The sequence below is a fragment of the Urocitellus parryii genome, chromosome 8 (assembly GCF_045843805.1).
Source record: "Urocitellus parryii isolate mUroPar1 chromosome 8, mUroPar1.hap1, whole genome shotgun sequence".
In the NCBI taxonomy this organism is placed as follows: Eukaryota; Metazoa; Chordata; class Mammalia; order Rodentia; family Sciuridae; genus Urocitellus; species Urocitellus parryii.
In genome coordinates this window covers 74,629,947-74,774,125 of record NC_135538.1, presented here as the reverse complement: position 1 = coordinate 74,774,125, position 144,179 = coordinate 74,629,947, and the positions used below count along the sequence as shown (strand labels likewise).

The window sequence follows — 144,179 nt, the reverse complement described above, 5'->3', positions numbered from 1 at the left end:
CCTATATTGTGCTCTGTACATAGGCACATCTTTAGTTAGACTAAGTTCCTCTGCCTACTAAAATTAAGATTTCTACTTTCAAAGGAAGTTTCTTCTGAGAAACAATCTCTAAAGGTCGTTATGAAATTTCCTTTTGCCTTCAGGTTTTTTGTTGCTGTTTTTGTTGTTTGTTCTGTTTGTTTTGCAGTGCTGGGGATGGGACACCAGGCCTTGTACATGCTAGGCAAGTGCTCTACCTCTGAGCTACACCCCTAGCCCAACTGCCCTGAGTTTTAAATTTGATGTTAAACCTTATGATGCATTGGAGGTAGGCATGTATCTGACACACATTTGGTGTGTCAACAAAGTGGAAATCTGTTCTTTAATCCCTTCAGCACGTACTGAGCATCTTTTATATGTAGCTCCATTTTAAGCTCTGGGGATACAAGACAGAACTGAAAAGGGACAAAAATACCTCCTCTTACAGAGCTCCCAGTCTAGTGAGAGAGACATACAATAGATAACCTAAATAAACAAACTATATTGGATGGTGACAAAAGAGGGAAAATAGAATGGAGAAAGTGAAGTGAAATGTGGAGGTAGATATAAGATAGTGTGGCCATGGAAGGTCCTAGTGAGAGGGAGAGAATTTAGAAAAGACCTGAAGGAAATGCAAGACTGAACTATGAAACATCCAAAGGAAGAACCTTCCAAAAAAAAGTCTCCATAGCCAGAACGAACTGGAATATGCAAGAAACAACAAGGAGGCGAGCAGGATGCCAGGGCGAACATCAGGAGATGAGGGGGAACCAGGGCATGGACCTTAGTGGTCATGCTAAGAACTTTGGCTTTTACTATGAGAAGTCATTTAAGGGTCTGAAGCAGAGGAATGGCATCTGGCGTAGGTTTCAATAGGCTCACTCTGCAACTGGGGAATGAAAGGGACGAGATTAGAAGCAGAGATCAGTCAGGAGGCTATTACCATAGTCCAGACAGCTGGCAATGGTGACTTGAACAGAGTACAGGCAGTAGATTGGTGAGAAATGCATAAATTCTGGATGTTTTTAAAAGATAGATCTGATAGGATTTGCCAGTGGATTGCCAAAGAGTGTAAGAGAAAGAGTCAAGGATGCTGTAAAGATTTGTTATCAGAGGAACTGGCAGGTTGGAATTGCCATTAACTGAGACAGGGGACAGTAAGGCAGATGCAGGTTTCAGAGAGCAACTTCAGGATTTGAGGTTTGGACCTGTTAAGACACTTTTAAGACATCCAAGAAGACATCAGGGAAAAATGTGAGGTAAAGGTGAAAATTTGGGAATCATCAGCATGAAAATGATATTCAAAGCCAAGAAACTGGGTGCGGGGGTTGTTAAGTAGATTGAAAACTGATGAGGGCTTGGCACAGTGGTGCATGCCTGTCATCACAGGCTGAGGCAAGAGGATTGTGAGTTCAAAGCCAGCTTCAGGAATTTAGCAAGGCCCTAAGCAACTCAATGAAACCCTTTCTCTAAATAAATATAAAAAAGGTTGGGGATGTGACTCAGTGGTTAAGGGCCCTTGAGTTCAATCTTTGGTAACAAAACAAAAAAGAAAACTGATGAGGTTCAAGAGCTGTGCTCCAAGGTACACTAATGTTTAGAAATTGAAAAAGAAGGAGCAAAGGAACCTGAGAAGAATGTACAGAAAGAGTAAGAAAACTGTGCAATTGTGGTTTTCTGTAAGCCAACTGAAGAAAGGGTTTTTCAGGGCTGAGATAATGGTCTCTGTCAAATGCTGCCATTAGGTCGAGCTGGTGGAGGACTAAGGCACAGCCATTGGATTTACAATGTACAAGCTACTGGCAATGATTTAAAAAATAGTTTTAGTAGGAGTGGTAGGGATAAAAGGGTGATAGAATGAGTTCAAAAGAAAAATGAGAATAGAAGAATGAGAAACATTACAAAAATAGCACACCCAGACAAATCTCTCATGAGCTTGCTACAAAGAGAGGGAGAGAAACCGATCACTAATGAAAGGTTTGACTGTCTCGGAGAGACAGTATATTCTTAGAGAGACAGAAGCAAAGCCTATGAACCAATGAGTAGAAACCTATGTTTTAGTGAATCTACTCTGTTAAAAAATTGAAGCCATTGGAAAATTCTATACTTTTTTTCCGTATTCCAACTTGCAGGTAATGCCAGATACATGCATTATCAGGAAGTCAGCAGGAAGTCAGGTCTTCAGGGTGAGATGCAGAGCTCATACTTGCAAAAGCTTAGGATAAAATGTGTCATTGAGACAAATGTGAGCATGTCTCTGTTGGCTCCTTGGCTGAAATTCATCACAAAACTGACCCTAACTCTTTAGGAACCAGAATTGTGTGAGGACAGTGCTGGCTTTGATGTTCTGAACCCCTTGTAGATAAAGTATATTAACACTTTTTATACAACCATGAAATAAAAAGATCATAATTTATTCCTAGGAGGTGGGAAAAAGGGCACAGTAAAATAGGATGATTACTGTAGTCTTACCCTAGGGGGGAGAAAAAAATCATATCAGCTTTCAGCTCTCTTGTTTCATTCTATTTGTTAAAGTTGAGGTTGAGAGGAGGTATTTTATTTTATTTATTTTTAATTTTTAATTGGTATATTATAATTGTGCATAATAGTGGGATTCATTATGGCATGTTTGAACATGCACGTAATCTGATCACTCATTCTCTTTCCCTTTACCTCCTCTCTTTCTTCCCCCTCATCTGCTGCTCTACTTTACTGATCTTCTTTCTATGATGATGATGATCATGATGATGTTTAATGTATTATAATTATATGTACAAGTGGGATTCATTGTGATTAAGGGGAATTATTTTATTGTGACTCATTCCATTTGGAATTTCCCTGGGCAGTTTGTTCTGCCCTCTTACCGTAATTAGTCTCCCAATTGTGCGTAGACAACGCAATGTGTGGCGACTTGGCTTTGGTAGGACCCCTTAGAATGAACACTTCTTCTGACTTCCTTAGTTACCTGGCCTCATTGGAACCTCACTGGGGGTACACCTCTGTTCGGACGTCTTAACAGCAGCATGCTTTGTGGAAGACGAGCACCTCTGCCTGAAACTTGCCATTGAAATAGAGCGAGATAATTTGAGTGTTCCTGGGATGAGATGAGGATCTCCAGTGTTCCCTGGAGATCCTAAGGAGCTCAGGGTGAGATAGTGCCCTGGATCTGATCATGTGGCAGAGAATGAGGTTGAGGTTGAGAAATTAGTGGAAATAATTTGAAGAAGCAGAATTTTGTATGAAGTGGAATGTGAATAAGCAGAGCTACTTAAAGAATTCTATCTATCTAGGGAAACATGGATACCACATTATTATGGAAATATTTGCAAATGCTATTGCATTTCAGGAATTCCCAAAATTTAACCATGCCCCTCCTTTTCCCCAACTCTGCAACCCATAACTGCACCGCCTAACTTCTCTTAGGGCTGTGAGCCACCCTTGCCCCATGTTAGTGCTGCTTTCCTTTTCAGGTGGCAGGGGAGTATCAGGAATTGAACTCAGGGGCACTCAACCATTGAGTCACATTCCCAACCCTATTTTTTTTTTGTATTTTATTTAGAGATGGGGGTCTCACTGAGTTTCTTAGTGCTTCACTTTTGCTGAGGCTGACTTTGAACTTGTGATTCTCCTGACTCAGCCTCCCGAGGCGCTGGCAGTGCTGCTTTTTGATTGGTTCCTTGTGGGACAGAGGGAAGGGGTAGAAACTGGACCATATTAAATGAACCTGATCTTCCACCTCTGCTTCCTGCTTGACTAGGGAAGTAGAGACCTGCTGGGGATTAGTGTACTATTCACAGTGTGAAATGGTGCACTAATAGGTATATCTTCTTAGTGACAGATTTGAAAAATATCAATCACTTAAACAAGACTAAATTATAAGTTGAGAACTTCAATATAACATTTTAGAATTATATAATTTTATAATTTTCTTTTTTCTTCACAGCAGTTGATAAAGTAGACTGTATAGAAATGTTATCTGCTCAATGCTTCTAGATAGTCCAGGCCCAAACAACTGAGTTTTTATTATTCCATGTACTGCCCTTTAGTACATGGAGTACATGTATTTTTTGGTCCTTGTCCAGATGTCTTGTTCTATGCCTCATTTCCACTATATTAAAAGGCAAAGTATAAAGAAATTGTTATTTGTATGGCACTTACATTTAAGACTCTAGGAATAATACATTAGTTTGCATCCAGAGTGCTGAATAAACATTGTTAACCTCTAGGCAGTAGACATGTGGTAGGAAAGTATGAATTATGCAGAGTAAATTGAACTGTTTTTTTTTTAACTTTAGAAGAAATGCTATATATACATAATTTAATTATAATAATTCATTTTATTTTATCATTTAGCATAAAAGCTCTAATCATTTTTTAAATGCTAATTATTCTTACTGTATTCCCACAAAAGTAATCTTAATATAGTTCAGAAAATTCAGAATGAACTGGGCATGGTGGTGCATGCTTATAATCCCAGCTACTTGGGATTTTGAGGCAAAAGTACCACACGTTCAAAGCCAGCCTCAGCAATGAGATTGTTGACTTCCTATCATGGACTAAGGCATCTCCGAAAAGCTTGTATTCCTTGAATTTTATGTTTTAAGCTCCTGTGAAATACTAATCCCAGTATTAACCATCTTGCAGATTCCATCGTGATTGGATTTTGGGTTGGCCTTGCAGTCTTCGTGATTTTCATGTTTTTTGTGCTGACCTTGCTGACCAAGACAGGCGCCCCACACCAAGAGTAAGTCTGTAATGTCCGTCCACTCCAGAGGGACCTAAAGAAGCAGAATCTAGTACCATGCTGGGTTTTCTTCCAGGGGGTGTAGGAAGGGGGTTGGCTATGGACTTGCTACTATGAGGTGGCCTCTGCCCCCTCCTTTGCATTCTTACCATTGGTCTTTGTTGACTGAACACAATCAATAACCAGAGGCTTCTTCAAAGGCCAGTTCCCCAGAGCACAGAGACGGATGATGAAGAGAGTAGAGGGAGTCCTGGGAGAGTAAATGGAAGTATTTTCACACAAATCCTAACATGTTTATATTTGGTGTCTATTCCTCACTGCCCGGCAGCAGCACTTATTTTTATGATTGTGTCTTGTCACACAGTTTTTGGCAAGTTCTTTATTTCTTCAGCCTGCACTGGAATTGTAATAAATGCCAGGGCAAAAGGAGCAATTCTGCCTATCCCTCAGCTATCCCCAGACACCAGGGGTTGGAAAAATCCTCTACACAACAAACATTTTAAATGAAAGGAAAATAATCAGTGAGGAATAGAGACAGAGCGTGTCTCCACCCTCAGCCTCCTGGGTTGCTGTTCTCCAAGGTGGCACACACCCCTTCCTCTCGCCGCTTATCATTGGTCGGAACTAGCCACGCCCACCTGACTGCCCCTGGTAGGGTGGTCTTGCTTTGTGTTTTAAAGAGAAGAAAATCAGGTATCTGGGACCACAGGGTCCTCAGAGCAGACCTCAGAGTGGGAAAGACTGTTGGAAACCTGACTGTTAAGCTTTTAAGCCTAAGAAACAGCTTTGATTAGGATCAGTTTTCCTTTGGAATAATTTCGGTTGTGAAAGGGGAAAAAAAAAAAAAAGCTCTCATCTGGATACTTTATATAGACAGAGAGGATAAAGAACCAGTCCTCTTGCTTTTTCAGCTGAGGAGTCATTTGCTCTGAATTCTAAATGCTGCCTTGTTAGAGCATTATAGCTCCATTATCATAAATCTGCCAGGTAGAGAGTGATGGGAAAGGCCTGAATTACATTTTGATGTGGAATATTTTGGAGTTCTTAAAAATTTATCAAGCCTTAACCATTGCATATCTCGAATACCCTCCTTTTGTAGCCTTTGCAATGTGCCCCTCATCTAGGTAGGGGTGTTATTCATTTAGGGGTGAGTACAGGATTGCTCCTGACTTTTTAAAAATGGGAATCACATTTTATCTCAAATTGTCATATCATTGAATACAGTGCTCCCTTAAAGGATGGGTATAGTCAACTAGAGCTAATAGCAAGAAAATGTCAGTGGTCAAAAGCTTTGATAATGGCCTTGGCCCTAAGACTGGCTGGTAAAGTGCACATGTAGTGAGTGGTTGTCTCGGAAGTCCTGACATCCCAAGATGTCTACTACTGTGAACAGGTAGAAAGTCTGATGCCTTTATATACCTGGCTCCATCTGTAAAACTTTGTTCAGGAGTGGCTTTTAATTCCCTATCAATTAAGCAGTGTTAACTGAGTGCACAGCTACAGCTTGCTCAGGGCTATGCTGAGGGTGGTTCTAAGGTGGTAGAATCTTCCCTGTTCTGTATAGACTGACATATCCCTGGTAAGTTAGCACTCCATGAAATCAACCAAAAGGCCTTTTATACAACAGTTCATTCAGCACCTCTCTTAGGGATTATGACATAGTCTAAAGCACTAACTACAGCCTTTGGCTCCATAAATTTTGATAGTTATTATTACTTTCTCTCAGAAAGTATTATTCTTAGTAGGTCTTTTTATAGCTTGTGTGTCTTCCAGGAAATACCAGGTGTTCCAAAGCTGATTTGCATTTGATTTTCATGAGTGGATGGAGATAGTCCTCAGCATGAAAAGACTCAACATTAGCAGCAAGCACTTAATCCATAAACACCCTTATAAATCTGGACAATCCCTAGGGAAATAACTCAGAATATTACCTGTGTTGTCCCTCTGCAGATGGGGTTTTGGGTAGTCTGTTCTCCTGATTTTACTGGTCTTTCCATCATAGAAAGACAAACTGGGAGTTTGAGGTGCCTTTCATAGAAGTCAGGGCTTTGAGCAAACCCACAGATACTGTTGCAGGGGACAGATGAGGCAAGACACCAAATAGGAATAGGAAGTAGGTTTATTTAGCTGTAGCCATGTTCAGAGGGCAAAGCTCTTGCTGTAACCAATCAATCCCCCTGAACCTCGAGTTCAGGTAGTTTCAGAACTTTATACCCAGTGTATGAGGGGAGGGGCTCAGAAGTTCACAGTCTGCAGAGGTTCACATAAAAGCAGCTTTGCCTTTCACTATTCTGGGCAAGTTAACCCATCAAGGACAGTGTCTTAGAAGGGAAGAGCTTCTTCTCCCCTTTCTTCCCTCCCCCTGTCAGCTGTTACCATGGAGCCTAATTGGTAAATTCTCTTGTCTTAGGAATGTAGATGTCTCTGTGAAGCCCCAGCTCAAGGCCAGAGGCCTTGTTAAAGGATCTTTTTTTTTTTTTAATTATGCTTTGCATTTGCAAACACACTTCTACAAACTACAATACTGGATTAATACTTGTGACAAACTAGTAAGGGGGCATTCAGCACCTGGAGTGCTGATTTCTTCCAGGCCAGGGCCAAGTAAAAATAGAATAACAGGAAAATACAAAGTTTACTACATTGAACTCTTTTGTAGAGACTCTTTAGCTAATAGTCCTAAAATCAATTATGGTGAAGATTTCTGGAGAAACTTAGTTAAGATTTTCTGTGGAGAAGGGAGTGCCACTACAATACAGTTGTTCAGTACACAATCTTTCCTAAAGCATGCATTGAGGTCTAAATACTACAAGGTCCTTGAGGGATATAAAGATGAGCCTAATATGCATGTCAGTATATAGGAGAGAAAAGACCATATACATAGCTCTTACTCAAGACAGAAAATAAGGCATTCTGTGAGAGAAGGTCAGGAAAATATGACAGGAACACAGAGGATGGACAGATTCCTTCCTATTGAGAGATCAGAGTCTCCATGGAGGCAGGGACATTGGAGTTGAATCCTGAAGAAGGAATTTGATTTTGACAAAGGAGTGGGCTGACCTGTTTGGTGGGATAGCACAAGCAGAGGCACACCACCGAAGGGCCATCAGTTCCCATGTGACTGGACCTTAAGGTTAGCTAGGGACTGGTAGAAGTAGACAATGGAAGGGGATAAGAGAGTGGGAAGTCAGGAATATCAGGCAAAAGAGGTTGGGGAGTTGATGAAAGTTTGTGTGTGGGAAGGCAGGCCAAGGAGAGTAATGACAATCACTATGCAGATGCTAGAGGACTGGATGGATCTTCTTGTGAGTTACTTTCTGTTCAGGTTTAGAAAATTCCACATGTGCAAAGAATACACAGTGCAGCCCAGGGTGAGAAGAAAAGGCCAAGAGTCAGAACAGTGTGATCAGCCTTTGTTCTGGTTGGGGTAGCTCAGTGATTTTGCAGTCAGTAAGTTAAGTCCAAATTGAAAATGAAGAGTACAAATTCACAAAACAAATCAATGAAAAAATAAATGGATTCAGATTTCTATCAAAATAAACAGGAGTGGTTTTTAAACCTTAGGAAGATACAGGAGAACTTCCTGTAACATAGTAGCTAGATCTCAATTTCATGATGACATAATATAGAATGGGTAGGAACCTGGCAGAAGTAAAGGTATTGACATTCTTAGTGAGTCTCAAGTTTCTAAGAAATATTGTTCATGTGTTTTTCTTTTATTATGCAAAATAGTGGAATTTACGATATACTTACACATGCACTTAATGTAATTTGATCAATCCCATTTCCCAGTAATTCCCTATTTCTCTTACCTCCTATCTTTCTTCTAATTTGCTTGTTCTACTCTACTGATTTCCCTTCTATTATTATTATTATTTTAATTAGTGCATTATAATTATATGCAAACACAAGATTCATTGTGGTATATTCATACATGGATATAGAATGATTTGGTAGATTTTGTTCTCCAGTTCTTCCCCATGCCCTCCCCTTCTTTCTTCCTATCTCCTTTTTCTACTCTGATGATCTACTTTCTATTTCTGAGATCCTCTTTAGCTTTTTTGACTTTCTGATCTGGCTTATTTCTCTTAGTATGATATTCTCCCGTTCCATCCATTTACTAGCAAATAACATAATTTCATTCTTTTTTTATTGCTAAATAAAAGGCATTTATCTATCTATCTATCTATCTATCTATCTATCTATCTATCTATCTATCTATATCCTGTTTTCTTTATCCATTCATCTGTTAATGGGTATCTGGGATGGTTTCATAGCTTGCCTATTGAGAACTGTGCTACTATAAACACTGGTATGCATATATCAGTATAGTATTCTAATTTTAGTTCTCTGGGGTAAATACTAAGGTTTGGGATAGCTTGGTCATATGTTGCTTCCATTCTGAGTTTTTGGAGGACTCACTATACTGCTTTCCAAAGTATTGTACTAATTTTTGCAGTTCCATCAACAATGTAGAAGCGTATCTTTTCCTCTTCATCCTTTCCAATTGTTATTTGCATACTTGATGATTGCCATTCTAACTGAAGAGATGAAATCTCAGTGTAGTTTTTATTTGCATTTCCCTGATTGCTGAGCAACTTGAACATTTTTCATGTATCTGTTGATAGTTTGTATTTCTTCTTTTGAGAAATATCTGTTTTGATCAATTGCCCATTTATTGATTGGGTTATTTTATTTTCTGGTGTTTTGGGGGGTTCTTTATATATTATGGATATTAATCTCCTGCTGGAAAAATATCTGTCAAAGATCTTCTCTTATTCTGTAGTTGCTCTCTTCATGCTTTTAATTATTATCTTTGCTGTAATTTGATACCTTCCCACTTATTGATTCTTGGTTTTATTTCTTAAGTTTTAGGAGTCTTATTAAAGAAGTCAGTGCCTGCACCATAATGTTGGCATATTGATCCTATGTTTTCTTCTAGTAGTTGCAGTGTTTCCAGTGTAATCCTGAGGTCTTCGACCACTTAGAGTTGATTGTTTTGCAGGGCAAGAAAGACTTAGTTTCATTCTTTTACATAAGGCTATCCAGTTTTCCCAGTGCAGTTAGTTAACAAGGCTATCTTTTCTCCAGTCTATGATTTGGTCACCTCTGTGATGGATCAGATGACTTTATCTATGTGTATTTGTCACTGTGTCTTCTACTCCATTCATCTTTATGTTTGTTTTTATGCCAAAACCATGCTGTTTTTGTTACTGTAGTTTTGTAGTATAATTTGAGATTGAGTACTGCGATGCCTCCACCATTGCTCTTTTTGCTCAGAATCACTTTGGCTATGCTGGGTCTTTTGTTCTTCTACATGGCTTTTAGGACTTTTTTTTTTTTAGTTCTGTGAAGAATGTCATTGGTATTTTGATGAGGGTTGCATTGAATCTATAGATCACTTTTGGCAATACTTCATATTCTTTTCTTAATTGTAGTTATCAGTTGCTAGCCAGTTGACATCCCTACATTTCTTATTCTTATTCATATCATGGGTTCTGGAGTGCACAGCTGGGGTCAATCATCTCTCCTAGGTTCATCTGCTACTGTTTCTAAACCTTAGCTGTGCATGCCCTTGAATTTATTTCCAACCTCATAGAAGCTGTAGAAGAGGTATCCTGTCAATACAAGGGTTGCTTGGCTTTTAAGATCTCTTCATGACTGATGCATTCAGTCATTCATTTAACAAAAGTGTTTAGAGCACCTACTATATGCCTAGTGTTGTCCTGGGTACTTGTGACATAGGTAAGAAACATAGTGCCTGCCCTCAAGAATGTACAATCTTGGTTAGGGTGACAGAGAAGTAAAGAAATGGGCATGATACAGAGAGAGAACATGGAGAGAAACATCCTAACCTAGATTGGGAGAATCGGGGAGGGCTTCTTACAGGAGATGACACCATAGATCATTCATGAAGGGCCAAGAGAAATTAGGCATGTGTGTTACAGTTCTAGTAATGGTAGAAGACCTTGTTGCAGAATAATCTTACAGATATCAATTATAGGATATGGACAAAATATGAAAATCAACCATTGAAAGATATTAAAGAATGAACACAAATAGACCAAAACTGAAGGGCTTTCAGCTGTTCAAAGAAGGAAACTGATCTAGCTTATTCTGTGTTTATGTGATTTTCTACTCAAAGCTTTTCAATCCTCCAGCATGGTCTGTCTCTCCATACACTTAGGCCTTCTCTAATATACCTTTGTAATGTTTTGAAATTTTCAGTGTAAAAATCACTAACATAAAAGAGGAATTGAAAAATTGCACTTATTGAAATTTAGACCTCTTCTCATCAAAAGACATCTTTGAGAAAATGAAAATGCAAAGTCACAGATTAAGAGAAAATGCTTTTAATATGCATATGTAACAAAGAATTTGTATTCAGAATACATTACAAAACTTTTACAAATCAATAATAACAAAAAATATTTCAGTTTTTAGGGTGGGCAAAAGATTTGTGCAGACGTTCAGAAAAGGTAATTTATTGGTTTTATTATACATCAGAGACATGCATGTTTAAATCACAATGAAATTCCATTTCATTTCCATCAGAATGATTAACATTAGAAAGACTAACAATGGCCAGACTTGGCAGAAATGTGGAACAACAGTAATTTTCATACATTTTGGTGAGAATCTAAACTGTAACAACAACTTTGAAAAACTCTTTATAGTTTCTTGTAAAGTTAAGCATACATTTACCAGTTAGTTTAGTAATTCTACTCTTTGGAATTTATTCAAGAGCAATAAAAACCATATATTCTTTTTATTTATTTATTTATTTATTTATTTGTTTGTTTGTTTGTTTGTTTTAATTAGCTAAACATGATAGTAGAACACATGGAGCATAACTTCTCATTCCTCTGGCTGTACATGGTGCTGAGTTACACCAGAAATATATATGTATGTAATGTCTGTAATAATGTCTGTCTCATTCTACTATCTGTCCTTCCCATTCCTACTGCCCCACCCCTCCCCTCACTCCCCTCTGCACATTCCAGAGTTCCTTCGTTCCCCCCCCATACTATATGGATCAGTATATGCTTCTCGGAGAAAACATTCAGTTTATGGTTTTTTGGGATTGACTTATTTCACTTAGCATGATATTCTCTAGTTCCATTCATTTACCTGCAAATGCCATAATTTCATTCTTCTTTAAGGCTGAGTAATATTTCATTGTGTATATGCACCACATTTATTTATCCATTCATCTGTGGAAGGGCATCTAGGTTTGTTCCATAGTTTGTTTATTGTGAATTGAGCTGCTATAAACATTGATGTAGCTGCATCACTGTAGTATGTTGGTTTGAAGTCCTTTGGGTATAAATTGAGGAGTGGGATAGCTGGGTCAAATGATCTTGAAGACACTTTCCAATACTGTGCATGGCTTTATTGACAACTACTCCAAGCTGGAAATAACCTAAATGACCTTCAATGGAGAATGCATAAACAGATAGTAGTATACTTATACAATGGAAAACTACTCAGGAGGAAAAAGCACAGGTTATTGTCACATGCAACAACATGACTGAATCTTAGAAACATATCCAGGCACAAAATACTATACATTTATTATTTCATTTATATGAATTTCAAGAATAAACTAAACTAATCTGTGGTGATAAATATCAAAACATTACCTATAAGAGGTGGAAGTTGACTGGAAATTCAAGAATTAGACAAAATTAGTCAGTGGAGTAGAAGTCAGAATATTGTTACCTGAGGGGTGGAAATTGAATGTAAGGAAAATTTCCAGATAAAGGAAATATTCTATGTCTTGATTGGGATAGTAGTTAAACAGGTATATATATTAATAGAAACACTCATTGAATTTATTTTATACTTAAGATAGTACCCAGTGGTGGTATAGAAACTTAATTGAACCAAGTAGTGTTCATGGTCATCGCTTTTCTATATACAAAAATCCCTCTTATCTATGGGGCATGTGTTTTGCTGAATTTTGAATAATACTGAACACTGTGTATATTGGGTTTTTTTGTATATTGTTTTTCATATGCATACATACCTACAATAAAGCTTCATTTATAAATTAAGCATGGATTAACAACAAAATAGTAGAATACAATACAATAGTGCAAGCTGAGATATGCATAAAGCAGTATAAACTAGGCACTCCTATCTCTTGTGGAGTTCTTGAGTCTCTGTATCTTTCCGTCAACCCTTAACTGAGTCATGCTTTAGTTAGAGACCTTTACCAGGATGTCAGAGCAATAAAAGATTCACAATCCCTGTGGCAAAACTGACTGCTGAGTTGTGCTAAAACAAATATTATGAGGTTCTCCAACCACCTATGCTTAAACCTGGGGATAGATCTGTCCCCCTTGGAATGAGTACCAACTCATGGGACCTCACATGGCATTTCTGTCCCAAAGAAATGCAGGGAACAATTATAACACTATACTGTAATAAAAGTCATGAGGATGCGTGTATTCTCATTTTCTCTTCTTCAGCTGCCCCAGGGCAGGTAGCATCCAAAACATGGATACACTGGATAAAGGAATGATCATGTCCTTCAGAGCGGGGCTATGTGAAATTTTATCATGCTACTTAGAATGGCATTTTACAACTTATGAATTGTTTATGTCTGGAAATTTCCATCAATATTTTCAGACCTCAGGTAACTGAAACCATAGAAGGTGATTTTGCAGATGAGAGATACTAATGACCCCTTTAGTTTATCAGTTAATGAAAAAAAGAAAAGGAAGATGTACTTATTATTTAACATTTACCACACTAAGAGTACAGAGATGAACTTTTCTCTGTTCTCGGGGGGCGGGTACATCAGGCACATTGCACTGTTGTCACAATAAGAGATCCTCGAGACAAAGCTATAGGGCATGCATGTTCATGGGGGCATGATGGTCCTTCAGCAAAGATGGCTTGTGGGCCACTTCTTAGTTTCAAGAAGTGCTTGTATGAAGAAGGCTCACTTCTCATAGTGGGCTTCTGGGTCTACTTTTGTGCTCAGCTGGTGCCCTGGGCAGGCAGAAAAGTATTTTCCCAGCTGTTCGGTCCCAGAATCTGGAAATGGCATTGGCTTTGGCAATCTTATTTTTGTGGGGGGAGGGGTGGTTGGCATACTGGGGATTGAGCCCGGGGGCACTCCACCATTGAGCCACTAAGCCACATGCCCATACCTATTTGTATTTTATTTAGAGACAGGGTCTTATTGAGTTGCTAGTGCCTCACTTTTACTGAGGCTGGCTTTGAACTCACCTTACTGAGGCTGCCTCAGCCTCCCTAGCTGCTGGGATTACAAGTGTGCATCACTACAGCCAGCTGTCTTAATCATATGCTTTCTAAATGCTTTAAGGTCCCCTATCCTGGGTGACATTTTAGCTAATTAATCATGGGTTGCTGGCACACTCATCCCCTTTCTCAAACATCTTTTAAACCCAAGGAAGTGACAATTGAAGGAAAAGTTATTTATAGAAAGACAAAGAAGACAACTTAAATTTGCATTAAAGCACACATCCAGAGTCTAAAGTGAATTCTAAGTACAGGAAACAGTGGATGTGGTACTCTTGATCTTCTTGACACATTTGTCTAGATTAGCAGGCAATGAAATTTGTTAACCTGGCTTCTTACTAACAAAACAATCAAACAAGTAAAAGAACCACCACCATCACTGTCAGGCTTCTGGATAGAATTCCTGGCTAGATGTTACCCAGGCAATCATGTTAGCAGGTGGAGCTGTATAAAATACCTTATCTGCTGGATTGCAAAGTTTCCAGGATTTCTGACAATCTGAAATCTGGGCGGTTCTTGATAATTTGGAGGTTAGAGATAGATTTGTGATTTTTCCAGACCTGTAAATAGGATCCATGAGAATTTGGTCATGGCACTTTATCTTTTGTTTGGGGATGGGAAGGGAGCATTTAAAACTGGAATCTCCGAGAAAATAATCAGTCATTAAAGTAAAATTATGTAGGCCAGTGGTTCAAAACTTTAGTATAGTAACGATTCTTGGAGATTCTGTGAATACATTACTTTGCTTATCTGCAAAGAACCTGAGAATCTGTGAACCATGATTTGTATTTTAAGAAGCACTTCAAGCAAGTTTGATGTGGAAGTTTGAAGAATCCCCTGAGATACACTGGTGTATGTGCAGAACATTGGGGGATTCCCTAGGAAGCTGTTTGCCTTCCAGATGATCCAGGGGTTCTCATCTTGATGCTTTTGTCTTGGGTTTATTTGTATATATTCAAAAGTGATGTTTGTCATTTCTGATGTTTGTGTGTGTGTCCTTAAAGGGACGTTGGTAGGTGCTTGGTGGAAATATGCTGGCATGCCCTACTCATAGAAAACCATGATCCTGCAGGTGAATGAGCTGCAGCCTAAGCAATCTTTTGTTTTTACTTTCTATACAGCAATGCAGAGTCTTCAGAGAAAAGATTCAGAATGAACAGTTTTGTGTCAGACTTTGGGAAACCTCTGGAGCCAGACAAGGTGTTTTCTCGCCAGGGCAATGATGAGACCCGGTCGCTCTTTCACTGCTACATCAACGAAGTGGAACACTTGGACAGGGCCAAAGCCTGTCACCAGACCACAGCCATCGACAGCGAGGTCCAACTCCGGGAAGCCATCCAAAGAGGCAGGCAGCCAGAGGAGGAGCTGAACAGGCTCATGAAGTTTGACATCCCCAACTTTGTGAACACAGACCAGAGCTCCTCCTTTGGGGAGGATGATCTTCTGATTTCTGAACCACCCATTGTTCTAGAAAATAAGCCAGTTGCCCAAGCCTCCTACAGAGACCTAGATTAACACATGCTCTGTGTCTTCCTGAAGATGTGGGTTCTGTCTTTGTATGGCAAGATATCTCCATCCACCAAAAGCGTTTGTGTGTATGTATGTGTGTGTGAGAGAGAGTTAGGGGGGTGGAGAAGGAGAAAGGGAGAGTGCCCTCAGAAGAGAGCTGATGTTTTGCTTTTTAACACATTTGGGAGTTTTTTTTTTTTTTTGGATTAAAGTGTTTATTTTAAGCTATCTCATTTTCCTTGTTGAAAAATTTGGCCAGATGCCTCACATCAGCACTCCTGAGGATTAGCACACTGCTTTCTAATCTGACCCTTCCACCATTGCTGATCCTTTAGCAAGTTGTTTTTCCTCTCTGGGCTGCCACATTTTTAGTTTTCAGGGGTTGTATCTGGAGTAGATGATCTATCCCAGCTCTAATATTCTGTGAATTTATGGCTTTGCATCCAAGACAAGCTGAGATATTCATAAAGCAGTATAAACTAGGCACTCCTATCTCTTGTGGAGTTCTCCAGTCTCTATATTTTTCAGTCAACCCTTAACTGAGTCATGCTTTAGTCAGAGACCTTTACCAGGATGTCAGGAGACTCACAGTCACTGTGGCCAACCTGACTGCTGGGTTGAGCTAAAACAAATTTTCTAAGGTTCTCCAGCCACCCATGCTTAAACCTGGGGATAGATCTGTTCCCCTTGGAATGAGTACCAGCTCATGGGACCTCACATAGCATTTCTGTCCCAAAGAAATGCAGGGAAGTTGTCAGCTGAGTGAGTGGAATACCTTCTGTGTATCTGTGTTGGTGTATCTGTTGTCCCACAGTGCTGTACCATTGGCTTCAGAACAACACCACCACAACTATACATAGATGTGCGTGTGTGTATACATATAAACACCTATATACATATGTATGTGTGTATACACATATACAAACATATATACACAATTTTACATGCTGTCTGTTACTTGGCAGATGTGTACATGACAGCCATCTGACTTTGAACTGAGATGGTCAGGGTGTTGTACATAATAAACAGATACCCAGGGTGGTCTGGATTATGTTAACATGAGGGCAACACAGAGTTAATTTCATGAAGGAATCAAATGAACTGCTAGCATTAGAAAACAACACCATCAGCTGTATGCATGGCCAGCTGCTAATCACTTGGTGGCATTTTCATTATGGATTTGTTCACCACCTGTCTTGTTTAAGCTACAGAATAAATGCATATGACCACACAGGAATCTTCTCTGGTTCTTTATTTTCACACATCCAGTTTTTTATCCTAAAGAAACTACTTCACATCCGTAATGCCTCCTAACTTCTTGCAGTAGGTAGTGCTGACTCATCCTGGGATACAAGTAACCTTAGTTATGCATGGAATTTCATTTAGGAATTATTCCACCAAAATAAATCCCTTTCCCATAATGTCTTTTAAGGAAATATTATTCTTTAAGACTCTATCACTAAACAGTAGAACAAAGCATGGATTATTTATTATAATTAAACCTAAGTTAACTAATTCTTAAAAATAGATACTGGCTATTTCATGAATATTTTTATTCAAGAAAAAAAGCAAGAATGCTGATTTCATTAATTTATAATATGAATATTATTCATAATTTACTTAACCAAATACAAATCCTGGACTATTTCTTATTAAGGTTGATTTTAAGGTATCTCATTTAGAAGTATATTTGTTAAAAGACTAAATGATATTCAAAAGTTGGAAAAACATTTTACCATCATTTTTATGAACTAAGTGTTAAGAATTACGAAGTGTCTATAGTTTTACCCCCCTTATAAGTTAGCTTGTCACGGTATCATGGATGCTTCCAGAAAAACCAAGAATCCTAGTCAGAGAGACCAAGAACTTTATTATAGCATGGCAGGCTGCATGTGCTTCATATAGGTTTTTTCTAGGTTTGTTTCCTAATGCTGCTGTAACAAATTATGACAAATTCAGTGGCTTTAAGCAACCCAAATGTATTCTGTTACTGAGTACAGAAGTCTTCAATAGTGGGCTAATGTCAAGGTTTTAGCAGGGCTCTGTTCTACCTGGAGGCTCTGTGGAAGAATTAATTTTCTTACATTTCTACGTTCCCAGAGGTTGCTCATACTCCTTGACTTATGCTCCATGTCACTGTGACCTCTTCTGTCACTTTACATCTCTGTCTCTGACAGCTGTACCTCCTCTGATTTTATAAGAATTATGGTGATGACATTGGATTACCTAGGATAATCTCCTCATTTCAAGATTCTTCACTTGATCATATCTGCAAAAATTTCTAGAAACCAACAGACACATGAAGTGCCTATTGGTCTTTCTTTTATCCCCAAAGAATCATGTTCCATATGCAACATATATTCACCTCATCCCAACATACTCCAAAGTTTCACTCAATTACAGCATCAGCTCAAAGTCTGATATATTTGCTATATCTTATCAGCTAAAAATTCCCAAGTTTCTTTATCTTAACCATCTAAGTCAGATATTGGTGAATCCCAGGTCTGAGCCACCTTGGAAGAGGTAATCTCCATCTGTGGACCTCTAAAACTAGAAAATAACTTATTTTCTCCCTAAATACAAGGTGCAACAAGCACAAGATACTAGCTATAAATATTCCCATTCAAAAGAGAAAAGAGTTATCAGTCCCAAGATATTTCAAGTTCAACTGAGAAAATTCCATTGGGTTGACAGGCCTGGAATCTCCTGTGGCTTGTGGCTGCATCTTCTGAGCCTGAAGCTCTGCCCTTGGAATCACTCTTCCTTGTTATTGAAAGGTGGTGCATGTTTACAGCTGAGTAGTTTCACCAGCCTGTTTCCTTCATGTAGAATTTTGGGTTTCTGATAGCCTTCCTTTGCTTTTGTGCCTTTCATTTGGCAGTGTTGACTGGTATAACACTCTCAAGAACATTGCTGTTCTCCTGAATATATCACAGGAATTCATTCCCTTAGAGGGAGACTCCTCTACCACTCATTCCCAATAAGCTTATCTCTATTCCTAGACTTTTCTCATAAAAATGAAAGGATCATAAATCACACTCCTAATATTTTCAAAGAGCCCTTTGTGTATTCAGATATTCTACCTTTTTATTCCTTTCAAGATTCTAGCAAAAGTTGTCATAACTTTCATTTTCTCTCCTTAGCATGATTCCCTGAGAGTGAATTTTTAAATTTTAGTGTCTTTTGGGATCTGAATAGTCTGAGAATTTCCCAAATCATCAAGTCCTGGTTCCTTTTCATTTCACAGTTCTTCCCTCAATTTATCTTTTTTCATCTTTCATCTTACTACAAGCAGCAAGAAAAAATAATCGGGCCTAATATTTAAGACTTTGCTTGGAAAACTCCTTAGCTAAATATCCCATGTTCATTGTTCATGGATTTTATTTTCTTATTATTAACTGCAAGGCACAATTTCCTAAGAACTCTGTCACTATGAAAGAAGGATCCCCCATTCCTCTAGTCTCCAATCATACGTCTTTCATTTCCACCTGCAGCACCTTTAATGCACATATTTGTACCAATGGTCTGCTCATGATTTAAGTGTATCATGAAACATGATTTTTTCCCTTACCATGCTTACCATTTCCCTCTGAGTCCTCACTAACAGAGTCATTAGTATCTATACTCCTACTGACAGTCTGCTTAAGGCAATCTAGGCAGTTTCTATCATGGTAGCTCAAAACACTTCCAAATATAGCCCTGAGATTAACCGACTTCATGTTTTAGCAAGGGCTGCAAGCAAATCTACTTGAACTTTACTCCTAAAGGAGACATTATCTTTTTTAATAATAGATACTAAACAAGACTGATTTCTGCTGGAGGAAAACACAATCTCCATCTTCTAAGATCATTTTCTCTCCAAACAACAATGAATAGACAATTGAGACAACAGCTTTCAGTGTTTCTGCTATACGGAATATAGAAATTGATAGTTCCCTGGAGAACTGTCTCCTAAACCTAAAATGACTAAAACATATATTGTATAAGTCATCTGGAATTTTTAGAAAAAGACAACTTTGAAGAAATATCAAAAAGAATTAGGGTGCTTTTAAACATTCCTGAATTATCTTTCAGAGATGCACAACCACCCCGGTTAAATTCAGGGAATATTTCCCCCACTTTTGATAGCAATCCAAGACTATCAGAACATAGACTGTGTATATGAAGTGTTTCATTACTACTGAAATAATCTTATTAGCAGGACAATAATCCACCATGCCACCCAGAAATGGTGCATGGTAGAAAGAGAAAGCCTTTATGTAGGCCAGGCTTTTAGGTATCTTAAGGGAGGTGACCTCAGCCATCCCATGATCAGAGGTAGAAAGTTGGTAGCCTCTGCTGATTCTTGAGACAGACGCGTTTGGGATATAAAGAGTAAACTATTTTTCCTAAAAGTTAGGGCTTTTGAATACATTTTGTGAAAACTTGTGATTCCAGGTGAGGGCAAGCCTTGGCAAGTTCATTTTGTAACTGTATAGCTAGTGAGAGAACTCTAGAGAAATATGCCCAACTTGGGAATTACATATTTCCATTTCAAGAGAAAACAAGTTCTAGGACCTGGGAAGGCATCTCATGGAGTTCAGAGATAGTGAGGAGGGATATGTTCACATTTGTAGAATCTTTTCCACTCTGGTGTCTATGGGCAAAGATTTTTCTTCCTCCTTTTCTGCATTTTCCTCCTGTATGTAATCAGAGAATCTATTTTTCTCATTCCTCACATAGGCTACAGATTTTATATGCTTAGGAGACTTTGTCTTATTTTGCCTTGTTACTTCAGGGGTTAGAACTGGCCCCTGGGAGGTGGGGTTGGGTGGTCCATGTAATTATAGTTTGCCTTTTAAATGAATGAGAACCTGATTTGACCCATATTGCTTTGAGTGTGTATTCATAATAAAATTAATAAAGATGGATATTAAAACTTTAACACAGTATTAAACTTCATTTCAAAAACATCTCTTTGGACAGCAGACTATAGTCAAGTATAAGAATAGGGGAGTTTGTACACAGGCATGTCTGAATTGTACCCATGGAGTCTAACACCTCCCACAAGGAGTTTGGAAATGCCAGTCTTTGCCAGCGAAACGATGAGGATGAATTGAATTTTAAAAATATAATAAGTAGAAAGACAATTACCTAAGCCTGAGGTCAGGTTCTACAGAAACACAGCCTGAGATGAAGATTTCTACTGAAGTGATTTATTGGAAGGGGAGGGATGGCGGAAGCTTAGATAGGGCAAGCTAGCAAGAATGTCATCTCAGGGCTGGGGCTGTAGCTCAGTGGGAGAGTGCTTGCCTTGCACGTGTGGGGCATGGGTTCGATCTTCAGCACCAGATAAAAATAAGTAAAATAAAGGTATTGTGCCCATCTACAACTAAAAATATTTTTAAAAAAAGAATGTCATCTCAGCTGGAGATGAGACTCATTCTGATCTCACAGGAAGCTCTGTGGCACAAATTGCACAACAGAGTCGGACCCCTCTTGTGGCAGACATGACCTTTTTATCATTGTAAGTTAGCTTCAGCTTTGACTAAGGATAATTCTTGAGAGAAGGGAGCACTGGCCAACATCCCCAGTAGCTGGGAATGAGTGCTGGCTAGTAAAGGAATAGCACCCATTACCAACAATAATGGGCAATGTCTCTTAGGCACTAATCCGCCTTTGTGCTAAGTTAATTTTAGTAATCTTGTAACTCTTCTATAAAAATCTTCAACATGGAAGTCTCCAAGATCTTTTTGCAATGTAAGTTACTTCTTGTTTTAGCTAGCATTTTCACTACTGTGACTAAAGATTTGACCAGAATAATCATAGAGGAGGAAATGTAATTTGAGGGCTCATGGTTTCAGAGGTCTCAGTCCCTAGATAGCAGGCTCTATTCCTCAGAGTTCAAGGTGAAGCAGAACACCCATGGTGGAAGAATGTGGTAGAGGGAACCAGCTCACATGATGATCAGGCAGCAGAGAGACTCCACTCGCCAGATACAAAATATATACCCCAAAGCCACAACCCCAATCCCACCTCCTCCAGCCACACCCTACCCACCTTTGGTAACCACTCAGTTAATCCCTATCAGGGGATTAATTCCCTGATTGGGTTAAGACTCTCATGACCCAATCATTTCTCCTCTGAACCTTCTTGCATTGTCTCATACATGAGCTTTTGGGAGACACTTCACTTCCAAACCATAACACTTCTGTACTCAAAATCCTGCAGTGGCCTCTCATTTCACTGCATGCAGAAGCCAGAGTCCTTACAATGACCTCAAAGTTCATCTTTGTCTCCCCACACCACCATTACAGCCCTTCCAATAGCTTTTATGCAGAAAGTCTCAGTAAACCAAGTGGAAAGGTGGTATGGGTCAAGCAGATTTTAGGAATAACAACCTGGAAATGTTGCACCAAGAGGTTCTACACCTGGGATTAGCCCCTTTTCTGGATATTAGAATTTCAGCCCTTTAGGGAGCTGTACCATCAGCTCATAAGCTGACCAGTCTGGCTTTAAGTCTCCTCTTTATTGTTGTCCCCTGGAAACTTCTCTTTCCCTCTTGCTTAGCTCTGTGTCATTTTTGTTGTTGCTCTGTTTTATCTAGCATTATTAAGAATTTTATTTAAATGAGATCCAAATCAGCTTAGTCTATCATGTCTCCAGAACTGGAAGAACACTCCTTTCTTCAGTTCTCAAATATCTGTTTGATGTTTCTTAGAAATATATTTTAGTATATTTCACTGATGAAAATATCATGTTTTGTCTACCATCTCCTCTGTGTCTTTGAACTTATTAAGAGTAATTATTTTATATATTTTTATTTTTTATTTTATTTTTTCTATACCTATAAAAGCATTATCTGGGATATATAGAAAACAGTTTTTAAACTTTTTAAGAATTTTCCAAAATGGTTGCACCACTTTACATTTCTCAGTGAATGTGGATTCAGTTTACTCAATTTCTTTGTCAGCAGGTTGTAACATTAATCTTTTAAATTTTATGCTTTTTAAAATGCATGTTTACGAGTACCTTGTGTTTTGATTGCATTTACTTCGTGACTAATGGGATTCAGCATCTTTCCTTCTGTTTATTTTCTGTCTGTGTATCTTTGGGGAAGTGCTTTTTCAAGTTTTTGGATAATTGAATTATTAGATGTCTGATTATTAAATTTTGAGAGCTCTTTCTGGAAATAAGTCCTTTAACACATCTGCAATTAGTTTCTCAAGATTTTTGGCTTTCTATTTTCATTTGCTTAATTCTATCTCCGAAGAGCAAACTTTTTTTTCATTTTGATGACATCTAATCTTCAATTTTTTTTTAAATTTCAGTAGTTCATAGTTTTGGTGTCATGTCAAAGAAATCTTTGCTGAACCCAAGGTCATACAGATATAATTATCTAGTTTTTAATATAAATTTTATAGTTTATGATCTATTTTGAGTTTTTCTTTATATGTATGAGATATGAGGGTTTCTAACTTCCAGCACAGTTTGTTTAAAAGACCCTTTTCCCCACAGAATTGTCTTTGAATTTTTATTGAAAATCAGCATCTGTATATGTGTTGGACATTCTATTCTGTTCTATCCCCCCCCCCCCCCGCCATGTTAATTCGACTTTTCCTGATTACCATAGATTTGTAATAAATCTTAAAACCTTGGTCTTATTTATAGCTGTTTTGGCTATTTAGCATCCTTTGCATTTCTATATGAGTTTTAAAATCAGTTTATAACTTTCCTTTCTTATATCCAGTTCTGCCCAAATTCTGCCCGTTTCTTAAAATCTAAGTCCAAAGCCACCTTTTCCAAATAAATATCTCAAGAAAGGAGATACTTTCTCCCATGCTATGTTCACACTTCACAATATTCTTATTGTATCTATTCATATTTGGCTATATAATTATGTCTGATCTTTCCTACTACACAGTAAATTTCTTTAGATTAGAATCTTGGCATCTTCTCTATGTTTGCTGAAACAAACAGGTAGTTTTATTATTTGCTGCAGTAAGCCTTGCAATAAGAGACCTGTGGAAGACAACTAGCTATTTCCGACATATTGATAAGGAATCTAACAGATTTAGAATTGTTTATTCTGTTGTTTGATATCTCCAAGATCTCTCAGTCTTTATTATTTCTATTGCACTACTGCACTTTCAAAGAATAATGAGATACTTATTTTCCAAATATTCAAACGTACTCTAATTGACTCAGGAATGTGATTATATGCAGCTGTGTTTTAACAAGCTCTCCTTAACATCTTCTCTTATCATTGTACTCTTGGGGGAATATCACAGCCTTAAAGATATCAATGATATCTTTAAGCGGAGCAGTAAGTCTATTCAGACCAACTGTATTTCCAGGCCTACTCTACCCTTCTCTTTGAGGAAATGCTGTTGTGCTTTCACCCTCTGAAACCTGTTATTCTTAGGAAGAGTTTTAGTCTGGGGCATAAGCATATAGTTTTTAGGAGAGAAATACAGCCCAGTGAGATCTGGCAGCCTGGGAATGTGTCTAGTCTGAACTCTTCCTTACTTATTAGGAACAAATACAATGAGAAAATTGTTTTAGTGCCTAACAAATTAGCAGCATGACTATATTAACTATGAGTAAGAAAATCAGCTTCCGATTGTCCTCAGGCATTATGCTGATGTGACACTCACCTCCTTGGTGTAGGTGTTTTTCTACAAGCAATTTAAAGCTAAGGTCACTTAGGAATCATTTTTTATGTTCTTCCTTAGTCGTTCCACATTCATGACATCTGGTGAGACTAAGTGAATCCTATTTATTTACAGCACAGCACTAATCTTCAATAATGCGTCAGGTTTGTTTAAAGGCTAATAAACAATTTATCAGAAGTGCTCCCAGATTTTTGTATTAAAGTAGAATCTTGGTTAATGGTTAAAGAAAACTCACATTAAAATAGTTAATACAGTGTTGTAAAATTCAGAAGTAAATCTTGGTTGATTTTACTAAGCACCATAACATCAATGCCTTTCGGTCCATTTCTGTGGCAGCTTTGTAGTGGTCCCCTCTTTCTCAGTCATGAAAGTGCTGTGTCATCATAGAACTGATTCCTATGGAAGATTTTAGGGAAATAAAGAGAGGGTCACAGAAGGGATGTGTGTCACAGAAGGACATTAGGTGCTGAATACTTATCTCATTAAGAGAAAGACATAATCATGAAAACCTGGTGAGGCAGGAGGAAAATGGGTGCGTGGAAAGGGGAGGCTGAAAGCAAAGTTGGAAGCAGATTAATAGATGGCTTGAAGGATGGGGTGTTTGTAAGCAGAACAATTCCTCTCCCCAGGATTTTCGCCTGTGAAGATGTTATTGTGCACAGCAAAAGGGTCTTAGCAAGTGTGATTAAATTAAAAACCTTGGGGTATGGGGATAGGATAGAGATTCTGTATCATCCACGTGGGTCCAATCTCATCATGAGGCAGGGCCTTAAATTCAGAGAACCTTTCCCAGCTGAGTTTAGAGTCAGAGGGCAACATGGCTGCGGAAGGATCTCAGAGAGAGATGGAATGAAGACGGACAAGGGGAGGCACAAGCCAAGGAGTGTGCGTGGCCTCTAGAAGCAACGCAAGGTAAGTAGTCAGAGCTGGTCCTAAGCTCCTATAAAGAACACAGGTCTGCAGAGACTCTGACTTAAAGGAGAACGCACCGAACCTCTGACCAACAGAACTGTAAGACAGTACATTTATTTTGCATTAAATAATTACATGTGTGGTGATATGCTGCAGCGGCAATGGAAAATTAATAAAGGAGGATTGATGTGTGAGATTAGAGGTCTGGTATGGCATGGAGAAGGGAAGGTCAGGGTCAAACTGAGTCGACCCTTCAAGGTTACAGTGAGGATTCTGACGTTAACACCTAAAGAACAATAGGGTGAAGTGGGAAAGTGGTAGGGGTCAGGCAGAGTTTTAGGAATAACAACTTGAAAATGTTGCATACTGTTTGGCAGGAGATGCATATGGGGTAAAGGAATCTGGTAAGCCTCTACTGGAAAAGCAAGAAAAAAAATGGTGACAGGTCTGTATTCATGGAAATGGAGAGACAGATACAGTGGTCCCTCAGTATCAGTGGTTCCAGGACACACCTTGGACTCCAAAATCCTCAGGTGCTACAATCCTTATATAAAATGGTGTGGTATTTGCGTATAACCTATGCACATACTCCCTTATACGGTGTCTCTAGATTATCTATAACACCTAATACAATATAAATACTTGGTATACTGTATTGTTTATGGAATAATTACAAGAAAAAGCCTGTTTAGTACAGATGCAGTTTTTTCCTCCAATATTTTCAGTCCATATGTTGTTGAGTCCATGCACACAGAACTCGTGGACACAGAGGCTGACTCTTTAAACATTGTTTGGAAGCAATAGGCTACAGGTTTGATCTTTCCACATTGGGAAGAATAAGTGAAGGATTCCTCAAAGTTTAAAACTGGCTGACTAGAGACATTGAAACCCACGGAAGTGGGCAGCTGGTTTTAAGTCAGGGGTTGGGGTACGTGGCAAAGAAACTGGTTTTAAACATTGCAATTTTTGAGGGCCATGGAATTGGATACAGGAGCTGGCATGCAGGACAGAGGAAGGCTAGAGAAGTTAATCCTGTTATCCTGCTGGAGAGTCGTTCCTGAGAGCAGGTTTGTTCTCAGGGAGCCTGAGAGGAGGGGAGAGTTGAGTTTATAGGAAGCCAAGGGACAAAGGAATAAGGTCAATTTTTTAACCTTTTGCTGTCCCCTACTATCTGTGAAAGGCTGGGCTGCTGTGAAGACTGATCCCAAACCAGGGGACTGAGCACCTGTCCCTTCTCATTAGGGCTCCTTTCACCCAATGATGATATTGTTCTCATGGACAGCCTCAAGATGATGGGATCATTTCATCCAGGTTTTTTTTTTCCTGATAAAGCAGTTCATAAATAACTCAAAATTCTTTTCCTTGTGACTTCACTTTTGTCTACCTCATAAGTTTTCCCCAAAAAAATTCTTTCAGAATCCAAAAAGAAGATACAAAAAGCATGGGTAGTTTCATTTCTATTATCTGTCCTCTGTAGCTGCATAAGTTTTCTCATTGAGATGACAATACTACAAGGTGGGATCATTGGTGGAGTGTCCAGGAGGAGGTCAAGTGCAGGGCATCCTTTACAGAGATGAGTTGATTTGGCCAGACTCCCCTATGGTCTTGACGTTTTCACTTTCTGGCTTCAAGAAGGGCATGATGCACAATTAACCTGTTATTTTTGTTTGCTTCTCTAGAAGTACTCCATTTATTTTTTACCTAAGCTTACTGAGGACTCAATTTTTTTTCTAATAAACCTGATGCTCCACCTTTTCCTCCTCCTATAGAATAGATTTTCCATGATAAATACTTTTCCTTAATAAACTTAATTCTTACCACAATCCTTAGGTTTGAGTGGGAAAGAGAATTGTTTTCTCTTATTTGTACTATTTAGGTGGTTGTGATTGAAGCTTTCAGCAAACATACAGAAAGAAAAACAGACCTACTATGATTTACACTAAGAGAGGCAGGGAGAAATAGGTTAATTAGGGCTAGAACCTAATCCCTGATCAATCAGGATGGATGCTAAGAAATTATTCATGTTTTTTTTTTTTTTTTTTTTTTTTGCCAGTACTGGGGATAGAACCCAGAGGGGAATCTAAATCTAACACTGAACTATGCCCAGGCTCTTTTTTAAAATTTTTTTCCTTTTATATTAAATTATATTAATTTTCCCCTTGTAATAATATAATTTTTCCTTCTTAAATTCTTTTTAGATAGACATGACATTGGAGTGTATTTTGACATATTATACATACATGGAATATAACTTGCCATTCTTGTGGTTGTACATAATGTGGGGTTTCACTGTATGTATTTAGGAAAGAACATAGGAAAGTTATGTCTGATTCATTCTATTGTCCTTCCAATTCCCATCCTTCCTCCTTTCTCTTTATTCCTGTTTGTCTAATCTAATAACTTCTATTCTTCCCTCTCCACCCTGTTATTGTGTTTTAGTGTCCACATATCAGAGAGGACATTTGGCCTTTGGTTTGGGGGGGATTGGCTTATTTCATGTTGCATGATAATCATCCAGTTCCATCCATTTATTGACAGATGCCATAATTTCATTCTTATATTCCATTGTGTATATGGACACCACATTTTCTTTATCCATTCATCTGTTGAAGGGCACCTTGGCTGGTTCTTCTTTTTTATTATTTTTTGGTGTAGATGGACACAACACAATGCTGTGGTGCTGAGGATCAAACCCGGGTCCCGCCAGTGCGACTTGAGCACTCTACCACTGAGCCACAATCCCAGCCCCTCCTAGGCTGGTTCTATAGTTTAGCTATTTTGAATGGAGCCACTGTAAACATTGTTCTGGCTGCATCACTGTAGTATGCTGATTTTAATTCCTTTGGGTATAGACTGAGGAGTAGGACAGCTGGGTCAAATGGTGGTTCCATTCCAAGTTTTCTGAGGAATCTCCATACTGCTTTCTAGAGTGGTCGCACCAATTTGCAGTCCCACCAGTAATGTATAAGTGAAACTTTTCCCCTAAATCCTTGACAACATTTATTGATCCTTGTGTTCTTGATAATTGCCATTCTGACTGGAGTGAGATGCAATCTCAGTGTGGTTTTTAATTTGCATTTCTCTAATTGCTAGACATGTTAAACATTTTTTTCATATATTTTGGATCATTCATATTTCTTCTGTGAAGTGCCTGTTCAGTTCTTTTGCCCATTTATAAGACTGGTTTATTTGTGTTTTTGGTGTTAAGTTTTTGTATATCCTGGAGATTAATACTCTGTTTGAGGTGTAGGTGGTAAAGATTTTCTCCCATTCTGTATGTTCTCTCTTCACTTCTTGATTATTTACTTTGCTGTGAAGAAGTTTTTTAATTTGATACCATTTCATCTATTGATTCTTGTTTTTACTCCTTGTGCTTTAGGAGTCTTGTTGAGGAAATCAATTCCTAACCGAGATAATGGAGTTTGGGGGCTACATTTTTTTTTCTAGTAGTGCAGGTCTCTGGTTTAATGCCTAAATCCTTGATCCTCTTTGAGTTGAATTTTGTGCAGGGTGAGAGATGGCAGTTCAGTTTCAATCTAGTACATATGTATTTCCAGTTTTCTCAGCACCATTTGTTGCAGACACTATCTTTTCTCCAATGTATATTTATGGTATCATTTGCCGCAGTCCGGCTGCAGCAAAATAGCCGGGGGGTGACAAATAACTTGTGCACATTGATACAGCAGGAATGGGAGCCGTTTATTGTAGGGCAACAGAGCTATTTATACATTTTGCACAGCTTATCTTAATTAGCATAAACTAGATACATCAATCAACCAATAAGGAATCTCCACACTTAATGGCTCGTTTTTGTTACTTCTCAAACCACTCCCTCTGACATTTTGCCAGGCACCATCCAAACTTGTTTACAAACTCTGACATTTCTCAGGCAAAATACCAGGTGTTATTTTGACTTGTCTACAGACCTTAACAACCATTGTCTCGGGTGAGATGACTGTATTTATGTGGGTTTGTCTCTGTGTCTTCTGTTCTGTTCCGCTGGTCTTCATGTCTATTTTGGTGTCAATACCATGCTGTTTTGTTACTATAGCTGTGGAGTATAATTTAAGGTCTGGTATTTTGATGCTTCCTGCTCACTTTTCTTGCTAAGGATTTCTTTGGCTATTCTGGGCCTCTTGTTTTCACAAATGAATTTCATAACTGCTTTTTCTATTTGTATGAAAATGTCATTGGAATTTTAATAGGAATTGCATTAAATCTGTATAGTGCTTTTTGAAGTATGGCCATTTTGACAATATTGATTCTGCCTAACCAAGAACATGGGGATTTTTCCATCTTCTAAAATCTTCTTCAATTTCTGTGTTTAGTGTTCTCTAGTTTTCATTGTAGAGGTCTTTTACCTCTTTTGTTAGATTGAGTCCCAAGTATTTTTTTTGAGGCTATTGTAAATATATAGTTTTCTAATTGCTATTTCAGATGATTCATCATTGGTATATAAGAATGCAATTGATTTATCGGTATTGATTTTATATCCTGTTACTTTGCTGAATTTGTTATGAGTTCTTAAAGTTTTCCAGTGGAGTTTTTGGGTCTTCTAAATATAGAATCATGTTGACAGCAATTAGGGATAGTTTGAGCTCTTCTTTTCCTATCCCTTTAATTTCTTTCTTTTGCCCTATTGCTCTGGCTAGAGTTTCCAGAACTATGTTGAATAGAAGTAGTAAAAGAGGGCATCCTATGTTGTTCCAACTTTTAGAGGCAATGCTTTCAATTTTTATCAATTTAGAATGATGTTGGCCTTGGGTTTAACATATATAGATTTTACAATGTTGAGTTATAGTCCTAGTATCCTTAGCTTTTCTAGTGTTTTAAACATGAGTGGAAGCTGAATTTTGTCACATGTTTTTTCTGCATCTATTGAGATAATCATGATTCTTGTCTATAAGTCTATTGATGTGATGAATTATCTTTATTGACTTCCCTATATTGAACCAACTTTGCATTTCTGCGATGAACCCCACTTAATCATGGTGCATTATCTTTTTAATATACTTTTGTATGTGATTTTCCAGTATAAAGAATTTTTGTATCTGTGTTCATGAGATACAGTGATCTGAAATTTTCTTTCCTTGATGTATTTTTGTCTTGTTTTGGCATCAGGATGCTATTAATCTATAGAATGAGTTTGGCTGGGTTCTCTCCTTTTCTATTTCATGGAATGATTTGAGGAAGATTAGTTCTTCATTGAACATTTGGTAGAACTTAGCTGAGAATCTGCCTGGTCCTGGGTTTTTCTTTGTTGGTTGGCTTTTGATGGTGTCTTCAATTTTGTTGAAATTGATCTGTTTAAATTTTCTATGGCCTCCTGATTCAATTTGGGTAGGTCATATGTCTCTAGAGATTTCACTTTTATTTTTCATTTCTTCTTCATGAAATATTTTATTGAGAATGTTTTGTAGTGCATAGTTTCTAGTTGTGAATTCTTTTAACTTATCATGGGAGGTTTTTATTTCATCAAATCTGAAGCTTAATTTTTCTGGGTGAAGTATTCTTGGTTGGCATCCATTTTCTGTCAGAGTTTGGTATGTATTATTTTGAGACCTCCTAGCTTTGAGGGTCTGGGTTGAGAAATCGGCTGAGGTCCGAATTGATTTCCCTCTAAATGTTTTACTCTGGCAGCCTTTAAAATTCTATCCTTATTCTGTCTGTTAGGCACTTTCATAATAGTGTTCCTTTGTGTGGGTCTGTTGGAATTTTATATATTTGGTTTGCCTCCTACGTTTGATTATACATTCCATTCTTAAAGTTTGGGAAATTTTCAGATATTATTGTATTGAAAAGATTGTGTATTCTTTTGGTTTGTATGTCTGAGTCTTCATCTATCCCAATAAATCTTAAATTTGGTCTTTTTATCCCATATTTCTTGCAAGTTCTATTGTTGGTCTCTTAACATCTTTCTCCATAGTCACTTTATTTTCAAGATCATATATTTTGTCTTGAAACCTGTCTTCCAAGTGGTCTAGTTTGCTGATGATGCTTTCCAGTGAATTTTAAATTTTGTTTATTGATTCCTTCATTTGGAGGATTTCTGCCTTTTTTTGTGTGTTCAGAATGTCTCTTTATTGAAGTGATCTTTCATTTCCTGTATTTTCTTTCTCTAATGTCTCTCCTTACATCACCTTTTACCTCATAGATCAGTTTAACTATGAACATTCTGAACTCCTTCTCTGACATTACTACCAGTGTGGTGTGGATGGATTCTGTTGTTGGAGTATCTTGGTTTGTTTGGGGCAATTTGTTCCCTGGCTTTTTCATGTTGTTTGTGTGTCTATCCATCTAACAGTATGGATTTGAGGAAGTAGAGTTTCTACCCTGGGGTTTATAGTGTCCCTGAAGTTTTCTAGTACCTCACATTTTAGGGGAGACAGATAATAACAACAGCCAATGCAAACAATTTATAGCATAAAACCAAATAGTTCCTGCTGTGGCATTTACAATGTTAATTGTCACAATAAACAGAAATGATATAGTCAGTTATTCCCGTGGTAAAAACAGTAAGTTTACAAAAATGTTTACAGTTTCAAGTGGTGAACAGGGATAGAACAGAAGTGATATAGGATGTGATGATTATGAGAGAGGAGGAGAGAAAATAGAAGTAAAAAAATAATTGAAGAGTGAAAGAGAGATCAATAGAAATTGGTTGTTAGCAGAGAAAAAAACGATTCAAGAAAAACAGATAAGTGAAAGAAAAATGTGTATAAAATAAAAATTTAAAAATACAAGAATACAAGAACAAAACTGAAATATAATAAACATTCTTAGACCTCAAAATACTGATACTATATATTTGGTTTGTCTCCTACGTTTTTCTAAGTATCTGTATATTGTTTGACCTGGTCAAGATGGTACCCAGAAATAACCATCACAAGTCTATGAAAAATAATTGTCTTTAAAAAATGTTAGGAATGAGAAAAAATAAATATGACTATTCTATTATATATGTATATAATCATGTATGTATAATTGTCCATGAACCATTCAGGTCACAATTGAACACATCGGGGGAAAAAAGAAGAAAAAAAGATCTCAATGAAAAGTTAAAAAATTGTTTCTGTTGGAGTTCAAAAGACTCTTGGCTTCCCTTCTCTGCAGGGTAGGGAGGTGGAATATAATGTGATATTTTCTTAACCCTCAGGGTGGGGTCTCTGGAGAGTGAGAGAAATTTCCATAACCAGAGCTACTGGAAGAGGGGTTGAGGCTTAGAAAGGCTCCAGATTCTTCACTGAAGGGTGATTGGCCTGAAGATTTTAAAATGGCGCACACCTCCTGGGCCTAGAGGTTGCTAGTCCACACTGGAAGACTGTTCTCCAGGGAGCTCCTATGGGTTCCACTTGTGTGGTGGAGGCGTCAATCCGTTCTTCCCACAGTTGCCTGGGGACCCCGTGTTTTCTGGTCTTTTGAGTTCAGCCTCCAAACTCAATCAAACTCATCCCTTCCCTTTCAAATTCCCAGCCAGGCCTGTCTCTCCCAGCTGGTCTTTCCAGCGGCAGTTCTTGGGGGGGCGGGGATGGGGTGTCTCCCAGATCTGTATTCCCCTGTGTGTAAACCTCTCTTCACATTTGACTTTCTCTTGGTCACTTAGGCACACTCTATGTCTTGCCTTGTGGGTTTGCCAGCCCTGTTTTTGGGACAAGCTCAGTTGCCAGGAAACAGCTTCCACAGCTGCTGGCCCCTGTGCTGCAGCTGCAAAGTGGTTCCTCCCTCTGTTCTCCCAGACAACTGGGAGAGATGTGGCTTCTTTCCCTCACAAGGATCATGTGCAACCTACCTTTCAGGAGAGTCTGGCATTGTCTTTGATCTTGGATCTCTCAGTATGCCTTAGTCTTCCTAAAAATGCTGGTTTCTCTAATTGACTTATCCCTCCACTTTTGTTGTGGGGGGAATTGTTCTGCCAGAGGTTTGCTTTGAATGTCCAAAATTAATTCCCAGTAAAGTGCCCCCCACCTTTTTTCACCCATCTTGCTAAAAAGCTGCCTGTTTGCTTTCTTGGTTTCTCACCCTGGAACAACCGGGAAAGTGACCTTCTCTATTCTACTGTTTTGGTACCCATCCCCAGCTGTTTTAAAACATCTTATTTTATTTTAAGACAGGGTTTCACTAGGTTGAGAGGCAGGACTTGAATTTGTGATCTTCTTGCCTCAGCTTCCCAAGTAGCTAGTACTATCATGCTTGGCTAAAGTACATGCGTTTTTGATTAAAGATTTTTCTATGAAAATTGAAAAAGAAAGATATTATTGGTTTCAGATACTAAAATAGAATTAACAGGAAGTTTCAAACATTATTCATAGCTAATGAGCTTTTTAAAGCAAGATGGCCACCAAGTAGCCAAATAACTACATAATATTTATCTTTTTCTGAGTAAGAATATCTCTGTTGAACAGTGTGCCTGCAGATCTTAGACCTAATTAGAGCCCTAAGTAGGTGTGGGTGGGAAAGCATAATCTCTATTTGGTATTTAAAATTATTTGGTATTTAAAACAAATTTAGGATTTCTGTAATGTGGATTAAGACTCTACTTTTAAAAACCTACATTGCCCAGGGTTTATCAGTAAAAGCTAGTTGAAAAATATTATGTACTCACTAGAAGATTAAATCAAGTGTCTCTGCATAAAAGCAGCAAGTTATTTTACTTGCTAAATTTCCTAAAGGCAAAAAGGTGGATGCAAGTGCTTTGTGGCTTAGTGAGGAAGATGAAGTTTGTGGTGTCTTAGAGCTCTCTCTAGAGGCAGAACCAATAGGATATATAAGACAAAAGAGGGTTTTTATTTAAGAGAGAGAAGTTTTTTAATATTTATTTTTTAGTATTCGGTGGGCACACATTTTTATTTTATTTTTATGTGGTGCTGAGGATCGAACCCAATGCCCCGCGCATGCCAGGCTAGTGTGCTACCCCTTGAGCCACATCCCCAGCCCAGAAAGAGGGTTTTTATTATGGGAACTGACTTACATGATTATGAAGGCTAAGAAGTTCCATGATGTGTTGGCTGCAAGATGGAAAACTAGGCCAATGGCAGAGGTGGTCCAAGTCTAAAGGCCTGAAGACCAGGGCAGCCTGAGGTGAAACTCAGTCCAAGGCCAAGGGTCTGAAAAATTGTGGGCCTGCTGGTAAAACTCTGGGAGTCTGGTGGCCCAAGAACCTAGGGTTCTGATTCCAAGAGCAGGGAAAGATGTGCTGCTCCAGCATCAGAAGAACGTGAACTTGCCTTTCCTCTTTCTTTTTGTTTTTTTCAGGCTCTTCTGAGTCAGTTGGATGGTGTTATCTCACACTAGATGAGGATAGATCTTCCTTAGTGCACTGATTCAACTACCAGCCTCTTGTGGAAACAATTTCATAGACATATCCAGGAAAAATGCTTTTCTAAGTATCTGTGTATTATTTGACCTGGTCAAGATGATACCCAGAAATAACCATCACAAGTCTACCTCTTTTTATCTTTATTCTTTTTATCTCCTTAAAGATCTAAAAATAAAATTATTCTGTATACAACCAAAAATGCACTAATTCATTCCCCAGAAGTGGAGGTAAAGTCCTCTTCTCCCAGTATCCTAGAACTTAAATACTAAGATGTAAAATTAACAATACTTAAATATTGCTGTATAGTCAAGACATCTTAATTTATATGATAAGGAATAAGAAAGGAAACAGATGTGTGTTTAATATATGTATCTATACACACAAACATATTTATAACAAAATAGTGAAATACTCATGAAATCATACTTCTTGTTTCTATAATTGATCATGAGACCACAGATGATAATTTATAACTACTTTCTTTTATTGCCTAGTCTGTATTCACTTTGCCTTCAGCAAGCACCTCTAAGGGCTGTGAATCTTTACTGGTCATGGTGACCCAAACTTTCATTCCTGTAGGGTCTGGGCCTTATGTAGTCCTGCCTGGATTGGATTGTAGTTTTCCATTTACTTTAATCACAGGTTATAGTTATACTAAGACAGTCCCAAATGGATCTCTTGTATTCCAGATATAGTTGTCATTACCTCCTTTGTGAGGGAGCAATCCAATTTCCCTTCTGTAGTAAGGCTCAATCATTCAGTCAACACTATCTCTCATCTTGGCCTGTTGACTCGGCATGAATAAACCAAAGTGTCTGAGTTAACTCTTAACTTCCAGTTTAATGAAATCTTTGTTTCTTGGTGGAAGTGTTCCTTCCTCTGGAACTCAGAAAGACCTCTAGCCAGGAGAGTATTAAGTTGTGGCAATAAGAAGCAAAAATTTGGCTAGTGACCCCAGAAGTAGTGGGGATCGATGCTACTCCCACTTCTACCCCTTAATTTCTAGATCCATGAATCCTGCCAATGGGAGGGATAGTACCATATATTGGAAGCTGATCACAAAATCTAATTTACCTCTGAATGTTCTTTTATTAACAGACTCAGGAAAACCTTATCCTAGCTTTGCAAGGTATTATCATCTAGCCAGCACTATAATTACATCTTCTATGAAACCAGCTGCTTCCAGATGTTAGAGAATATGGTAGGTCAGTGAATTTCATGAGCATCGGTCCACTGCCACACTTTGCAAAGTGATCTCATTGGTCAGAAGCAGTGCTGTGTGGAATACCATGGTGGTGAATAAATCATTCTTGGATGGAAGTTATGCAGAAGCATCACATGCAGGGATGTCAACTCTATATCCAGAGTAAGTGTCTATTCTACTAAGAACAAAATACTGCCCCTTCCACAATGGAAATGGCACAATGTAACCAACCTGCCATCAGGTACCTGACTGATCATCCGGAGCAATAGTGCCATGTTGGGGGCTCAGTGCTAATCTTTGTTACCGGTGTATTGGGCACTCAGCAGTGGTCATAGACAGTTGATCTTGGTAAGTAGGAGTCCATGTTGCTTACCCAGTGCATAACCTCCAACCTTGCCACCATGGTTGCTTTGTCCACGAGGCCATTAAGTGATGACAGGGGAAAGAGGAAGACTGGTCTTGATTATTAAAAGTTATCCTCTGCTGAGGTCACACTGTGGTGAGCATTCATAAGGGACACAAATGCCTTCATGTATTTTGCATGTTTAGAGAAATCTATACACATACTTCCTTTCCAAATAACTGTTACCAATGTTCTAGTCCTGTTTCTTCTGATTCCCTGACCATCCCAGCAACCATTGGTTACAGCCCATTACCTGGTATGTAATCACACATCTGGTTCTTTCTTCTTCTAAGTAAAGTATGCAATCAGTTGAACTCTACAAAGTTCTGCCCACTGGGAAGATTTCCCTTTGCCACTGTCCTTTAGGCATGTCCTAGAAAACAGCTGGATTATTTCAGCTGCCCCCTCTTAGGTGTTGCCTACATATTGTGTAGAACCATCTGAAAGTAAGAGTAGGATTTTGGGCATTTGGGCCACTGCTTCATGTAACATACTGTGCCTTCAGGACCTGCTTAGGTCCAACCACATATATATCCATCATCAAATGGAAGTGGTGATATATATTTATGACTTGGCAGGTTAAATAGCAAGCAGTTCATTACGGGAAGCTCAGGTTGCATAGTAACTTGCTAGCTCATGCTCAAGTGTTGAGCTTCTGCTAAGGTTTAGTAGCAGATCAAGAGTTGTCTTTCAAAAGGACAGGAGTTATCTGTGAATGATAGCAGGGTCTTGCTTCAAAATCCTAAAAGCCTATATATATTATGTATGATTCACCTATTTCAGTCAGCTTTTAGTTACTGTGACAAAAATACCCTACAAGAACAACTTAGAGGAGGAAAAGTTTTTTGGGGGGATCACAGTTTCAGAGGTCTCAATCCATAGAGGGCTGACTCCATTGCTCTGGGCCCGAGGTGAGGTATCACATCATGGGGAAAGGCCCAGCAGAGGAAAGGTACTCAGCTCAGGGAAGGAGACAGAGGAAGGAAGGGGTCACAGGAAAGATGCATCCTTCCAGGACATACCCCCCAGTGACCTATTTCCTCCAGTCAAGCCCCACCTGCTTACAGTTACCACCCAGCCAGCCCATTCAGACCAGGATATACTGATTAGGTTATAACTGTCAAAATCTAATTTACCTCTGAATGTTCTTTTATTAACAGGAGATTTGGGAAAACACCTTCTATCCAACCCATAAAAAACATGGGGCCTACCAAATACCCTAGACAGCATCTCTATTTTCCACTGAAACCTGGTACCATTGTGTCTGCTGAATCATAAGGCCCAAGGGGCAGAGCAGCCTGGATAGCACCCTGGACCTTTTGCAGAGCCTTCTTGTGTTCTGGGTCCCACTTGAAACTAGCAGGTTTCAGGTCACTTGTGATACTCCAGCCTATTTACCGTCTAAATGAGGAATATGTTGCTTCCAAAATCCTTATAGCTCCACTAGGTATTATGCCTTTGTCTTGTTGTAGAGGGGCCAGAAGAAATAACAGCCTTTACCTTAAAGGGACATCATAGCATGCCCCTTACCATGGGGGTTTCTAAAAATTTAAGTCAGGAAGAAGGTCCCTGAATTTTGGTTTGATTAATTCTCATCCCCAACACACTAATAACTTTTGAGTTTTTGCTGCTTCTTGCACCCTAGATCCAATCAGCATAATATCAGTGTAACAGACCAGTGTGATATATTGGAGAAGAAAAAAGCACCAAGATCCATGGGAACTAAATTTTGACAAAGGGATGAAGAGTGGATAACCCTAAGGTAGGACAGTGGAAGTATATCACTGTTCTTTTCCTGGTTGAAAGCTGCTTCTCATGGGTCTATTTTATAGATAGATTTGGAGAAAAAGGCATTTGCTGTATTAATGTTTCATACCAAGTGTCAGGAGATGTGTTAATTTGCTCAAGTAATAAAATAACATCTGGTACAGCAGCAATAATTGGAATTACCACCTGGTTAAGCTTGTGATGATCCAATGTCATTCTCCAAGGTCCATCTATCTTCCACACAGGCCAATTAGAGTTGAATGGGAATCAGTGGGGATCGCCAGCCACTCCAGTGCATTTAGGTCCTTGATGGTGACACTGCTCTCTGTAGTCCCCCCAGGTGTCTGGAGCTACCCTGGACAGGAGCTATGTACACATATGTAAGCCCTGAGTAAAAGAGCTACTGGATTGGTATTGTACCCATTGCAATGCAAATGGACTTTACCTCAGGGCTTGGATAAGAAAAATGTGGGAGTGGGCATCACTGATGGGGTTGAATCACACCCACCTGTTTGTTGTAACCCTACCCTTTGTCCGTTTTGGGTCGAATGTTCCATGGAACAGCCTCCCACAATAAAACCCAAGTTTGAGGTGTGCCTTGCCTGTTTCGTGGGTTAGAGGGGCCATCACAGAACCCAAAGGAAAAGGTATTTTCCTGTTTGTGTGTCATTAATTCGTGCCAACCTAGTTCTCCTGGAGTGAATGATTTAGTCCTGTGAGGCAGCACCTCCAGGAATGCAGTATTGCTTTTTGTTTACTATTTTCCTGAACAGAGGAATCTCTAATAGCTTCCATGTGGCCTTTCCTACCATAGTAGCCCCATGCCACCAGTTGGGAAACCAATGTATGAATTCGGACAGCTGCTAAGTATGTCCAGTTATGCATTTTGGATCTAAGGAAATAACCCTACGATGGGTTCAGGGATCCACTGGATCTGTTGTGAGTCAGACCAAAGCTAAAACTCCATTGATCACCTGACCCCATAACTCTATAAACTTACTCTGATTGATGTTTTGCGTTTCTTATAATTAGTGTCAGTTAAGAGCCAGAGTCTTGTAGTCCCTGGAATGTTTGATGATGTCCTTTTCCATACTGTAAAGTTACTATGTTAAAAGGTCATATTTCCTTTTGGGGTAGAATGGGAGAAAGAGTAACAATAGGCATTTTTAGTAGTGTATAGGGGTCTTTCTTCCAAGAAAGCCAACCTCCTTTAATTCAAATGTTTCTGGGTCTATAAACTGGCATCATGTCTCAAAATTGAGAAGCCATAATTCTATTTTTATAATTCCAGTTATAGTTCTTATGTATTTGACCTGGAAGTTTTCTGCTTATAATAGATCAAATAAGAATATGGTAGATTTCTTATCTATTTCACTTCTAGAAGACCATTATTAGTGCCATAGGTCTTTATGAGTCAGGCAATTCTGATTGCTGCTTTGACTCTACTGTTTAATAAGGTAACTATGCCCCACCTGCCTTTGGTGACTGAGTCCTGCCTCTTGGTCCCTGTAGCCCTGGGATCCATTATGTTGTTTTCTGCTTGAGTGGCTGTGGTTGCCACTTATAAGGTCTGACCTAAAGATATCTTCCAGAATGCTGGGGCTCCGCCTCAGAAGCTATTTTGAGTCCCTTCCTCTAGGTTAAACTAAGAGAGATTGGGCATCTCCAATTTGCTCACAATGGGCCATCTTTTGATCCATGTTTTAGCTGACTAAACAGTTAGGAGCCCTTTATTAACTCCTTAAGGGCTACACTACATGTACAATCTCTTCTTGGTGCATATTAATAAATTTGTCTTGAACCAACTTCTTACATTATCCCATACCATTAGTATCCATTCCATACAAGTTCCTTGGATTTCTACTTGCATAACTTAGAAGATTCAAGTAGTTCTTTTGAATGCACCATACCTCTTTTTGGGTCACACTTTGTAACTCATCTTTAGGGGCTTGCTGGGATGTAAGTGAAATTATAGGTTTAGAAATGAATTGTGTGCCCTGAGGAGAATCATCATTGTCTTGCTTAGCAAATGCCTCAGGGAAGACCATTTATTATGGTTTAGGTATAAGTGCCCCCCAAAAGCTCATGTATTAGAAACATGATCTCCAATGTAGCAATATCAGAGATGAAGTGATTAGATTATGAGAGGCATAACCTAATCAGTGGATGGATTCATTTTATGGATTAACAATTTGAAAAGATTACTGAATGGTAACTGCAGGCAGGTGGGATAACTGGAGAAAGTAGGTCACTGGGAGAAAGGCCTTGGGGATTATTTCATGTCCCCTTGTCCCTCCTTCACTCTGTTTCCCAGCTGTCATGAGTCGAGCAGCTTTCCTCTGTCATTCCCTTTTACAGTGATGTTCTGCCTCATCTAGGGCCTACAGTAATGGAGCTAGCAGAATGTGGACCTCTGAAACTGTGAGCCCTCTGTTAGACCACGACGCAAGAAAAGACCACTGACTCCAATTAAAATCAAATTAAAGCAAGCTTATTATTTCGACCGGCCGGGCTGCCTTGCCCCTCAAAATCGTGGGAGCCAAGGACAGCCCCGAGGCTTCTTTGTGGCCCAGTTTTATAGCCCAAAAAGTTACACAAAATGGGGGGGGGTTACAGATAACAACATTCTGAAGAGCATAACACAAGTTTACATTTTTGCTGGCCCCGGCATCAGAATTTATGGAGATCTTAGAGACTCAGAGAGGGTCGTTGTCTGGCCAGGGAGGGCCAGAATTTATGAGGCGTCACTAAAGTTTAGGAAAGGGTTGTTATATGGTCAGGGAAAACCGGACTTGGGTGAGTTCAGGGCACGGGCAGGCATTCCAATCAGCTTTACAACATCAACTAATGGCCAGGCCATACAGACATCCTGATATTTTTACAGAAAACAGAAATGAATCCTTCATAACTTGTGACAAGCTGGCTTCTAATCTAATGAGATAATTAGGCTAGGTATATCACCCTCAACAAACTTTTCCTCTGCAAAGTTGTGCTTGTAAGGTATATATGTTACAGCAATGAAAGATGGCTAACATACCATTACTGTTTGTTCAGGTAATGCAGAATTAACCCCCTGAGGCAGATAGGAGAAAGTTGTTAGCACTGGGGTGAGAGGGGCCACTTCTGCTGGCAACGCATCAGAATTTAGGAGTTCAACATTGCCTACTTCATCAGGGCCTCTTCACACTTACTTCTCCATCACAAACTACAGCTTTCTACTGTTTCTCAAGCAACACTCTCATTTGTCTATTTATTTTTAGTTAACAGATAATAGATATTTGTGGGGTATGTGATGTGATGTTTATACACATGCGATGGAATGACTAAAGCTGATTAACATCCCCTCATTTTTTTTTTTGTGGTGAGATATTTGAAATTTACTCTTAGTAATTTTGAAATATACTTTATTTGTGATGGTTAATCTGAATCGTTACCTGGATTGGCTTAAGAGATGCTAAATATTTTAAGAGGCTTCTGGGTGTGTCAGTGAAGGTGTTTCTAGAAATGATTGGCACATGGGAAGACAAACTGAGGAGGAGCCCCACCTTAAATGTGGGCAGCACAGTCCAATGGGACAGAAGTCTGGATGGGAAAAAAGTGGTAGAAAATTAGGAAGCAGAAGCAGAAGCCATTGCAAGCTCCATTCACCTTGAGTGGCTCTTATGATTGGTGCTATGATTGCCTGAGGACATCGGACTCCAGCTCCTTCATTCTTCATAAGAAGACTCCTACCAGAAACTCTCCAGGAGGTTTCCAGGCCTTCGGGATAGACTGGGGTTCCGTCATTTGGTCCCTCTTGTTCTGAAATTCCAGCTTCTTGGACTGAGCAGCAACTGGTTCTTTGAGCTCTCTAGTCTGTAGACGACCATTGTGAGACTGTCCAGTTCCTGGTTATGTAGGGCAATTTAATTAATCTCCATTTTATAATTATCCACCCAATCCACCTACCTACTTATCTCCTGTTGGTTTTGTTTCTATAGAGAACACTCATACATTATTGTTAACTCTAAGTCAACATATTCTGCAACAGCATAATGTTCTCCAGGATCATCCTTGTCACAAATGACAGAGTATACCCAGGGCTCATTAGTATTCTGTTGTGTGTGTATGCCACATTTTCTTTATTCATTTATTTTTGATGGACACTTACGTGGATCTTGGCTGCTGTGACTAATGCTGGAATGAGCATAGAAGTGCAGATGTCTCTTCAATGAATCAATTTTATTTCCTTTGGATATACTTAGTAGTGAGATTGCTGGATCATATGGTAGTTCTATTTTTTTTTTTTTTGAGGAATCACAATATCGTTTTCCCTAATAGTTGCACTAATTTACATTTCCCAACAGTGAGTGTGGTCAGTGTTCCCTTTTCTCCACAGCCTCCCCAATGTTTTCACCTTTTTGATAATAGCCATTCTAGGGAAGTATGTGGTTTTGATTTGCATTTTTTTTAGTGATTAGTGATGCTTAGCATTTTCTCATGAACCTCGTGTTAGCTTTTCACTGCAGACAAAATATCTGACATAAGCAACTTAAAGAAAGATTTATTTTGGCTCAGTGTTTCAGAGGTTTCAGTCCATGGTTTGCTTGCTGCATTGCTTTGGGCCTGAGGTGAGGCAGAACATCATGAGAGAAGAGCATGAGGGAGGAAAGCCTGCTCTTGTGGCAGCGGGGAAGGGATTAGGGATAAGATATTGCTCAAGCCTTCCCACTCCCTTCAAACTGTAGGTTCCACCTCCTATGGTTTCCATCACCTCCCACTAATTCATCTGAGTCCATCAATGGATAAATCCACAGGCTGGGTCACGGGGACATTCTCTGTTTCCTAGCCTTCATGATCTAATCACTTCTGAAAAGTCATACCTTTGAACGTTGTTGCTTTGGAGACCAAGTCTTCAACACATAGACCTCTGGGGGACATTTCAAATCCAAATAATCATAAAGCTGTTGTCCATTTCTATCTTTTTGAGAAATATTTGTTTATTTACTTTGTTCAGTAAATTGGGTTGTTTTCTAGGTATTGAGTTGATTTTCTCATATATTGTGGATTGTCCCTTCATTTTGTTGTTTTCATTGCTGTTCAACTTTTTTTAAAAATTGCTTTTATTTTTTAAATACATGACAGCAGAATGCATCACAATTCTTATTACACATGTAGAACAAATTTTCAGATTTCTGGTTGTATACAAGGTATATTCACACCAAATTCGTGTCTTTGGATAATGATGTCTATCACAATCCACCATCATTGCTAATCCCCTGCCCCCTTCCTTTCCCTCCTACCCCTTGGCCCTATCTAGATTCTGTCTATTCCTCCCAGGCTCCCCCTCCTCCCTACCCCATTATGAATGGGGTAGGGAGAAGGGGGGATTGGCTAACTTCACTTAGCATTATCTTCTCCAACTGCATCCATTTACCTGCAAATACCATGATTTTATTCTCTTTTATTGCTGAGTATATATGCCACATTTTTTAATCCATTCATCTACTGAAGGGCATCTAGGTTGGCTCCACAATTTAGCTATTGTGAATTGTGTGCTGTGCAGCTTTTTAGTTTGATGTAATCCCATCTGTCTATTTTTGCTTCTGTTTTCTATGCTTTTGGGGTCATACCCAAGAAGTCATTGCCTAGATCAATGATTATGGAGTTTTCAGTTTTCTTGAGTGGTTTTAGTTTCAGTCCCTGTATTTATCCTTAATGAGTTGATTTTTGTATATGGTATAAGGTCCTGAATTCATTTTTCTGCATGTGGGTATCTAGTTTTCCAAACACCATTTACTGAAGAGACCATCATATTACCTTTGTGTATTCTTGGCTACTTTATTGAAAATCATGTTTGTAAAAGCTAGGTTTACTTCTGAACATTATCCTGTTTCATTGGTCAATGTGCTTGCCTTTAAGCCAATATATTGTTTTGATTACGATACCTTTGTAGTATATTTTCACATCAAGTGGTGTGAGTCCTTTAAATTTGCTCTTTTAGCTCAAGAGTCCTTTGGCTATTTGGAGTCTTGTTCCATTTGAATTTTAGGATTATTTTTTCTATTGCAGTAAATCTGCTTTGGGTAGTTTGGTCATTTAACAATATTCTTTCAACTCATGAACACAGGATATCTTCCTGTTGTATTTTCTTCAATTTCTTTCACCAATGTTTCAGTTTTTGGTATATAGACTGTTTACTTCTTTGGTTAGATGTATGCACATGTTATTTAAATTCCTTGATGTTATGGTTTAGATATGAAGTGTCCCCCCAAAGCTCCTGTGTTAATGGAGGAATATTTGAAGGTGAAATGACTGGATTGTGAGAACTGTCACCTAATCAGTTCATCCCAGTTTGCATGGGCTAGGTGGAAACATAGGCAGGTGGGTGTGGTGAGAAGAGGTGGGTAACAGCGGACATGCCTTGAAAGGGTTCATTTTCCCTGTAACCTTTCTCTCTGCTTCTTAGCCATCATAAGGTGAGCAGCATTCCTCCACCATGCCCTTCCACCATGTTGTTCTGTCTTTCCTTGGGCCCAGAGAAAAGAGTTAACCTACCATGGATGAAACCTTTGAAACCATGAGCCAAAATAAACTTTCCCTCCTCTAAGTTGTTATTGTCAGGCATTTTGGTCACAGTGACAAAAAGCTAACACACTTTGTTAAATTTATATCTTTTTAAGTTAAAACTCTTGGTCAGTGTTTTCACTTTAACAATAGACACTCTTTGAGGCTGAGAACTCTGATTCCTATTGCAAAATTCAGCCAATTCCATGACAAGGACTGTGCTTGATTTTCAGTCCTAACTTTAGGGAACTGATTCTCCCTCTGGGCACACCTAGAAGCTCTTAGATTATTTATGTAGCATCTGAGCTCCTATAGGAATTTGAATTTCTGAGTGCATCCTTTCATTATTTTGCCAGGACAACTGTAACTGTGTATGTATTTCTCATGTCCTGAGTCACTATCACTTGCCTCTTGTACATGCATGATCAGGAGTATCCAATGTAGATATTTTGTGTATCTACATAGAGTTCATGCCGTGGCTATCAGGGCTCTCTGTACTGTTGGAAATAGTCTTTAGTGTTTTTTAATAGTCTAATCACTACAAATTCCAGAAACCCCAAAACCAATTCAAGAAACTCATACTGAAATTTCAGCTCCACAAAACCATTCCTCGTATCAAAACTGTTAGGGTTCTCCAGAAAATAGGAGATCAAATAAATTATATGTTGATGGTTAGATACCAGAGAGGATTTATTACAGCAATTGGCTTATGCTATCATAGAGAACAAGTCCTATAATACACCATCTGCAAACTGGAAAACTAAATAGGCTAGTGACATATTTCAGTCCAATTTCAAAGACCTGAGAACCAGGGGGCTCCTGGTATCAGTCCTGGAGTTTGAAGGCCCAGGAAGGGGTTTTGATACCCAAGATGGCTGCCCTTGTTCCCCAAGAAAGTGAATTTGCCTTTTGCTCCATCTGGGTTCTCCTCAACTGTTTGGATGGTGCCCTTCCACACTGGGCGAGGGTGGATCTTCCTCCTTCAGTCCACTGATTCAAATACTAAACTCTTCTGGAAAAAAATCTCACATTCATACCTAAAAATAACCTATCTAATTATGGCTTAACCCAATCCAGTCAACACCTAAAATTAACCATCACAGTAGGAGAGGATCAATTATCTCTGGAGCTTTAATCTTCATGAAAGCATTCCTGTTTGAAATAGCCTAAATGTGTCTATCTTCTGTTCTGTCACCCTGAGAACAATGACTAAGACTGATGTTTTTAGTTGTAACAAATACCTCTGATGATGCTTACAGATCTTTAATCTGAAAATATACCAATCTGTGCAAAGCTTATTCCAAAATAGAACATAGGTTTACTTTTTCTGTAAGGAATTATTTGATATTCTACACTTCCTTGTGTTTCAGAACCAGCTTTTTGTGCTTGGAATAAATGACCACGTACAAGTGCAGTCAAAAGTGCAAAGGGTGGGATGGGAGCAGCTATATGCAGGTAGAACAGGCATGCTGATAAAAGACAACATACAAAAAAAAGCACACACAAGTAATAATAAAAATAAATTATTTATAACTTAAAATTCTTTCACATAAAAACAGTAAACTATAATAATTTTACTATATTTTTAGGAAAGATACATTAAAAATGTTGAATGTTAAGACAATAATTACATCCTTTATTTAATAACTTTCATACCTTACACTGGTTGCCCACAATTTCACCAAGATCTAGGTTACCAGTCCTTCATAAAGTATTTACCCTGTAATTATTATTTTATAATTGCACTTATGTAATCACTAAATACTTGGCTGTGGCTTTTCCAAATTGAAATGTGTTATAAATATATATTCTGAAGACTTTCTATGAAAAAAATTCCCAAATTCAATTTTCATTTCTTACCTTTTTAAGTGTTGCTACTACAAAATTACAAATTACACGTATAGCTCATACATTTCATTAGTGCTGGTCTAGAACTTTTAGAACAAACTGGCTAAAGCTTTGACTTATCACTCTCTCACATATTTCCTATCTGTTTTGAAAATGGAAATTGTAACATAACAGTGCAGCTACTTTTATGCATATCTGTATTTTTTCTAATGGACAGATATTTTTCAACAGAAAAGATAAAAATTATATTGTTCATAATTTTAGAATTACAAAAAATTAGGACTAGACACAGACTAAAACAATGGAAAATCAAACTCCCCTATTACTTGTTAAATGTATTTTCTACTTTCTATCAGGTTAAAGAAAAAAAGCCACCTAGAGGAAGCAGCAGAAAACTAGGAGGACATAAGAATTCACCATCTCAATTACAATTCTCATCTCAATTACTAGGGAAATTCTAACTCGGCTAGGATCCAGGAGATGTCCATGCCACTGGGCTTACAAGCTTTTACTCATTTTCATGAGAAAGAGGAAGTGTTTTTCTGTCACAAAGAAAATTAAGAATACATACTTGGTCAATAATAATGTGGCAGAGAATGTGCAATTTCTTTTTCTTTCCATTTCTAGAATGTGAGACCTTTTATAGTAAATCTTAACTAGTTATAAGCATCTGACATTAAGGAACCTGTCCATACTCATTTAAAATGTGATTAGTTAATGCTTTTTGTTAAAAACATACCATGATGCTTTTATTTACTTATTTTCCCTGTTAGTGCAGATTATTTTAAAATGTTGCTTTGGTGTTGTTTGCTTCTGGCAAACACTTAATTGTCAAAAGCTGTCTTTCCGACAACGGTACATTTTCATCCATCTTTAGACCTTTCAATGAGGTCATATGAATCTGAGTTTCTAGCAAAACTTTGGTGCATTTACTTGATTTGCAAAAGCAACTGGTACAACCACCCCCTGCCGGTGCAGCTCCCGAAGGACATCCAGTATTGAGTCTAATTCTGTGCGAAATTTGTCCAGCTCGTAATTCTTCAACTGTGCGAGTTTTTTCCATTTCTCAATTTCTTTGTTTTGCTCGGTTTCCACAACTTGGTGTGTTTGCTGTATTATCTGCAAATACAAAAGCTTCATATTATTTTTAGTTTACAATGGGAGTGAAGAACATTTCAGTCAATAAAGAGCTAAAATTGGACAATGCTGGCATTTCTCTGGGATACTCAGGCCAACCATAAAATTCTGCATGTATACATTGTTTTCTGTCTCTTAAGGGGTATATAAATTTTCATTGTTATAGACTGAATGTCTGAGTTCTCCCCAAATTTTAATGTTTTAAAAGTCCTAACCCTTGGTGTGGTTATATTTGGAGCAAAGAAATAAGACTAAATGAGGTGTCAAGGGTGGGGCCCTGATCTGATAGGACTGGTGTCCTTCTAAGAGCCATCAGAGAGCTCGCTCTCACCTGTTCTCCCTTTCCTTGGTGTGCATGCACCAAGGAAAAAGAGAACACAGAAAAGACTGCCATCTGCAAGCCGGGAACATATCTCTTACTGGAAACCAAACTGACCAGCATCTTGATCTTGGACTTTTGGCCTCCAGAACTAATGGTCGTTTTGGCCATCCTAGTACACACTATTTTGTTATGGCAGCCTGAGCAGACTACGCACTGTTCAAGCAAAGATAAATATCAGCACCTAGGCAAGTACCTTAAAACATATCATATCCTTATATATGCTATTTTAAATTTCTATCAATTTATCTGTTTATAATTAAATGTAGTAAATATATTACTAGGTATATTTTAATGATCACAATTTATTGGAAATTTGTTACAAATATTTGTTGAAATCACTTGAATATGGAATATTGTTCCCATCCATATTCCTGTTCCCTGGGTAAGATGTAAAACTTCTTAGGCACTAATCAATAATTAAGAACACAAGTTTTTTTCTTTCTCCAAATATAAGGCAAATCAACCTTCAAAGTATTTGAGATAAAGGCTTATTTTCTCTTAAAGAGCTATAATTTATTTTTTAACAAGATCAAAATAAAATAAAACACTCTAAGAAGTAACTTTTGGTAAGGGTATCTTAAAACTATAGAAAGTAAGGCACTTAAAAGTTAAGGATTATAAAATATGTAAATGTGATCTACTACTTTACCTGTTGAAGTTCCTGTTCTCGTTGCTTATGTCTCATTTCCATCTGCTTAATTTTCTTTTCTAAGCTCATGAAATGTTTCATCTCTGGTGTATGGTTTTCTTTGGCTTCTCTCAATTCTTCTAAGAGTTTTGCAATCTAAAATTTAAAGTATGAAGTAATTGAGAAACTATGATCATAAGAAAATAATTCCTTTTTAAATAGGTAATCTTAAAAATCAAGAACAATTGTATAAAATTTATCTAGACAAGAGGCATCTTGGATTCTTTGATTAATAACTTCCATTCCTTATGTTCAGGAAGTAAAAACATCTTGTTCTCACATTTCAAGAAGTTCTAGATGATTAGAGCACCTTCTCCCTCCCACATATTAATCTAGTTTAGGGGCTCAAAATGAAGTTGGGCATTTTCTTTAGTGCATTCATCCTGCTACAAAATATTAACAAGGTGATTACTGTTAGGATAAAAAGGGGCGGGGGGGAAACCATGTAAAGCACCCAACCCAGTATAGTGTCCAATGCACAGAATTCAACTCCATGTAATTTTATTTGTAATTCTCCTACTGTTGTTTAAAAATAATTTTTTTGTAGATTATTTCACAGGTAAAGATACATATATAAAGGAAAGATAATGAAAATCTGAGTTCTCTCTGTGTTGATTGCTGTCTTAGGACCTGGGGATGTAGCAATTTATCAAAGACATAGTCCCTGACCTTCTGGAGTTACAATCTAGTACAGAACCTGTGTTTTTATACCATAGCCCACATAGAAAATGGTGATGTTTAATACCACTTAGGAGTAAAAGGGAGGGGATTTTAGGGGCTTATATATTAGGCTTAGTGAAACAATTAACTGCATTTTATTTATGCCATATAATCTTGAAAAGAAATTCCATAAGGAATCAGATTCAGCTAATTGTTAACATCAAAAGGCAGTAATAAACAGTAATAAATAATTTTACCCAAAAAATGGGTAAAATTAACAAATTCAGTCATATAATATGGAAACACTATTACCTTGTAACAATGATAGTGATACTAAAAAAAAAAAAATCACAAACCTTACCTAAATTAGTTGGGGGGGGGAAAGTGAAAGTAAAAGCTAATTAAATTAGAAGCAAACGAAATATTTTAAATGTCAGCCCTGATGATATCACTAGTCACCAAAGAAACATGCAGTCTTTGAGATGATTTGCAGAAAGTGCAGAGGACTTACAGAACATGCTATAGTGATAGGTTCTGGGCATAAAATTCTTTTGTTTAAAAACAAAAACCAAACCCAACTACGATTACTGAACTAAGAAAGTTGATGTAGGCCTAGTCATACACAGAATGATCAAATGTTATTTCAATGTCTACAAACTTTTTTTGGGGGGAGGGGGGTGTTGAAGATTGAATTCAGGGCCTAGGCAAGTGCTCCACCACTAAGCTGTATCCCCAGTTCTCTAAACATTTTAGTGGATGGAAAAAAAATTTTGAGTTTTCTGTCATATAACATTCTCAGACATTTATATTTATAATATACATATTTTTACACCTGTAACCCCTTCATGGCCTTAACAGTAAAGTGAGTGTGAATTCTAATATGGTGTGTATGATGGAGAGATGGCCAAGGAGCAGTGAGTTGGTCAGTGAGGGATACCTAACTCAAAGAAGCAGCAGGCTGGGGGATTCCTAATATAGCTGTAACTGGATTGAATCCTAACTGACAAATCTTAATAGGTAAGTACTAGTGAGTCAGTGCTAGTCACTATGTTAACAACATACATTTGTGTCATTTAATTTTATTTATTGCCTGATTCCCCAAATAAAATGTAAGCTCCTCAAGAACAGGAATTTTTGTCTACTTTGTTCTCCCGAGTATTTGTAGCACCTATAGTTGTGCTAATGCTAACGTTTCTTTCTATATGTTGGTTAGTAACTGGGCAAGTTATTTCATGTTCTTAGCATCACTCTCCATCTAAAAATGAGAATAATAGTACCTAGCCTTTTGGGTTGTGGTAAGAATCAAAGTAATGCATATAAAGTACTTGGTGCAAACTAAACACTAAGTATTTATTACTATTATTATAACTCTTCTATTTTAAAAAATATTAAGTGCTAACAAAGATGTATTCTGATTGCCATGGAAAGATAACTGGATTAGCTATTATGTTAAAAAAGGCTTTAAAATCACATACATGCACATATATATAATCATATTTGTTTTTACATGTATGTACATGTAAGCATTTAACCTTCACACTATTTGTACCTTTCTATGTGTGTATGAATAGAAAAAATTCAAAATTATATAGCAACATCTATTTCTGGATAGTGGGATTATGTATAATTTATATCTAATTTATAATACTAATTAATATTAGTATAGGAAAGATTATACTGAATAATGAATATTTTACAGGAATAGAAAATAGCATCAGTAAAAAGTATGAAATTATGTGTTCCTTAGTGAACAACAGTCTCATGTTACCTTCTTAGTAGTTTATTATTTTACTAAGGGGAAAGAGTGAGTCACTTAAATGATGTCACTAAAGGTGGGTAAAACAGACGTCATTGACTGTTTGCAGAAGGTGGCTCAGGTGGGGGAGTTAAATGATCTGAGTGTAGCCCAGAGATGATTCCCACAGTTATTGCTATTTTTACCATTTTTAAAAGAGGCTGGTTTCTTTGTGTCTATATAATTTTCAATCATCAAAGATTTCCTGCTTTATAACTATTGGCATGATGAGTTTTCCTGGTTATTTTGCAGAAGGAGCTGCTAGTGACCATGAGCAATTAGTCCAGATGGTTGAATCTAATCCCGAAGGTAAAGAAGGAGATACTGGACACTGCCTCTTTAACTGACATTCCCTTCCGTTGCTTTGCTGGCAAGTCCCTGATACTGTTTTTAGGTGTTCATGTGACTCTAGGGTAAGTTCTGTTTAGTTTAAGCCCATTAACGCTGTCCAGTCTCCCTTGGAAATGATGGGTTTAGGAGTTAGAATGTGACTCAGTTCTAATTCAGAGGAAGTTAACTGGGAAAACATTAATCTGCTGGGTTATTTTTCTTATTGGCCAGAATGCAAGCTCCTTGAAGAGCATGCTCTTTCCTTTATCCAGGTACTAGGTGTGTCTAGAGTTATGTGAATCTGCTCATGAGGCTGAAGAGTGATAAATACTACAGTCTGGATCTTAAGTCCTCCTCGAAGGCCCATGTATGTATTAAAGGCTTGGTATCAAGTTTGTGGTTCTGCTGGGAGATAGTAGAAACTTAAAAATTTAATAATATTTCCACATCTTTATGGGGCACACTATGATAATCTGATACAGGTATACAATGTGTAATAAATAGGTAGAAAGTACTTGTATCTTCAAATGTGTCTTGGGAGTTTTGTACTCTTTAGTCATTTTGAAATGTTATTTTAGCTAACAGTTACTCTACTCTTCTACCGAAATCCAGAACACATTTCTGTGCATTTTGGTGTCCCTTACTGAATTTCATTCTGTCTTCCTTTTCCTTCTCGGTCTCTACTGACCAATATTCTATTCTGTTCTTCTGTAAGAATGACATTTTAGTTTCCACAAATGAGAATATGAGGTATTAGTCTTCCTATGTCTGGCTTATTTCACTTAAAATAATGATCTCTAGTTCCGTCTATGTTGCTACAAATGACAGGATTTCATTCTTTTTTAAAGCTGAAAAACATTCCATTATGTAACTTAAGTGGTGTGGCAGTGAACATGGGGGTACAATTTTCTTTTTGCTGTAATGACTTCATCTCCTTTTGATGATAACCATTCTAAATGGCGTGAGGTGGTATCTCAGTGGTTTTGATTTGCATTTCCCAGATGATTAATGGAGACTGAGCACTTTTTTTTCCCATATACTGTTGTCCATTTATGTGTTTTCTTTTATTGAGGACTGTCTGTTCAGATCTTTCACTATTTATTTATTTTGCTGGGGATTAAACCCAGGACCTTGTATATACTAGGGAAATGCTCTACCACTGGCTCTATCCCTAGCCCCTGCCCATTTTTAAATTAGAGTCTTTTACTTTTTGGTGTTCAGTTTGAGTTCCATAAATATTCTGGATATTAATCCTTCTTAGATGAATAATGTTCAAATACTTTTTTACCATTCATGGGTTGTCTTTTAACTCTGTTGATTATTTCCTTTGCAATAAGCTTTCCTGTGTAGAAGCTGCTTAGTTTGAAATAATTCCATTTGTCTCTTTACTTTTGGTGCATTTGGGGTCCTACCAAAAAAAAAAAAAAAAAAAAACAACCCATTGCCTACACCACTACCTTGAAGTTTCCCCCATGTTTTTTGTGTAATTTAACAGCTTCATGTTTTACATCTAGGTTTTTTTTTTTAAATCCCATATAAAGTTGATTTTTGTGTACTATGAGTAAGGATCTACTTTTATTCCTCTGCATATATACATTCAGTTTTGCCAACTGAAGACACTGTTCTTTCTCCACTACAAGTTCTTGGTGGCTTTGTCAAATCAGTTGGCTGTATGAATGTGGTTTAGTTTGAGTTCTCTATACCCTTCCATTGGTCAATCTATGTGGTTTTAGAGCTCTGTAGTATGTTTTGAAGTCGGGTATTATGGTATCTCTAGCTTTGGCTTTTTTCTTAAGCTCAGGAACACTTTGGTTATTTTGGGTCTTTTGTGGTTTCACAAATTTTAGAATTTTTTTATTTCTGTGAAGAAAATCATTGGTGCTTTGGGAATTGCACTGAATCTATAGACCACAGTGAACATTTAACAATATTAATTCTTCTGATCCATGAACACAAGATACTTTCCAATTTTTTGTGTTTTCTATAATTTGTTCCATCAGTGTTTTATAATTTTGATTGTAAAGATCTTTCACTTCCGTGGTTAAATTTATTGTTAATTTTTTTTGTATTCATTGTACATAGATTTTTTATTAGTTGCTCAAAACATTACCATGATCTTGACATACCATACATTTGATTCAAATCGGGTATGAATTCTTATTTTTCCATGTGTACAGATTGCAGGATCACATTGGTTATACAGTCATGTTTATACATACTGCCATACTAGTGTCTGTTATATTCCCCTCCCTTCCCTCTACCCCATCTACTGTAACACATTTCTCTTTTTTTCTTCCCCTTCCCCCCATCTTATATGTAATTTTGTATAACAATGAGGGTCTCCTTCCATATTCTGTGCAATTCCTTTTCTCTCCCATTCCCTCTCACCTCTCGTTCCTGTTTAATGGTAATCATCTTCTCATGCTTTTCCTCCCTGATCTGTTTTGAGTCGTCCCCCCTTATATCAAAGAAGACATTCCGCATTTGCTTTTTAGGGATTGGCTAACTTCACTTAGCATAATCTGCTCTAATGCCATCCATTTCCCTGCAAATGCCATGATTTTCTCATTTTTTAGTGCTGAGTAATATTCCATTGTGTATAAATGACACAATTTTTAATCCATTCATCTATTGAAGGGCATCTAGGTTGGTTCCACAGTCTAGCTATTGTGAATTGTGCTGCTATGAACATTGATGTAGCTGTATCCCTGTAGTATGCTCTTTTTAGGTCTTTTGGGTATAGTCCGAGAAGGGGAATAGCTGGGTCAAATGGTGGTTCCATTCCCAGCTTTCCAAGGAATCTCCATACTGCTTTCCAAATTGGCTGCACCAATTTGCAATCCAAGTGTACCCTTTTCCCCACATCCTTGCCAACACTTGTTATTATTTGACTTCATAATGGCTGCCATTCTTACTGGAGTGAGATGGTATCTTAGAGTGGTTTTAATTTGCATTTCTCTGACTGCTAGAGATGGTGAGCATTTTTTCATTTATTTGTTGACTGATTGTATACCTTCCTCTGAGAAGTGTCTGTTCAGATCCTTGGCCCATTTGTTGATTGGGTTATTTGTTTTCTTGTTTAATTTTTTGAGTTCTTTGTATACTCTGGAGATTAGGGCTCTATCTGAATTGTGAGGGGTAAAAATTTGTTCCCAGGATGTAGGCTCCCTATTTTCCTCTTATTGTTTCTCTTGCTGAGAAAAAACTTTTTAGTTTGAGTATGTCCCATTTGCTGATTCTTGATTTTAACTCTTGTGCTATAGGTGTCCTATTAAGGAATTTGGAGCTTGACCCCAAGAGATGGAGATTAGGGCCAACTTTTTCTTCTATTAGACAGAGTTTCTGGTTTGATTCCTAGCTCCTTGATCCATTTTGAGTTAACTTTTGTGCATGGTGAGAGAAAGGGATTCAATTTCATTTTGTTGCATATGGATTTCCAGTTCTCCCAGCACCATTTGTTGAAGATGCTATCCTTCCTCCATTGCATGCTTTTAGCACCTTTGTCAAATATAAGGTAGATGTAATTTTGTGGATTGGTCTCTGTGTCCTCTATTCTGTACCATTTGTCTACCTGCCCGTTTTGGTACCAATACCATGCTGTTTTTGTTACTATCACTCTGTAGTATAGTTTAAAATCTGGTATTGCTATACCACCTGTTTCACTCTTCCTGCTTAGAATTGCTTTTGCTATTCCGGGTCTTTTATTTTTACAGATGAATTTCATGATTGCTTTTTCTATTTCTGCGAGGCATGCCGTTGGGATTTTGATTGGCATTGCATTAAACCTATAGAGTACTTTTGGTAATATGGCCATTTTAATGATGGTAGTTCTGCCTATCCATGAACAAGGTATATCTTTCCATCTTCTAAGGTTTTCTTCTATTTCTCTATAGGGTTCTGTAGTTTTCATTGTATAAGTCTTTCACCTCTTTTGTTAGATTGATTCCTAAGTATTTTTTTTTTTTGAGGATATTGTGAATGGAGTGGTTGTCCTCATTTCCATTTCAGAGGATTTGTCGCTGATATACAGGAATGTCTTTGATTTATGTGTTTTGATTTTATATCCTGCCACTTTGCTGAATTCATTTACTAGCTCTAGAAGTTTCTTCGTAGAACCTTTTGGGTCTGCTAGGTATAGGATCATGTCATCCGCAAGTAGTGCTAATATAAGTTCTTTTCCTATCTTTATGCCTTTAATTTCTTTCGTCTAATTGCTCTGGCCAGTATTTCGAGAACTATATTGAATAGAAGTGGTGAGAGAGGGCATCCCTGTCTTGTTCCAGATTTTAGAGGGAATGCCTTCAATTTTTCTCCTTTTAGAATGATGCTAGCCTGAGGCTTAGCATAGATAGCTTTTACAATGTTGAGGTAAGTTCCTGTTATCCCTAGTTTTTCTAGAGTTTTGAACATAAAGGGATGCTGTACTTTGTCGAATGCTTTTTTGAGTCTATTGAGATGATCATATGTTTCTTACCTTTAAGCCTATTGATGTGGTGAATAACATCTATTGATTTCCGTATATTGAACCAGCCTTGCATCCCAGGGATGAATCCTATTTGATCATGGTGCATGATCTTTTTGATATGTTTTTGTATCTGATTTGCCAGAATTTTATTGAGGATTTTTGCATCTATGTTCATTAGAGATATTGGTCTGTAGTTTTCTTTCTTTGAGGTGTCTTTGTCTGGTTTCGGAATCAGGGTGATGTTGGCCTCGTAGAATGAATTTGGAAGTGTGTTCATTGTACATGGGGTTTTAAAAATTTTTTTTTTCAGTAAGTTCATTATTGGTGCATAAAATGCTATTTTTTATGTTGATTTTGTATCCTGAAATTTTACTAAATTTATCAGTTCTAACAGGTGTTTTGATAGTGTTTAGGTTTTTTTGGGGGGGTACAAAATTATATCATCTGGGAACACAGATAACTTAACCTCTTCCTTTTCAATTTGGATGTCCTGTATGTTTTTTTAAACAATTTTTTCTTATTTAATTAGTTATACACATGACAGTAGAATACATTTATGCACTTGGATATATCATATATAAATGGGGTATAATTTTTAACATTTTTGTGATTGTATGTTGTAGAATCACATCGGTCATGCAGTCATTAATGTACATAAGGTAATAATTTGTTTCATTCTATTCTTCCTTTTTTCCATATACCCTCTCCCTAATCTAAAGTAACTCTATTCTTTTCTAGCCACCTCACCCTCATATTGTGAATTATCATCTGCATATAAAAGAAAACATTGGGCCTTTCTTTTTTGGGGGGATTGGCTTATATTGCTTAGCATGATATTCCCCAACTCCATCCATTTACCAGCAAATACCATAATTTCTAATTTCATTCTTTAAAGCTGAGTAATATTCCATCATATAAAATAATGTAATCACATTTTCTTAATCCACTCATCTACTGAAGAGCACCTAGGTTGGATCCATCATTTAGCTATTGTGAATTCAGCTGCTATAAACGTCGACATGGCCGTGTTACAGTAGTATGCTGATTTTAAGTTCTTTGGGTATAAACCAAGGAGTGGAATAGCTGGGTCAAATGGTGGTTTTATTCCTCTTGCTAAGTCTTCCAGTACTAACTTAAATCACAGTGGTGAAAGTAGACAACCTGTATTTTTCTAGATCTTAGAGGAAATACTTTCAGCTTTTTCCCATTCAGGAGAATATTGGCTGTGGATTTTTCACACACAGACTTTGGTATTTTGAGGTATCTCCCTTCTATACTGATATATGTTGAGTTTTTAATCAAGAATGGATTGTTGGATCTTATTGAGTGCCTTTTCTGCCTTTATCAAGATGACTTTTTTTCCTTTAGTCTGCTGAAGTGGCATGTCGTGTTTACTAATCTGCACATGCTGAACCGTCCTCCCATCCCTAGGATAAGTCCCACTTGATCATGGTATATTATCTTTTTGATTCAACAGCACTGCTGAATTCAGTTTCCTAGCATTTTGTTGAGAATTTTTGCACCAATGTTCATCAGGGATATGTGTCCATAGCTTATTTTTTTGTTGTATTTGTGTCTTGTTTTCGTGTCAGATTGGTGCGGCCTTACTTTCCATTTCCTCTTGATTCAATTTTTGTGTGTTCAGCATTTTCCATTTTTTTTTTAGCACGTAATTTGTTCAGAGGTTTGTTTCTAAGGTAGCACAACCTTAAATATTTCTTGTAGGGCTGAAATTCATTTCAGATGAATTTCCTCAAGTTTCTGACTATCTGGGAAAGGCTGTATTTTGATTTTATTCTGAAGGACAGTTTTGGTGTGTATATTACTCTTGGTTAACAGTTTTTTCCTTTCATGACTTTGAACATATCATGCTATTTTCTTCTGGACTGTAATATTTCTGCCAAGCAATCTGTTTAATGGGCATTCCCTTATATATGACTTGACACTTCTGCTTTTAGAATTCTCTGTCTTGTACATGTGACATATTGAACATAATGTGCCTTGGTGAAGGTCTTTTTCAGTTGAATCTAGTTTGGGGTACTCTGAGCTTCTTATGTTGGGAGGTTTTCAATGCTTTTCCCCATGTTTTCACCTTTTGGAATTCCCATAGTGTGAGCAGTTACTTGTTTAATGGTGTCTCACAGGCCTTCTTCATTTTGTTTTCATTTATTTAGGGATGGGTCTGACTGAGTTAATTCAAGATCTACTCTTAAGTTTAAAAATTCTTTCTTTATTCTAGTTTTTGAAGCTCTCAACTGTATTTTTTACTTCCCCCAAGATTTTTTTTTTAATGATTTGTATCTCTGGTGAATTTCTTATTCATACCCTGAATTGTTTTTCTCTGTTCTTTACTATCTCTCTGTATTCTCTTGCATCTTTCTTGAGTTTCTTTAGAAGCATTATTTTGAATTCTTATTCAGGTATTTCATTGAGTTCCTTCAAAATTGGACTTATCTCTGGAAAATTATGACATTCCTTTGGAGATGACATATTCCTTTTCATTGGTTAGGTGTGCCTGCTTTGACATCTGAGCATCTGGCATACCAGTTACTTCTCCTAATTTCATGTAACAGCTTTTGTAGGAAGTTTGGTTCATATAGATGGGATAGAGGGTGTCAGCGGGGTAGGTGCTGTGGCTTTGATTACAGCTAAGCTCAAAAGTGTAGCCTCTGATTTCTTCATCTGTAATTTACATCAGCAATATCTATTAGTACCTCAATAACCTAGACTCAATAATCATGAAGGCAGTTGCATAACTTTGCAGTGGACCTAGGTTTTCAAAGGTGTGTCTCAGAGTCGGGCACTGATGGTATTAGGGATTGTGATGGCAGTTGCCATGGTCTGGCGGATGTGGATCAGACTGTCCTCAGGTACCACAAGAATGGGTGCCCAGGACTGTGCCATCAAGCAGTCAGGATTCCAGAGCCACAGGGTGTGAGGGAGACCTTCCCCAGGTCCTTCAGGATGAGTGAGGGAGATCCCTGTGGCCACAGTTCTTGAGTTGCAGGATTGTATGGGACCTGAGGAAGGTCCCCCAGGATGAACATGGGTGATGCTGAGGTCTGTGGTCTCTTAAGTGCAGATCTGAGGTTTTAGGATAAAAATGTGATCATATACAAATAGGCCCTGATTGTGAGGAATGCTGGAAGTGGTAGCACTGCTCATCATTTTCCTAAAGCTGCAGGCACTGGTTAGGAGATTCTCTAGGACCCAATGCATGGACTAAAACCTTTAAAACTGTGAGCCAAAGTAAACCTTTCTATAAGTTGATTACCTTAGATAATCAATTAACTAACTAACCCTAGATCTTAGAAGCCCCACAATCATTCCACTGTTTGTTCATAAAATAATAGTAGCTTGCTACAGAATATCTGAAGTAACTTACAATAAGAATTTTGATGAATGGGCCCTAATCCCTCAGAGCTCATATTAGAGATCAGTCTTACATGATTTCTAAAGCTTTTTATAAGGTTTTTATATATTAAATAATCACACTAATGACAAAGTTCTATAACCAGTAAAATGCATATATTCAGTAACTGAGAAAATAAGGAATAGTAACATCAATCCTCTCAGTTGTCTCTAGAGAGTGAATAGAGACTCAAATCATTTCAACTGACGTTTTTGCAGTCAACTAGGAGTGGGAAAATAAGATTTGGAATCTATAATGAATGCTAAAACATGAAAGATTAACACTTTCATCAAAGTATTAAGAAAAATCCCCCCAAATCTTGAGAAATATGTGCCTAAGTTTCTGTCAACTGACTGAAGACAAACTAAGGTTTTTTTTTTTTTTTTTTTTTTACTCCATTGCAGCACATATGCTTTTAAAGAGACATGGTCTGAAAACATTTAGTTACTAAAGGCTTGAAACAAAATACAGAGCATAGAAGAAGCTTTCAGGTTTTCATAATTAACATGCTAAGGAAAAGCAGTTCACTTCCCAATGATGTTAAGGGTATTTGCTATAACTATGTTGAAAACTTTTAGGTCACTGCTCAGTTTTCTCATGGCTCTATACAATATTTTTTAAAATACAGCTAATTACATTGCTTTAAAATTTATAATGTGCTTTTTTACTTGTGGAATAAATGCGAGAGGGATTTAACCCTCCTTTCTTAAAGCAACTAGCAGATAACACAAACAGTTTTCAGACACTAGATAACATGCAGGACTATGATTCCTGCAAGAAGGGAAAGAAACAGGGTGAGCTCTCCAACTGCCCAGTTTGTTGCCTGGTGGCAGTTTTGAAGTCAGTGAAAGTAGCCTGAAAAATTCCTGGAGCTCATAAAGGCATAGGAACATTTCACATTTCTGTCAGTCTGAGACAGAATGCCTCATAATATACAGAATATCCAGTAGAGTGCACTGAAGGTTATCAGTAGTGGGAATAAATTATTCTTGTTAGAATAGCTACAATAAATTAACTCCATATTAAAAGGTAGGTATTCAAAGAGTATTCAAGAGACTCAGTACTTTAGTTTTACAGTAACAAGGTTGAAAAGTTAATCCCTAAGGCAATAGTATTGGGAAACAGGGTTTAATAAGAGGTGATTAGTTCTGAGGGTTCTGCCTTCATGATTGAGAGTGGATTGTTATAAAATGAAGTTTGGACCTCTTTGTCTTGCCCTTCCACCTTCTGCCATAGGCTGATGTAAATGAAGACCATTCCCAGATACTGGCACTATGCACTTGGACCTCCCAGCCTCCAGAACTATGAGTCAAATACATGTATTTTCTTTATAAATCACTAGTCTCAGGCATTCTGTTATAGCAGCAAAACATAGACTAAAATAAGAGCTTTTTTATTTTCAAATATCTTGAATTCTCTTGATTATCATTATATTGCTAAATTAACAACACTAACTCGACTAAAATCAATCTTTTAATCTCATAAACATGAACACATAATTCCTTTTATTGCTTGTCCTAAAAATTTCAGGTCTTTGAAATTCTGTAAATTTAATGCTTATGATAACAAGGTTTTGTGTGCATCTTAAACACTGAACAGGAAGTGCAATGTTGAACTACATAGCTCTTCAACTACTAAAACAAGACTTAAAAAATTGATTAGTGGCATAATTATAAAGAGTTTTTATATTTATTTCACCATAATGCAATTAACTGTTTCACTTATGTAACTTAATTATTCTTTAATAAAAAAATGGTGCATATGCTTCAATTAATAGAATGTACAGGTTTTCTAGTTCTTCATATTTTCTAGAATCAAAAGGATCATAGAGTAATAAAATGGTAGGTTTTCCAGAGACAGCTTTCTTGTAATATCATTATTGGTGACCTGGCATGGTTGCTTTATTTCTAATGAAACAGTATCAGTACTAAAGGTAACTCGAGTATGTCATTCTAAAATACACTTAATTGTCTTCAACTAAAAAATTTTGTCAGTTAAGAGGCAGAAGCTTTCTTCATCTTTCACATTTTCCTTTCTGAAGACAGGGTATAAATTTTTATTGGGCTCTAGAGAGCACTCTTGACTTATTAGTGCAGAGAATGCACCAGAGGAATCCTCAGACAAAGCTTATACTATTAGTTTTCTCCCATATATTTATCTTTCCTCAGTTTCCTACCTTTGGAAACCTAACTGATTTCCTTTCCTGTCATTTCTCTATAAATTTATTGCTCCTTATTGGAGATGCTATGTAAGCTAAAGTTTTAAACCACTGCTTTGAGTTATTTTTGATTGAGGTTTCTCTTGCATGATGTGTACTGAATGTGTTAGACCCTTGCAATAAATGACAGATTTTGTCTCAGCGAGGAACTCATGAGAATTGAAGGAAAAAGATTTTTCTTCCCTGACAGTTTGTGGAGACCCCAATAAGGACTTTCTGGAATACTCTACTTGCTCTAGAGCCTGTAGATAGGATTGTAGGAAAACTGGCAGAAACTGGTAAAAGGTACGAATTGTCACTACTTACTTCTCCCAGATCTCTGTCTATAGTACCTTGTTGAGAGGGAAGTAAAAATTTCCCTTTGTCCTTTCTAAATTCAGATTAGTAGTGAAAAAAAACAGTTCTTTGATTTTTGTGGATTTGGTTTGGGTAGCTGCTGGTTATCAATGAATAATCTCCCAGAGATGCCTTTTGCATTACTTGCCATAAGGATGAGAATCATAGACATAGATCTTAAGTCTATTGTGAAAACCAGGCTCAGACTGGTGAGTTTGGATAAACAATGCTGAAGCTATTCTTTGAGATTCCTTTAGTAAAGATTAAAAAACAAAAATAAAATGCAGTAAGACTTGATAAAATTAAAATCTATACCCGCTTTAAATTTCTTTACTCAATTCCCTGACTTTGACCATCCAAAAGATCATCTAGATTTCTGGTCCTTGTTTCTCAAAATCTGGTCTCATCCTCTCAAACTTCCTGGGAAAATCCTCTAAATGCTCAGCTGTCCATTTTAACTTCCCCTTTTCAGAAATATTTACAAACAGCCCTCCAGCCTAATCATCAGGACTGGAGTATACAGGATATTTATGTAAATGCTGATGACCAGGAAATAAATCTGACACAGGCTCAGGAACTTCCACTCAAATTTATAGATTTGAGGCAAATTCTAATGACAAAACCTTGGCTTATCCTTCCTAATCTGGTGACGCTTTGAAAGTCCAATATAAGATTCCTCATTAAAAGTTCTAGCAAAGCAGACTTTAACAAGAGCCTGTTCTTGCTGCATTTACGTGGATAATCAAGCTAATGAGACTAGACTTATTTTTGAAAACAAATTGATCTGTGATTATCTTTGACAGAAACAGATGTGATGTAGAGATAAAGCTGTGTCTCAGTAGCGAATTATAATGGCCCCTGTGGATATCAGATTCATAGCCTTTTCATTTTCTCTTGATTTTGTTATCGAACTGCCATCTGGCCTAGATTCTGAATTCTAGTTTACTTTAGTATCAGGCTATATACATATAATTCACCAAAATAATATTTCATAGTTTTCTCACCTTTATGGCTTGAAATCACTAAAACTTAGAACTTTAGAAAAAAATACAGTTTTAAATAATGTGAGACTGAATGACGTGATATAAACTGCAGAGAATCAACACAACTCACATGTGGATAATTTTCAGGCCTGTTGCTGCATGGGGCATTCAGATATCACCAGAGACATTTAAACAGCCAGAATCTAGAAATCTTCTTGATTAGCTTGCCCTCCTAGACTCAGAATGGTCTTTAAAGCAGTTTCTAACCATAATCTTTGTTTTTTCTTTTAAATGTTACTTTACAGAGGCCAAACTTTGGGAGCCACCTCATGGGACAATGTACTTGAACTAAGACAACCAGAAAAGAACAAATTTCTTTTCCTCTACCAATCTTTTATCTTGCAACCTCTAATCCAAATCTCTCCCAAACTACCAACTTGGAGAGTTCTAAGCCACTGCTTTGAATTGCCTGCAATGGAGTTTCCTGTGTTGTACAGATTAACAAAAGGAAAAACATACTTATTAATCTCTTGATACAGGGGAGTCCAAACTAAGAACTCAGGAGAACTGAACAATAAACTATCTTTCTTCCCTGATATTACTTAAAGCAGAAATGGCTATTCCATTTCCTAAAAAGCCCCCAAAGAACCAAACATCTCTCATCCCACTGGACTATAAAACTTTAACAGCAAATACAAACTTATAAAAACTTACTGCTAATAATTTGACTTCAGCTGGGAAAAGCAGACATTATATAGCAAGTTACTAATATTTTTGTGAGCTGTGATAAGTTTCACGTTATATCTATGTGTACATTAAAGTTAAATTAGAGAAATATGAATAATTTAAATACCTAACCAAAATAGTATGCTATGATAAATTTTTGGTATTTCTTACCTCTTTCTGTAGGATTTCTTCTCGAACTTGAGAAACTGTAAGAGATTCTTGATTACCTTGCAGCTCATTAATTTGACTTTGGAAATGTTTTATAAGTACCTAGGAAATTGTTAAAGAGAACTGAGTTAATAAAACTCTCCCTTGAGCGCTATTTGAAAAATATAAGAAAGCCAACTCATGACTGAAAATCTTTAAAAATAAACCTCTATAATGTCTGAGCTTTTGAAAAAGAGTGGATATTATTTTGTATTTTGTAATTAAGCAGAATGCTATATTTTTATTAATTAAAAATACAAGTCTTATAGTATCTGAAATGTTAGTCTCATACTTTAGGTAAAAAAAATAGAAATACCAGAACAGATATACATCAAGAAACTGAAAACATGAAAAATAACTCTAATGATGTATTTTTACTATTTAATGATCAGATTATATTGATTTCCATTTAACTCACAATTTTACAATACTGCATTTATAACTGAGAAAAGAACATATTCATGGCCCCATCACACTACTATTCCCACTTCTTCTAAAATGTTCCTTACTACAGAATCACTTAATATAATTCTTACACCTACTCTTTTGAAAAAAAAAGTTAGAGAGGTTATCTGAGAGTTTGTATGGAGAGTTACTTTTGAAAAGCACTTTAAATACTTCTGGAATAGTACTATTTATAAGTCATTTGCAATTAAGATGCAGATTTCATTACTCTTCACCCCCTAAATATTTCAACAATACCTCTTATACTAGGGGCGTTTCTCAAGTATAAAGATGTTACTTTGATTCTTAAGAAAGTCAGTTTTTTAGTAGCCAGCCCATAAAACTTCCCTAATTGGAGAATTTGTTTTTTCCTTAAACTTGTTTTATTAAAATTATAAACAGGATAAAGAGTATTAGAGTTCTGTTCCTAAGGTTGTTTTATTTAGTGGAAACTTTACAAGGATAAAGCATATTGGGAATTTAGTTTATTGTAGAGTATGTATTTGAAACAAATTGTTGACACCTGGTGCTATTTTATGCCATTTGCTCCTGCCATAATGTGCTTACTCACCTCAAACAAAAAAATAAAACTGTAATACAAATAACTTAAAAAAAAAAAAGAACAAAACAAACATTCACATGTTCTTCATGGATTTTTCAAACATTTTCCCCACTATTTGGATACATGATTTTTAAGTTGCAGATGAAAGTTCTATTTAATGCTGTTTTTCAACCTACTAACATCATAGAAGATGGGCCACATGGTAAATATTTTTAGATATTCTAAGCAGATATACTTATTATCCAAGAAGGAAGTCATTTGTTAAGGAAATTGCTGATGAGTTGTCAGCATTCCTCAGGTTCTTAGACTGTACTTCATAAGGGCTAGAGCTTTGTTCATTATTTTATTTCTAGTCAACAGACTTTTAATTATTTGCTCAATGAATGAAAGGTAATAGGAAGAATGCCTGGGGATAATTACTTGTCAGTTGGGACTTGGGAGGGAGGTAGTTTAACATTCAAGCTCAATTACTAATGTCCCAATCATGTTAGACTCAATCATTTGTTACAAATCTTTTATAGAAAGAGTTAAGAAATGTAGAGTTAATTTTTTAAAAAGATATAATTTTAAAGGAGAAAAGTTAAATATGATAATGGTATCTTTTTTTTAAAGCCAATACTAATTTCCCATTTCTATTATCAATCTTCAAAAAGTGAAATAACTTACAAATTAAAAAATGTTTTGCTAACAGTTCTAAAAACATCACATTAAAGTCAAAGAAAGATCAAAACAAATTTGCCAGGTACCTCTTGAGTTGCTATTTTGCGATTCAGTTCAGCTACTTTGGAAGAAGAATTTTCGACTGCATTTTGACAAAGGAGTTTCTCTACTTCCCTCTGATGAGATGCTTTGAGGAATGCAATATGTGCTGCAGTATCTTCCTTGACCCTATGGAGCAAATGCAAATCACATAAAAGTAGCTCTTCAATCTCTAACTCAGAGTTATGCTAAGTCTAGAAATTAAAGAAGCAAAGGGTGAGAGGGGATCAATTTTGTGCACCATGCAACATGATTTACAACCTGTAACTTCTTACAGCCACTCCATGAACACACTATTATTTACTGTATTTTAAAAGGGCAAACTTGAGTTTAGGAAAAGTGATATATCTAGGACTCCAGATTAATAAACTTTAGAGCTAGGATTCAAGTCTAGCAGAGCTGGACTTCAAAGTCTGGGTCTTCCACTCTATCCCCAACCTGCTGTTACATTCTTTGTGGGAATCTAAGGTTCCAAAATCTCTTCTTGAATTTAAAGCAAATTGCTTGACCTTTTTATCTTTTAAGGTAAACAGAGTTCTTCCTTAGATTTTTATTTGGATAATCACAGCTGCTTCCTTTAGAATTTTCACTATTTGTGTCCTGATAGCATTGACCAATTTTTTGATCCTAGGGCTATTTGTGAGAATAAAATGATCTTTATGATAATTCTCAGGACATAAGGGAAAAATCTGAATTTAACTTTGACTGTAAATGTGATACTATTCACTGTCTTTGACAAAATTGATGAATTCCAAAACAGTTTAACTATCAACGGTTAGTCATTACCTTTTAAATGTGGTAATTTAAAAACTACAAATTTAATCGGTTGCTTATTTCACTATATAATATTTCTTCATGGAATGGTCAGAGTTCTGGGAAAAGCAAAAAATCCTAACTGAATTATTATTTTGAAAAACATCCTCTGTAATAGGAAAGACTATTCCTTGGGTTCCAAGCTATCTGAGAAACAGACTAGGAAATTTAAAAATTATGTACAGAAAAATTTATAAGAAAAACATGAATTTTAAATTATTTCTAGGAAAGTATGTGATTCTTCACAAACAGCTTCATACCACTATCGTATTCAAGACTGAAGAAACAAAGTTTCCATTTGGAGCAATATGGCTGCCAATCAGTCAATAAATACTTGTTAGGTGATTCCCATGCTCATTCTGCACCTATACTAGATTGCTGGCGGGGATGTAGAAGCATATTCTTATCCATTCTCAAGGAGGCACAAGGCTGTGTATGATTAATGCTTCCTTGGTACATATTATAAGTCATGTAGGAGTTGGGGGTGGGAGCTGGCAATTTTCAGGAAAGGTCCAAGAAATGTTTGGTAGAACAGTAGGATTTAAAACACAAATGAGCAAAGGCATGAAGAATGTGGCAGGTAAGTCATGTAGGGTAGCATCAGAATGGTGATGGGGCTTGAGATGTGAGGCAGTGAAATTTAGTCTTGATATTTAAGGAAGTGTGGAGTCACTAGAGGGCACAGTGACTTGGAGTATTTAAAGCATATTAATGATTTTTAAGCAAAATGATTGGGGGAGTTAGAAACAAAGTCAAGGTGATCAGGGTGGGATGACTAGCGTCAACCGTGTAGGCTAGTAAAGAAGCCAAAATGATGAGTATTTATAAGGAAGTATTCTATAGACCATGAACCCAAGGAAAAGAGGTAAAAATGGGCCTGAAAATTGGAATTAGTATGGCTACTAGACAGCGATAGGGAACTTGGAAGGGGGGACTAGTTTTAAGATTAAAAAAAATGGAGGGGGGAAGCCTGAAGTAATGTTGATTCTAAGAGGAGCAATCCAATAAATAGTTGTTAGGCTTCATATCTGAGAACAAGCTTTAAAAAGTAAATCATGAAGCTATAAGAACAGATAAGCTTAGAAATGGAGAAACAGTTTTAGGGAGAAGGAAAGAAAGTGGAATCTGAAGTCAGAAAAGGTTGTGTAGTCAACACTTTTGAGGAAAATGGAGAAAGACACTGGGCTGGGAAAGGTCACATTGAAAACAGGTTGAAAAGAGTGAAGACGATGAGAGCTACATTTCAGAGGTGGAAATAAAAGTGGCTACTTGTGGAAAACTGGCACTGACAGAAAGAGGACCAGAACGTGGTTTGACTAAGGGAAAGAAACGTCTGAGGATGATGGAATGCTTGGAGGATGAGACCATGGACAGCAGCGGGAGATTCTAAGGAGGAAAGGAGTAAGTATAAAAGTTTCCCAAGGGATGCACAGATCACAATGACAGTTTGAAGAGTTATTTTTGAAAACAGAATCTTTTCCTCTTAACCTGCCTATAGTAATAATAAATGATAATTTCTTTGCAAGAAAGGCTCAAGGGACCAGCTTATTAACATCATTTGGGTGTATGCAGAAAGACAAGACTGGTCAGACCAAAGACAGTTTGGGTTGACATGGAGATTTTGGTTTGTCAGAATCTGGTCCACCAGCAGGTAGAAGACCCTACACTGAAACAAATCTTATCACAATTTCTTAAAATTCAGTTATGGATTCAGTTTGGATCCAGAGAAAAATGTTTTTACCTTTTTATTAAAAAAAAAGTCTTTTATGTTCCCATATATTATAAACAACATTTTACCTCTTCATGGAGTTTTCAAATTGGTTCACTGCTGCTTCAGATTCCATCTTCAGCTTATTTCTCTCCAAAACTAATCCCTCTAGTTCATTTTTTAATCTGTAGTTTTCTTGCAAAACCTCTGAAAGATGAGAATCGGTAAAAGTTTGTGGCTGGTACAACTTCTTATCCATGGTTCCAGAGGAGTTTGCATTTCTTTTATTTGGATGCAAAACATCTTTCTTCAACCTTTTGACATTCATTTCTTCTCTGCCCTTTGAGTTCTGACTAGACAGCATCATTCTTCTCTCCTTCTGAAGCTTCTCCACAGTTTTTGAAAGGTCTTGTATTTCTCTTCCTTTTGCAGCCAGTTCTTCATTGAGTCTCGCCAGTTTAGCTTTAGCATGAGCCTGCTCCACCTGGAATTCTATAGACTGTAAATCTTTATCATCTTTGCTGTTTTTCTTGAGCTCTAATTCAGCATTCTGGTGTTTGAGAACATTTATTTCTGCTTCAAGGTTCCTTATTGTGACTTGATGGGCCTCCTTAATGTCCTCAAGTTCCGTCTCTAGTGCTTTAACCCTTGAGGAGCTGTCTCGTTGGTTTTGGGGTGTTTCTTTCAATTTGAAAGCAAGTAACTGTTCCTGCTGCTCTAGTCGTTGTTCATACTGAATCTGAGGAAAAGAATCTGTGTAATATCAAGCCCTTGCTCAACACTTTAGTTACTGTAGTTCTGCATTTTACCAGGCCCTACCCAGTCCTTCCTTGAGGCACTCATATATTCTGATATCTCCAATTCTAAGTAAAAAATATTGAAGTCCTACTCTCTGAAGGATATAACATTATATATTCTTATATATCTTAAATAATTTCATAATTGAGAATTTGCATCATAAATATTAAATCATACATGTAATTTGTATATCCCCAAATTTAAATCTTAAAAATAAATTTCGAACTTAGAACTTATTAAATCAATATTATTAATTTTAATTCATGTAAATAAATTATAACTTACTAATTTGATATGAGCAAATTAATATTAACCTATTTACATCCTTCTCCATGTCAAACATCAAATACTCTTTGATATTGGAAGAGTAAAAATGTGCTGTTTTTCTAAGAATTCAATTTATTAATCTCATGAGTAAGAGATTGGAATTTGTATACCTAAGCTTTAGTATTCAAAACAAATTAAACAGTCTACTCTATGGAGGGAGGAACTAATAGTGTTTGCTCATTCATTCAATATTTATTGAGCTACAATTCCATTCCAGGCATTGTGCTAGGTTCTAGAGATAAAAGAAAGTTCAGTTGTAGTTTTCAAATAGACCAAACCCTAGTGAGGACAGCAAGAGACCAAGTTACAATGTACACTGCAGTAATGGGCCTATGAACATGATGCAGAGTGGGAGAGGTATCCCAGTTCCTGGAAATCTGAGGAAGGGGGGCAAGAATGCAAAAATAGCACATTTAAGTTTGACCTTGAGGGATGAGCATAAATTTGTGGATGAATAGAAGGGATATTTTGGAAGTAGGAAGAGGATATGTGAAAGTGACTGCTTGGTGTGTACTGAGAATCAGAGAGGTAGTGACAGGGACTGGAGGCAAGAGTAGGATGGTGGATATTGTAAAGAGGGAAAAGTTATTAGTAGATTCAGATACATAAAAATGGCCGAGGGGTTGGAGTTCATACTTGAGAGCCTTCAGCATGGTACTAGGGTGTTACATGATACTTGATCCTCCTAATAGCTCATAACTTAGAAACTAATTAAAATATTAGTATCAACTCTGTGCCAAGCACCCAATTGAATAATGGAATATGACAATAAGAGTAGAACAGTCCCACCCATCATAGAGTTCAGCATCTAGAATGGGACAGAAACTGCTACCGATCCAATCCAAGTGGCTACAATTGTGGTAAATGACATCAGGGAGTGCTGCATGGGACTGAGAATGCCTATAGAGGTAATTCATCTACCAGGGAATCCAGCGGAGGTTTTGCTGGGATTGAAGGATAAGAACAACTTCACTGTGGGAAAGATGAGGGCAGAATATACAAGTTTCTATGGCTGTAGGAAAATGGGAGAAGCAAGCTGGTGTGAATGAATAGAAACATGGTATTAAAACAAACAACAGAACACTGGAAACCAAGGAAAGGTCTGGACTTCTGTGGGTAAATGCCATTTACTTACACTAAGAGCAACAGGAAGTTGTTGAAGGATATCAACAAAGGGGTGTATGTGAGTGTGTGTGTGTAAGATGGACATAAAAATATAATTTTAACTTTAGTGTCAAGAATTAAAGGATAGGGCAAAGTGGTTGTGTGCAGAATAGTCAGGAAGTTATTACAGTAATCCAGCCCCCCCCTTTTAAATTAATGATTGTATAGTGACATGTTATTAAAGAAACTGCAGAACTGAAAGATAATTGAGTAAAAGTAAATAATTGGCAGTAAGTTTCTTTTCCAGACAGGTTATGTAACTAGCAGAGTCATACTGGAACTGGGCCTCAATTGAAGGTCAGTCTGATGCTAACACTTATTTTTCCCTTTATGTTATATTCTCTTGATATATAGGGGACATGGTCTGCTAAAAATAGAATAGGGGTAGAGATGGGGGGCAATATAAACTTGACAAAAAAAGTTGGAGCAAAGACTAACAGGGAAGAAGGAAGGATCAAATACATGCAATAGGCTTGTCAAATACCACTGAAAGACTTCCTGAGACTGGACACACATATACCTACAGCAACCCCGCTCTCTCAATTGTGCAGTCTTCAGACATTCAAAGTAGCATGACTGAAGGAGATGGGGTAAATGGGGGAACAAGGTGAGGACATTAAGGTGGGTGAAATGGGTGATAAAGAACATACTAGGAACAGTGAGAAAACAAAGTGAACCAGACAGGGGCTGAGAGATTTAAGAGGGTGGAATAGAGGAAACACAACTTGCTTGATATGACATTAATTTTCAGGTCTTTGTATTTGCAGGTTTTTAACCTTTTATTGTCCCTGGAATCTAATATTCTTTGTTGCTTCTCTCAGGATAGAAATCTGAGGCGCAGGACTAGCTTCCTAAAACCATTTGTGGCCCAGGGTTGGAGGCCTTCGATTTGAGCCCTTGCTTTGCCCCCTCCAGCAGTGGAACTCTGGGCAAGATGGTAAAATTGTGAACATCCAATTCCCTCATCTGTAAACCAGGGGAAAAATGACGAAGAATTGTGCAAGGTGAACTGGCATATTCTTTAAAGCACCTAGCACAAACTCCTGACAAGAACATTGTGCTCAACAAATATTTAAAAGTAAATTAAATACCTCATCCTTGGTCTGTTCAGGCACTTACATTTTGATCCATTCCCACTTCACAAAATGTATATTTTTGTCTCATTTTTTACTCATGGACATAAATTTCAGTGAAAATATTTTTAATTATGGTAATTTCATTTTACACTGAATATGTATCAGGTGTTTTTACTCTGCTTCATCCTTGACTTAATCTCCATTAATTTGAATATTAAGAGTAACAATGAAAAGATTATCCTGTGCCTTAAATAAAAACAAATTGCTCAAAGAGGACAAGATAGGATGGAGCCGTTTTTTTTTTGCACTTACTGCCACTTGTGGTAAGGAATTTTGTGGGCAATGATGCTTAGAGCTAATTGTTAAAAAGGATTTAGGAAGGGCCATCTCCTTGGTCCCAGCTCTGAGCTCCATCTCTCCGGCTACCTCGCCCTTACCTTCATTTTCTGAAACTGTTGTTCCATGGTACGCAGGCTTTTCTTTGCTTCTTCATCTTTACCCTCCAGATCAGCTTCTAGATTTTTTATCCTTTTTTCCATAAATTCCACTGTGTTTCTATCTACTGTATCACCAGCTGCTGATGCAGCCAATATTAAAGCAGGTAAAGAATTGGGATATCTTCTCTTCAGAATTCCTTCCATTTCCTTAACCTATTAAAATATTTTTTGAACATATGTAAGGTCACAAATATGTACAAAAATGAAGTAGTTTAATGTATAAACTTAGATGATGCTCAGTCATTTTTAAATCTCAGAGTGCTTATAGCAGGCCTCTAGACTGAATCAAAGGCACAGAAGTACAAATTAATTTCAAAATCCTAGATTATCTGATTTAAAAATACCCTATGGTAGTGTCTAACTACTGGTTAATTTACAGAAATCCTTTTATAGTCACTTGAGACACACCTTCAGCCTTTCTTTAGGTAAAAACCAGTCTGAGTGCAAAGTTGTTGTTTTCCTACTTCTTTTTCCCACAGACCCCCTTATATGATAGTGTTTCTACTAGTCATTGATTGCACGTAACTAATATTTCAAACTCTGGCAATAAACAGAGAGCTTCTTAAGCACTTGCTCATCAGCAACAATCTTGCCCCTACTTCAACATCCCCCCAAGGTCCCCTCCAAAAGAAGTTGAATCTAATTTAAAATAACTTCTTTTAATTGAGAATCAAGGCAGATTTATAAAGATTTCATTAAAAATCATCTAAAGACTAAATACTTCTCATTTCATTGATATAATATATGGTCTTTCTATAAGACAGAACTGTATCAAGAGTCCACAGAAGTTACAGCTTGGTATTATATATGACTGTGTGTATATACCTGGCATTTTAAAAGGTATTATGGCTAAGATATCCTTGAAAAACATACATTAAAACATTAAATTTTTTGTTATTAATTTTCTAGCCTATAAGCATGCAACAAAATACACCTGAGAGGCAGACTAGTACTATGGTTAAAAACATGTTTGGTTTGAGTGTACCACCAGCTTAGGACCCTGGGTCAACTCTTTAATCTAAACCTCTTGCCTTGTGGGTAAAATGAATATGCTAACAGTATAGTCATAAGGTGATAGAATTAAGTGAAGATTAGATGGTTTTCATCTTGGGCACCTGGGAGAGGGCCCAACATTTACTGGCAAAATGATAAATGTTGGCTATTATGAATTTTTCTAAAAAACTACCTAAGGCAAGTTGAGTTGCTGGTGCTCAAAATCCTGTTTATATACTAAATATTATTCATATTAGCCATTTAAGGGTCATACCATTTGCAAAATTAATAGTAAATGCTTGCATGTTCATTGATGCACTATAAACTGGGATATATTCAGGTACAAATACTAATACCTTATTTCATCTATAAAAATTCTTAAGCTTTGTTTCCTCTGTATTAAAAATCTAGTTATTTGAAGTTGTAAGCATATGCAAATATATGCATAGAATACATACCACATATATTAAAAAGAACTAGATTTTCTTAACTGAATTTGTTAAAATTTTAAATGACTACATTAATTATAAATATTTTAAGAGCTGGGGGAGCCAGGCATGGTGGCACTTGCCTGTAATCCCAGAAGGCTTATAAAGGAGGATCTTGAGTTCAATGCCAGCCTCAGCAACTTAATGAGACCCTGTCATTAAAAAGTGGTTAGGCATCCATAGGTTTAATCCCTGGTTTAAAAAAAGAGGGCTAGGGGAGTAGTTTAGTGGTAGAGTGCTTGCCTAGCATGCATGAAGCTCTGGAAATTATCAAAATTAAATTGAAATTTTTTTTTCCTTTTTTGTGATATCTTAAATATAACATTTTTAGGAAAAACTAAAATTTATTTCTATCTTTAATTTTGCCTTAAAATATTCTTTGTATACCAGTTATATTGGTCCCATTGACCATAGTTTAGTTTTCAGTAAGAGTTTTTAAAAATATACTATGAAATACTCCATTAAATAAAAGTGAACAAATACACATAATTTGAAATTATAAAATCTATCTAATTAGCCCTGTTTTTACTTATGCTCTATTTAGAAAAATATTTATAATTAATCTGTTTCTGAATATACTGTGGTATAACTTAATTATAAAATACATATTCAGGTCTACAATTATTAAAATGCTAAGAAAACAGAATACATAAAATCTGAAATGTACATGCAGTATTCTAGCTACACAAAATACTATTAAATGATGAATTTTTATATAGATATAATCTAAGATGATAAAAATCAATGAATATTTTATGAAAGTGTTAATAAAAGAGGTTTCTTTTATAAAACAGTGTATTTCTGGTCAATATAGATCACTATTTGAAGTCAATTTTGATATTTAGTATGTTTTCTTTCTTTACTGTCACACGTTCAGTTCTACAAGATTTCTCTTTAAAAAGTCATCAAATGGAGAGGTGATCTCTTTGGTCTTTTTTCTCCCACAATTTTTGATTTCTTCTACATTGGCTAATTTAAATTTGAAGCAAAATCTTGGGACTACACTCACTCTAGAATATTTTTAGCTTTTCAAACCTTTTTTTCCTCTTCGTTTCTTGTCCCCTGAATCAAACTACTAAATCATACCTTTCAACATAAGCAAATGTCCTGTAAAAGTAACAAAGTTTTTAATTTTCCTCCTGCTCACAAAACTAGGATAATTTTCATCCCACTGATGACCTCACAGTTTGAGATTTGTGATGGAATAATAGCCATATGTTATTGACTACAGAATCATGCTCCTTCATGAACAAGGCTGAAAATTCTTATTTTAATATTTAGTTAAGAATATAAATGCTATATTAAGGTGTTTTTTAAACAGATCAAAAAAATAATCATAATTTTTGGTGGAGGCAGAATTATATTAACTACAAGGCTCAAGTGATCCTCTTGCCTAAGCCTTTCCCAAGTAATATGGGTATGTACCACCATGCCTGGTGGTGACATGCCTAATTAGATCCTCTGTATGATTTTAACATTTTCCAAGCATTATCAACATGTTCCCAACTCAAGGACTTTTCTTCCTGTGCTCCTCTGTCACCTATCTTTCTTTGGTCAGAAGTAGTAGTAATTTATTTGTTTTGAAAGAGATGAGGTCTGGCTATGTTGCCCAGGTTGTCCTGAACTCGAGCCACCTTTTGTCCCAGGCTCCTGAGTAGCCAGGACTACTGAAAGGTTAATAAAATAGGTACTTGTCACTCCGTTTTTCTATATGCTTAACAAAACACTGTTGAAATCTTAAGAACTGTTTGCTAATCTTGTTCCCAGAATGAGCTGTCCCCAACTGCCAAACTACAAAATGCAACTTCTCTCCCTGCCCTCTCCAAGGAAAGTATATAAGCTCTGCTTAAGCTGTTCTCAGGGCTCTATCTCTCTTTGCTATAGAGAGCTCTGGGCCCTAGCATGCTGGTCTCCAAATAAACCCTCCCTTCTGCTGTTGCATAAGACAGTCTCCTGTGGTCTCTTCCTCCGACGTTTCACCGGACCCTTACACTAAAAGTGTGTACTATTGTGCCTGGTTTATGAGAAGGAATACCTAACTCTATATCCAGAACTTTAAAATTCTGTTCCTTTCTTCTTTTAGATGTCTAATAGACCTGGAACCAAAATAAACTTTCATCAATAGGTCTACCATGTTATAACTGATGCACATTAGTCTAAAAATTCTTTATAAAGCTATAGATTATATAGTAATTTTTAAAAATTAATGTTACTTTAAAACAATATTCTCCAGGTTAACGACATCTAACGCAGACTCCTCAAACAAAATGCCCTGTACACAAAAATGCCTTAAGATTTACCCTTAACACATACTTGTCGCTCCAGATCTTGAATTTTTTTGGCATCACATGCTCTATCTTTTGAACGTAACTTTTGCTGAGCAGATGAATTGCCAGATTCGGCTTTCAATTTCTCAACCTGTCAATAAAGAAAGAACAGGTTTAAGTATTTTTAAAACCTACCAGGAAAGGCCTAGGGGAAGCATAATTTTGGTTCATTCATTGATTAGTTCCTCAACAAACACTGAATGAGCTCCTCCTTGAGTGCCAAGTACAACCCAGTGCTGCTGAAGATAAAGAGGATAAAGAAGACCAACTGGGTCTCTGCTCTCATAGTCTACTGCTTTGCAAGATAGTTGACAAGCTAATAAATAAATCAATTAGTAAATAAAATTACTTCAGAGTGTGACAAGTACTATGAAGAAAATAGTGAAAAAAATAAGAACAAAGAGTCAGAAGGGGTGGAATTACAATACATAAGGGATTACAATAGATAAGGGAGTCAGGAAAGGTCTTTTCTGGGGGATAGAAATTTGAGCTGAGACTTAAACAGGAAAGAACAGTGAACATGGAAAAACTGAGACCAGAATATTCCAGGACAAGGCAATAAGTGGAACAAGGCTGGCACATGCCAATAATGAGAGTGACTTGGGGGAGAGTGATTTGGGGGAGTAGGTACTAGCCAAGGCTGAAGAGGAAGGCAGGGTTCAAACTACATGGCAATCTGTCAGGCTGTGATAAGGAGCTTGCATTTATTCTCAATTCTAATCTAAAATTGACTATCTAAACCTGAACCTAAACCATCTATTTAAATTAACAGGCTTCAGATTAATAATGCAATGACACAGGGTTATGTAGAACTGACATTGAGGACAACAGGGTTCATCTGCAGAAATACATTCTGAAATGGTCTATTACCTCAAGTTTCAGCTTCTCAATTTCTTCATTTGCTTCCTTAAGCCGAGTTGCATCTTTGTCCAGAAGTTCCTGATTTTCAGCATACCATTGTAACCTTTTTTGCAGACGACCGATTTCTTGTTTATGTGTTTCTTCTAAAATTTTTATTTCATATAATTTTTCACCTATAGAACAAAGTAACTCAATAACCCGATAGCAATTTTTTTAAGTATGGAAAAAAGATTTTGCATGAAAACCATTGCCCATTTAATTAAAGCATTACGAAGAAATAAAATAACTGATATACAATGTAGTGTATGTATCTACTCATAATGGGAGACAAGAAACTGTTATTTATAATCCAAATCTTCAATCTCAAACTTGATTTGGAAATTTTGAAAAAAAATCTTTTTCTCCACTGTTTTTTTTTAATAAAAGTAAAGTTGTTTTCATGGAAAACTAAAGGTTGATTAAAGAGATAAAAATGAAGAATGCCTACAATTATATTTAAAAAGAACACTGGCAAATGTTCCTGAGTGCTTAGCATGTATTAATTTATTTACCACAATAAACTTCAAGAAAAAAGTTTTAAAACATTTAAAAAAATTTTTAAAAAAACTCATTATCATTATTCTACAGAGGAGGAAAGCAAATGTCATTTTCTTACAAACAGGTAAGAATGGATTTCTTTGTGCATATCTTACACTGAAGCTAATGACCCTGTAGAGGAAAGATCCTTACTTTGGCAAACAAGAGTTCTTCTGATTTTTCCAGCCATGTGTTCCGCTAGCCTAAGCTCCCATCCACAGGTGCACTTAATGTGTTCAGGGTACACACTTAAGCAGCTTCCCTCACTTTCCAATCTTAATATCTGTGTAAGTCCAGCTCAAATGACACTCTTCTCTGAAAATTTTATTTAGCACTCCATTTCCTCTTGTTTATTTGTAACTTTTTTCATAATTTTTTCCTTAAAGTTATCTGCATTCTTATCTTATACTCCCTTGACAGTAGAGACTGGCATTCTCTATAAAATACAGTGCAGTATTATGTGTTCATTTGGTAAATACTGAAGACCATATAATGTTTCAAACCCAGGGACAAAAAAAGACAGATCCTGCCACTGGGAAATTTGGTCCCACTGAAATGACAGACATGTAAACAACTAACTATTAAAGTTCATGAATTCAAAATCTTGATTCTTTGATTTTTGTAACTATTCCTGTTAAAGCTGATTAAAAACTTGCTAAAAAGTGTAGTACCTTTAAACATGTTTCTGAAATTACAATATACGTCAAGGAATAGTCTTAATTGTATCATTCTGAGATAGGAGGGCTCTTTGGGAAAAAGATAAAACTCTTATTAGATGGAGACCCAGATCTATGACCATGACTGGCCATGCTGTCTCTTCAGTTAGATGAACAAAACCTCCAGTGTATGCTTGTACTAGATCATTTAGGACAAAAACAATCACTTGTCAGCAGATTCAAAGACCTAAGATTCAATGTACCCAAGATCAATTTATAGCTAGACTACTTAACCAAGAAGATATATTCTGAACTGCAAATATCAAATGATTGACATAGGGTTCGATTTTTCACAAGTTTGCCTGGGAACCTCCACATTTCTTCCCAGGAAAATCCTATATATAGTCAGAGAGCTCTACTTTGGGTGCATCACTTTGTCTTCTCTTCTTGGAGAGGTGAGGGGTATCTGCATCCTGCCTTTGGGATGTGTATACCTTTGCTTTGTTGTCCTTTAATAAATCTTTGCTTGTGCCTTGTTTTGATGCATCTTGAAATTCTTTCCAGTTGGCATAAATCAAGAACCCTCCTGGCCCAAGTTGAAGTTCCACTGGCCCCTTAGAGGGACCTCTCAGATTCATGTCCAGTGATAAAATAAATTTATACTACTTAAAGATTAGAGCAATTATGAGTATAAATGTAAACTGTTTCAACTCAGTGTTTTACCAGTGGCATAAGCAATCTGATCTTTGGCTTGGTCCCGCTCCTTCTTCATTTTTTCTAAGTCTACTTCAAGACCTTGTTTGTCTTGCTTCAATCTTTTGATGTCTTCTAATAAACCATATTTTTCTTTCTTGATAACAGAGAAACACAAAAGTAAATTACTTTCAAACACAACAGATTTTTGTATAGTTTTTGCAATCAATCCATCAAAAATAGTGCTGTTAAATTTTTTCTAAATTTTAGTTCTGATTTTATTACTATCACCTGCCCCACCCTGAATCATGAGTAGCTTCCCAGAGCCTATTAAAATTAGCTCTAATCTCCTCAGCATAGTTTTAAAGATCTTCCAATCTATTGATCTAATTCTTCTATTTACTAGCCATATTGATGCTCATTTGCCTGAATTGCTCATCTCCTGCTGGATTGTTGTAATAACCTCCTAGTCTGCTTCTTCTACCCTGAGCCACTATAGTTTATGTTCCTCAAAGTAGTTGGCAGAATTGTTGCAGTCAGTTCACATTATGGTTTGGATATGAGGTGTCCCCTAAAAGCAGGAATATTCAGAGGTGAAATAGATTATGAGAACTGTAACCTAATCAGTCCACCCTAGTTTGAATGAACTAACTGGGTGGAAACTGTAGGCAGGGGAGGTGCAGCTGCAGGAGGTAGATCACTGGTAGTGTGCTTTCCTGTACTTCCCCTTTCTCTCTGCTTCCTGACTACCATGATCCAAGCAGCTTTCCTCCACCAAGCTTGTCATGTTTTGCCTCACCTCAGGCCCAGAGCAATGGAGCTGGATTAAACTAACCCTCTGAAATTATGAGCCAGAATAAACTTTTCCTCCCCTCAATTTTACTTATCAGGTATTTTGATCACAGTGAGGAAAAGCTAACACAGTTAATATCATAGCCCTGAAACACTCAGGTGGTTCTTCTTGGGATTAACCCAAACTCTTTAGCATGACTTTCAGTCACATAATCCGGCCTTGACCATGACTGACCACAACTACTATAAATATTTTCTCTCCTTTTCCATTCTAGACACAGAGACCTCATTGGTGTTCTTTGAATACCCCCAGAACTCTCCTACCTCAAGGAGTTTGTACTTATTGCCTCTTTTGCCTACAGCATTCTCTCCCTGGATAGCCAGGTAGCTTGCTCTTCATTTTATTGGAATTTTGACCTAAATGAAGCCCCAGGAAGGCTTTCTCAGACCATCCTCTCTGAAACAGCAAGCCTTATCCTGGCCCCCAGGTACAGTGTTTCATTTTCTTCACACAGCACTCATTGCTTTCTGACACATTAGCTATTTATCCAGAAGCAGAATTTTATTTTGCTACTCTTTGTATGATAAATGCATAAAAAAATGCCTGAGACTTTAAAAAAAAAACTAAATGGATTCTCAATGTTCTATATTCTGTATTCTTCTCAATACTCAAAGTGCCATGCCCCATTGCTTGGCTAGACAAAAATCATATTTATCCCTCAAAACTTAGCTCAAATTCAGCTAAATGACTAGTGATAATACCCTCTTCTGTGCTTCCACAAATTTTTATACTTTTAACGTGGCATGTATTACTTTTTATTTCATGTAACATTGATTTGTGTACTTGCCCCTTCTCTTTACTAGGCTAAAAGCTCAATGGAGATTAATTGCTACTGTTTACTTTATGGTACTAAGCACATGGCATAGTCAATAAATGTTTAATGAACCAAATCCACAACTGCTAAAACAACAACAAAAAAAACAATAAACTCTTGGGACTCATGGCAGTATACTTGGTAGCAAAATAACAAATTTTAAATTAGTACCACCTTAAAAATCTTGCAGATAAAATGAGTGTATTCATAAAACATAGTTAAATCTGTAAGGTAGCTATAAAAAAAGATTACACAATCATTTTAATTGTCTATGGATGTCTTTTCAGGAGCACCGATTGTTGAGTTTTTGAATATTTGGGTATCTTTTTACAAATGCCTTGTTTAATTAGTTTAATTTAGAAATGTTCTCTAGGAGTTCTTACTTGATAGAATTACATAATGCTAGAATCCAAAGGATCTTTAAACGTTTCGAGTTTAGTCTGGCAATCAATGCTTAAATGGGTGTCCACTCTGGGCCTGCATATGTCCAGGGATGGAAACTGCCCACCTTCAAGAAAACCTGAATGCCTCAAGTTAATCTTGTGGGCCATAGGTAGGTAGTACTACTTTCCTTCTCCTTTAATTCATTATGCAGACATTCAGAGGTCTTTGTCTACTTAATCTTCCACGGCTCATATTTTCCCACCCATTTCTGCTTCCCAGAAGGTAACTCGGGGCTTTTTCATTTACTCTTATACCTGGCTAAAGACTCCACCTCAGCACGATTGGCTGCTGCTTCTCTTAGCTCTCAACTCAAATCTTTTTCAGAGAGCTTCCTTGTCCCCACTATTAAAAGCTGCCTTACCTCTACCTTGCTTCTCATTATTGTGTTTTAATTTTCTTCAAAGCACTAATTTCTATCTGTAATTATTTGTGTACTTAATGCCTATCTTCTCCATTAGCTTATAAGTTCTTCATGAGAAGTGGAGACAGAAAAATTTTCTTGGCATCTCAGTCTCTAAGTAATGTATGTATATACAGAGTGATTAGATACGCAGGTAGATTGATTGGAATTTTTTCTAACTCCATTATTTTGCTTAAAGATGTGGTCCTTTTTTAAAAAATTCTTAAAAAATTATTATTTATTTATTTTTGCATTACGATTCTTAATACACCTTTTAAGATATCCTGAGTATATTGTGAAAGTTGCTGATACCAAGATGAAATTGTTCTTGTCAGGCCCAGACAAAAGTAGTGTCAGGAAATAAAGGGGTAAGGGCTCATGTCTGAGACAAGGACTTTTGCAAAAAATCAAAAACAACCATTAGAAATTCCTTCATCTTCTACGTGTAGCCATGCCTGTGCAAGCCTCGCATATATCACATAATTATGTAACAAAGTTAAACTGTAGTATTCTTTAAGACTGCAGAAATTCGGATAAGGTACTTTCCACAGGAGATACTTGCCCAGCAACAGCATCTCCACTAATGAGCTCATGCCAACTCATGCCTCAGGTCTCCAAGACCAATGAACTTTAAATCCAAGAAAGTTACTTGGATTTCTCCTCTTTGAATTTCAAAACTACTCCTTCCCTGGGTTCAATCCCCAGTACCCCAATCAATCAATAAAATCTTCCCCTTTCCTCAACCTCTTTGAGTAGTCATAGTTTACTATGAATGTATTTCCATTGCAATGCTCTGCATGTTCCAAATAAACTTAATTCTTTATTAAGGAATCTTTCTCTGTTGTTTAGCATGACAGTACTTAGCTGTTAAAGTTCAGGCCTTGACAGTGCAGTGGGTGCACGCCTGTAATCCCAGAGATTGGGGAGGCTGAGGCAGGAAGATGGCAAGTTCAAAATCAGCCTCAGCAATTTAGTGAGGCCCTAAGCAACTCAGCAAGACACCGTCTCTACATAAAATATAAAAAAAAAGGGCTGAGAATATGGCTCAGTGGTTAAGAACCCCTGGGTTCAATCCTCAGCATCAAAAAACAAAAAAACAAAACAAAATAAAACAAAGTTTAGGCTTTGTGGTTACTGAACCGGAGACCTGAAGAGCAAATACTTTCACTATCAGGTTTTTACTCCTCTTTATTTTTGGCCCCCTAGAGATTTTCCTTCCTTTCATGTTATTTACTATATTTTATCCAATACTTTTTTGGGGTATTTTGGTGAAAATTCAATCTTTTTAATTTGTCATAAAATGTTCAAAACAGAACTTTTAAAAAGGTCCCTAAACAACAATTTTTGAATGAAGACTGTACTATATTATACTATATTCTTCCAACCTTTCATCTAAAGTATGGCAAAACTAATTTGTTTTAACTTGATAATTTTTGAGGCTCACTAGTAAGGGGTAGTAGGTATCCAGTCATTTATTTATTTTTTTCAGTCATTGATTAGGCACATTGGTATAAAGAATAATTCTATACATGCATGCGCAAATGCTTCTGAAGTTCCCTCATGAATTCATATGTGAAGGTGCATTTTACATGCTACAAAAATCTGTTAAACATCAATTATTAAATTATGTTACATTTAGATTTCTAAGTGACCTAATTGTACAATAAATTTCTTACTAAAAACTAGTACATAATTAAAATTTTTCTATTTACATAATCATTCAAACAGATTGAAATGTTTTTTTTCAGTTTAGTGGTATGCCTTTTTATGGGAGGGGAGGGGAGAAGTAACTCTACACAGGATGTTTGAAAAATGTGGCAGAGTGGCTTTGTTAAAAATGATTGGTGGGTGCTATGAGCATATAGTTCCTGGGGACACAAAGCATGTAAGTATACAATACTTCTGTTTAAAATGAAACTAATTTTGATATAGTTTCATGTCATAAACACCTGTTGAAAGAAGATCCAATCTAAATATAGTATTATGTTGATTGTGCTAAAGTTATGGTCACATGTAAACTAAATGCTAATCAAATATTTGCTCTTAATTTTTATTTTATTTCTTTCTGGTACTGGGGATAGAATCAAGGCCTCATGCCTGGTAGGCAAGTGCTGAGCCATATTCCTAGTCTCTGAATTTTAAAATGGCATAAATTTAAAAACAGTCTTATGGTCTTATACATAAGGTGTTCCCAAGTGAGACAATGCAAGAAAGTTTGCAGGTGAAATGACAGTTATGAGAGTTGTTTTAAAGAGTGTATTAATCCAATAGGGATTAACTGGGCAGATAGGATGTAGCAGGAGGAGATGGGTCATGACTTTGGGGTATATATTTTTTTTTTCCTGGTGAGGAACTCTTTGCCTCCTGGTTGTCATGTCGTGAGCGGCTTTCCTCTGCTACATCTTCCATCATGATGTTCTGCTACATCTAACACAAACAGCTATGGAGATGGCCATCTATGGACCGAGACCTCTGAAACTGTGAGCCCCAAATAAACTTTTCCTCCTCTAAGTTCTCTTGTGAAATCTTATGGTTACAGTAGTGAAAAATTTAATTGTGAAATCTTATGGTTACAGTAGTGAAAAATTTAATTATGAAATCTTATGGTTACAGTAGTGAAAAATTTAAACAAATACTTTACTCATCTAAGTATTATAAAAACAGATTTTTTTTGACACATGTGGGGATTCTTATGATATTTACTGTCACTAATAGTTAAAATCCTTATGCAACTTACCTGTACCACCCGAAGTTCTGCTAATAGATCTGAAAAATTTTGGTTTCTGGTGGGTTCTGAATCTTCAACTGCATGAGACACGAATCGACTTCTGTGTATCTGTTCTCTAATTTATTTTAAAAAAGAGATCTCTTTTTTATGAGGTACTCCTTTAAATACAAAATATTAAATATATTTAATTTAAAAATTAAAATACTAACCTACAAAAAATGGGAAATGCTTAATTTCATATAAAATAATTGAAATCCTAAAATTATTGGTTTATTTGCAATATAAAAATATTTTCTCCCAATTTTCAGAGGAAAAAAAAATCAGTGGTGCAAAAAAAAATGTGCTGGCTGTTAATTTTCTTTGGTGTTAAGGTACTCTTTGTCCCACTGTTTTACACTCCTTTCTGTGGAACAAAAATTGCCAATTTTATTCATGGAAACTAACAAAACCAAACATTATTTTAGACCTCAGATTCAATTTTTCTGTTTTTCCAGATACATTATATAAAGAGTTTAAAAATTTATATATTACCACCAAGCTCTAGTACACTAAAGAAACTATTTCATCATGAAAGTTCACTTAGAGCTTAGCTTTGGCATCCTACAATAGTTCTTTTTACAGGCCAGGTAGTGTAAGATATGACAGTTTAAAACTCGTTATGGAAACATCTAGAAAGAAAGCAAAGATAACTGCTTTCATGTATTAGAACTGTGCTGATCATCATACTTGGCTTTGGTTACACTACCCAGAAAAATGGGCATTTTTAATTTTTTAAATTTACACAAAGGTGTCCTGTTTTGCAACCCATGTGGCTGCTAGTTTTGTCTGCTATGGGGTGTGCCTTCTTCTACTTTGCATGAAAGACCAATATGAGCTAATGGCAGCCATGCCTTTTTTGCCCTAGGCTCATCTAACAACCACCAAAATGGAAGAAGACTATGAATAAACATAATCAACTTATAATATTTATGATCAAAGAAATTTTTCCTAATAATGGTCCTGTCTGAGTGATTTAGTGTTTATATATAATAGTGTACAAATACTAATCATTTGCAAAAAGATAGCATCCTAGCTTTTCCATATTTGTGGGTTCAGCATTTTTACTTAATATCTTAAAGCTGGAAGTAGTAACATCCAAAAGACCTTATAATCAGAAATATGAGTAAGTAAGTGCTGGTACTCCATTGCCTTCTGTGGTAAGTGTTCACTGATATCAACTCACAGGTGTCTCCTCCTCTGGAGAAATGCCCTCAACCAAATGGTGATCCCTAGCTCAGAGGATATCTCCTACTCCTTCCCAGCATCACCCAGTAAGTGCCTGAGGATGCCCTCTGGTACAATCTATTCTCCCGAGCTTCCTGGAGGGAACAGAAAGAAGCCAGGCTCCATCCAGTAGAAACCATATTCTTACCTACTTTCTCTCTCCCTTTCCCAACTTGTTTCTCTTGTTCCCCTTTTCTTGAGGATAAGTTATTCCACAGCACATCACCTTCACAATGATCTCCATCTTAGGTTCTGTTTCTACAGAGCCTGATTTAAGACTGAAGTGATCTTGTAGACTTGCATCTCAGGCTTAATGACTGATCAAGAGAAACACTATCTTCAATTTTCTGAAAATGATGTCATACTCAAGTATGAATATGTTGAAATAGTACTAAAATATGTACTAGTCATCCAATATGCAAAAGTTACTAAACTGGATATCAGGGTATAAATAAAAATAAATGTGAAAATAAGTAAATATTATTTCTAAGTAAAAACTAGTCTATTATTAACATACTAATGCTTAGAATGAGTCTAAATATACTTGATTGTAAGAATTTTAAAAGGACTTACTTTAAGGAGGCTAACTCACTGAATAAACTCTGGTTTTCCTTAAACATTCGTTCTTCATTTTTCTTGTTTTGGTCTTGGAGATCTTTCACTTGATTATATAAACGTTCATTTTCCTTTTGAAAAACAGAAAATTGTATTTTAGTTAAAAGTCAGTAGTACTTATATAATATACTTGTAATAAATAAATCTTTTAAATATTTTTATCTTTGAAATTTCTTTGAGTATGTAAAATCTTTTTCAAATTTTTTATATTGTCTTAGAAGACTTTGTGTCTAAAAACAATTATTTCCAAAATGTTTAAAATGCTTGGCTGAAAAGCTGTGAAATTTAATAAAGCTTAAGAGCTCTGTATCTTTAACACACCGAATTTCAAGGGGTAAGTGAGAGGGTCTCTGAAGGTATCATAACATCCCAACTGTGTTGGCCAGGGAAGGAAGGCCCAGTGGGACACTGTATCCTATTGTTTCTGTCCTGAAAGCCGGAGGTGGAGTCGGGGGGATCACTCCTGGAAGAAGACTCTGGAAGGCCAGCTTCCAGCAGTGAGATAGACAGTCAGATGTATCCATAATGGGTATTCATTCTTATATCTGAAACTGATAAAAGAGTTAAAGACCTAGTGTTTCTGAAAGTTGTCAGGACAAGGCAGAGCAAAGAACAGACCCATTTAACATTGGTGTTTGAGCTAAAGAGTGACTCAAACCAGCTGAGATCAGAGGGAGAAGAAAAAGTTCCAATTGACATTTAAATTCTCTAACCTACCAATCTCTTTAAAATTAAGAATGTGATAAAAACCAAGGGATTTTTGAAGATTCAGTGAAAATTATGGACTATCTGTGTCTTAGACTAGTGCCTGGAAGATGGCACTTACGTATGTACATAATTAATGATACCCTCCAAGTGCCCAGATAATATTGTATTATCTTCATGGGAGAGATGGTTGACATCCTTTGGGTCTCATGAAATATTATAAATTCCTGCTTAATATGGCAACATTAGAGGGCAGATAAAGAATCTGAATAGTTTTCACTCAAAGATGCAGTGTGTTTGATAAAATCTGACTATTTAGAGTGTAGAAAAGCTTTTTTAGGTGTAGAAAAGCTTTTGTTAAAATCTGTGTGATAATGCATGGTTCAGTGCTCATATGCTAGGCATCAAAGGAGACAAATGTAATAAATGAGGAGATGTGGAAAGGAATAGGGATAAAGTTCATGCTAGAGATCACTCAGCCTTCCTTATCTGTTAGGGCAGCATTACCAAGATTCCATTACACATCACAGACATGTGCCTTTGTAAACAGGTCTTCTCACAGTAAACCAAAAAAACCTGTTCACCTTTAGGGCCTTACCAACTGATTTCAGATTTATATTTCTGAATATAAGAGCAAAACTAGCCAATATTTTTACTATGAAGCATTGTTGAAAACTAAAGAAAAATATAATAGTTTCTAAGGAACATGGCTAAAAGTGTACCTACTAGAAGCTAAATTATACTGTCTTATTTGATTTTACCATTACCTTATGAGGGAATACTATTACTGTTATCCCTCTTTCACCAATAAAGAAACCAGCTTAGAGAGTGAGGGGATTTTCCCATGTGTGTACTCTAAGTGGCAGAACTAAGACTCAAAACCAGGCACTTTGAATCTAGAACCCATGCGCTTAGCCACTAATTCTGCCACTTTAGTCAGAAATAACTAAATAGTCTAATTATTACATGGGCACAGAAATATTTTAATATGCCTCATTTTTATAATGTAAGGATTAAAAGCAAATCTGCCATATCCTAAAGAATTGCCACACCTGTTGATATCCTTGAAGAAGTGTCTCTTGTTCTTGTATTTCTTTTTGGATTTGCTTCAATTTTTCTCCAGTGACAGGATCAGTTATGTCTCCGAAATGTAACCATCTTTGTTTTCTGCTTGTTTCTTCAAAGCCACTTAACTTTGAGAAAATGCAGAAATTGTTTTATTTGGGAAGGGAAATGATGCAGCGAGAAGTTAAGAAGAATAATAGAAAACACCAAGTGCTTAGACCTAAACTGTCGTAAAATACTGACCACTCAGTATGTAATGTAACTATAGTTAAATCATCAGTGATATTTTGTGCTGATGTCTCTGGTAAGTGAAGGATCAGAAAAGTTACAGAGAAATTCTCAGAATCGAGAACTTCCATATACCTTCTTGAAACTTAAGATTTCTCTGAGGGTCACAATAAACTAACAGATTTGTTTTAAAAAGGACTGCTAACAGAGGAAAGTCAATTAAAATTTAGACCCCTCCCTGCTGTGGTTCAATTTACACTCTTGTAAGGAAGTATACTCTGGCACCATTTCCATATCTTCTATAGCAAACATAACAATTTGACAGAACCAAAATCAAGTATTATAGTGCGTTTAGCAAGGAGTACAGGTTTTTTCTTTTTTAATAAATAAAAATAGAACAATGTGTTAGTACCTTGGCTTGAAGAATATAATTTTCTTGATTCAATTTGAGTATCTCTTTTTCTTGCTCTCTTTTTTGTTCTTCCAACTTACTTTCTAGTTCTTTTTCTTTTTCTGAGAATGTGACTTTAATTTGCTCAATTAGGGCCTGTGCGCCCCTCCATTTCTCCTCTGCTTCCTGAACTCTTTTAAACATGAATGATTCTTTCTCCTTGTTTTCACCACAGTATCCTGAAGAATCCTTTTAAGGACAAACATTACTTCATTATAATGGTTTTACATACAAAATTCAAAAACTGGCACTTGTAAAAAAAAAAAAAAAAGGACACAAAGAATAAAAATAATAGGACTAAAAATGCTGTTACATAGAATAGCATCAAGAGGGCTTAGAATATCAGTCTTGAAGACAAAGAAATTTCACATGTTATTTTTATATATTAGCACATTAATCATATATAATGGATTCACTGTGGTATTTCCATATATGTATATAGCATGCACTGATACAACACTGTTATTTATTTATATTCCCTTGTGCATACTTATTTGATTCCTCATTTGTATAAATGCTTATTATACTGTAATCACTGTTTTTTAATTGATTTTTTAAAATACATGGCAGCAGAATGCATTACAATTCTTATTAAACATATACAGCATAATTTTTCATATATCTGTATATAAAGTATGTTCACGCCAATTCATGTCTTTATACATGTACTTTTTTTGCATTACAATTCTTATTATATATAGAACCACATTTTTGCACATCTCGGTTTTTATATAAAGTATTCTTATCTTCATACATGTTTTTTGGATAATGATGTCCATCACATTCCACCATCCTTGCTAATCCCCTGACCCCTCCTTTTCCCTCCCACCCCTCTTCCCTATCTAGAATTCAATTTAGTTTTGAAATGATTTTTGAATGAAAAAGTTATAAATTCAATGTGAAATTTAATACCTACAGTCTGAAGCTGAACATAAGAATCAGCTGCTGTATGATCTTCAGACTTATTAGGAGTGGTCAGGCAACCTTCACTTTTGGGAGTCAGTTTATTCAAAGTTGCAGGCTTGATGAGTTTTGTTTCAGATAAGATATCTAAATATTGCAAATAATGGATGAAAATGCCACAAATGTAAAGTTGATGTCCATTCAGCAATTATGTAACAATAAATATGAAAACAGTAGGAACACTAAGATAAATGGAGAATCTCCAAACAGGCTGATGAACAACAGGGCAACACAGCTGTGTTACACTGATAATTGTGCTCAAAAGAACTGCCACCCTTAATAAACATTCTTCTCAATGTGACACAGATGGCTAAATGGCCCAGAACATATCACATAGCAAATGGAGCTAAATAAATGTGAGGAGAGTGAACTGGGATAACTTCATGCTTTATTACTTTTAAATAAATTATTCTTTTAAATGTGCACAATAAGGAGTAATAATTTCTAAATGATGAATCCAAGAGCATAAAACACCTGATAATATTATGAAGAATTTTAGTTCAAATTAAATGTGTCTTTTAGAAATATATAACAAGATATTATATTATCAATAAAACAAACTACATGGAGGACTTTATAATAGTTAATCTGATTTTAAAAGGTTAATAACACTGCTATAATATCATAGTAACATATCAAATCATAAAAAAGTGATTAACATATATTCTGATTCAATATTTGCCTTCAAGTTAACTTATGAAAGCCTAAAGAGCAGAAATAATTCTAAGGCCAATATACCACTCAGCTAATAATTAACATTTAGGGGAAATACCTAGACAGGATCTTAAAGCCCATATTCAAGTATTACAGATCCTGAACACCCAATAAACACTATCTGATTGCCTTAGAGGTAAATGAAAAATTCAGAATTTATAAGAATTTCTTCAAGATGCTAATATTTTAAATGTACAGCTTACTTTTTCATTAAATTATTATACATGTGCTTCATATCAGACCAGGCAGCTATGAAGAGCTAAAAAGACTGTTGTCTGCCAGTCTTTTTACAAAGGGACAACCTGGATGCCATTAATATTGGAGGTTTGAAAATGAATCTGAGAGGGGTTGGAAGTCAAATAGGGATGTTCCCAGTGAGATGTGGCTATGAAAATATCTCATTTTAGTAAATAGAAAAATATGAGTTTAGAACAGCACGTATACTGTAATTTAGACAGACAAGGTAGGTAGGTGGGTTAACTACAATATCTATATTCAGTGGCTGAGAAGCTCACCTTTGATTGACTGATTTACTAGAAACTGAACCCAGGGGCTCTACTAAGCTGTATTCCCAGACATTATTTATTATTATTATTTTTTTAACTTCTAGGTGGACACAATATCTTTATGTGGTGTTCAGGATCAAACCGAGTTCCTCACGCATGCCAGGTGAGCGCGCTACCACTTGAGCCACATCCCCAACCCTTCTTAATTTTGAGACAAGATTTTGCTAAGTTCCTGAGGCTATCCTTAAACTTTCAATCCTCCTGCCTCAGCCTCCCGAGTTGCTGGGATCACAGACATGTGCCACCATGCCGGGCTTCTTACAGATTTAAGCATAAATAAGTCTAATATCATTTAAAGAGAATGTGTAACGTGTGATATATTTAATTCTTATAAAATGTTTTGTCCATTTATCCATGTCTACCTGTCCCCTTCCTTCCATTTGCTCATTCACACTTCTTTTAAGATATCAGAGAAGCCTAGAATCACATTCACCATGCATGACACCAGTGTTTCTGAGAAATTCTAAATTATTGCTTCTTCCTTTTTACTTTCTTACACTTTTGAATTTTAAATGGGAAAGTTTTCCTTTCATGAAAATAAAATTAGTCTAAAAATAAAGACACAGGAGTTAAGAGTCAAAGAAAATGCAGAATAAAAAGAGAAACAACCATATGGCAGTTACTGCTCGTTGCTGATCTCTTCTTCCTTCCTATTAATAGAGACCAGTTTTAGTCCTAGGCAGGGCAGTAGTGTGTTCAGTTAAACATACATGACTCCTTAAACTCTATGCAACTGAGGGTGGCCACAAGATCAAAGTTTTGGCCAATAGATGGGAGCAGAAGTTTCCTACATGGGGCTTTCAGGAAAGTGATTATTTTTCTGATTAAGAAGCTGACAATTTGACTGCCATCTACTTTTTCATTCTACTTCATGGACAGGGCCTGAAGGCTAACCCACCATTTTGTGAGAATGAAGACAGGTCCTATACTATGGATTTTGTAACAGTAAAGAAAGGATCTGGTTTCCTGCACAGCTGTACCAGCTCTGAACTGCCTATCTCTGTACTCTTTGTTACATGAAAATGAGAAGCCTTTTATTTGGTTAAGCCCCATTAATTAGACTTCTTTTTCGTTTTAAATGATGTTGATTCCAACTGCAATTTCTATTCTTCTGGAATTTTAATCTCTGAGTCTGCTTCCTGGAGAACTCACCTGTGACAACAACTATTTCAAAAGAATAAAACTCCTGTGTAAAATTAACCAAGTGCTGTAGGCAATTCTTCAATAAAAAGATTTTTAAAAATAATTATAGTTTAATGAGAAAAAGTACTTAAGTATAATATCAGTCATGGGCTACCATTATACTTTAATGTATTTTTATTTTGGTAGGCACTGTAAAACTTTGAAATATGGAAAAATAAGTTTATTAACTTTACTCATAAAAGTATTGTTGCATTCATCTATCATTCCTCTTGTTTCTTTTCCACTCACTGTGATATTACTTCTGTCTTCATTCTTAGGGATGTCAATATAGTAATTGGTGATCCTTTCAGTGCCTTAGCTTTTTATTTCTTCATCTTCTGTCCAATCAGCTACTCACTCCCATTGACATTGTCTTAAAGGTAATACAGAGACTTGGACTATCACTTCCTAATCTGTCTTAGGAGTCTATTGGACAATTACTTTACATCTTTTTGCTCCTATAGCATCCAATTCCTCTTTCCCATCTTCACTTCATCTACTGACATTTTCTATTTCTCAGAGAAAACTGAAGCAGAAGGAAACATCCACATTCTCTTAACCACACAGATCCACGTACCAGCATATTCTCCCTCCCTGTCTGCTTCCACAGTTCCCAGGAGGTAGGAACTACACACGTTCCTATCTAATGCCAATCCTTTTACCTGCACCATTAGAATTCTTCTACTCAAAGATATTGCCCTGGCGATTATTCCTTCTCTTTACAATTCTTTCCTTTCTACTTAATCTATCTTAATAGGATACAAACATACTATCATTTCTCCCATTAAGAACAAAGCAAAGCAAAGCAAAAAACAAATCTTGATCACACCTCCCAAATCACCTACTCTCCCATTTTTTGGACTGCCTTTTATAGCAGCTTTCCTCCAGGGTGCTCTTTGACTTGAAGCATTAATTCCACTCTCCCTATTCCCTCCTACTGCTATTCAATTTGCCTTTCACAGAAACCGCTCTTCTGCTGTACTGAGGACCAGCTCCTTACTAAAATCAAAGCCCAATTCTGAGTCCTCACCTTTCTTTTTACCTGTTGGCAGCAAATGACAGAGAATAAGCCTTCTTAATACACTTTCTTCACTTGGTTTTCAGGATTTTCCATGTTGTCAGGTCTCCAACCCCACAGTCTCCTTTGCAGGTTCTTACTCTTCTTCCTGATCTATTAAGTTTAGCATGCCTATACCTCTGGCCTCGGTTTGCTTTTTTCCTTTTAGTTTCTCTGGTATTCTCACAGTGAGTTTCTTGACTTAAAAAACCATCTCTATTATTTTTTTTGACAACTCCCAAATAATACCTACAGTCCGTACTTCACTCGTGAACTCCAGACTTTTATATCTACTTCCTTATCTCTGCTTCCATGCCAAATATATATCTCAAAATTTATCATTTCAAAAACCAAACTCCTGGTCTTTTTTTGGCCCCAAATTTACTTTACTTTACTATAGCTTTCCCCATTCCAGAGGATAGTAACTCCATTATACCAGTTGCTTGGGCCCAAAACTTTAGCAACCCAAAAGTAGTTCTTCAGATTACTGGCTCTGCCTTCTAAGTATATCCTTATCCATCCATCACCGTCACTGCCACTAACCTGGGTAAAGCCCTGTAATTTCCTGTACATCACATCTTCCAGGAAAATCAATGTATATCTTTAATAAGAGTATTTCTCCCCTAAGAAACAAGTAAAATAATATACCATAGGCACAGAATTCTATTTTGAAAAGAATACACTATTACCTTTTTTCCTAGCTTGATTTGAGGTAGAAATGGATCTAAAGTTCTTGCCTCTCCCAATGTCCTTTGAAGTTTTCTTTTCAAAGGTAGAAAACATCTTGAGTGATGAACTGGGTTTGCCATAGCCTGAGCTCCTAACGGATGCATATAATCCACTCTGGGGTTTTCTTTTAAGCAAAGGAGGTGCACTTCTGGCCTTCTTGTATGGCACTTGTTTACCAGTTACACTTCCTTCTCCAGAACTGAATTGAGATCTAAAAGTCTGTATACAATGAACACAAACTCTTTAGTGTCTAAATGAACTTTAACTACTGTTGTTAATGAACATTTAACAGATGGCAAAATAGTAATTATCAAATAATATAGTTTGCAAAAACAAATTAGTAAATTTCTCTAAAATTCATCAGAATTTAAGCATTTAAAGCATATGTTCAAAGTTAGTATTAAAATGAAGTAATGCAAATAAATAAAACAGATTAGCTTGCCTGAAAGCAAGACATGATTACCAAAATGAACAGAGAACATATTGAGATATTTGAAAACTTTCTTTTCTCTAGACTTTCTTAGATGCTTTAAAAATTGTATTAGTGCCCTCCCTTATTCCAAAAAGAATTGGAGATGATTTATAATACACAATTCAAAATTATAGAATACACGTAGAATATCTTGACCATGGAAATTATAAAGCAGAAAAGATAAAAAAAAAAAAAGAGACAAATGAACTCCTATAAAATGCCAACTTATTTAAGTGCAAACTTAAAAGTCTTTATGGAAAAGACTGAACAATGAGTGCTATACTGATGAATAAACATTTTCTTAAACTATTCAAATTCTGGACTATATGTACTAAAAAGACACAAAAGTATAAAGAATGGCTAAGAAAGCTAATATTATAATTATAATGGTATTTTTGAATTGGGGAAATGGCAGGTGGTGGTAATAAATATCACCCTCACTGAGAATCTCCTGTGGGGGTTCGTGTGTAATCAACCCCACTAGCTTATACTTATTTTTAGTATTTATATGCTTTACATAATTTTTTAAAAAAGAAAAATGAAATTATTTTTTAGTTGTACACAATATGTTTATTTGTTTTTATGTGGTGCTGAGGATCGAACCCAGGGCTTTGCATGTGCTAGGCAAGTGCTCTACCGCTGAGCCACAACCCCGGCACATAACTTCATTTTTCAATACAACAAATCAATTTAGATTATAAACACTTACTTTGTTCGTTCTGTCATCCCGAGGTAATAATGAAGTATCAACAGATATTTTTTTCTTCAAAATATCAAGGTACATTTTATCAATGTGTTCTTCCATAGCAGTTACCACTGGACAGCTATTTTTCATACTTTCATTTGTTGTCTTTTGTAAAATCACGTTCTCATTTTTGTCAAAATATTGGTTCACGTGTCTTGGGTCTTGAGACATAACATTTGCATTCATTTTAAGGGGTAAAGAGCTAACATATTCAGCTTCTTTACTATCAGTCACTTTCTTAGAACTATAAACAAAAACAGGATACAGAGAATAAACTCTATGTAACACAATTCCTCAAATATTAGTTATACACACAGAGATATACACACTATAAGTTGCTGACTATCCAAATTAAGTTACAAATGTTAAATACATTATTTACAATTCTGGTTAACATAGGATACTCACATAGTATCACATAACTGTTTTTAATTTCAGATCATTTTCATGCAGCAGAATGGAGTACTATGCAGTATAATATATAAGTGACTGAGACCTACTTTAAAGAAGAGCCACAAACAAGACTAAGATTATGTTTTTGCTTAAGAAAAACATAATATAAATTTAAAAATGAACTTTTTGTAATGAACTTTTTGTCCATAACTTTTTATTAAGTCAGCATGCATTTGAAGCAGAAAAAACATTTACACATTTCTGGAATAAACTACAGAGGTAAGTATAATTTATGCCAAGGAGACAGAGTATAAACACTAAGAAGCATAAAATGTAATCATAATATGGAAATTTTTAAAGCAGAACAGAAAAAAAATCAATAGATCTTAAAACCATTTCTGTAGTTTAAACTACTTAAATAAAACAATTCAAATAATTAGCTATTAAAAATCTGGAAAATACACCTTAAGGAAATGTACTAAATTTGGTTAAATACCAGAAAACTATGGGGACTTCAAAAAATGAGAATTGTTATTTTCAAATTATTTAATCACAATCAGTCAATTAAGTCATTTAATTTTATAATTAATGAAATAAGATTCAAGAAAAGTATAAGAGGCTACTAATTTCCCATATATGGACTGGCTTCCTAGTAATTGCTAAACTTAAGTAGTTGGAAATCATCAGAATATGTAATAGTGCTTTCCTTCTTCACAGCAGCAGAACCTAATCAAGATTGTTTTCCGTTCTTGTTGGATATTAAGTAAATAATACTTCCTTGCTACTTTTCATCTAGATGAAGCTGTTCACTAGTTCTTGCCTTTGGAAATGTAAATGCTAGGATGACAAGAAATCAATGCAGTGGCTTAGTGGTCAGGTTGTGGGTGGGAGGAAACTGATAGCAGAGTCTGAAGATCTGTTTTACAGTACAAAAACACATGCTAAACTGTCACCTACAACAGCTTATAAAGAAGAGCTTCTTTACCTACTAAACCTGGAGTACTAAGATAAATGGCTGGACAGAACAGATTTTACTCCCGTCTACTACTGGCTGCTTTCACTTAATAAGATATACAAAAAAAAAAAAAATATGGATGAGCTCCAGATATATTGTTCCTTATAAACCAGACCAGTCTAAGGGAATAGACAAGAGTCTAGAAACTCGGGGCCCACTGGATTCACTCTCTATGTCTGGACCCATAGAATAAGATTCAGCGTTGATAAATGGTATGAGAAATGAGGTTTTATGAAACATCTCAGTCAAAAAGAATTCATCAGTCCCTTGGCAATGAAGATATCCATTTCACATTAAAGGTTCTATTTCCCAAAATATCCAAAGAGCTGCAAATAAATTGAGAGCAAAACCAAACAAACAACAAAAAAAAGAGTTTCAAGGAACCCTAGATGTAAAGCAGATTTAAAACCTTTGTCTAGCAAAGAACTTTAAGTACAATTACTGGCATATGGATCTAACTGGAATCAAACAGATCAGAAGGTTACTAAAAACTTTCTGAAATCACTCAATCCTATTTGAAACAAAACAAAAATGCAAAATGTCAGCCACTGGGAGCACTAAAACTACCTATAGGCAGGAAATGGATTGAGAAAGCAGTGTAGCCCCCAGGTCCTCACAAAACCTACTTTGGTTGGGGCCAATGGTAATAACATACAAGCTGAATGCTCCAAAGATGGGAGCCAGGGGCTATCCAGAACAATATCTTGCAGACTAGAATAACTTAATCAAGGAAAATCTCCATCCCCAAAGTGGGGGGTCTTTACAAAGTCATTCCAGTGTTTTCAAAGTTGCAACATTGGTTGCTGTGTTTTCCTCATACTTTCCTTTTCTGAATAGGAGTATTTGTTGTAGTTTCATCATTATATACTAAAAGGAAGCATATAACTTGCCTTTTTACTTCATCCATTGGTGGGCAAGGTGGAGCCACACCCAAACCTGATGGAGAGGACTGCGCTTCATCAGGAAATCCTGGTCCTTCAAATGGAGGCAGTCCTGAGTGGTACTTTGGGCTATCTGCTTTAGGGAGAAGATGAGTGTGTCTATGTGTGAAGAAGAGTGAAATGGAAATTTCATTATTAGAAGGGTATATTCTGACAGAGATAATTACAAAACTAATTTGCTTTCTTTCTAGGCACAGAAGCAAACCACATTTCTCAACCCTCTTGGACTGGTTAGCTAGTTAGATATGTTCATTTTTACCAAGAGAATGTGAGCTGACATACTGTGGCCCTTCTGTGTTGAGGCCATTAGAAGAAAATCATTCTCCTTTCCTATAAGCTTGCTGGGTGATGACCAGCAAGATGACAGAAACAGCCCCAGTCATGAAATGACTGTGTGGAGCTGAGCCCTACCCTCAACCCCACTAACACACCTCCAAACAACAATGCTCAGTGAGCAGTCTCCCCTTTAAAAATACTCCTAGCACTAAAGTGGAAGAATACTATATTTAGCAAGAATTTTAGTGTAAACTTCACTATTATTTCCTCTCAATAGGCCAAATGTGGAAATAATGACAAGAAATCACTTCCATGTACATTTACATGATGAGAAGTAGTGCAGGAAGGACTCAGATGTGCCTGTTGAACACAAAGGAGCAAGTGACTAGATGAAAGTCTCACAGAAATATTTCATAAAGATCAAAGATCTGACAACACAAATGGTTAAAGATTGCCTGTGTTCTCTGGTTACAATCATTTGAGCTTGGGTAATTTATTTATTTTAGCTTTCAAACAGTTTTCTTGTCTGTCAAACAGGAATAATAATGAACTATGCCCATGGGGTTGCCTGAAGGGTTAAATAATGTATGTAAATAACTTCGCTTTGTACCTGTGCATGGTAAGCATGAGAAATGTGAGCTGTTGTGACCACCATCTGGTTCTTATGAGAGTTCCACCACTAGGTTTGGCTTAATTCAGGTTTATGATTTTAATGATGAGAATGAAGAAGCTTATCTTATATGTTATGAGGATCATGTGACATGGGATGTCACACTGTAAATGCGACATAAAATGCAAAGATTACTGTAAAGTGCTATTCTGTGTTGAAGGATCACATTGGGTTGCATACTTTTCTATTAAACTGTACTGGCAGTAAAGCATTTTTATGAAGTCCTTTTCTCGTGTGATCAGAGAACTCACCCTGTGAGATTATGGCCAGTCTATGACTAAATCAAAACTTACTGGTTTATAAAGAAGCAAACCACAATAAAATTTACTTTCCCAAAACTGTGAATAAACTCCTCCTATTCTATTTAAAGTTGAAGAGATTGTATTTTTCAGTGAGGAGCTTTAGTACTAATTAATAGTAGGAACTTTCTTAGTAGCAAATTTTTTTAGAGTAGAAGAATTTTGATAATTAACGGAATGAGAATAAATACAAAGAGCATGCAGAGGCTTCTAGGTAGATACACATGAGTAATTTGGACATTAATTCATTAGGAAGGAGTAAGTGGAAAAAAAAAACGATTGCACAAGTTTCCAATGACAAAGCAGTACACAAATAAGCAAGTAAAAACTCAATGAACCAATCAATCCACCTGCACAATACATTCCAAAAAATTCATACCTGACAGGTTGTAAATCAAGACCAGTGATCCCAAAAGAATCTATTCTGATAGGTTTCATTAGTTCCTCTACTGTGGGCAGATCTAAGAGGGAAAAAAGTTAAAGGAGAAACCTAAAACTGAAAGCCAATTAATTTTCATTTTCTCTTGCACAATAAACCCAGCTTCCCACCATAAAGTGTTTGTACCAGGAAAGTGTCCTTTGATATTTATCAAATATCAAAATCAAATACATATTTCTAATGTCAATATCAGATTTATATTTGTTTGCTAAGTATGTATTTAGTTGAGATCTTAAAAATCTTTAATATATGTACATTAAAAGTAAATGTCAACTGAGTTTTAATTTGATCAAAGCATATTAGAAGAGGAACTGAAATTTTATTCTGTTTGATTCTTTTAAGTTAAAGCAATGATTCTGGATTTCATCTGAACAAATCCTTCAAGTTCAGAAACAAACAATCACTTAGACAAATTATTATTTAAACTACACTGGAAAATATTTAGAGAGGGTTTCAAAAGGTTGAAACTTATACCCATCCATCCACCCACTCACCCATCAGCTTTTACCAGATTCAGTAGTAGAGATGTTTTTTGAAGACTCTTCATTTTCTTGAGGATGATCTTTCACTGAGTTTTTGATATTTTCTACTGTGATACTCTCAGTTCTTTGTTCTTCTGCATCTTCTAAAGAATGAGCTATATGACAATAAGCATGATGTAGGGCTTCAATGTCACTATTGCTCTGTCCATAAGACAGGCCTATTGAAATAAATATAAATTCCTAGGTATAATTACATCATAAACACATGAGAAATATAAAACACTATTACCCTTTCTTAATCCAATTAGGAATGGTGAACAAGGCTGTAGGACAATAGCAACATTATAAAAGCACAGCAAAGTGGAAACCTACATAATCCACGACTATAGCCTACCAATATAAAAATCACAGCAGGCTCAATAACTGCACTTTAGCAACTTGAGACCTATCCTGACAAGGTGACTGTAAAGTCTGACCTCACTAGTTTCTGCCCTCTCTTCCCATTATCCTTAAGCAACCTCTTTGCATTGTTTAAAACTGGATAAAAATTTCCTAAACTGATACATTCTTTTGAAGGATTCTACCTTTCCCTTACTGCTACCATTCTCTCTCTTCTTTTTCCCTCTCTCCCCCCCCCCTCTCTCTCTCTCCTGTTCCAAACCATCTTGTAGTCTGCAGTTTTTTCAGTTACAATTTATTCTTCTCACTGTGCAATCCACTATATATTCCAACAACTTGCTAAAGCTATTGTAATCCAAAGTAATTTCTTAATGGCCCAATCCATCCATCTTTAGTACTTTTCAAATCTGTGAAACACCTGCCATTGTCCTTTTCCTACTGATTTGTTTCTTCTTCCTTTCTTTGCCATGGTCTGCCTACAAACCTGAGGGCTGCTTATCCTGGGAGGTGGGGTGTCTATCTTTAGCTCTTTAGCCCTCTTTTTTACCCTTCTGTTTTTTTTTTTTTAAGATGACTAATTCCATCGAGTCCCTTAAATTTTTAACTATTACTCATATACTCATGTCTCCCCAATCTACATCTTTTGTCCTTATCTCTTTTCTAAACAAATTCTTTGAGACCTTTAGATTATCAGATAAGTACATCACATCAAACATCAAATAAATAACATCAAATAAATTTATTATATCCCTCTCCCTCACCAAAACTTGTTCTACTGTATTTCCTATTTTAGCTAATGAGATTATTATTTACGCAGTTACCCCAAATAGAAACATTAATGTCACTGTTAACTCTTCCTTCTATTAACCTTCTCTTCCTACCAGCTGACAAATAGATTCTACAAGGAACAATTTGAAGAAACGAATCACAATAATAATGTCAGATATTAGAGTGTTTTCTTAACAATTTTTAAATATTCATTCCTAGAAGAAATTTCAAAATTAGAGAATAAGTCATAGAAGAGGGGAAAAAAGTGAAAGAAATAGGGTGACCAGTCTTCTCTTCCCTTGATATTCATAGTTAATTGTTTAAAAATTTATACGTGTGTGTGTGTGTGTGTGTGAGTGTGTGTGTTTATACTTTAAACTGTATAGTGCACACCTCTGAAGGGGTATTTTCAACTCTAAATGTAAGAAACAGTTGACTGCCACATATGAGTGTATAAGAATACCTTATGGTGAAATTTCTTTCTAGCTAATGCTTCAGGTCACCAGGGCTATTTGGAATACAGTTTGAACAGAATTAATAAGAGTTAAGGGGCAGAGATTTTCTACGAGGACATGAGGAAAAAGATCTCGCCTGTTAAGCTGAACCGGACTTTCCCTCTAAACCACCAGTTACACTCAGAGTAGCACTACTGAAAGAATTTTTACGGAAAAAAGAAAAGTACAAAGTTTTCTGTCCTTTACAAATATATTAGTTCACTTAAATATTTGCTAAATATTCATAAAAGAAATGACTCTGATGGTGAATGTTTGCACCCAATTTAATGGGTATGAGGTGTCAGAGGAGCCTCCAGGGTTTAAAGCAACAAAAGATCAAACATGCAGAAAAATAAATGACCTGAAAGTTAGAAGGGGGATAAAGACATATTAGGGGCAGCTCAAAAACAGCAGGGAAAGGTACTTTTTCCTAACCTGAGTCCTTTATCAGTCATATTAAAATTAATTCCATGAACATGAAAAATTAACTTTTCTTCAGGCATTTTAGGAAAAAAAAGTGGAAGGGGGGAGGCTTACTTATCTACCTCTTAAATTAAAAAGAGAAAACTATGTAATTATTTTATACATATTACAAGTAAAAAGCTTCCTATATTTTTCAAATTTAGAAAATTGAGAAGTGTCAAATCCTGTTTTTCAGAGGAAACGGCCTAGTTTCATGGAGCGACAGTATCATTCTGTGACACTATCCAGTCATGCAGCCATAGCACAAAATGGTACTTGCCTGGGAGACAAATGAAAGTAAGGGAAAGGTTACACCTGGCTTGATGCTAAGAAAATCTCATTTTTATATTTGATAATGTCTTAATACAAAAAGTATAGAGAATTTCACAAATGATATCACTAATAAGAGAATCTTTGACAATATTTTAATCAAACCATCTACTTATTATTAAGAGAAACATGGTAAACAACAACCATCAAAATTATCAGTTTTAATACCAAGTTCAGATGCTCATTTGAAGACTTCAGACTGTAATTTTGAAATACACTAAATTTAATATTTCACAGCCCCAAAGTGCTTATACTATATCCTTCAGGTTCTATATTATAGCAGACGGTGATAATCTTAGCACTGTACTGCACATTATCTCTATTGACAATTATAAGACCTCATCTTAAAGAAGAAATAGGCTTAGAGTAATTGTCTGGTGTCACACAGCTGGTAAGTGGCAAGGCTAGGACTATGAATCCATGTCTAAATGATAGAAAATTCATGCTCTACTATCTTCTAGTAATTGACTAATCAAAATATTTCAGTCAAGAACATTTAAGAAACAAAACTTAAAAACTACAGCTTTTTACACATTAGGCCATCTTAGAATTTCTGTGTTTAGTAATATACTTCTCATTTTCGAGTTTTTAACAACCCACAATAGCAGTTTTCCTACTGTTATAAAAATAATCAGTTTTTCAGGGAAAATCTTGGGTTCCACAGATGTTTGGTTAGCATCACACACAAAATTATGCTTTGGAACTTAATCATAATAAAACCTGATCTTCCTACTCATGTAATTTCCAAAACAGTGGTATTTCGAAGACATAATATTTTTGATAACGTTTGCCTTCTCTTGTTTTTATGCATATCTTAAAATTTCTCTGGCTATCCTCCACATATGAGCTTCTTATAATTACTTCTGATTAGAAAAGTTGTAGTTTTGCATTGTTTCATTAAAATAATTCCTGTCTGCTTACTGAATACTGTGCAAGTCAACTATCATCTATGTGGCATATTTATTCAAATAAATAGTAGCAAGGCTGAGGGGCATGGGCTCTGCACACACTTTCATTATGGTAGAAGAGTCAGCTGGTCAACAAGTGAGTGACATCCTTGATGGAAAAATTCTGTCTCATACAAAGATCTAATTTTTTTACTTTTATATCTATATTTGAAGATGAAAGAGGGTTCAACAAATCCAGACAGTGATGACTTTTGGAAGTATAGTAACTAGAAATAAGAGATTTGACAGGACATTGTGGGCTGGGTCTTCTTTTGTTTTCTGGTCTGGTTGCTGATTACATGAGTGTGTTTAGTATTTAAAAATTCATTAAGTTACACTATTATGATACATGAACTTTTCTACAGGTATACTATACTTCAGTAATAAAAAGAAAACAAACAAAAAAATAAAATAAAAATGAAATGCAAGCTGATGTTTAGAGTTTGTGATTACTGTTCTTTTATCCAAGTGTCTGAATAAGTTTAGTTGACTAATAAATATCCTGAAAGATTGCAAAGCAAGCTGATTAAAAAGTTCCCATTTGCAACTATTCATGTGGTAAACCAAGAATATTTTTTTACTATACAACAAAAACAACATATACACACAGTGGAAGACTGACAGTATTGTGAGAATATAACAAAATTTTCAAAAGACCATTTTATTGTTTTCACTAATTTCATAGGTAAATGTTACCAATGTATCTTTATATTCTTATATTGAGAGAGAAATAGCATTTTGCCTATATAGAGAGTTCTATATGAAATTTCAACCAGAGATAAGGGTTTCACTGCTTGAAAATGTTTGAGAAAGCATTGTCTCAAAGATCTTTTGAGACCAAAGCTTTAAGAAAGATTAGTTAGTTATATCCTAGGATTTGGGGATGTAACCTAGTTTTTTACTAAAGAAAGGAAACTGTGGAAAAGAACAGTAAGGCAACGGTCCCATTTCTTCTACACATGGCAAATTAAACTGAATAGTTTGGAAAGGCACAGCAAATTAATATTCACTTATACTTTGCTTCAACAGCATCATCCTTATAAGTAATTATTTAACCATGCTCAACTTGATGCATCAGCATTAAGTGTCACATTAGCAAGTTCTGATTCAATTGTTAAATACCATAGAAAAATTTAATTAGAAAAAAGATTTAAAATTTTGTCAACATGGTTATTTTACATGTTTCCCTAGGAATGAAACCAATTAGTCATAAGGTATTCCATATTTAGAGAATAGAAAACTTTTCCCTTTTACCTGTTCCTGTCATTTCATTTTCAGTCTTTTCTGGTAGGGCCTCTGGCTTAGTTGTTGCTTTATCTTGTTCATCAAGGTTTACCTCTTCAATAGAATCTAATGAATCAAGCAGCACAACTGGAAAAATATAAAAGAAAAAAATATAAGCAACATAGAAATGTGTGTGGTTCCTTTGATCAATAAAATTAATCATTTACATAAAACAAAATAAAATGCATAAAAACAGATGTTTATACATAAATGGTATATAATTTGGGGGGGGGGTAGGGGATAACCAGGGACTGAACTCAGGGGCACTCAGCTGCTCAGCCACATCCCAGCCCTATTTTGTATTTTATTTAGAGACAGTCTCACTAAGTTGCTTAGTGTCTTGTTGCTGAAACTGGCTTTGAACTCTTGATCCTCCCATCTCAGCCTCCTGAGCCACTGGGATTACAGGTGTGCACCATCACACCTTTCTAAGTGGTATATAATTTTATATGTATGTGTGTATAAATATATATATATGCACCAAAAAGTAGGCTAATATCTGCATACATATTTATGATTATATACAGGTCTGATGTGTATTTATAAGTGGAAGGCAAAGGGCCTGAGAAAAATAACAAAAAGGAAACATTCTTAAATGTAACACTGGATTGAAGATACGCTCATGATTAAGAAAAGTTATGAAGTTTAATTTCTTAGAGACATTTACAAACAAAAGAGTGATTTTTCAGAATTATTTCGATAGAATTTTGAACACACTGATTTTTGGCCAACTAAAACACGTGAGTATACATAATATTTACCATTAGCCAGCATACCGGTTTTCTCTTCTTCCTAATTTAAAGGATAAAAATAATTATATAGTTCATGAAATCAAAAGTAGATAAAACAACTTCAATGCAAACAGTTACAAATTTGAAAACCAGCGCTTTACTCCACTGTGAGAAGATCAGAAACCGCTTTCTAGGTTCCTGTCACCACTCTCATTCACTGATAATTTTCCAAGCCTAAGGGACTATAGTTCTGAAAGAACTTCTAAAAATCTCTTTCAAACCTTGCCAATTACTAAAACGAATTTAGTCCTTAAAAAGCCTTGCTTAAAATATCTAGGTGTCATGTGCTCATTTACTTTACTCAAAAATTCTGGGTTTTTTTGAACATTAAGATAATAGAGTTACTTCAAACAACAGCCTACAATCATAACATTGCCATTTTCCCCTTATCATTCAAAATTATAATCAAATAACATACACTCCTTGTTTCATCCGTTTTAAAAGACAAAACTTTTTAGAAAGCCAAGCCACCAAATGGAAAGGCAGATGAAGGTCTTCAATATTACAAGTTCCTTAGAGTATGTTTTCTAATTAGTATCATCTTATTGCCCACCGGATTAGGCAGTGGGTATGGTCCTCTCATTAACAGCAGTGCTTTAATTTCTTCCTGTTTTGACTAGTACGCAGACAGCTCTCTATAAGCCCTCCATACTTAGGTTGACACATTTTTATGTAGGTAGATTTTCTTGATACATTGTACTACTGTGCCTTCTACTGACTTATTATTTTTTTATAAAATATTATAATGGCCATATTTCAAATAAAAATCCATTAAATTGATCAAGGCCATATCAATCTTTGTGTTATTTCTAAGCTTATTTTTTCCCCTCAGAGTGAGTGACATAAGTTACTCAAGGATAAATTATCAAGTAAACTTGAAGATAGGAGTATTTATGAATACCCCCAATTTTTTTTCTCTTCAAGAGAGTCTATGGTTTTGTACATGTTCAAATCATCTAGCTGTAACATACAGTTCCAAAAGAGACTACATCCAGAATAAGAATAACAATTAGCAATTACCCTACTAGTTAGCTCACTAACTTTTCAAAGATAAATTCTATTCAGTTGGCAATAGCCCTGAATAAATCTTGAAGAACTGAGAAATGAGAGGATTAGAGTATGGCACTGCTGAATTTCAGATACTAATGTTACCAATAACAAATACTGAGAAATGGTATTTGTTATACTTCACAAGGACAAGACCTACTAAAGAGAAATGTAATTTCAGATACAAGTTTAAAAATAAGTTTTACATTTTAATTGTTTGAATTTCTAAAGCTTGATTTAAGGAAATAATCTGGCAAAAAACAACTCATAAATTCACTGATACTTTGATTTTGTTCTTTAGATTTTACATTAAATTGATATTCTGAGTTAAGAAAATGTTTGAGTCTCAAAAGACAAATAAGTTTACAATATTGAACAAGACTATGAAGAACCCCCTATATGGCAATAGTCATCCAAATTGATAAAAGAAGTAGCAAAACTGTCAAATATATAATCAATGTATACCTGTTTGGGTACATTTATTTTTTCTGATTTGAGATTTTCCTTGGAATGAGTCTCTTCATCTTTAGAAATCAAAGGTACACCTATATCCTCTGCATCTTCAAAATCATCCGTGTAATTTTCTGAAGGAAATAATTTTAAAAAGTACAAGAATCACGCTGTCAAAAAAGTCAAATTCTGGGTAAAGATTGTTGATTTCCAAAGGCAGAAGTCTGCATGAGAACAATTTATTGAGATATTAACATAAAGTAGGTTTAAAGAATATGTTTTGCAAAGATTTGATAAGAGTTCAATTTATAAGACTATCTTGGGTTTATTTCATTTTTTTGTACTTTCAAATAGTTCTAAGCTTTAAATTTTTAAGCTTTTATATTACCCAGTTGAAAATTTATAGAGCTGTCTAAAAAATTTTATATCATTTTAAATAAAAGTTTTAATTTTGTTTCTTCAAAACTTAAATCTCCAGTTGATTATTTATAAAAGGCAGCACTTTTGTGAGATCTTGACACTCTTACAAAGGTTGGATTTTTCTTACTTTGATTTTTTATTTTGATCTCAGCAGGTATCCCTGCCTGTAATCTTTTAATATACTTTTGAAAGATCTCTGACTTCTTGGCTAAAGACTCAATGTCTCAGTGGCTCTGCAGCAGAAGCAAAGGTGTCTCCATTAGCCTATTTATGGAGAATATGGTGCATACTTGGCCAGGATCTCTTCACCGATTTTTCAAGTTGTTTACAGCTCTTAAATCAAAGGATTAATTAAGACTTGTGGGTTGAAAAGGAGCACCCCTTTCAGAGTGGTACCATTTTGAAAATGAATGCCATCTTAGTTGTACTTTTTTTTTTTTTTTTTAAATTACATCACAGTGAGGAACAGGATGGCCTCATAGGAAAAAGACTGCATGGGTCCTATGCTGTTGCTTCTGGAATAGCTTTTACTCTTCTCTTACATGCAGAGGACAATGTAGATGCAATTAATACTGGAAGAATGAATTTGAGAGGGCTTGGAAGTTAAATAAGGATGTTCCCAGTGAGATCTTGGTATAGAAATATGTCTACTTTATATCATAAAAAATGAGTTTGGGAGAGAAGGAAGATGGCAAGCCAGAGGGAGGCAGCTTCGTAATCCAGATCTACTTCTTAATTCAGATCTCACTAAGCGGAATACTGCATCTCAAGAGTGTTAGAGGAACCTTATGCAGCTGCTTTCGAGCAGAAATCACCAGCACTGTGACCCCGAGCAGGACTCCTGGCTCCCAATACCCAACCCCTCAAAGTTCTAGCCAATGCAGAGCTTGAGAGCGCCTTAGCAAAATCACCTATCAGCACATCTGCAGAATTCCCAGACTTCACTCTGCTCCCATGCAGGACACTCAGCTGCTACCTACCCCCAGCACAACGCCACCACCCAGCTGCCCCAACCCCACCCAAACACCAGCTGGCCAGGTACCAGGTTTCCAACTTCCCCCTCTTCCTAGTGGTGGAAACCCAATAGTAGTTGCCCAACACAAAACAACTCTCAGTTGTACGCAGTATGACCAGGACACTGCTCACGGGAGCCCCGGTGTGGGAGTTCCTGCAATTGGGAACTGCTATAGGAGAGGAAGATGGGGCTAAAGTTTGGAGCCTAACAGAGAGACCAGGAACTGGGAAATCTCCAAGAAAGATAGGGAGATAGTACAGGTGCTCAAGTCATATGAGTGGTCCCAAAAAGAGACCTTTGAGGTGCAGTCTCCCTGCAGGGACTGGCAAGTGCCATTCACTGCTTCCAGGCACCCTGCACTAGGACCAGCCATCCCACCCTGGGTTACCTCCACCATCCTGAGGGCAGAGACACCAGCTTACAACAGACAACCCACCTATTGGATGAGAAGAGAAGCAGGGACAATAGGGATCTCTAAAACTATCAACAATCCTGGTTTCTTCCTTCTAGCATTTTTTTCCCCACTTTTTTCTTATACCTCTCTATCCTCCCACTCTCACATTCCCAACATATGTAAAAACAAGAACTTTGCATGAAATAGGATTTTGAGATCTGGAGCATCTGAATAATATAATATAAAGGTGTTGTATATGCCCTTTTTCCTTCTTTCCTTTCTTTTTCTCTAATTTTTATGATTTTAACATCCTTTTTTTCTAAATACACATGTGTGTTTGTTTTATGTACTCTACTGCCTTACCTTGTACTTGTCTACCTTAAATTACTTTGTCTATTCTCTTGCAACTAACCCTCTTCATTAGATTTCTCTTTCACCCTTCCTAAGATATATCAATTCTATATCCTCACATCCTGCCTCCTCAGCTTATCGTCCTATGCCCCACCCCCAGGTCATTGTCCACCATCATAAACTGTAAACCCTTTTACAAACTACTTATTATAGATAATGACCAAATCCAACATTTCTGTACACTGAGACCAAACTCTAAACATCTTAATAGAAACAATTTGTTCATAGATGGTATATTGTTGATATTAGGTTCTGTTAACATTGTCCTTCCACACAAAGGAGAGGTGTTAGAACCCCACAAGAGCACTATAAACATGTAGGGTAAAAACAACACCACCCAGGACCCACAGAGCTAGAAGGGAAGACATACAAGCAAAGTGAAAAGACAAGGGAATAAAGTGCCTCAAACAAATCAAGACACCACCTTATTAGAATCCTTGGCAGCTACAGCAGAATGATAGAAAAGGAGTTCAGGATATATATGATTAAAATGTTCTGTGAACTCAAGGAAGATATAAGAGAGCAAATACAGGCAGTGAAAGATCATTTCAACAAGGAGCTACATAAACAAATACAGGAAGCAAAATATCACCTCAACAGGGAGACAGAGGTTCTAAACACACACACACACACACACACACACACACACACACACACACACACACAGAAATCCTTGAAATGAAAAACAATAAATCAAATCAAATGCTCAAATGAAAGCATCACCAAGAGTAGACCACTTGGAAGACAAGACATCAGACAATAAAGACAAAATAAATCTTGAAAAGAACATAGACCACACAGTGATAATGGTAAAAAATCATTCAAGAAATATGGGACAGCATAAAAAGGCCAAATATAAGAGTTACTGGGATAGAGGAGGGCACAGAGGTCCAAACCAAAGGAATAAACTATTCAATGAAATAATATCACAAAACTTTCCAAACATGAATCATGAACTGGAAATCCAAATTCAAAATGCCTACAGGACACTGAATGTACAAAATCACAACAGATCCACACCAAGGCACACTATAATAAAAATGCCCAACATACAAAATAAGGAGATAATTTAAAAAGCCATGAGAGAAAGGAATCAGATTACATATAGAGGAAAATCCATTAAGATAACTGCAGATTTTTCAATACAGACCCTGAAAGCTAGAAGATCCTAAAATGACATATCAAGCTCTGAAAGAAAATGGATGCCAACCAAGAATATTTTATCAAGGAAAATTAAGCTTTAGATTTGATGATGAAATAAAAACCTTCCCTGATAAACAAAAGTGAAAAGAATTTATACCTAAAAATTGGCACTACAAAACATCCTTGGAAAAATATTCCGTGAAGAGGAAACGAAAAACAATGAAAATCAGCTGAGGGAGGTAGTACCCTAAAGAAAAAGCTAATCAAAGAAGAAAATCAAGTGAAGTTAAATAACAAAATAAATAAATATTGGATTGAAATTAGAAATCAATGACAAAGTAAAAAATAAAAATTTCTCCAATACCTGGAGATTAAACAATATGCTACTGAATGAGCATGAGTTGCAGAAGACATCAAGGAGGAGATTAAAAAATTCTTAGAGGTCAATGAGAACATAGACACAACATATCAAAATCTCTGGGACACTTGAAAGCAGTACTAAGAGGAAAGTTCATTGCATGGAGTTCATTCCTTAAAAGAAAAAGTCAACAAATAAATGACCTAACATTATATCTCAAAGCCCTAGAAAAAGAAAAACAAATCAACACCAAAAACATTAGAAAGCAGGAAATAATTAAAATTAGAGCTGAAATCAATGAAATTGAAACAAAAGAAACAATTGAACAATATTGACAAAATAAAAAGTTGGTTCTTTGAAAAACAATTGACAGACCCTTAGTTATGCTAATGAAGAGAAGGAGAGAGAAAACTCAAATTACCAGCATACGTGACAAAAAAGGTAATATCACAACAGACACTACAGAAATAGAGGATAATTAGAAATTATTTTGAAAACTATACTCCAGTAAAATAGAAGATATTGAAGGCATCGACAAATTTCTTAAGTCATCCAATTTGCCCAAATTGAAATCAGGATGATATACACAATTTACACAGACCGATATCAAGTGATGAAAATAGAAGACACCATCAGAAGCCTACCAACCAAGAAAAGCCCAGGACCAGATGGATACACAGCTGAGTTCTACAAGACCTTTAAAGAAGAACTAATACCAATAGTCTTCAATTTATTTCAGGAAATAGAAAAAGAGGGTGCTCTTCCAAACTCATTCTATGTGGCCAATATCACCCTGATTACAAAACCAGACAAAGACACAAAGACAGAAAACTTCAGATCAATATCTCTAATAAACATAGATGCAAAAATTCTCAAAAAATTCTGGCAAATCGAATACAAAAGCATATCAAAAAGATCATGCACCACGATCAAGTGGGATTCACCCCAGGGATGCAAGATGGTTCAACATATGGAAATCAATAAATGTAATTCATCACATCAGTAGACTCAAAGATAAGAATCATATGATCATCTCAACAGATGCAGAAAAAGCATTTGACAAAATATAGCACCCCTTCATGTTCAAAACTCTAGATAAACTAGGAATAATAAGAACATATCTCAACATCGTAAAGGCTATCTACACTAAGCCCCTGGCCAACATCATTCTAAATGGAGAAAAATTGAAGGCATTTTCTCTAAAAACTGGAACAAGACAGGGATGCCCTCTTACACCACTTCTATTTAACATAGTTCTTGAAACACTGGCCAGAGCAATTAGACAAAAGAAATTAAAGGAATATGTATAGGAAAAGAAGAAATTAAATTAGCACTATTTGCTGACAATATGATTCTATACCTAGAAGACCCAAAAAGCTCTACCAGAAAACTTCTAGAACTAGTAAATAAATTCAGCAAAGTAGCAGGATATAAAATCAACACACATAAATCAAAGGCATTTCTGTATGTCAGTGACAAATCATCTGAAAGGGAAACAAGGAAAACTAACCCATTATAATAGCCTCAAAACAAATAAAGTACTTGGGAATCGACTTAACAAAAGAGGGAAAAAATACATACAATGAAAACTACAGAACCCTACAGAAAGAAATCAAAGAAGACCTTAGAAGATGGAAAGACCCACCTTGCTTTTGGATAGGCAGAATTAATATTATGAAAATGACCATACTTCCAAAAGCACTATACAGATTTAATGCAATTCTCATTAAAAAATCCCAATGACATTCCTCAGAAATAAAAAAAGCAATCATGAAATTCATCTGGAAAAAATAAGAGACCCAGAACAGCTAAAGCAATCCTTAGCAGGAAGAGTGAAACAGGCAGCATCACTATACCAGATCTTAAACTATACTACAGAGCAAGAGTAACAAAAACAGCAAGGTATTGGCACCAAACAGACTGGTAAACTAATGGTACAGAATAGAGGACACAGAGACTAACCCACATAATTACAGTTATCTTATATTAGACAAAGGTGTCAAAACCATGCATTGGACAAAAGATAGCATCTTCAACAAATGGTGCTGGGAAAACTGGAAATACATATGCAACAAAATGAAATTAAATCCCTATCTCTTACCACGCACAAAACTCAACTCAAAGTGGATCAAAGACCTAGGAATTAAACCAGAGACTCTGCATTAAATAGAAGAAAAAGTAGGCCCTAATCTTCATCCTGTGGGATTAGCCCCAAATTCCTTAATAAGACTCCTTTAGTACAAAAATTAAAAGCAAGAATCAATATATGGGATGGGCTCAAACTAAAAAGTTTCTTTTCAGCAGAAGAAACAATCTGTGAAGTGAGTAAAGAGATTACATCTTGGAAGCAAATCTTTACCCCTCACACATCAGATAGAGCACAATCTCTAGGGTATATAAAGAACTCAAAAAGCTAAGCACCAAGAAAACTAATAACCCAATCAATAAATGGGCCAAGGACATGAACAGACACTTCTCAGAAGAGGATATACAATCAATCAACAAATATATGAAAAAAATGTTCATCATTGCTAACAGAGAAATGCAAATCAAATGCTACTATAAGATTTCATCTCACTCCTGTCAGAATGGCAGCTATTATGAAGACAAACAACAATAAGTGTTGGTGAGGATGTGGGGAAAAAGGTACACTCATACTTTGCTGGTGGGATTGCAAATTGTTGCAGCCAATATGGAAAGCAGTATGAAGATTCCTTGGAAAACTTGAAATGGAACCACCAGTTAACCCAGCTATTCCTCTTCCTTGGTCTATACCCAAAGGACTTAAAAACAGCATACTATAGGGACACAGCCACATCAATGCTTATAGCAGCACAATTCACAATAGCTAAACTGTGCAACCAACCTAGATGCCCTTCAATAGATGAATGGATAAAGAAAAATGTGGCATATATACACAATGGAATATTATTCAGCAATAAAAGAGAATAAAATCATGGCATTTGCAGGTAAATGGATGGAGTTGAAGAGGATTCCCAAGTGAAGTTAGCCAATCCCATAAAAACAAATGCCAAATGTTTTCTCTGATATAGGTCACTTTCTCTGATATAAGGTCATATTGTTTAGAAAATAATGAGAATATTAACTTATAACTCTTACCTTTTTGGCAAGAAGATGGTATATATTCTAGATATTCTCTACTCTTGTGACTGAAAATATTTTCATATACAGAAAATATTCTTAGAATTTAGATACAGTAAACTATAGTCAGTGTAAAAGATCCCTTTTGAAGACATTTCTCATTTTCTGGAAAATTTAGCTTTAAGTATAATGCAATTTAAAGAACTCAGGGTGGGGTAGAAAAGGGGAGCAGGGAGGAATAGACAAACTCTAGATAGGGCAGGGGGTTAGCAATGATGGTGGAATGTGATGGACATCATTATCCAAAATACATGTATGAAGACACAAATTGGTGTGAACATACTTTATATACAACCAGAGGTATGAAAATTTGTGCTCTATATGTGTAATATGAATTGTAATGCATTCTGCTGTCATTTATTTTAAAAAATCAATTAAAAATTAGTTTGGAACAGCAGATGTACTGTAATTGAGGTAGACAAGCTAGATTAGCTAGTTAATTGCTTCAGTACCTATATTCAAGGACTGAGAAGCTCTTCTTTCTTTCTTTTCTGAACTGGGGATTGAAATCAGGGGCATGGTACCAGTGAGCTACATCCACAGCCCAGAGACAGGATATTGCTAAGTTGCTGAGGGTCTCACTAAGTTACTGAGGCTGACCTAAAACTTATGATCCTTCTGCTTCAGTCTCCTGAATCACTGGGATTGTAGGCATGCACCACCATACCTGGCTCATTTTAAGTTTCTTTTTCACATAGGAGTGATGTTTGGTACTTTCTAAGCAACAGTGGATATAAGAAAATTCTCATAATAGTAATGACAATTACTTGGTATTCAACATACTTGTAGGTGATAGGCCTAATATAAGATTATTAAAATTTTAGTATTCTAATGGAATTGTGCCATTGAGCTATATCCTAGTTCTTTTTATTTTTTACTTTGAGAGAGGGTTTTGCTACATTGCTGAGGTTGGCCTCAAATATGTAATCCTCCTGCCTTAGTTTCCTAAATCACTGGGATTAGAGGCATGAACCACCACACTGGACAGACCATCAAATTTTAAGTAACCTCAGAGGTTAGAGTTACTTAAGAAAAGTTGAACAAGGAGAGAGGAAATATGGCAGAGTATGACGTTGAAATCAGGTAACTGCTTGGATCTGGGACTCAATGGTAGGGGTTGTAGTGTATAAGCAAATACAGAGAGGCAGTGTAAGAAACAGTTCAGACAGTACAGCATAGTGCTTAACAGCATGACCTGGAGGCAGACAGAAGACATAGATCAATTCTTTGTTCTACTACATTTAGCTATAGAACTGATGGCAGGTCACAAACTCTTTTAGTTTCACTTTTCCCGTTGTAAAGTGGGGTGATAATAGTATGTATCTCAAAGGACTGCCGAGAAGATTAAGCATTATAGTGTTCAGAACAGCAGTTCACATATAATATACCCAAGAGTCAGCTAATAATAGTAATTATTGTTGCTAGCATTATTTAGCTAGGTAGTCTTGTACTTAACAAGTAAATAAAGCCAAATCTTACTTTGTTGTTGTTGTTGTTGTAGTGCTGGGGATTAAAACCAGAGCCTCATACATACTAGGCAAGGGCTCAACCAATGAGTTCTACCTTGATCCCTTCAAATATCTGAATGGGAAAACTGCTAATGCAATTTATATTATTCCAAACTATATTTTAATACACTCATTCAGTAACTGAACAGCCAAAGGCAAATACTCCCATACAACATATGAATAACTAACCCCCTTCCTGGGAGTCTGCCATGAATAAAGTCAGTCAGAAATAAAAAGGAAATGTCATTGACATTTCTCACAGAAATGAGAAAGACAAGATAAAGGGAAAGAAAACAGCATTATCAAATATTTCAGAAACAAGTACCAAGGCAAATTCATATAATAATGAAAGAGCAAAACCAAATTGAGTGATTTTTATATGACAAATATCACTTAGTATTCAGGCTCTTACATATTGTTTAGAAAATAATGAGAATATTAACTCATACACTCTGACATTTTTGGCAAGAAGATGGTACATATTCCAGATATTCTTTACTCTTGTGACTGAAAATATTTTCATATACAGAAAATGTTCTTCGAATTTAGACACAGTAAACCATATTCAGTGTAAAAGATCCTTTGGAGACATTTTTCATTGTTTTCTAGAAAATTTAGCTGTAAACTTTAAATATAATGCAATTCAAAGAACTTTTTCCTCAGTTGTACTAGAGTTACTTACAGGAACTATATTTAACTTCCTTTGCAAACAATTAGTAAACTGGACAAAATGTATAAAACAGTTGTTTTCAAACACTGAATAACTGGCAGTGAAAATGTGATTCCTAAAGGAATCACAATCCTAAATTATAAACACAAGATGAGCCTCACAACTACCTGAGGGTGTGAATATTCTGCAATGCTAAGCAGGGAATGGGAGGACAGCTCATTGAATTGAGGAGACAAGAGTTTAGAAAGGCTGAGGCAATCCAAAGTTGTAGGGCAGTAATCAAGAGAGGAGGGAGGTATGTAGAAACAGTTTTGGAAAATTTCCCAGTGTCTCCCTTGAGCCTATACTAAATGCTAAGCTGCTAAAGTGTAGGTTGAGCCAAGAACAACTGCAAAGCTGTAGGCTGGACAATTCCCAGAGTTCATAAGCAAGAAGACTCAGCAATAGCCTGCTCGAGTGGAAAGTCTGCACTGATCACTGGGGACATTAAGTAGAAACCTCAGAAGGGATACGTCTTAAGAGTAGGGTTAAATGATACTTATAGTGGCTACTCTAAATTTCCCCTAAGAAACATATGCCTCAAAAGGATCAAGTGGCAGGGTCAACTATCTACCAGAACAAAGCTCAAGTTTTAAAAGAAGAAAATAAAGTCTAGATATTCAACAATGTAAACCCCACAATATCCAAAATATGAAGCAAGTATCCCATAACCAGGAAAAAAAAAAAAAGCCAAGGTAAAACTATCCAGAACTCAACAAATGCTGTAATCCATAGACGATGACTAATATTCGAGACTTGAAAAAAATGAACATAAGAAAGAAATTTTTAAAATCCGAAAGGAATTCCTATAGTGAAAGGGGAAAAAACAAAAACAAATGGATATATGTAATTCACAGCAGATTAAAGAAAAGATCAATTAACTAGAAGCTATAGCAATAGAAACTAGAATACAAGGGTAAATGTTTAAAAGACTTTTAAAGATGGAACCATCCCAGTAACCTATAGGGCAAAATTTTGTGTTCTCACACATTTGTAATTAGGATCAGAGGGCAGGTGGCAAGAAGCAGAAATATTTGAAGAAGTTTTTATTTTGATGGAAACTATAATGATGCTCAATCAACTTCAAATTTTGAACAGGATAAGTACAAGAAAGACATACCAAGACACAATATAATCAATCTCCCAGAAAACAAGGAAAAGAGAAAGTCTTGGAAATAGAGAGAATATAATATTCAGCGAGCCTTCTATATCCCTCTTCATCTTTGGATTCAATCATCATTGAATTGAAAATGTAGAGAAAAAACAAACAACTCTATCTGAACTGAACATACAGACTACTTGTTAACTTCCCTAAATAAGACAGTATAACAAATACTTAGACAGTACTTTCACTGTATTAAGCATTGTAAATGAACTAGAGATGATTGAAAGTATATGAAAAGATGTGTATAGTTCATAATGCAAATATTATATACCACTTTATATAAGGGACTTGAGCACCTGCAGATTGTGGTATTTGTAGGGAATCCTGAAACCAGTCCCCCACAGACACCAAGGGACAAATGGATATACAAAATAACAATAACAGGAATTTCAGGAACTTCTCATGAGAACTATGGTCAGAAGACAATAGAATGAAATTAGCGTTCAAAGAAAAAAATCTAAACTCTATATTGAGCAAAAGTATTCTTCAAAGATGAAAGCAAAATATATTTTCAGACAAATGAAAACTGTTATGATTTCTTCTGAGCAGTCACCTGAACTACAAACAACATTAAAAGAGTTTCTTCATGTTGAAGGAAAATAATTTGAGGTAGAAATCTATGCAAAGGAATACAATGCACTGGGAGTGGTAAGCAAATGGATCAATGTAAATCTTTATATAAGTAGAACTTATTTACAACAATATAGAAGAAGAATGTTGATAAAAATAGCAAAATGGAGAGTTTACTATTGCTAATGTTCATGTAAAAGAAGTGGAATAACATTATTTGAAAGTAAACTCTAAAGTTATTCATTGTTAATAAGATGGCAACTAAGAAAAAAATACAACAAAGAGTCATAACTAAATTGCCAAAAGAAGAAATAAAATGAAGCGTTATAAATAACCCAATAGAATGCAGGACAAAAGTAACAACAATGATGGAAAAGAGAAAATACTGGCAAAGCAGTAACAACCATACCAATAAGAATGTTTTTATAAAGGGTAGAAACACATCAATTTGAAGTCTGAGGTGGTCATATTAGACAAAAGTACAAAACTTGGTTATATGATCTCTATAAGAAAACCATTTAAACATTAAAAACATAGACATGCTGAAAATCAAATGATGAAAAAAGGTGTAGTTCCCACCCCAGTGCTTTGGAGGTCTTTGTCTTGGCTTCACCCTTTCCTAGACTGGCACAGAAACTCTTTTTCCGGTCTTTCCAATTGGTCCTGGCCCACTCTCAACAAATGAGGCAGCCGTTCACTTTTAATAACAGGGAACACCACTCTACCTGTTCAAAGCTCTTTCCAAAACACTACAATTCACCTTTTCATTATTATTCTCTCGGCAGTGGGCAGTGTCTCTACTAAAAATTATATTATTTTTTCAAATATTATAAAATTTAAAACCAATGAAATTACCTGGGGATTCTTCATGTTTTGATTCAGTTTCATGTTCGATGTCAGTTAATTCCACATTAGCTTGGTAACTGGAAAAAATATTTAACATGAAGTATTACTGTTAACAATATTTTTTTCAAACAATCCTTTGTGTGTGCTAAAATTACATATATCTTCAAGTACTCTTGTCCTACCAAAGCTAAAAATTTGGGAGCTATAAGAAAAATGTTTTGAAAAATCAAGGATCTTCAAAGCCTAAGACTAACTGTTGCTGCACACATTATCAAAGAAAAAAATGCCACTTCCTAAATTTATATACAAATAATTTTATACATAATGTGTAATGTGTAAATGGATACACTTATCTCATGACTTGTAGATAATTTCTAATCTTCAGTAAAGAAGGTGACAACAAAGTATAAGAACCAGCAACAAGGGGGTGGGGAAGGGTGGGGGACCAAGGTCAGTATTGACATGCTCATTAACCATTAATTCTTGAAAGAAAGTTGAATAGGAGCCTCAAACCAAAAACACCCCAACTCCCTGCCCCTCAAAGGGCCAAGTTGTTTGAACATGTTTTAATTAAATTGGATACATCAGTACTGTGTTCTTTCAAACTAAGGAAACAGTTCTACTTTTTCAATCTTGAGGGTCACGAGCAGACCTGAAAAACCATAAGACTATAATAATGGTAATAGCAACAACACCTAATATTGCATACTCAATGCTATGCAGCATTCTGATCAGAATGTTCCAGAGCAGAAATACTAATAGTTGAGAATATTGTTGAAAAATGAGAAAAAGTTAAGGAATATTGCAAAGCAGCAAAAAAAATGTGGCCAATAAACCTATACGTGCTTAATCTGGGAGAGACAATTGCTATGGTCCCCGTATGTCCCTGCATGTTCTTTCTAGGTATGCCAAAATTAACAGCTTTGACCAATTTTTACCAAGCCATCTCGGGGCTGTGTTTGCAGTAAGCTATCTTGAGGCATTAGGCAATGTTTTTACCCCTCAAAGCTGGCCTGTTTCCATTTAAAATAAAAGCAATAGATTTCTCAAGGTCAGTGTTCCTTTTCTGTAAATGCCACCTACCTACTACATGTGCAGACATGGATCCTTGATCTTACCCCAGCAGTATGGGGAATGAAGAAGCAATGCAATATTGCTTCTGTTCTGAGAAATAAGGACTTTCGTTTCTGACACAGGAATCTAGTATTTACTGTCAACATCCAAAGATTGGAAAGCTAACTTTTTAATGTACAAGCAGGGTAAAAGTCTCAGACCCTAGGGCCTGGGATTATAGCTCAGTGGTAGAGCACTTGTCTAGCACATGTGAGGCTCTTGGTTCCACCCTCAGCACCACATGAAAATAAAGATATTGTGTCCATCTTAAAAAAATCTTTAAAAAAATTCTCAGACCCCTGAACAGTTCATGCCAGTAAATGTATTGCTTTATCCACTGTTTGTAAAAGTGAATCTTCTTGAGACTAGGCACTCTAATAACCAGAGGACCTTGTTTCTTGAAATCCTAAATAAAATCATAATTGGATTTCTATTTATAACAAAAACAATAACATGGTTAACTAACCTGAGGAAATTAAAGACCTCAGGTTCCACAAAGGTCTTAAGAATGGCAATGGTCTACTGTGTTTAGGAGAGGACCAGCTCAGGCAACTACGGTTTCTAGGATGAATGAGGTTTCCTATTATTGTTATAATAAGAATTAACTGCCATACAGTGATGTAAGACACAGACCAAAACTTGTCTTTGCTTCCTGGTTGCCTGGTTCTTACTTCCCTTTCTGTTCTTTTCTCCCCTCTGCCCTCTAAATGTATAATGTAACTCGAACTCTTTTAAAATCACCTATTTCCTAGTAAGAAGCGTACTATTTTCTATAGTATCTTACATATGAAATTTAAGGTATATATATTATGTTCGTACACAGAAAAATCTTGACTATAAAAATGAATAAAGTTTAAAAAAAATTCAAGATTTATTTTATCTGTTAGTAACTATTTGAGTTCATGCACATATCAATCTTCCAAAAACACAGAAAAACACAAACATAGTTAATAGTTTATATTATTACTTTACCTATGTAAAGCTTTACAATGCGTGGAATCATTAGAATCCAATTCCTTATTCAATCTTGAATAATCAATGGATGAAGTCAAGCCTTTCTCAAGCCTGGCAAAAAACTGTTCTTTTTCCTCTTGTTCTTCTAATGTGTCCAATCCCAATCCAATAATACTATGATTCAGCTCAGAAACTACTAGTTCTAAATAGAAAGCATAAAAGTATTTTATTAATATAAAAATTTTCACAAAATTTGAATGAAGCATTTATTCATATACATATATACATAAATAGTTTAACGAAAGTTTAAAATTTACTTAATCTTTCACCTACCAAATAATTAATAATCAAAATCAACATGGAAGGTTTAAGGCTTCTGAAGAGTTGCAATTCTAACATCTGGGAAAATATGAAATCTGTATGCTTCGGTAAAGAAGGATCCAAGATAGTTATGAATTAATTTTTATAAAAATTCTGATATAAGCATATGAATTAATAACTTATTGACTCATATCCCTCAAATTTCTTACCATTTGTTTCTAAGCTGTCAACACTTAAGATAGAGGTTCCACTGCTCTTCAGAAATTGAATTTTTTCAGCAGAATCCTCTTCTGTTTCCACAACAGGTTGAGAAGTCTTCTTTGTTTTCAAATAGCTTACATTTGTTCCAAGCAGGCCTGGGAATAGAATTGAATGTGGCTGGATATTTATGTTCAGAGAACTGTTTGATCACTATGCCAACACAATAATACTGTTATATTATTTTTGTACACAGTTGCTACAAAATGAATCTCCTCTGTTAAATAAAAAACCCATCCTAGAATTTTCAAAAGAAAAGGGTATTGCTCTTTTTGTCTGGTGTACATTTTACTAAAGAGAAAATTTCAAAAATTTGCATGAGATTTAAAAAATTATTAAAGTATTTGAACTCTCTTAAAATCACCTAAGAGATTTTAAGAGAATTCATTTATAAATTAAATACTTAATATACTATGCCATATCACTTTTCTTCTGCCTTATTCCCTGTTCTCTCTTTACTTAGAAATTTTGTTGCTTGACTCATAACACTCAGAAAAAAGTATGGACAGTATGAACCAGCATAATGAAATACGAGAATGGGAAAGGTAGGTACAAGGATGGACAATTACAGAATTAGCCCAAATTTTTCATTAGTGTAAACAGCACTTCAAGAAAAATAGAAGGAAACATTTTATGATTTCTTTTCTCTTGGGGGTGCTGGGGATTGAACTCAGGGCCTCCTACATGCTAGGCAAGTACTCTACCACTGAGCTACACCCCTACTCCTTTGAGTTAAAAGGAAACATTAAAAGATCTTTCAAAGTCATCATTCCTACAATGTTGGAAACAGTGGCTCACTGCAGTAGAGATTCTTATACCAGAATATGTGATATCTGTTATTAGGGGAGAGGAAGCTGTTATCTCTCACAGCTTTTGTAATGTGAATTTGTCTCTAAAACTAATATATATTAAATATATTAAAAGTGTTTTATGACTGATTAGATATCATATTAAGGAATTTTATTGATATTTGTTAAGTTTTATATATATTTTAAAAGTTCTCTAATTTTAAGAGATACTTTACAATATCTGTGGACTGAAGTGATACAGTGCCAGTAATTGTTTGGGGGGAGGGTTGCTATGGTTTAGATGTGGTGTCCCCCAAAGCTCATGTGTGAGACAATGGAAAATTTGGAGGAGAAATGACTGAGTTACAGCTTTAACCCAATCAGCTAATTAATCTCTGATGGGATTAACTGAGTGGTGACTGGAAGCAGGTGGGGTGTGGCTGGAGGAAATGGTTCACTGGGGGTATGGCTATAGGGTAAATATTTTGTATCTGGAGAGTGGAGTCTCTCTCTCCTTTCTGATCATCATGTGATCTGCTTCCCTCGAAAATGATATTCTGCCTCACTTGGAGCCCTGAATAATGGAGCCGGCCTTCTATGGACTAATACCTCTGAAACCATGAGCACTCAAACTTTTCTTCTCTAAAATTGTTCTGGTTGGGTCCTTTAGTCACAGCAGCAAAAAAGCTGACTAAAACAAGGGTATAAAAAGAGTAGACACAGATGAAAAATGACTGACCATGAATTAATAATTGTTGTATAAAGGTATGTATATGAGGTATGTTCTACTTATTTCTAAATGTTTGAAATTTTTTACTTTTAAAAAATTGTTCCATGAATCTTGAAAGTTCCAAGAAAGTATAATCTATGTTTATATACAAAGGTTTTGAATATTATCTATTTTATTTAGATATTTTGACAAACTATGTGCCTATGTGTTCATGCCTGCCATACAATGAAGGCCGTTCTCACCATGAAGGTTAAAGTCTAATAAGGGAAGCAGACAATGGTAACAAATATTCATTAGTTTGGTATGTGCTGTGCATCGTTTTAAATGCTGGGGATTTAGCAGTGAAGAGGAAGAAAAAAAAAAAAAAGACAAAAATCCCTGCCTTTTTGAAACTTACATTCACATTCATGAAGATAGAAGACAGGCAATAAGAAAATAATTACATTATAATTGAAGAGTTTATTAGAAAATGGAGAGTTAAATGCGGACTAGAGTTGAATGTGAACAACTCTAGAATTCTGAAAGAAATCTACAAGATGTTAGTGGCAGGGGGAGTCCTAAGACTGGAAAATCTAAATAATATTTCTGCAAGGAAGTAACACTTCTACCAAGATGTGAAGAAGAGGAGATAAGTAGGTGAACTGGAAAAGGAAGACAACTCCATGCAGTGGCAACAACAGGTATGAAGGCTCGACAATGGGAGGAATAGGCCACATTTGAAGATGAAATCAATGAAGTTGGACCAAAGAGTATTAAGTGTTGGAGGAAATAAGCCTAGAGCAATAAGTCAATGGCTGCACCAGAGGTATCTTATTAAATAATATTCTTTTCAAGTACTAACAAGGAAGGAGATTCTAAAAACCAATTCTTTAGCTGGGTGCAGTGGCATACCCCTGTAATCCTAGTGTCTTGGGAGGCTGAGCAAGGGGGAGTACAAGTTCGAGGCCAGCCTCAACAACTTAGCAAGGTTCTAAGCAACCTAGTGAGGCTCTAAGTAGCTTAGTGAGGCCCTGTCTGAAAATACAAAAAAAGGGCTAGAGATGTGGCTCAGTGGCAAATTGCCCCTGGGTTCAATCCCCAGTACCAAAATAAGTAAATAGATAATTCTTCATATGTGTACTTTAATGTTGTTGCATGGTTTGGGTATTTATGAAAAAGAATGCACTAAAACTTTTTAAATAAGGTGTTCCCTTAATGTACTATATAGTATTAAGAACAAAGAAGTGAATCTACTCTAACATTCATTTATTAAACACACTTATTTACTGTTGAAGGCCAGGATATAAGGGAAAAGAGATATTTCTGCCTACACAAAGCTCCCAACTGCAGAAGCAGTCCTACAGGTTACAATTAGCAACACCTGTGCAAGTGCTATTATGGTGTTCTCACCTCAAAACAAAGGAGAAAATAACTGTCGACAAGGGAGCAAGAAGAGTTACTGAAGGACTGCACATAGTAGTGATGCCAAGCTTTACTGGGTAAGGAGGACAAGAAACTCCTGAGCCAATCAGAGGTATGGGAGTCAATGGTGTTTTAAGGAGATACAGAATAACTGAGTGTGACTGGGAAATATGAGCTTAGAAGGGAAAGTTCCATTTGGGTTATAGATAGCCTCAACTGTCACATTAAGAAATTCAGACTCAATTTTATGGGAGATAATAAAAGTCACAGGTAAATCTTCTAGAGAAGAGAGAAATTCTATCAGTTCACAAAATGGTGCTTATACTTATTCACAAATACTGAAAACATAGATATTTAAATAGAAGCACTCTGGGTTCTTTACTGACATGGCATTATCATAAATTAAGTGTACCATATATAGTGCTATATAGGATATACAGATACTGCCAAGTTACCGGTGGGTAGTATACATATGATACATTAGCACAAAACACTCATGAAAATACTTTTGCATTTGTAAAGGCATAAACATGTGCCAGAAATAGTGAGTCCTTTACCATTAAGGCAGTAAATAATTTCTATTTTTACTACTAATTAATAAACTCTGATACCCAAAACTACGGATTTGTTAAAACCTTCCCCACGTGATCACTGCAAGAATATCTTATTAAATCACCTTATATCAATTCACTATTAAATACAATGATATATAACAATATTCATCACCTTGAATAATGATCTCAATGTAAAATAACCTGATAATGCAAAAAAACAGATTTTCAATTATATAATAAAATGTGAAAAACCATGAAAATCAATTTAAACCTCAAGAAGCCACACTATTAGTATTATTTTCCTTTTATATTTATAGTGCAGAACAAAATCCAGAATTAAAAGTCTTGACTGACCCCTTGTGGTGAAATTATTCAAAACTAAAAATTAACAATATTTACCACCATCTTCAAACTCATCTTCAGTTATCCACCAAGGCACTATATCTTTCTTCTTCATTTCTTTTTCAGGTTGTCTAAGTGTTTTGCTTGAACTTTCAAAAGAATCATCTGAAAGCTGAATCAGATACAAATTATTAAATTTCAAAATAAGTTGTAAATTAAAGAATATCACATTTATCCTTTAAAATGTTTTAGTTCCACAGTTATCAGATATCATCCTCAATAATGTATAAATTCATATCCATAAACAGAGGTGGTCAAAGAACTTGAAAATCAAGCATATGTCTTTGAACATTGATTTCATATCTAGAGTTAAACAAGTAAACTCAGAGAACAACCAAAAAGAAAATGATCAATAAACTTGCTCAGGAAAGGAAAAAAAGAATATAATCCTATCTTCCAAAGATTATCTACAGACTGTGGTGGTTGATTAAAAGCACCTGGGGTCACTCTAAGAACGCAGAATTCAAAATTTCCAATTTCAAAACAAGGAAGAACTGAATTTCAGTCAGTGGAGCAGATGGTGTTGACCCGAGAAATGAGCATTTTGTCAGTGATTAATAAACTTGGATAAATTTGTATTTATCTTTTCCTGTGTAGAAAATGAGTATTCTCAAATCTCCTACTCTAATCCCAATTCCCTCTTCCCTCTTAGCCAGTAAGGTGAACTCTTCACTGAGACCTTAGTCAAACACCACCTATCTTCCCCTCACCCCACCACTAAGCTCAAAAGGCACTTCCTCTCTCTCTGAGGAGACAATACTTTCCTCCACCCCCAACAGAACCTCAAAGGAGTCACTTCTCTTCCCTGGGTTCTTTTTTCCTTGATTATCCACTTTCACTTTTGTATCTTCACTCCCTCTGCTCTCAACTCTCTGCTTACCTCAGATTATAAAACCTGCTCAGCAACACATCTCTAGCACCCTGTGTAACACCTGACACTGATGTGGAGAAAAAGAATGAATACCCTCTACTTTGGGGGAAAAAAAATGCAACATGACAAGTCCCTTTTACCCTATATACCAAATCTTGAATTGACTGCTCAACTCCTTAAAATCTGGTTTCCATCCAAAAGAGCTTTCCTTTGGGCTCCAAAGGCCTCCTAAATGACACAAAGGACAACTGTCAGTCACCCTTCTAACTGACCAAAACCTAATTTTAAAAATGTGTGGAACCATGCCCTTAAAAATAAAGATAAATACATTTTTGAAAAGTCTTCTTGAAAAATTTATGAATCAAAATATCAAAAGAATTTTGCATGACTCTTAAAATCATGGTTTTCATTGTAAAAACATGAAACACTGCTTTACCCAAATCTCTGTGGGAAATATGAACCCTTCTAGGTCATGCCCCAAGTGACCCACCACCTCCAGCCAAGCCCTACCTGTCTTCAAATCAGAATGGGTTGATTAGGTTACAGTTCCCATAATTCAATCATTTTACTTATGAATATTCCTGTAGAAACACAGGAGTTTTGTGGGAGATACCTAATATCAAAACCATAACAATAGTGGTGACCAATTCTTCTTGAAACTTACTTCGGCAGCATTGCTTCCCATCAGGTTACTCTGGAGTTCTGTGGTCACTGCCACCCTTCTATATCATAAGGAAATGGGCAAAAGAGCCCAAAGCTATTAACAAAAGATTCTCTAGAACTATGTTCTTGATCCTTTTTCATTCCCATGTCATAAACTTTTTCTGGGGAAGAAACCAGCATTCATTACATGCCTGTTCTATGTCAGAACCTAACCTGCCTTTAGATTATCTGACTTAGTTTTTTAAGCTATTGTACAGAGACTTACTGATGAGAAAACTGAAGCTCAGAGATTAAATAACTTGCCCAAGGTACTATTGTCAGTAAGTGGTATAAAAACAGAATCAAACTTATTCAGGTCTCTGACTGAAAGCCTGTCTACTTTCCACTATACTATGTGGTCCTCCCCCCACCCCCACCCCCACAGGATACTGTTTCCTGAGTGGCCTTTGAAACTTCCAATATAACACACACACACACACACTTACACCTGCCAAACAAAACTACTTCAATGTCTTATAAAGAGTGTCAATTTTAAAAATGTTCCAAAGAAACTCTGTCTTCCTTGATAACAGGTAGGAAGGATAGAAGGGGAAAAAATATTCTTTATCTTATCTGAATTCCTGTTAGTAGCATCTCTTTCTACTTAGCCTCTAAACATCACTACACCCTTAAAACATTCCATTTCTCTCTCCTTAGTTTATTTATCTGTAAGTCAGGAGTAGGCCTGTGGAAAGATCAGAAAAATATGGAGAGAATCCATTATTCTAATGCAATGTGTCTCACTCTCAAAACCTTTCACACTGCTTTCCAGGTTTGTCATTAAAAAACAAACAAAAAGCTGGTCCTCAGATAATTAGTGTTAGCAAGGATATAGAGAAAATGGAACCTCATTAAACTAATACACTGCTAGTGAAAATATAAGTAGCAAAACCACTCTAGAAAATAGTCGGGCAGTTCCTCCAAGGTTTAACCTTGGAATTACCATATGACACAGCAATTTTACTCCTATGTGTATATATAAAAGAAATGAAAATATACATCCACACAAAAATTCATATGAATACTGCTATGAGCAGACACATAACTGCCAAAAAGTGGAAAGACTCCAAGTTTCTATCAAGTGAAAAGGGAATAACCAAGATGTGGTATATTCATCCAAAAGCATACAATTCAGCTATAAAAACAAATGAGGTGCTAAAGCATGCTATAACATGAATATTGAACCATGAAAACTTTATGCTAAGTAAAAGAAGGTAGACCCAAAAGAACACTGTATGTCCATTTCTATGAAATGGCCATAATAGGCAAACCTTTAGGGACAGGAAAAAGATGAGTGGTTGCCTTGGGCTGGGAAAGGAGGGAAGAGGTGTTGGGGAAGTCTAAGAGCTATGGGTTTCTTTCTGGAATAATAAAAATGTCCTGAAACTGACTGTGGCAATGGTTACATCACTCTAAAAACACTGAATTATACATGCTAAATGGGTGAATTGTATGGTATAGCATGTGAGTTATATCTCAATAAACCCAATTTTAAAAAGCTTGTCAAACCACACTTCTAAAAACAAAGAGATAAACTATACTTTGAATACCTGTTTGAATAATTTATCAAAATGTCCAAGGAAGTTTGCGTGACTCTTAAAAATCATGGTTTTCACTGAAAAAAAATGAAACACTGCTTTACCTAAACCTCTAACATGAGACAAGATCTTTTATAATTTGAGAATGGATGCGAGAGGAAGATAGACAAGGAGAGAAGGAGACAATGTTGGAGTATGTGTTTTGGGGGGGTCATCAATGATGGGTAGAAGAAAAATATTTTCCAAAAGGCCTATATTGCACTGCCATTAATCTTTCAAAATAAAAATACTTTCTATAAATTTGATTTTTAAAATTTGCCCATATTCAAATTCAAAAATCAAGACCTGTTCTGTATGCCGAGTAAAATTCTGGCAATTGATAGATGCTTTTTAAATTCTTAAAACAATTCTATAAAATAGGCATTGCTATTCCTATGAGATAATGAAACTCAGGTTCTTTCTATTATACAAAATTTCCTTTATAAATGAGAATACTATATAACATTTTAAAACGTGGCTTTCCTAAATACTTTACAAGGACCCTTCATTGATGTACCTACATAGGCTGTGGTGGAACCCTTTATTCATTCAGTAGATATTAATTAAGTATCTATTAGGTCTATTATTAAGCATGTATAGCAATGAAATTACAGCCAACATGTCTCAGAACAACTATTCTTACAATAGAAAGTAGAAGACAGAACCATACAAGAAAAGTAATAAATGGTGATAAGTGCTGTAAGAAGTATACATGGCATACTAAGAAATTACTGTTATTTTTTCATTGGGCTAACAAAACCAAAAACAAAACAGAAAAAAAACCTGTCTGCGGTAGTGATATTTAAGATCTTTACAAGCCAGGTTGAAAACAAGGAAACACGGTTGGTGGAGGAACAGATAGCACAAAGCCCTTGAAGAAAAATGAGCTTCACAAGTGGGGTCAGGGGTTGGGGGGAGGGAGGGAAGGCAGTTGTAGAATAAAGTGGATGAAGGGGTAGAGTGACAAAAAGTGAGCGAGGTAGACGTGAACAAAATCATGAAGAGCTTCACAACACCATAAGGAGTTTAGATTTTATTCTACAAGTGATGACAGGAATACCAATAGCATTTTAAGAGTCAGATTTATGTAACATTTCATCTGGTTGCAGTGTGGTGAAAGGAATACTGGGAAATTAATTGTGAACAGCTCCAGTAGGCCAGGTGAGATGATGGTATTGAAGGAGCAGGTGGCAGTATTTAAAATGGGAGCCAACTACAGAGATAATGGGTAAACTCTAAAGATGGCGGTGATAGTTTGATTATAAGGTGAAAGGGAAAATTAAGGATGCATCTTTGTTTTTTGTTTTTAAGTTTTATTAAATTTTATTATTGAATAATTTTGCATTTTTACTTTTCTTGACCTAGTAAAAATAAATATGGGGTAGGGGGTGTGATACAGTGCTTGCCTAACACGCATGAGGCCCTGTTTAATCCCCAATATTACAAGAAAAATATACAAATAAATAACTGTCTTGTTTTTGTTCAGTATGCTGCGCTGGTGATCCAACCCGGGGCCTCATACATGCTAGGCAAGCACTCTGCCACCAAACTACATTCCCAGCCCTGAAAGATGAGAGTCTCATGAGACAAATTTACCAAACATCTTTTAAAAATATGAACTTACCTCCTTCATAAACTGTTCAAATTCTTCATCCAGCTCTTCTTTGGAATATTGAGCCATAATCAGTAATTTTTGCTTCCCAAAGCAAACACACTATTTACAACACTGGAAACACTAAATGGCAAAAGAGAAACACCTTTTGAGGAAATCCTTCACATTAGCTTCAACAACCTACCTTCTACTTGAGGTCCAAAATTACATTTTCATCTGTTAAGATCAAATTGTTAAAGGATGGTCTTCACAATATTTCCTAAATATATACCTATCTGTGTGTTACCTCTCAAACACAAACCAAGCCCTCACATATAATCTTAAATTTTATAACAGCACACCAAAGGGCCACTTTTTCTTACAAAGCCTAACAGTTGTGTAGTCTGATTCAACTGATTTCTGCACTTTACCAGTCAACAACAACAGTTTGGCAAAACAGACTTTTCAGATATGGGAATGTTTCCAGATATAGAGAATTTATTAGGATTTGGAATACTTAAAAATTAATACAGTATACAAATCGGAACGAATCATGTTTCTTTTGAAGCAAAGACGACCACAAAAAATCGGTGCACTGAACCCCTTAAAAAAGAACACAGTGATTTGCAACACGGAGTTCTTTTCCCATAAAAATCTCAACTTTGGGGGCTTACTCTGCCTACCCCAGTTTCCTTTTGCAGAGGTGAGAGTGGGGTAAGTGGTTGGAGGCCCGGACAGTACTTTCCCCAAACACAGAAAAAGACCTCCTCCCTTTAGTAGCATTTCCATCAGTTCAGGGTGGGTGCAGTTCAAGTCTTGGCCCAAGGGCTGGGTAAGGGGCTGACCCCACTAAAAGGCCTTCAGCCCCGGGGCGTCCAGGCTCCAGAAAGCGCGGATTCGGTAGTTGGCGGGAAGACAAAGACTTGCTTACAGTGGAGTCAGGGCGGAGAAGGCGGATGACCCGAACCTCGAAAGCTCCAAGGACCCAGTCGCAGGCACAGCCCCCACCACCCCGACGTGGCTGGGGAGCTAGCCCTGTATATATACCTACCTTTGCCTCGGTATCCCGCGCTTCCCCAAAGGCCCATGCGGGTCTGCAGTTGTCAGGGTAACAGACGTCAGCTGCGGGGTTCCGGAGTCACGTGACTAGGGCTGGTCACGTGGTTCGTGGGCCCAGCCGGTCGGCCTTTCGTTTCTGGGTGCTTTTGCAAGCAAAGATCGACTGCAGCGGCTCAGCTGGCTGCGGTGGCCTGTAGGAGCCGTGGCCGCGGCACCAGCACGCAATCCCAGCTGATCTGCGCCTAGGAAGGGTGCCCGGCGGCGCCCGGGTGACCTAGAGCCGGGACAGGGCGTGAACAGCCCGCTCCTTCCCGAAAGTCTGGGAGCTCCCCCGCTGCCGGCACTTTGCTTCTCCTCTTCCGGGCTTTCCCCGCCCTGCTCACTTGAGCGCTGTTTTTCAAGCTTGAAATTTTGAAAAAATGTATTGGGTTTACTTCACGTACAAAAGGTTGTTGTGAAAAAAACAACTGTAGGTCGAATAGGGACTCAGTACCACCACCTAGTGGACAAGGCGCTGAAAATGCACGAGCGCGAAATTGTTATTGAAACCTCCTGTGTCCTATATTATAGGACATTGTTCTATATTATACGACACCTACAAAAACGTTACAATTTTTGCTGGTGTCCTATATATAAGACAATGGCACATAACGAATTAAGACAGTCCATTTATCTCATACTATCTCTGGTTTCCCTCCCTTACTGTTCAAAACCCCATTCTATAAGGGCAATTAACAATTATTTCTAGGATTTTTTTTTTTCCTGCGTTTTTCTTCCTTTCTTTTTAAAGAACACAACATAAGCTGGAATTTCGGAGAACGACATTTAGGATGGTGAAAGTAAAATCGACAAACAGTTGCATTTGCTGGGGGCAGTCATAATGTAGGACCTCATCTCTAGTCTGAACTTTTTCATTGAGCAAATGTTTATCTCTCTCCAAATGTGTTCAAGTCAAGATCTGTGCTCTACTATGAAAATATGAGTAGTAATAGAGAAATTTTAGCTACCACTTATTGGATAGTTGATGGGTGCTTCGCAAGCATTATTTACCTTAATTTTAACAATTTAAGAATCAATCTGTTTCAACTTATACGTTTGTTTCTCCTATGTACTGAATGAACACAGCAGTCATAGTCTCTTCCCTAATACAGTCTGAAGAGGAATAGTCAAGTAGGAAAGACAATTGTTTAAGGGGTACAATGAAAAATGACTATGACACTTAATGCACATGAACTGAGGAAGTCTAGGAACATTCTCTGAACAGAGGCACAATTTGTGATCTAAAGTCAATATTATTCAATATACGGTTATGCTATAAAATCATGGTCATCATTGTTAACTGGGCATTCAAAACCAGTAATCTTCCTCTTTTTTACTAGTGAATTCTGTTCCTACCATATATAAAGACTATGGTATACCTCCTCCACCCTGTTCAGATTCCACAATGAGAGACTTAGCATCTTGCCGAGACTTTCCTGGTTTTATTGTTGAAAGTCCTGAGTCACAGGAATTCTCTTGGTTCTTGCAAACCGGGAGGGTTGGTTTACCCTAACCCTGTTCCTTCCTTCATTGACTCTTACCCTTGACTTTGCACATCCATCATGAGCAGATGGCTTTGCCTCACATCTCATTAACAAATACAGATCCCATAAGGCTGGAATTTATTCACCTGTTTCCCATTAAATCTATAAACTGTACTTGTGTCTGTATTTTATCTTAATCTGTTCACAGTTCCAATGGAAGAAGTGCCCTGCCTTCTGTCAAAAATCCATCTTCCTAAATATGATTTGGAACTATTACTCATTCTTCTCACTGATCTTGTTTTACTAGTTATTTCCACTTCTTCCTATATCCTCTGGCTGTCTGTGGGATTTTCCTAACATCATTCAAACATTCCCTGGAATTCTCCAAATAAAATGCTACTTCCAAAACATTATTCACAGTCTATATTTCCCTGTGATTGAACTTGTCTCTACCCTCTTTCCTGCCAGTCTTTTCTGGGAAAATTATTTCTACATCACCTCCCTTTTATCAGACTTTCTAATCTAGTGTCCATTGACACCAGGATACAAAACCCATTTTTGGTAGTATCACCAATTTTCTCCACATTGCTAGATTAAAGAAATAAAAGAAAATTAGTTTACTTGATCTCCTAATACCATTTGCTATAGTTATTTACTTTTGCTTTCTTGGTTTTTCTTCCCAGTTTATGGTCTCTCAGAGTTTTTCACTGTCCCTCCATTTATTCTATCTAACTTCTAAATATTAGAATTTCTTAGGGGTCATTTCTGAATTCATTTTCTGCTCATTTTTTACATTCTTATCCCAGTCAATCTGATCCTCACGGCTTTAAATATCACATATGTACTTATGACTCTTAAATATAGGCCTACAGTTCTAAACTCTCTTTTTGAACCCTAGTGTCCTAGATCCAAACTATCCAATTCTGTCTCCACTTGATGACTCACAGATATCTTTAACTCAATGGATTCTTGCTTTTTTGCCCTCCTGCCAACTGATTTCTTTCTCTTTCAGTATTTCCCACTATACTATGTGGCACTCCACTTATCCAGTTGGTCAAGACAGAAATCTTGGAATTCTCTCCTCCTAATATCCTTTATTAAGACTTTTAATGCCACCTGCAAAATATGTCTCCACTCGGTTCACTTCTTTACCTCATATTTGCTAATGTCTTACTCCAAGGCATTGTTTTCTCTTGCTTGAACTACCTCACTAGCCTCCTAGCTCTTGTCTTTCTCTTTCATGTTGTCTATTCAACAAAAAAGGTTACAGTTTGAAAATGTAGGTCAGGTTATCCTTTGTTTAAAATCCTTCAGTGATTTCTCATTGTACTTAGACTAAAATCCAAACATTTATAACACCTTGTTGATGTGTTCAGCACTACTTGCCTTTATAGCCTCATTTCATCCTCACTCAACAAGGGCTTTGATAAATTGGGGTGTAGTATAAATAGGGGTGTAGTTGAAAGAGTGTTTTTCATTTTGTAGCAATGTATAAATTTATAGAACTTAATGTTTAAAGGGCTCAAGAGTTGGTCAGACTGAATTGTAATACAGGAGTCAATAAGTTTTTAATACTCAGTTCAATCATTATACATTTTTAAGAAGGATCTTTTTTCTAAAGAATAGTTAATGTTTTTGAGAGCTTATGCTGTACTGGATATTGTTGTATGCTTTTTTATACATTTTTCAATTTTCCTAGTTACATTTTGAAAATGATAGTAGCATTGGAATCTTTGAGAATTTAAGATTTAAAGAGTAACTTTCTGAAGTTCACTTACCTAAGACATGGCAGATCAAGATTCCAGCTTGGACATCTGAACTTCATGATCCATAATTATGAACACTGCATAATATTAACTCTTGTGATAAATATGTAGTGAGCTTTAATAAAATGCCAAAGTAAGTTGGCTACTTGAACAATTAAATTAATCAAGACACTTCGGATAGGATCAAAGATTCCTACTTTGATAGTTCCTCATTTTTTATAGGTTTCTCATGTATTTTTGTGATTCCTAGTATGATATTAACTTTGATATACATTTTGTGTTTGTCCAGCTCCCCAGTGAGATTCTTGGTGGGAAGAACTGTACTCCACCTTTATTGCATTTTCTCAGCCAGCAGTACAGTATGGGAATTCAGTCAACTTAATGACATAATTATAGCCAAGTCCTGCAGTATTATATGGGCATGTAAATGCAGGGCATGCTGAGATTGAATTGAGGAGGTGAACTGAATCAGATTCAGTTACACAGTAGTTCAAAATAAAAAATCCTGCTTTTTTTAAACCTCTTTTTCAAATGTGGAGATTCTCTTCACTGATGTAGATAATGAGGATGACATTGAAGGAATTATGTTATTCTGGTCAAAAGAAAATTAAATTTAATAACCTAACAGTTTGTCTTTCATTTATTACTGCTATTGTTTACTTTTGCCCATTTGTCCATATCCTGGCTGCTTTTATTTTAATTACTTAAACATTTTTAAATTCTTTTACGTATGAAATCTAACGTTCAAAGTTTTAACTGATGTTATAAATTTTCCCCAAGAATAATTATCCATAATAGAATATTGAGAAATTGTTCAGTCATTTTATAAGTATTTACATGTTTCTGAAATACAGACAGATGCTCTCTCCTCAGGCTACACAGAGCTGCCAGTTTACAATTATACCAAGAGGACATGATGGCAATTTCTGTTATGAAACTGTTTTTAAAATAATTCTCCAATAATTCTGTAAGTGGCCACTGGGGATACATCAGTAATCATAATAATTTGACTAGGCTTCTAAATAAGATAATTAACAACAGGATTTTATATTTATTATTTAAATGAAAAAACATAAAATCAATAAATTCGGCCTCATCAAGTTAAAGAAAATCTTTTGTTCTATGAAAGACCCTGTAAAAGATAGAAAAATAAGCTAAAGACAGAGAGAAAACATTTGTAAACCAGCACTTTGACCAGGGGCTGCTATCTGGAATACATAAAAAGCTCTCAAAACTCAGTAATTAAAAAAAGCAAACAATAAAATCAGAAAATGGGACATGAATAGACATTTCACAAATGAGTATATGAAAATGGCAAATAAACACAGGAAAAGCTTCACTAGACATTGGGGAAATGTAAATTAAAAGCAAAATTAAATACCACTGGGTGAATGTAAATTTGAAAGAGTGCAGGAAATCCTTGAGGTGATGAAATAGTTTTGTATCTTGATTGTGTTCAGTTACAGCAAGTTACATATGTGATAAAATTTGCATAGACCTACACACACACATAAAGGGGTGCATGCAAAATTGGTAATGTCTGTAATATTTTCCCAAACTTTCTATGTATGTATTACTATTTTAAAATAAAAAGTAAAGAAATAATTGCAAAGTATTATGATGGAGGCTCTGTTTCTTAAATTAAAAGAAAAAAATTAACTTTTGATTTTTTATCTTTAATGATTTTCTGTGTGTAAAGTTTGATATAATCATGAAAATTAAAGAGAATGCTTTTAAGTTTACATTAAAACCTATAATACATAATTCCTTATTTTACATAAATTCAGTATATAATAACTAATTTTAAAATGAATTAGAAAATTATTTTGCTAATGGTATATATTTTTATACCATTAAATTTTTCAAACTCTTATAGATGCATTTTGCTGACTTTGCTTCTTAGTCTGCTTGAGCTAAAAGTACCATTAGAACAATGAATAATTATACAATTCCCCCAATTCCTTGTAGAGATTTGTCACCTTTCTAAAAGATACACAACTTTTATTTGTGACCTTAATGCTTTCTTGAGACATGCAGGTAGTGTATGTATGTGTATATCAAGATGGTTTTGCCCTTTATCTGTGTGGATACAAGATGAGAGGTTTAAGTGCTATCACCTAGTGGGAAGGCCCATAGAGGTGAGCAAGTTAAAGTGGATTTGTCATGATATCTAGAAACCTTCACCTGAGTGTGTTCCCTGAGATGACCCAGAGGACATTTTCTTCAGCAAGGCAAAAAGGAATTCATTAGTGAGGCAGATGTCAGCATCTAAAAAGTTGGTGATGTCTGTCTTCCATAGGTGAGAGTTTTTAATAGGAGATCCTGCTACAGACTAGTATCCCAAGTATCAGTAGGGTTATAGGATTCCTAAATGACAGAGTCCGTATAGCCATATTGAATTATCAGAGGCAAGATGATCATAATTATTGAAATGTTCAAAAGTCTATCATAGCAATCAGGCTACCTTAACATGTAGTTTTTTGTGGGAATTACTGATAATATATGATGGTGTTTTAAGGAATGAGATAAATTGACAGATGATTGGGCAATTACTTGAGAGTGTGTGTGTGTGTGTGTGTGTGTGTTTTAACCAAAAAAAGAGATCTGAAGATAATAAGAACATCAGTTATCATAATGGAAAATCCAGGTCCTGTGCCCAGTTTCTAGATTTGTCATAAGTCAAGATCTCAGTGGTTAAAGGGGAACATGAGTACCCTTGAGAAGGACTCCACAATATCACAAGATTATAAACATTCTCCTTGTCTTTCCAGAGGAGGCCCGGGGACATTTATCAGAATAACATCACATGGAGTAAAGAAAACTAGACTTTTTGAGAACTGTTGGATAAAAATTATGGGCTGACACTCATACCAGAAGATAATAAAAGCCACCATATTCTTCTAGTTAGAGTGGGGGAGTCTGGGAGACAGGTAAAAATTAGAGCTGTAGTTCTAGTGTGTCTCACAGAGGGTATGAGTCCCCTGTGATTGTTTCCCTAGCCTCCAAATGAAAAATTGGAATATATAAAATTTCCAAATATGCTATTACTTTGGATCTGTGAGATCATTGGGTAGAAAGGGCCAAATGCTGGCACCTGAAAAACCCCATGCTGAGTGTTTTCATCCCAGATGATGATAGTGATTGGGCAGTTACAGCCACTATAACCTGATAAGGGCAAAGTCAAGCTGGAGAAAAAAAGGTGTTGGTCATACTACTAGGCAAGGACCCCCTTATCACCCTCAGATCAGCTAAGGTACCAGCCAAGGCTGATAACAATCAGAATGAGTAGCAGATGAAAGTGATAATGATCATCCATGAGGTCTTAGAACTAATAGCAGCAGGGACTGTGGCTAATTCCAGAAACTCTCTTAAAGAAATGTGGCTGGCCCCACAAAGTGGAATCTATGATAGATTGAATTGAAGGAATAGAAAAGATTGATAGGAGTAATGCAAAGGGTCTGTTGTATCTGATGCCACTCTGTCTATCACATCAATCCTCTTGGCCCCATACCAAATGGTAGTCACCATTTCAACAACCAATTCTCATAGACATTGACCAGCTTCCTTCAGGTGCAATTGGAGAGCACTTTATCTCTGGTCTAGGTGTGAACTTCTCTTCCCTGGCACTTTTCTAACATTGAAGTATGTAAATCCCCTTGGAGGCTGCACAGATGCAACCTACAAGTGATTATGCAGTAGTCATAGTGCCACGGGTCCCTTCTCCACGGGAGTGGCAACCCCTGGAGTAATGAGGTCTTTTTTCCTAATGCATTTCATTGAGGCTTCTCAAAATACCTAGCATGAATTGGCCACAGTGGTTATCATTTGATAAGGCCTTACTATTTCTATCTTGTTTTTCCTTCCCCATTCATTATCCCTGTTCTCTGGGATAAATTAAATGTGGGAAAGCATTTTTTTTGGAGGGGGCAGGGGAGAAATTCAGTCCTCAACACTAATCTTATTAACTAAGTTGAAATAGTAAATAAATCTAAATAATTCAGGTCTTAATATGCAATTATACTTCATTATTCATACATACAGAGATTCAGGAAGAATGATGATTTTATAAATTGAAATAATTGTTTCAACTTAAATAAACTCTATTCTTTATTCAGTTTACATTTAAGATCTGGTAGTTATAATAAGAAGTATACTGCTATATTGTTAAAATGTTCATTCTGTTTTATAAAGTGCACACACTTTTAGAGATTTATGAACTGTGAATAAGAGGGCATGTTTCACACTTTAAAGTAGTATGAAATTGCCCAACATTATTTCTATATTATTGAATAATTGGTGCTATTATATTCTCAAGGCAAAAACAATATGAAAAAAAGGGAATAGTTCTTCAAAAATGAGGTGAATGGAATTTGGGGTATTTTTCGTTGTTGGTATTCGTAAAGTCAGTTTACACTTTCACCATCAGAGGTCATGAAAGGACAATGTACAGCAGAAATTTTGAGCTTGGTTAAAAATAAACTTAAGTTTGAAATCTGAACTGTAGCTTATTCTTAGAAGGTTTTTAGAAAAAAATCACAACTTATTTCATTTCATTTTTAGGAATAAGATTATCTAGTAGGTTACAGTGGGCTATTCTTTGACTTTGGTGCTCTCAATTTTTATTTTTAGAATAAAATTTAAAATGCAAAGTATTGATGACCACTTGGCTGGGGGATATAAATAGAGTGTTTTGTTTCAGTTGAGTTTATAGAGCTTATAAGTAACAAAAGTATTTATTATTTTAAAAAGAACAGTTGGATTTATAGAGCTTATAATTAACAAAAGTATGTATTATTTTAAAAAGAAGTTAAGTGAAGTTAACACTTAGGAGTGCCTTTGAATATTTTCTTAGTAAACATTGCATGTACTTCATAAAGAATAGTAAAGTATACCTCAAATCTTACAGCTGAGAAACTGATAGTGTAAAATGTATCAATTATCTTATTTATAATAATTAATTATATTTTAAATACCTACTATTGATAGGTATTTTGGTTAAATAATAGAAGTATGTACTGATTTTAAAGTATTGATTTAAAGCTTCTCTTGCTCTTTAAAATATTAAAAATGTTAAAGACCAATAAGTTTAAATAATTTACATTTTTGTGTTTTAAAAACACTGTCATTCATTGTCACTTTTTTGTACAATAATTTAAAAAGTTATAAAATGATTATTATTGTTTTTGCATTTGCATGATTTGCTATAGTTTCAAAAATACTGTGGCACATTGAATAAGCAAGTCACAAAGAGACAAATACTGTGTGATTCTACTTGTATGAGGTGCCTAGAGTAGAGAAAGTCATAGAAATAGAGAATAGAATGGTGTTTGTCAGGGGCTGGGAGAGAGGAGAATGTAGAGTTGTTATTTAGTAAGTGTAGAGTTTTGGGTTTACAAAATGAAAAGATTTCTAGAGGATGGTTGTATAACCAGGTGAGTATACTTAACACTACTAAATAAACTACACTTAAAAATGAATAAGATGGCAAATTTTATATGTATTTTACCATGATTCAGAAAAATAGTGGGGCTTTACAAATATTGTAGTACATGAGTTGACACTGGGGAATGAGAATCCTTCCCACTGGGGTTGTAGCACAGCATTTCCAGCATCTGTGACCTGCCTTGCCATCTTTCAACAGTGCTATGTCTGGCCAGCCAAGCTCTACCCTGCCCAAGGAGCTACCAGTGAGTAAAAGAAACCCCTGTAGAGCTGGGGCATAGTTTAAAGCAATTATGTTTGATTTATGCACGTTTTTTAGATTAAAATGTAGTACCACCATTTCAAATATCTCATTGATTCAACAGGTATGATAGTATTTACACCACAGTGTTGTGAGGTCTGAATGAATTCAAACATGTAAAAAAAATTGAGCAATGGTTTATACATAATAATACTTATATGCAATATTTATTATATTGTTGTTCTTTGTAAAGTACATCCTACAGTGTACGTGGTAAGTGGCCTGGTGCAGTGGTATACACCTGTAATCCCAGCAGTTTGGAAGGCTGAGGCAGGAGTTCAAAGCCAGCCTTAGCAAGGTAGTGAAACCCTATGCAACTTAGTGAGACCCTGTCTCAATCAAAACCCCAGTATCAAAAAATAAATAAAATCAAATAAAAATATAAATAATAAAATAAAAAGACAACTCTGTGACTAAGTAGGGAAATTCATTTTTCTGGTCTGTTTAAATGTCAAACCTTAGTCTTCACAAACATCTATAGGATTACCCCTCTCCTCAATTCTCTCCTATTTTTTGAGTTTGCTCTGTCTTAATGGGTTTGCTCTCTTACCTAGTGGCTCTCAAGTTTTGGAAATCTCACTATGCTCCTAGGTGCAGTCTGCTATCACCCAAAATCACTATCTACCTGCAATGACCAAGAAGGGTAGAGGCTGATGAGCTCATATCAGGATCTAGGATTCGAAAAATTCTTACCAGATATTTTATTATTTTAATTCATGTTCCTTTTTTGATAGTAATAACTGTTATAAAGTAATGCTTTATGTATTTAAGAATAGTTTTGGATCTGTGTTTTTCACACGTGGGGCTTACCGATTTTGACATGAAAACATGTCAGACATGAAAATAGATTCTGTTTTTACCTGTGCAAATACTGATACATTCTGTTAGTTGAAAAATATGTTACTTAATTTTTTTGTTTTAGTTATGAAATCAATTTTAAAAGAAAAATATAAATGAATATTTGATACAAAATGGGAGAAAATTTTTAATTTTTCATGAAGTCCTTCTTTGAAGAACTCCTTTATCCGGAAAATCAAAGCACACCTACATTTTCTAGTCACCATATAAATCTCATTGATGAAAAACAAAGTTTCTTTGAAAGAAAAAGAAACTATAAAGAAACTGTTTCTACAATTCTACCTAACCTTTCACCAATGCTTCTAACAGTTCCAAAATGAATTTCATCTCCATCCCCTCCCTTGTTTGCCCTCTGCAGGAGGTTTTAATGAGCAAAGGACTGGTTCTAAGGGTGGGAGCCAAAGGAAGGAAAATCTTGAATAATCCACCACCTGCATTATTCCACATTCAGTAGTCAGCAATGCTGAGCAGCACTAGCTCTGTAACACTGCTGCCTTATTTAAGGAGTCCAAATTAACTATTTGGCTGTAACTATATTTTTATCAATTCTTTGGACTAATTTTAGTGATAACATTGATGACCAACAGTCTAAGATAGAACCACAAGAGATGTAGGATTTGTAGAATCTTGTCCATCAGCTCAGTGGTTGCTCAGTTAACCTGCAATGTCTCTGGCTTCACAGGGTTTAGAAATTGGATGCATAAATGGTTAATCTGGATAAATATTGCATCAAGGGTAAAATTCTTCCATTTTGGGTCTCAATTCTACAGAGCTTTGAATAAGTAAAAAGTTTTGACTAGTTAACTACTGTTTCAGGAGATGTTCCCGAGTTGCGTAAGGGTGACTATTGGCGATGTTCTTCAGGAAAAGGTACCTGTCCTCATGTCTTGGGAAGCAGGAAGAAGCCTTGCTTATTTCATCAGTTTTCTCATAAGTTAATGTGAATTGAGTTAAAGTAGCTTTCTTTATCAGTTTCATTTTTTCCCTCTTATTGCAATAAACACAGTAAGGCTATGCACCTACTCTGAAAAGCTATTTTGCAATATATTGGTAAAGATTCAGGATTCATGCACTTCTCTTTTTCTCCTTAAGGAAGGTGGATGTTAATGCTTTATTTTTCTTAAAAAAAAAAAAGAGGATAGAACCCATGCAATTCTTTTTTTTTTTATTGGTCGTTCATAACATTACATAGTTCTTAATACATCATATTACACGGTTTGATTCAAGTGGATTATGAACTCCCGCTTTTACCCCGTATACAAATTGCTGTATCACATCAGTTACCCTTCCATTGATTGACATATTGCCTTTCTAGTGTCTGATGTATTCTGCTGTCTGTCCTATTGTCTACTATCCCCCCTCCCCTCCCCTCCCCTCCCCTCCCCTCCCCTCCCCTTTTCTCTCTCTACCCCTTCTACTGTAAATCATGTCTTCCATTTGTATTCTCTTGACTTACCCCTCCTTACCTCTTATATGACATTTTGTATAACCCTGAGGATCGCCTTCCATTTCCATGCAATTTCCCTTCTCACTCCCTTTCCCTCCCACCTCTCATCCCTGTTTACTGTAAATATTCTTCTCAAGCTCTTCGTCCCTACCCTGTCATTGTTTACACCCCTTATATCAAAGGAGTCATTTGGTATTTGTTTTTTAAAGATTGACTAGCTTCACTTAGCATAATCTGCTCTAATGCCATCCATTTCCCTCCAAATTCTATAATTTTGTCATTTTTTAATGCAGAGTAATACTCCATAGTGTATAAATGCCACATTTTTTTTATCCATTCATCTATTGAAGGGCATCTAGGCTGGTTCCACAGTCTTGCTATCGTGAATTGAGCTGCTATGAACATCGATGTAGCAGTGTCCCTGTAGCATGCTCTTGTTAGGTCTTTAGGGAATACACCGAGAAGGGGAATGGCTGGGTCAAATGGTGGTTCCATTCCCAGCTTTCCAAGAAATCTCCATACTGCTTTCCAAATTGGCTGCACCAATTTGCAGTCCCACCAGCAATGAACAAGAGTGCCCTTTTCCCCGCATCCTCTCCAGCACTTATTGTTGTTTGACTTCCTAATGGCTGCCAGTCTTACTGGAGTGAGATGGTATCTTAGGGTAGTTTTGATTTGCATTTCTCTGACTGCTAGCGATGGTGAGCATTTTTTCATGTACTTGTTGATTGATTGTATGTCCTCCTCTGAGAAGTGTCTGTTCAGGTCCTTGGCCCATTTATTGATTGGGTTATTTGTTATCTTATTGTCTAATTTTTTGAGTTCTTTGTATATTCTGGTTATTAGGGCTCTATCTGAAGTGTGTGGAGTAAAGATTTGTTCCCAGGATGTAGGCTCCCTATTTATCTCTCTTATTGTTTCTTTTGCTGAGAAAAAACTTTTTAGTTTGAGTAAGTCCCATTTGTTGATTCTATTTGTTAACTCTAGCGCTATGGGTGTCCTATTGAGGAAGAACCCATGCAATTCTGATTTCCATATGTAGAAGTTATTTCTGATTCTTGATACTCTTTTAAAGGAAATAGATTTTATTTAATTTTAGTGAAATGGAGTTTTTATTTAAAGATATGTAACAGGGAAACTGCAAGAAATGAAGAAGAAATAAGATCATATATTAACTTACCAACTTTAATCCTGGGTTTTAAGAACACACTTTTCTGTGCAAATCATAACTGATTCAGGGGGAAGGCCTCTCAAGGGGGAGTTCCAGCTGTGGTCTAACAGTGGACCTGGACCTTATTTTATAGAGCTTGGAAATGTCACCATCATGAATATTCCTTTTTTGAACCTAAACATGTAGTGGGTTTGTTCTGATGCTGGGAACATGGCAGACAAGCAACCAGAGGTGTCTACCGTCAGGGAGGATTAAGTTGGAAGGTCTGAGAACTCCCAGCCCTGCCTAAAGTCCAGTCACAGCCTGGTGAATCACATGGGTGGGGAGGCAGCATTGGCAGCAGCTAAGCAGGAAACGGAATGAAAACCAATTAGGAACAGACTACTGGGAACAGTAGCATCTGAGCTTTAGAAGAAAACTGTGTACTTTTGGCTCAGATCAACAGCCTTTCAAGGTCTGGGTAATACAACCAGAATATACTACTGTTAATCTGAGCTTACTTTACATTTTTAGTTCTGGCAACTCTTCAAGAACAAAAGGCTATTTTCTTTTTTGAAAAGTTCCCTAGTCTTTACAGACTGAAATCTTAGAATATAATAAAATTTCAAATATCAAGTTTAAATTGCAACTCAAGCCCTGTTGAGTATTTATACATAATATCTCAGGAAAAAATGCATGAAGACATACATCAAAATTATCTGGGCTGGGGAGCATATTTAATTTCTTTGACTTTCTTTGTATTCCATCATATTATTTTAGTTATTGAACTTGTGATGTTTTCTAAAGCTTGAAAACAGAAAAGTACCAAGAGTAATGTGGGAAACACCACCCTTGCTTACAATTTGTTATTTTTGTTTGCAATTTATGTTTGAATAAACAAATTGCTGGAGATTAATAAAGTTAAAGTTCTCTGTATTTTATTTCTATTTTTAAATACACTTATAATCAGAAAAAAACAATAAAACCTTTAATTTCCTGAGAGGGCATTATCAATAGGGCTGTGCTCCATATGCTACTCCATGGATACCTCCTAACGTGAGAGTTCTAATTATAAAAATGCAGAAGAGCAAACTCATACCGTTATTTATAGGGTAAATGAAAATAAAGAAAGGTATGTTATGTTTGTAATAAAGATTTCATCTCATGTAAGGGAGCCAAAGTAACAATACTCCAGTAGTAAAATAAACATCAAAATAAGAATGACAGAGATGAAGGTTGGGACTTATAACAAAATTCCTCCTTTCATTGTTGTATCTTTGTATAGGTCATAGTGAATCAAAATATATCTTCCTCAGGATGGAATCATGTATTATTTGAATTTTTGGTGTATAGGATAAATGCAGAAGCCCAGAGTGAAGATGAGAATCCAATTGAGACACAAAAGTAGGGCAAGAAGTGAGATTAATCACTAATATACTTAAGCAAATAATATGCTTTAATTGTTGCATGAAAATACTGCTCAGAACTGGATTGCCAGAATGTATTTTAACAGAATCCAAGAAAAATTATATGGGATGCAAAGTTTCTCAGAAACCCAGGTTAGAAAATTCTTCCAAAATAATTCTGAGTACTCCTGGAGTGTCAAAGCTTCTATGCACACTAGTGAAAACTATAACTTGTACAATGAAATGATAGATTTATGTGTGAACAAAAATGGTACCACTGACTCCTATAACAGTTTTAACATTCCACTTCTCCCTGGATTCAGGCATACTTATTACTCATAAAAATTCCTCTTTCAATTGTTATATCATTATTCTCTTCAAAGTTAGCTATTTGAGTTTTCCTTTTAGCAAGTTTGGAAAATGTTGGTAGAATAATTACAATATTCACCGTCTCTTAAATACCTCATAAGACATCTACAAGATATCCATCTCATAACTGACAATTCTCTTT

At 36.1% G+C, this 144,179-nt stretch overlaps 2 protein-coding genes and 1 non-coding gene across 3 annotated transcripts in view; 1 reads left to right on the top strand and 2 right to left on the bottom strand.

Annotated features, from left to right (window-relative positions):
- The window catches only part of Mrap2 (melanocortin 2 receptor accessory protein 2), a 17,567-nt gene extending 2,020 nt beyond the window's left edge, over nt 1–15,547 (top strand). The window contains exons 2-3 of the mRNA XM_026411454.1: nt 4,663–4,762; nt 15,154–15,547. Coding sequence (XP_026267239.1) covers nt 4,663–4,762; nt 15,154–15,547 — 494 coding nt within the window. The remainder of the gene's footprint in view (nt 1–4,662; nt 4,763–15,153) is intronic.
- Nucleotides 15,548–45,985: 30,438 nt separating this feature from the next.
- Cep162 (centrosomal protein 162) lies at nt 45,986–129,838 on the bottom strand. Its single transcript, XM_026411356.2, has 27 exons — nt 129,768–129,838; nt 128,750–128,860; nt 123,973–124,087; nt 120,052–120,198; nt 119,540–119,723; nt 117,464–117,531; nt 105,769–105,887; nt 104,227–104,257; nt 103,436–103,552; nt 98,808–98,999; nt 98,240–98,321; nt 94,231–94,510; nt 93,010–93,268; nt 88,755–88,888; nt 87,800–88,027; nt 87,147–87,287; nt 85,348–85,460; nt 83,521–83,626; nt 78,303–78,429; nt 76,357–76,520; nt 75,473–75,577; nt 71,619–71,831; nt 67,906–68,555; nt 65,283–65,424; nt 63,495–63,593; nt 48,360–48,494; nt 45,986–47,310 (listed from the first exon to the last, which is right to left on the bottom strand). The coding sequence occupies exons 2-27, from the start codon at nt 128,804–128,806 to the stop codon at nt 47,101–47,103; spliced, it is 4,218 nt and encodes a 1,405-aa protein (XP_026267141.2). The 5' UTR covers nt 128,807–128,860; nt 129,768–129,838; the 3' UTR covers nt 45,986–47,100.
- Trnaa-agc (transfer RNA alanine (anticodon AGC)) lies at nt 120,750–120,821 on the bottom strand. The gene has a single exon. It is a non-coding gene; the product is annotated as a tRNA-Ala (tRNA).
- Nucleotides 129,839–144,179: the final 14,341 nt, after the last annotated feature.

Excerpts from the sequence above, each read along its gene's own strand:
- Cep162 (XM_026411356.2), bottom strand. The coding sequence starts at position 128,806 with ATGGCTCAATATTCCAAAGAAGAGCTGGATGAAGAATTTGAACAGTTT. Across the intron at positions 85,461-87,146 it reads TTCTTCAAGGATATCAACAG|GAAAATGAACGTTTATATAA; the intron begins GTGTGGCAATTC and ends GTTTTTCAAAAG. Across the intron at positions 63,594-65,282 it reads GCAAAATAGCAACTCAAGAG|GTACTTATAAAACATTTCCA; the intron begins GTACCTGGCAAA and ends ACAATTTCCTAG.